Here is a 123,278-nt window from a genome sequence, read left to right as displayed (position 1 = left end):
TTACGATTGGAGGTAATCTATTCTTTACATAAGCTAACCTGCTACACCTAACTGAACCATATCTTCATAGCGACTTCCAAAAGTAGATCTTTTGAGAGAAATAAGTGAGTCCTGTAGCTAATCAAACATTACTTCCGCAAACTTACAGTAACAGTCACCGCAGCCTTCCCTGTCGGTGCGCGCCCCTGCTGAGCCCTGCTGTGAGCTGACACAGCACTGCGCATACCCACCCTGGCATTCATCTCACCTCCTTGCAATTACTTAACAGTCTAACCTCCCTGCTAGACTCTAAGCTCTTGAGGGTGGAGTGAGCATAGTGATCGCACGGTTTACCTACTACAGCCCCTGGTACATATCAGACCCCCCAATAAATATTTGCTAACTAAATAAAAAGGTTTATTGACCATATAGCACATACATTTCACATGCATGCAAATGCATCCCTATAAACCAGAGCTGCAAAGCTTTACTTGGTTCTCTCCTTTACCTGACCTACAGCATTAAACTGCCCCTAAGACTTAGGATTCACCTCTGTGTTCTAGGTTTCATAACCAGCAAGGAACTTAAAGCTTGTGTAAGGCGGTATCCACATCACATACATCTGTCTCCCTATTACTCAAGTGATTCCCAGCCGAAAGTGTAACTAAATGTAGACCTTAAGGCCTAGGACAAGGAACAGGCATATGCTGATCGTCATGATACAGCCAGAGCTGCACCTTCGAGATTTTTGTGCTCTGACTGGGCAGCCTCATACCACCTTCCCATGTAACCCTTTCTACACAGGCAGACAAACGTCGTCAGGGCCTGGGCCAGGCGGGTGCCCTCATCTCTGCATTTCCAGGCTTCACAGAAGAAGGCACAGCCCTCCTGGCTGTCTGGTGGTCTGTCACCTCCATTCTGTCAGCCAAGCATCTGGAGACAGGAAGTCACGGGAACTTTCATTTTAGTCTTTTACTTCCAAGTTCTAAACTTCTACATTAAAGGCTTTAAAATATAAAAATCCCTCTGCATACAGACAGGACAAGAATTCAAGCTGTGCTTTCAGAGTTGGCCCCCAGAACTTTACTGGCATTCTTGGTAGCTAGAAACATTTTGTCACATTAACATATCAGCTCTTAGTAAGAACTCGACTTCATGCAGTCCCATGGCGTAAGATGAGTTCCCTAAGTGTTATCCAGACAAGCTCAGAAACAGGACGGATGAGGAGGTGGTAGCAAGCAATGTGACCGCTTCAGACAACCTGCTTTCAGATCACACATACACAAAATCAGAGAACAAAGACATTTGAAGTGTAGTCCACAGGCTGGTGTCAGCCCGCAAACTGCTTGTTGCTGGTCTGTGTTGCACTGAGCCCTGGGATTGGTAGTCTGAGTTTAGAAATGTTCACAGCAAGTGGACACTGTCCTGACTTGTGAGTGGGTGATCAGTGGCCCCGTCTAGCCAAGCACATTCAGCAGAGTTTGGCGACTGGGGACCCTGTGTGGTCGCTTAACATGCAGCATGAACTGGGAACAAGTCCCAAACAGGAGGACCACACATCAGTCTGTAATGGATTGAAATGAAAATGCAGAACAAAACTGGTTCTTTCACTACAGGTGGTTGGAGAAATGCTTTCCTGAAACTTGTATGAAAGGCATTTTCAGCCACATTTCACAAGACTGAAGTCCACTGTACCCAATAATCAGCAAAACACACGACCTCTATGAAAGGAAAGTAATTGTTTGTCATTTCAGCTAAACCAGAACTGATCCAGTTCCTTCATGTGCTTCTCTGGGAGCCACATCACCTTGGTCTGGAGGCAAGGCAGAGAAAAAGGATGCTCTGCACCCTGCAAGTCCACGCAGTGAAAAGGACCAGCAGGGCTTGGTGTGCTGCTGAGCAGCAGCAGCACCTGCTGTGATGCGCGGTCTGCCCATGGCCACAGCAGGCTCCGCGTTCTTACTGTCCAGAGGCCAAGGTCTTCCATTCAGCTGCGCACCACGTATGCAACCTCTATTGAGAGAGAAGGACATGGGACTTGGAGAGCTGCAAGTTGCTGCCAGCAACTAGGAACCTAGATGCTGACTCTGACCCGGCAGCACTGTCACCGAGAGCCACATTCCTTTTGCAAACGTGTAGGGAACCCAGCTCTTGGCTCTAACTAGGTGCAAAGTTCTTGCTCTTCTGGTGGGTGACTTCATCTGTGCTGATACTAGAAGCAGGTGGTTTCTGAGACCCTGCTACAGTGACAGCTATACTGTCAGCTGACAGCTCAGGTGTTGCTGCCTTCCACGAAAGCCAGGGACAGTCACTTACCCAAAGGCAGGCAGCCTACTGGCTGGTCAGCAGTCTGTGACTTCTGCCACATGCCTTCAACGGATGAACTAAGGGGCCCAAGGACTAATGCTGGCATGTGGCAGGCCCTGGACTGGCAGATCATGAGGACTAGGGGCTGGAAGCAGTCATTTGTAAGCAGAGGAACCAGATCCACAGAGAGGAGAGAGTGGAGCAGACATGCAAACAGACAGAAGCAGAAATACGAAACCAGGTTTAGCTCCAATGAGAAAGAGAGTAGCGAAATGCCTGAAGATTTTTTTAGTGTCCATTTCAGTTCTATTGCTGCAGACAGAACTAGAGAAACTTTAAACAGTGTTGTACCTTCCCTGAGTTTCCTGTCCTTGGATTCCTCGAGACTGGTTTCTTTCATGCCTCTTTGCGTGCCCATGACAGTGTCTGTTCTTTGTAATCCCTAAAACCTCAGTATACATCATTGTTGCCAGTTCCCAGGGTGGGACACTGCAGCACGTGAATGCTTTGTCCCTGTAAAATCTCAGTGGTCCATTTCCATGAGGCACGCATTGTACAGCGCTGCGCTTCACAGTGCAACCCTGGACAAGGTGTCTCAACCAACAGAAGGGCACTGCCTCTAAGGACTGTGAGACGTTCCTTGCTGTTCAGAGTTTGCTCTCTTGCTGAAAGTAAGATTCTTTTTATGACCACAACATGATTTTAGCTTCCAAATGCTGATGTAATGAACTCAACTGAATGGTGTTAACATTCCAACAATGAAATTCCCCTTGAACTATCCTAGAACAACATGCTTAACTTTGGACCAAGGAGAGTTCACAGTAGAATTCGCTATTGTACCATAGAAAGAGAAAGATGTCTTTCCTTGCTGGTCAGCGAGGGTATCCATGGCTGAGGAGGATTTGTCTCTCATAATGTGTCTCTCAAAATGTTAGGGGATTTTCAACAGTGTTCCTAGGGTGTGGAGTACCATCCAGCAGGATTGTCCGGGGGGTGCTTGAGTCTCACCAACATACCAGTGGCCATCACCTTCTCCCCCAGATCAACAAAGTGGAAAAGGCTCTCTAGACCACGTGTTCTCTAAGGGGGTGATATCAGATCCAAAGAGGAGAAAGCTGGTCCTTGGAAGACTGCAAAATTTCCTTTTTATGTATAAAGCACAATATACATTTAGGTACATAAACAGATATACAGTATATCTGTGGTATTAAATTTTCATGGGGGAAGTCATTGCAAAAAGAATGTCTGAAAAGTCTCCTTAGAGGGCCATAAGAACAAAGGAGACATTGAGAAACATTTGTCTAGGCTCAAGCTAAATCCTGACTTTCCCACATGGAATGGCACAGAGGAGAAAACATTAAACAGACAGAAGCCAGATATTCAATTCTGGATTCAGTTCTGGCAGAGCAGTGGGAACTTGGGCAAATTTATCCCTCCAACCCTCTGCTTTGGAACTTCTAAAATGAAGATAACAATGAATTTTATAGCATTGTCATTAGGCTCAAATAAAATGATGGATATGACTGTGTTCTGCCCTCATTTTTTTTTTTTTTTTTACTTACAGTCAATTTACAATGTTGTGTTAACTTCTGGTATACAGTATAGTGATTCATTTATACATATATATATAGATTCCTTTTTATATTCTTTTTCATTATAGGCCATTACAAGATATAAAATATAGTTTCCTGTGCTATCCAGTAGGACTTGTTGTTTATCCATTTTATATACAGTAGTTAGTATCTACAAATCCCCAACTCCCAGCTTATCCCTCCCCACTCCCTTCCCCCCGGTAACCATAAGTTTGTTTTCTATGTCTGTGAGTCTGTCTCTGTTTTTAAGTAAGTTCATCTGTGTCCCCCATTTTTTTTAGATTCCACATATAATGATATTATATGGTATTTTCTTTCTCTTTCAGGCTTATATCACTTAGTATGGTGATCTCCAGGTACATCCATATTGCTGCAAATGGCATTTTATTCTTTTTTGTGGCTGACTAATATTCCATGATGCATCCAACTTTTAAAGATATTAAATTATGGAACAATGTGTGTTTTAGAACCATTGAATTATGATGTTTGTAGCAACTTGATTTGTAATTGCCAAAACTTCGAAGCAATCAAACTGTCCTTCAGTAAGTGGTGGATAAATAAACTACAGTGCATCCACATGATGGAATATTATTCAGTGTTATAAAGAAATGAGTTGTCAGAGGGGAGGGGATAGCTCAGTGGGAGAGCACATGCTTAGCATGCATGAGGTCCTGGGTTCAATCCCCAGTACCTCCATTAAAGAAATAAATAAACCTAATTATCTCCCCCAAAATAAAAAAAAAAGTGAAATTAAAAAAAATGAAATAAGCCGTGAAAAGACATGGAGGAAACTTAAATGCATATTACTAAGTGCAAGAAGCCGATGTGAAAAGGCTACAGACTGTATGATTCCAACTATATGACATCCTGAAAAAAGGCAAAGCTATGGAGACAGTAAAAAGACCAATGGTTGCCAGGAGTTGAGGGGAAGAAGAAAGGGCAGAGCACAGAGGACTTTTAGGGCAGTGAAACTGCTCTGTATGACACTATAATGATGGCTATTTGTCATTTACACTTGCCCAAACCCACAGGATGTTGGTTTCTTCTCCAAAATCCTCAACCCAATTAAATTTTTGCACTTTTTTCTTCATGAGTTTCTCTATTTTTCTGATTAAAAAAATTTTTTTTTGTTGTTTTCTTTTGGTAGGGCAGGGTAATTAGGGCTACTTATTTATTTATTAGTTTTTTAAAAATGGATTTATCTAATTACAGAGACAACTAGCAGACAGAGGCAGCTCCACCATTAGATGGTGTAGGCAATCATCCAGGGCCTTCAAAGGCCAAGGTGTTGCTAAGCCAGAGATTTCAATCTTCAACCAGGGCATTCTAGCCTAACAAGAGAATGTGAAATAATCAACTTGCTCTTGCTTCTCATCAACATTTGCCTGCTTCTCCCATAACGTGAACCTTGTGTAAAGCATACAATATAAAAGCTGCCCAATTTTCAACTATTTAGGAAGGGGAGACATAGCATCTTGGTGCATTTCATTGGCAGAATTTGTTGAACTGCACACTGTCAAGTATTCACTAGAACAAATAAAACTATCAAATGCATAAAAGATAAAGGATTACATTAGACTTCATTGCAAATGCAGTTATTCCAACCGTATTCTCAGTGACCTGGGTTAGGACTGAGAGAATGTCAGTGAATTCAACCCATCAGAACTCACCAGTGACCATCAGGAGCTGGTCAGAGAATTATTTACATCAGCTGTCAGAGCTCTCCTGGCAACACATGGCAGAAGTTGACTGGCACTTCATTGGCAGCAAAAAGAATAATTGAAAAAGAAAATCACCAGTGCTCAATGACTACAGAATATTAAATATTAGATAATAGAATCATACACAATGCAAACATATCTGAAAATGGGAGACAGAACATGACAAGGGCAGAACTTTTGAATTAGGTTGTAGTAAAAAGACTGAAATGGGGCCCCACAGATAAACACAACTTGCTTCTTGCTGACTCTGCCCAGCCCCTGAGTGGCTCCAGATGCACCTGTGCTCACAGGAATACCCTCTTCCCCATCACCACCACCACCACCACCACCACCACCATGACACCTCCTAGAGGACCCCTTGTATTCAAGGACCTCGCACTGGCAGCCAGAGTCTGACAGATAATCAACAATATTGAGTCCCTCACTGGCATTTCCCAGGCCAGTATCTCTCTGCTAAGTGGTGCTCTCAATTTCACTGACCCCTCATAGGAATTGAATGGATTTTCTCAGGCAAGCAAGCAGGTTGCAGAGCAACAGCACACTCATGAACTCACACTGCCTGAGAAAACGTGGCATTTCTCACCCACGCTGGCCACGCAGCACAGGATGGAGGCGGGCCATTCTGTGCAGATGCCCCTGGTCCAGGGCTAAGAAAACAAACTAAGTGCTTTGACTTCCTGTTGGATTCAGCCAGCGGGAGGCACTGGCCAGGAGGAGAGACAGCAAGGGGACAGAGGCTGAGTATGCACTGCTCGGCCCACCCTCACTGCACTCCTTGCTAAGGTGCCTACTTCGGGCAGTGGCTCCTGTCTGGTGACCCCTCTTCAAGGTGACAGTTCTCCCCCAATTTCAATAACACTCCTGCCCGCTTTGTCTCTTCAGCGCTAACAGTGGCACTGAAGTACATGTCCATCCTTCGTGGGCCCCTTATGACCGCCCACACCTCTCTTCAATTAACTGCCCCTGCTGCTCGTCTGTTTCCTGGGATCTTGACCGCTACACTTAACTGCTCCTTGGCTGGTGTGCTTTCTGGAACAGAACTAAGGTGAATCACATTCATAAACTGGGGTCAGGGGGTGGGGGGCCCTGGAAACCACCAAGATGGAAACCGATGCAATCAGGCCTGGGCTGCCATGCTTTTCAGTGGCCTGGACACCAACCACACGCTCCAGCTTCCAGGAAAGCAGCAGCCAGCCAGTGGTGACTGTGGCACTGGAGGAGCCATTCACTTAATTTTTTTTAATTTTTATTTTTTAATTGAAGTATAATTGGTTTACAATGTTGTGTTAATTTCTGGTGTACAGCATAGCGATTCAATTATATAATAATATAATTATATAATATATAATAATATATATATACTCATTTTCACAGTCTTTGAGCCATTCACTTTAACTCATCCTTTGCCCCCTCCAGAGGAAGTCAGACCCTGGAATTAACCATCTCCACAGACTTAAGCCATGGTTGGGCCAAGTCCTTCAAGATGGCAGGACTCATACCATTTCATGGCACTTGTCCTCTGGAAGAGTTTTTTTTATTTATTATTTTATTTTATTTTTATTTTCTAGTTTATTTATTTTTTAAAATCTTTTTTTTAAAATTAACCATTAGCTTTTTTTTTCTTTTTTCTTTCTTTATTGGGGGGGAGGTGATTAGGTTTATTTATTTATTTTTAATGGAGGTACTAGGGACTGAACCCAGGACCTTGTGCATGCTAAGCACACGCTCTACCACTGAGCTATGCCCTCCCCACCGGAAGAGTTTAAATATGTACACAAATCCCAGCCCCACCCCACAAGTGCCTCAAATGCAGCCAGTAACCATGGCCCTGCAGGCACCCCCATGCTGCCCACCAGCCCACTGTTGGCTACTCCAGTGAACGCACGAATGATAAGAAAGCCTTACTGCTATGGAGAAAGTTTGGGTGGTTTGGATAGAAGATGAAACCAGTCACAAAATTCCCTTAAGCCTAAACCTAACCCAGAGCAAGGCCTTAACTCTCTTCAATCCTGTGAAGGCTGAAGGAGGTGAGGAAGCTGCAGAAGAAAAGGTTGAAGCTGGCGGAGGTTGGTTCATGAGGATTAAGGAAAGAAGTCATCTCCAAAATATAAAAGTGCAGGGTGAAGCAGCAAGCGCTGATGGAGAAGCTGCAGCAAGTTATCAAGAAGATCTGGCTCAGGTCATTCATGAAGGTGGCTGCGCTAAACAACAGATTTTCAATGCAGATGAAACACCCTTTTCTTGGAAGAAGATACCGTCTACGGCTCCTGTAGCCAGACAACGGAAGTCAGTGTCTGCCTTCAAAGCTACAAAGGGCAGGCTGACTCTCTCGCAAGGGGCTAATGCAGCTGGTGACGTTAGCCAACACTCATTTACCATCTGAAAAGCCTCGAATCCTGAAGAATTAAGCCAAACCTACTCTGATTGTGCTCTATAAATGGAACAGCAAAGCCTGAGCTTTATTAAGTCTGTGCATGTTAACGTTGTTATCACTGCAGATGGGACTCACCGCTGGGGAGAGCAACTGGACAGTCAACACCCAGCATGACTTTTCTTTCACTGTAAATGCACACAGTATTGGAAGCAGCCTGCCCATTTCTGCAAATTTTTAAAAGAGCCCTTTGAGGTTTCTAAAGGAACACCCAAACCCACAATCTGACCCCAAAGGCCAGAGCACGTAATTTGATATTCTTCCTTCAACCCAGTGAACAATCCAAGTTTGTGACCTCAAATTCAGAGGCTGACGATATGGGAGGCTAAGCTTCCCAAACCATGAAACCATTTCTTCTGGCCACAGTCCATGTGCAGAGAGGCAAGTCTGTGCATTAAGGTTACCCGTGCAGCTATATATCTCATGAATACTTAGCATTTAGAACATAAAAATCTGAAAAAACAAACAATGAAAGTCAGATTAGCATGGCCCTTCTCCAGAAAGAATCACCCCCCCAACCCCACCCTGAGCCTTCCCCAAATGGGCAACTGAGAAAGTAAGTATTTTGGGGGGGGGCATTAATACATTTTATTCTGTCTTCTTCCTAATCGTGTGACTCCCCCCAAATGTGTTGAATTGTATCCCCTCCCCACCTCCTTGTCTTAATAGCAGGAAGAAAGACCTGATGTGTAAGAGTTGAAATTAAGCTTTTTAAAGAACCAAACGATCAAGAAAGTTATACTTGAAAACTGACACTGGGCTCACGGTATCACTCTGGGCCACAACAGCTTTGCAGTCCAGCCAAAATAATAGCCTTAGGGCTCAGTGTTATTCTTATAACATCAGGCAAGTTTAGGATGTTTAAAATGACAGTTGAGATAGTCAGCAAGCACTATACAAACCGGTACAACTGCCTCAATTAAACGTGACTTGCTACACATTTTGGTTCACACCAACTGACAGCTTACTAATTGTGTGCCTGGGGAATAAAGTCAACAGCTTCAGGCACCATTCTCTTCACACACTGGGACTGGGACCAGGGGCTCCTCTTGAATAATGGTCTCAAATCCAAAGGGCATTAGTCAATGGGCACCATATTGTCAGTTCCCAAAAGAGTTCATGGAAAAACAGAAGCCAAGGAAACAGAAGGTGGCGGGGTGGGCAGTAAGAGCAGAGGGGAAGGGAAAGAGGAGTTCTGGAATAAAACAAGCATCTTTAAGTGGCATATATGATAAATGAACATCGCATATTATGCTTAAGCTAATTGTACCAACAAGCAGAGCTTTAGGCAAGTTAAATTATATTTTTCCCCCCAAGGTAGTCATGTTTATTGAAGTACTTATAAATTTTGCAACCACTTAACATATGTAAAGCTCTTTCTTTAAAAAAATGTCATTGATGAAGTTTTTGAGGATTGTGTCCCAATCCTACTTAATTCATTTTGTAAGCCCTACAGTTTTTTTTTTAAATAAAACTTTTTATGTTGAAATAACAATAGACTCACAGGAGGCTGCAAAAACACAAAGATTTCCACAGTATCCTTCACCAAGCTTCTCTCAATGGTGACATCTCATAGCTATAATACAATGTCAATCAAAACAGGAAATGGACATTAATACCTTACTGTTAACTATAGACTTTCTTACATTTTCAGCATTAAAAAAACTGCATTTATTCCTGTGTGTGTTAAATGACCCCTTTTCGTGTCATACACACTTTCTCACCTCTCCTCACTTCTCCCTTTTCCACTCTATGAGCCAAACCACTTATATAACCAACTCACCATATACTCTCATTTCCCTATTCTGACCTCCTCTCTCACTTATTTTAAATTTGTTTACCTTGTGCTATTATACTTATGTAAACTATTTGAAAACATTTTAGAATAGAAAGGGAAATACATATTTTGTATAATACACATATATATTTTAAGGTCCTTTATCTGGTTTATGCCTCACCATCTTTCCAAAGGCTTCTTGAGAGCTTCCAGGTTGGTGACCACGTGGACAGTTGTGAGCTCAGGGAGAGCATGGAAGCTCCACACTGCTTCCTTGCCCTTTGCCTCTCTTCCATCTGGCTGTTCCTCAGTTACAGTCTTTCATAATCAACCGATCATGTGAAGGAAGTACTGGTGCTCAGGGCAGGCTGCCCCAAATATGCCAAAGTGGCATATTAATCATTTTGATTTAAAGTTACTTAAGAAACACCTGATGCAAGAGGGACACTGACCCACCTCTCTGTCCCCCTGAGGGCAGGAAATAAGTCTCCCATGTGGAAGGTGCCCTCCCTGCTCCTGGAGGTAGGTCACCCTCATCACCAGGGACAGGGGATTCAGGGGCCAAGAAGCCTGTCTAAACAAACCCTGTTACTTCCTTACTCATTTACTACCCCAAGTTCAAACTGTTTAGATTCCTCACTAATCAAGTGCCCAAAGCCTGAGTTTCTTTGTCGTGTCAATTTCTACAAATTTATTGTTTCTTTGTCTAAAAGATATAAAAACTGCCTGCTTTGGCCACTTCGCAGGTCACATTTCTATGAGGCCACTGTGCTCATGAACTTATTTATCCCGTTTAAAACAAAACAAGAACAAAGATCCCTTCTTGGAAAAAAAAAAAAAAAGTGGGGGGGGCGGGGAGAGATTAGAAAAAAAGAAACCATTGCCTCTGCTTAAAATCCGTCCCTTCCATCACATTCCTGTTCATCCTCTGCTCCGGGTACGCTCCTCGCTCTCCGGAAATGTGTTAATGTTCGCCTTGGCAGGTTCCTGGCATATACCTGGCACTCTATAAACATTTACTGATTGAATGAAACGCAGGCCAACTCCTCAACCTCCCACCCCCAAAGCAAGCCTGTGAGTATGACATGATACTCATTAGTACGTCTGCACACTGCAGCTCCCAAGCCGAATATCTTGGGCACCTTTAAATATCGAGCAAGTAGAATCGCTGAGCTGGCTCGGTTTCTGTTAGCCTGAATTCGTGGGGAAGGCAGCATTTACCTCCTGGTGTCCGGAAAGGAAAGAAGTGCATACTGCACCGCGGACTCTCCAGAACAGAGAAACTTCAGGCCTCATAAAGCGTGACCCCCGGATCTGGCCCCAGCGGCGAGGGAGTGGCCCGGGCAGAAGCGCCCTCCATCTGGACTCGACCGCTGCACTTTGCTTCTACCGGGTTTGCCCCTTCCTCCCATCAGGGTGCCTTGAACTCTTCGCCAGGTCGTTCCTGGCTTCCAGGTAGGCGCCAAATCTTTCCGACGACCACTCTTAGACAACCTCAAGAACGCTAATTTAAGGGAGACAAGGCCTCATCTCCCCTCCTCCCTCGTCTGCTGTTCTAAGTAGCTACGGTGGAGTTCATCTCAGAGAAGACCAGCTCTACCAGGGGCATCCGGTAGAGGACAGCGATAAACGAGCGCACCCAAGAGCGAGAGTCCTCCACCGCTCCGGCGGGGGTGACACAGCGGCGCTTCACTCCATTTGTATTTGTAGCTGTGCCCCAACTTCTGGCAACCTGCGTCCACCCCATAAAATTAGAAACAACGCGTGCGAACCTTAGTGCCTCTGGAAGGACCCAAATAAAGTGTGCGAGCATCACCCACAGGACTCCAGGAGCCTCTGGCTGCCGACCCGCGGCGGACCCCGCCGACCGTGGCTCTCCCTCTCGGCCTCCCCCGTGCCCCGAGGACACGCTGCAGCCGGCCACCTCCACTCTCCGGGCGGCGGCGGTGCAGGCGCCGCCTGGGGAATGGATTAGGGGGGCCGCGGAGCTGGGACCGCGCGGCCGCCCGGCGCCCCCAGTGCCCAGGCAGGGAGGGGTGCGCCCGCTGCTCCGCCCGCCCGCGGGGTTACCGTGACCGCGAGGCGGCTGCACCTGGACGCGCACCTGGGCGAGCCCCTGCAGAGCCCCAGCGCGAGTTAACACCCGGTCAGCCGCTGTGCTGCCTCCGAGCGGTTCAAAACGGCCGCAGTGGCCGGCAGCCGGGAAGCCGGATCTCCCAGGTACTAGGGGATGACTCCGCCCCCGACACTCAGCAGCCAATCCGCTCCCCTCGATGGCGTTGGCCCCGCCCCTCCCATTCTCTGCCTGGGCAGTGGACCGCCCAGCCTCCGAAGATGTTTGCTGGGGACGGGCGCGGGTTTCCCTTCACTTTGTCAACTCGGTTTCCATTAACTAGTGCCACGCAGTATTCTCTAAATACTCGTCGGGGTCAGTATGCCTCCCAGCGTAAGCCGAATCCAGAGACGTGGTCTCAACGCAGGCCACCCACCCAGGGCTGCTTCCCAGGGTGCCGGTCCTCCCTGCAGCCTAGATTCCGGGCAGAGTGCCCTGTGTGCACTGTGCAGCTGCACTCAGACAGCTCTAAAACTGATGCACTGAACCCTCATGTTAGCCTCCATTGCCGGGTCTCTTGGCTTCTGTTTCCTTGAACAAAGCTTACGCACCTGAGAATGATCTGGAACCTCTTTGGCCGAGGTTGCTGCTCCATCTCCCAGATCTATTTCCATAAATCTGGGGTAAATGACAGCACGAGGACAAATATAGTTTTAAATCCCAGTTACAACATTTACTTACTGTATGACCATTATCTGTAAAATGGGTATAATAATAATTTTTCTATAGAGTTGTTGAAAAGTCACGTGAAGGAATTATGTCAGAGCATGTAGCATAGCATAGTACAAAGCAAATGCTCAGTGTTTATTGTTACTGGATACCACCAATGGCCTGGTCCAAAAACTCAGGCTGGGCCAGATTCCCTCTCTTAGAAATCTGAAATAAGTAAAAATAGATCAAGGCAATTAATAAATAGGAGTTGAGGCTGAAAAAATGACATGACCCAGATTTAGGAATGGGCCAAGCCAAAGTAATAAATAAGCCGGAAATGAGGAAGCAGAGGTAACTAATTATTAAGAGAACATAGGAGATGCAGTGAGATGCAGACATCCTGGGAGGGACCATGCAGCAAATGAGAGACATTGGTTACTTAATAGGTCTTGGCTCCTAGTATTTTTTTCTTACAATGAAACTCCTCTCTCCTTAACTTTTATTAAAGTAAGTTAACACCTGCTCTTTGCAAGGGGAAGAGCTTAACATGAGGATTCCCCAGTTGTGGTTGGAACAAACTGACATGACATCACTTTGTTTCTCTGCTTTCATCCGGATTAAGTTAGCAGCTGTAAAATAGGAGTTTCCAGTTGGTTCTCTGCTCCAGGAAAGTAGGTAGTGATTGGAAGAGACCAGACCCTAACTCTGGTCATATATATATCTTTCATGTGACTAAAGCAGAATTAATTTCAGAGCTGGTCTTATAAATAAAGTATGATCATGAAAATTTTTTGCATTTCACCACTAGAGATGACTCAAAATTCAAACCCAATCATAAAAGGTAATAAAATGAGATTTATTCATATTAATGCTCATTGAGTAGGGAGTAAGAAAGGATCTCAAATTTTTAAAAAATTATATGTAGATCTCATTTTTTTTTTTTGCTTGTAAGAATTATAAGTCCTCAGAATCATGTTAATGTATATTGCTAGCTATTGGTCCAATATATTTACATTTTACTTAATAAGCTAATCCTTAGGGCTAACTCTTGCAGAATTAATATCTAATGCAATAGTTAATGATTTTTGAAACACAATATTGTCCAGGAGCTGTGAAACTGCTTACATTGCTATGTATTAAGAACTTGTCAAAAACTTAATGTTGAGATAATAATAGCTTATGTTTACAAAGCACTAGCTATGTGGCATGAACTTAAAATGCTGCTTTACTTAAAATCTAATTTTTATTTCTCACCAATTACTCTATGGGGTAAACATTATCCTCATTTCATTGTACTTTGTCACTGTGGTTATGAAATCCACTAAATAGTATCATAACTGAATATCGCAGCAATTACTTGAGCCTATTTTTTCACTTCTATAGGACACTTAGTTTATCAGACTGACAGACAACATTCCCTCATTCAATAGCTTTAGCCACAAGTTTTCAGGTAAGCAGTAACTATTAATTCTATTTCTTTACCAATGATACTACCAAGAGAGAAAGCTAACTTGTAACTACAGTAAATGATCTGCTAAATTTTTTCCCATTCATGACCTTACAGTTCACATATACACTCCCACAGCCGAATAGCAGTGAGAGGAGCCCCCATGAAACAGCCTAACTGGTGACGATTCTTTCTTTTTTTTTTTTTTTTAATCACTTAAAATCTCTGGAAATTGACCTAAGAGCATACAGCAAATGAAGAACTATTCCAAAAAAAATCTAAAACTCCATAAGAACAGCCAGAGACTGTAGCATTTGAACATCCCCCCCTTCCCTCCAGCTCAGCATGGTGGAAACTCCACTCCAGGTGTGTACAGCCCCTCAGTACCCAGCCAAGGGCTACAGTATCTTCCTGCGAAGAGCAGGCCACCAGAATTTCTCAACTCCCTTGTTGCAACCACATATTGCAAGGGCTAACCTCCGAGCAAGTGAAGCCAAGAAGTGAGAGGCTACCTTCCTTCGCCTAGCCCCTGCTTTTAGAATAGAGGCTCTCCCTCAGGCAAGGCACGCTGAGAATAGCAGATCCCTGATCGCCCTCACCCCAGCTAATCTGTAAGACAAAGTTTCCATTGGGAGAGGCTCTCATCCCCACCCAGAAACTGCTTATAAAGTAGGAGCACCCCTCGGAGAGACACCGACCTGTGTCTGCTCCCAGCTTCAGTGATTTTTGCCTAGGGTGTAAAACAGAGAGCTCTGAAGCTATCTCCAGAGGAATTGACTTTATCTGAAACATACTAGGAAAGTTCAAGTCCAAGGGTACTCAAAACAACAAGAGATTTTGATGGAAAGCAATTAAGAGGAAGCTAGTAACTTTGTAAGAGATACAAGCTAAACCATAGGCCACCTAGAGAGAGAACCAGGGGAAAAGCCAGCTAAGAAGAGCCCTCCTAGCTTTAGAACAAACGACAAACATTGACCCCCTAGAACTACTCTTCAAATGAGCCAGGGTTTAATTAGATCAGGTTGTGAAGCAATGTATGCCCCAGGGGATTGTTGAAAACTAAATAGAGCAATCAGCTGATGGCTAGTGAGCCTAACAGCTGGATAGGGTCAAGAAAGGTGGTAGTAAGGAGCCCTGGTAAAATCACTGTCATACCAGGTTGTCCGTGTAATGCTCAAGACAGTGACAGCTGAGGACCAATAACAGAGGCTCCACAATGTGGAGTATTCTAGACATCACCAAAACAGTCCAGGCAATACTAAGAAAATAAAAGCCACCTGTAATCAGCTCCAGGAAACACAGGGATGTCAATATCCAGAGTTGCTATAAATAGAAAATATCAAAGAGAGAGAAATTATTTTCAAAAAGAACCAAATGGAAATTCTGAAGTTGAAAGTACAATAATTGAAATGAAAAATATACCAGAGGGGCTCAACAGTAGATTTGAACTGACAGAAGAATTAGCAAACTTGATAGATTATGCAATCCAAAGAACAAAGAGAAAAATGATTGAAGAAAATTGAACACAGCCTTAGAGAAATGTAATCACCATTAAGTACACCAACAGATGCATAAAGGGAATATAAGAAATTCCAACTATTATTTTTTTTTAAATCCTTAATGTATATTATATAACCAGGAAGCTCAACAAACTCCAAGTAGGATACATGCAAGATCTACTTCAAACACATCATAGTAAAAATGCTGTATCAGTAACATCAAATGTGAATACCAACGCAATCAAAATGAAAAGCATTTGTACTTCAAAGGACACTATCAAGGAACCGAACCCACTAACTAGAAGGAAATACAGCCGGCCCTTCATATCCACAGGTTCCTCATCCTTGGATTCAACCAACCCATGATTAGATTATGATTGGCTGAATCTGTGGATGCCCAACCCACAGTTACAGAAGGCTGACTGCATTATGCCATTTTATACAAGGGACTTGAGCATCTGTGGGTTTGGGTATCTGCAGAGTTCCTGGAACCAATTCCCCTGCAGATACCAAGGGACAACTGTACGGCTGACCCTTGAACAACATGGGTTTGAACTGTGCTGTTTTACCTATATACAGATTTTTTTCAATATAGTACTATGTTTATGATCTGCATTTGGTTGAATCCACTGACGCAGAATCTGAGGATAAGGAGAGCCCACCATAGGCTTTGAGTATTCATGGATTTTGGTATACATGTGGCACAGCAGGGGGCTCCTGGCACCAACCTCCCACAGATAACAAGGGATGACTTAATTTCCAAATTATCTATCTGATAAGGGATTTATACTCTAGAATTATAAAGACCTTTCCAATTCAATAGTAAAATGACAACTCAATTTAGAAATGGGCAAATAAATGCGAATGAACATAAAGAGTTACTCCAGAAAAGATATACAAATGGCAGTCAACACAAGAAAAGATGTTTAAAGTCATTAGCCATGATGGAAATGCAGATTAAAACTACATTGATATATCACTTCACACCCACTAGAATAGCTATAATCAAGAAGAAAGATAAAAACAAGAATGTAGAGAATTTGCAAACTTCCTACATTGTTTCAAGGACTATAAAATGATACAGCCATTTTGAAAGTCAATCTGGCAGTTCCTCAGTTACTGCAGTCATCATATGACCCAGGAATTCTACTCCTAGACATATACCCAAGAAAAATGAAAAGATGGGTCCACTCCAAAACTTGTACATGAATATTCATAGCAGCATTATTCAAAATAGCCAAAAAGTAGAAACAACCCAAATGTCCAACAACTGATGAATGGATAAACAAAATGTGGTATAGCCATACAATGAAGTATTATTTGGCAATAAAAAAGGATACACGCAACAGCATGAATGAACTTTAAAAACATTATGCTAAATGAAAGAAGCCAGCCACAAAAGACCACATATTATATGATTTCATTTATGTGAAATGTCCAGAATAGAACTTTCTGTCCAGAGACAGAAAGCATATTTGTAGAAGTTGCCTGAAGATGGAGTGGTTGAGGGTGACAGCCAAAACACACGGGGTTTCTTTTTGGGGTGATGAAAATATTCTAAAATTGATTGTGATAATAATTGCACAATTCTGTGAATATACTAAAAATTGTTAAATGATACACCTTAAATGAGTGAATTGTAGGATATATAAATTACATCTCAATAAACCTGTAACCAAAACAGGTTCATATATAAATAAAAGACAACTTAAAATTCTAAAAAAAGTTTTTATTATAGAAACAAAACAAGGAGTGTAACTAAGCATGAAATAAATAATTTCATTCTTGATAAAAGTACATTTAATGTTACAAAATATGAAGTAAACTAGTTGATAACCCAACTCTTTAAAGGATTTGTTTATTGAAATTAACTTTTATTCTTTTGCAAAGATGTAGCCTTAGTTACAGGAAGAGCACATTTAATCTAAATATACATTGTTGTAGATATGATTCAGAAGTCAACATACATAAAAGTGGTTGTATTCATCTTCGTTAAATAGCTGTACAAAGCTATTAATTTAAAATATGAAAGGGTTGCTTATGTGATATCTCACACTGTAAGTATGGAATGCATTTTTTTCTGATACTATTATATCAATAAATACAGTGGTCAGATGTTCTCTTACAAAAAAATGCACATAAGATTATACATGCCAAGGTTACAATGTTGTAAGTTCTAAGAGACTTCTAAACAGAAATGATTCAGAGATGCCTTTATGCTAAATTTAGCAAACTGGGTTCTAAAATGCCCTTTTTTAAAATTAAGGCAATCAAGTATAATGTTTAGAAACCTTAATGGATGGAAAATAGTTGAATCAAATATATTTCTTTGCAATTTTCACATCTAATTTTATTTAAAGTATTAACATTACACATTCAAAAACTTAATAATAAGCTACTATTTCAAAAGAAATTATTCAATTTTACTTGCAACTTTAATACATATTGGAATCTAAATCTATTAGCAAATAGCAACAATAGAGAGTGTGTATTTTAAAAACTGGACAAATGAGAGAATATATTGAGATGTAAATCAGGAAGCAGTCACTTGTGTTACAAAGGGTTCTCAAATGCACAGAGCAGTTCATAATACAGGCCCTTAAATATTCATGCACTTTAAATACATTTACTCAAAAACTGATTTACATACACAACTTTCAGAAACTCCACCGATTTTATAGAGAGACACTACTTTTACCCACAAAAGGCATCAAAATGTTTTAACAGTTCAAAAATAGAAAGGGCCAAAAAACAACTGATTTCTCAAAAACAACAAAGTTTAATAAGATGGCTATTCACTGCTCCTTCAAGAAATTAATCACTTATTTTTTAAAGTGTATTTTTCAACCCCAACTTACAACACACTTCGACCTCCATTTCTACTTTTCCTTAACTCAATCTCAGTTGTCTGGGAGAGTGTCACAACATCGAGGCTATGAACAATTTGGGTTAATGTCCTGAAAAAACATGCTGTTTATACATACAGAAAAGTAATGAAGAAAAAGTTAGCTTTGAAGTACAATGCATACTCCCTAGGTTGTAAAACCCTACCAGTCTAACAAAAAGCACCGAGACACAATGTCAAAGTCAGAGAAAATATAAACCAGCACAGAGTCAGTATCAGAGACCTTACCAAGTAAGTTTTATTTGTTGGATTGCTTGGCATCTGGGGGCTAAATGAATTAATTAACCAGGTTAGAAATCCCATCACTACCCTTAGTAAAGATTTGCTTAATCATGACTTAAAGTTAATAGTGAAAACAGCATAGTGAGGATTCTTTCTCTGTGCTTACTGATGAGGAAAAAGTTACCAAAATTTTCTTATGAGAAAGAAAGAAATGGATGTTTTTTGAAAATAAAAATAAACTTTGAAATAAGGAGGTTAAGGCACTTATTTCAATGGTTTTGCAACATCAAGGCCTAAGTACATTTTATATTTCTTTGAGAAAATCCTTCTGCCCAAAACCCAAAAACTTTGCTCCTTTCACAGTAGATCCTTACTGTCAAATCTAACAACTGTAAGTTACCTAAATGGAATTACTTGCAGAATTTCTTAATCATTTGTTATTCTACAAAGTGAGGAAATTAATTAAATGCTCCTCAAAGTTTTCTAATTACAATTATTTTAACTACAGCTAAATAGAAGCAAATAAACTTATCTCTCATACCCAGTATTATTATTTCTATAATAAAGCTCACATTTTTCTTTTCACCTAATGCTCAGTGAAAAATTCATTATTTAAAAAATTCAATTAAAAGCTGCTCCAAATCTGTTTTATTTAAGAAGGTGACAGAAGCAAAAGCAGCTTACTAACATGTCAAAAACAAAATCAATAAACACACAACAGTCAGAACTAATTCAGCATATTTGATCATAAAATAAATCAATAAAAATTCAATTAAATATTTCATGCTACATAGAATAGAAAGTAGGCTGTTCTATCTCCCTTTCAAAATATGCAAGCCGGTTTTTAAATTACACTATTTTGTATGCTCTCTCTAATCGTAAGTACTACCATGTGACTATTCACTGTACACTTAGGTAACTATGGTAATATTTTCATAAGGCTTGAAGCTAAATACTAGTCACTCACTATTAAGATGTAAAAAGAACCTGAAATAGCCTGCCTGTAGCTGTCTTGATATAAGTGTTCAACGTTACATAAAAGTATGAAATGACAACCAACAGAACTAATATACCAGACACAGGACATTGCTATCAAACAATTATTAAGCTCCAAAAGAGCAAAACATCTTAGAGCTAGCCTAAGAACACATGTGCTTTTTCTTCTTTTAAAATATACATATTCCAGAAAATAAAGATAATGGAAAGATGCTCCTTTCTAACATAGTAATTTAGGGTAGTGAAACTGCAATTTTTATAGTACTCTAACAAGTGAAAAATTTGCAAATCTGTTCACTTAGATGTATAAGGTAAAAACATGCATTCCATCTTACTAAAATGATACATCTACCCTGAATCTCTTTATAAAGTCAAATTAATCATTTTAGAATTTAATTAATAATTAAAAATACGAAAACATTTAACTTAAAGGAACATAACATTAGATTGTGAACCTGTGCTGTGAATTTTATTACAGTTGCCATTTAGTTCTCAATGTTGAAGACTACGTCGCAGTTTCTTAAATAGCGGCGCTCATGCTCTATCACAAATACATCCCCTTGCAGAGCTATGCGTGACAGCGTCTGCACGTGTCTCTAGAAACTGCTGCTCATTTTAGTGTACATTTTCTCATTCTGAAAAAGATTTAATTTTTTACTTACTAATTCAGTAGAAAACATGTGAGTACATTATATACTCCATATCCGTATTTTTAAAAAACTTGAATAACATTCTTTTAAATGTCTGTTTTAAAAAATATATAGGTAACAAGAGTTACTGTTTTATCATGATTAAACTGGTATCAAATTTATGGGCATAAGTAAAAAAAGCTAACCACTTAATAGTCATAAAGTAATAAAATGCAATATCATGCAATATATACTACTAAGAAAGTGCTTACTTATATAAGCAGCAAATGATGAGAGCAGTATCATGGAAAATCTGGATATATCTTTATGTATATCCTCAAAAATCACTTTCTTTGTATAATTTTCATTTTAATTTAAATGCCACAAATTCTCAGCGAACCTTTAGTTTTTTTTGTAATATTTCAGTTCTATTATATACCATGAAATACCTTCAGAAACTGCCTTGAGGGTAAGAATAATTCTTCCCATCTATAATTACATCACATTAAATATTTATTAAATGTTACATTTGAGAGATACACTCTGATCTTGAACATACTCAAATTCAAGACCAATGCCATGATGGAATGAAGATTTATGAGGAAAATTTTACAATAGTTCAGAAGGTAAAATCTTTAAAGATCATACAACAAGAAGGAAAACACCTGGCTGGAATACTGCGGAGTGGGAGGTCTGACATTTTACCAAGGACAGTAACGTTTGATCTTTTCCCCACAGAACGCTAGACCCAGGAAACGGCAGGAGGGGAAAACAGCAGCAGCAACGTCTCAAATGTCCACACTCTGGTTTCCAAAAGATACCACGTAGGTAGAAGAAAATCACATTTTACTTCAGGTGGTGTTAAGGGAAATGAAGGCCTTACTATTTTTCAAGACTGAAAGGATATCACAGTGTTGATTTTATATACAAAGTAGGATCTGTTCCAGTATACTCTAGTGAAGTAATTCACATACGGAGAATAGTTAATTTTGACCTCATGACAAAATCGCCCATGTTTTGAGTAGGTTAACTTGTCACCTTCTTCACAAACCACCTATCAAACAATATGAAACATAGTATTAAAAAGCTCATTAAGCTCACAGGAGAAATGCAATTAATGTACAATTGACTATATTTATATGAAAAAATATATTATTGCTAAACATCACTCTCTCACATTGGTTAGCAACCACCTCACATTGTTTAGCAAATGAAAGCCTCTTCACAAGTCACCATGTCCATTAAATTCATGAGCTCCCCAGTGAGACCGAAAAACCAGTATAAAATGTTTTCCCATTTTTAAAAGAGTTAGTCCTAAAATTTAGAAGGCGATGTCTCCATAGTCTATTACCATCCCTCTGAAGAACATCACATGGAGCCTGCGAAGGCTGAGGACTGCACATGTGCTCTTATCCTCAAACTCTTCTGCTTGTGTAGAACTGACTCGTAACAGTAAGCAAGTTCCCGTGACTTACCCAGCACAATCCTTTACATTCTCACCTTACTGGTGCTCACTAAGATAGCTTAGCAAGCTTGAAGGGTTTTCAGGAATAAAATACTATTATTCTAAGGCCGAGGAAAGATGTCAGAGAGTCAAATTTAAGAATAAAAGGATGGATTAGCTTTAAGTCCGTGCCTGGCATTACATGAAAGGAATAGTAACTTTGTGTTCAAAATGGAGCCAAAGGGTGGCCAAGAGCAGAAAAAGGCTCCAGTAGGCAGCAATACAGCAGTAACCACTGATACCTGATGTTTAGTAAAACTCCATCTTGTCACCAATTAAGCCAAAGCTCATAGACATTAAATACCAACAAAGAAAATTCAAAATACATACAGCAGAAAACAGAGTAAGTTTATATTACAAGTTAAGGGGTTATGAAGACAGGGAAAGAGAGAAATCATAAAAATGAATTTCACACCTACAAACTGGCCTGGGATGATTAAGACAAAGAGCTAATCATTTAGGAGGGTACAGAATAAATCTTGGCTGCAACCTGAAGAGACTAGGCCCTCTAACCAAGAATGACCTCCCAAACTTTTCCTAAGTTCCCTCACCCCGAACTTTCCCAGGAATAAAGGCATCCTTCCCAGATGACACTAATTCTCAGATACCCAAGCTCCCCTGTCAGTCTTCTTAGTTGCCAGGTATACAGTATATACACTGCAGGCTGAGAAGTAAGAAGTTTGGTAAAATAGCTGAAATCAGTGACAACTTAAGATACAGCTAAACACTAACAACTAAAGTGGCTCTGAATACACTAATTTTTGTGGATAATAGGGACTCAGCGTACAGGATCATGTTAATTTAATTAGCATTTTTTCTAGGTATGTATCAAATTATAAGAAATTTCTCAACATAAGAATATAACAATACAAATAGCTGCTCTTTATATTATTATACTCTGTAACACTAATATAATATGTTAAAATCATCCTTGAAACCAAATTATGCCATGTTTTGTTTATAAATGTTGAACATGCACAAATACAGACAACATATATGGAATCAGGTATTGGTAAGATTTTTTTTTTTCAGAATTGCAAAATTTTCCTTTTGTACATTTAAAAAATACCTCAAACTACTTTAAAGAAGCTCCCGCCACTATTATATAACTTTAAATTACATTCTTAGTTAAGTTCCAAAAATAAAGGCTGAAGATAAGATTACAAGTTTAAATAAAATCATTTTCCTCAAAAAAAATTTAATTTTCCAAATGGTTACTCACGTGGCCATTTGCAATGTCTAATAAATCTTTAACCCTGCAGCCTCTCATGGTTCCCACCTCATTGCAGATAGCATCTTCTACAATTAGGTAATTAGCCTTGTAGGATGTCAGTATTTTATAAATATCCTCAGCAGATCGCTTTGAATAGATTTGATAGATCTGAAAGAATATAATTAAAACAATGATTTTTAAAGACATTTAAAACTTACGTTAATTAAAATTATACACTGAGCATCTTCTATGTAAGAGCACTATCTATGGAAAATGAAGATATTCACTAAGACTTGACTCCTGCCCTCAGGAAGCTTATATGCATCTGGCTATTGGCCACATACATTTATCTTCTTTGGAGAAATGTCCATGCAAGTCCTTTGCCCATTTTTCCCCCAGTTTTATTGAGACATAATTGACATACAACACCGTGTAAGTTTAAGGTGTACAGCATGTTTATTTGATACTCTTATGTTGCAAAATGATTACCACCATAGCTTTAGCTAACACCTGCACCATGTCACACAATCCCCACTTCTTTTTTGTGGTGGGAACCCCTAAGATCTACTCTCTAAGCAATTCTCAAATGATTAATACAGATTATGAACCATGATCACTGCTGTACATTAGATCCCTAGAGTTTATTCATCTTGTAACTGGAAGTTTGTACTCGCTGACCAGCGTCTCCTCATCTCTCCAACCCTCCCAGCCTCTGGTAACCGCAACTCTTCTCTCTGCTTCTGTGAGTTTGGCTTTTTAAGATTCCACATGTAAGTGATATCATATAGTATTTATCTTTCTCTGTCTGACTTCTTTCACTTAGCATAATGTCCTCAAGGTTCATCCAAAGATTTGGGGGGAAAAAAGGTTCCTAGTCTCATAGCCAAGTCACATAAAACTGAAAACTCTAAAATATTTAAACTTAATTACAACCTAATTAGAACTCTGATCTAATTATAAGTGATTCTGAAATTCTGCTTTAGAAAACAGACCAATTAAAAGAAAACAACGAAAAAAAAGCCATGTCAGAGTTGGCTGGTTTAAATTAACAAAAAATAAAGTTCATGAATATGCTGTAATATATCATCTAAGCAAGCAACACTACCTTTTCAAGTGCAGCAAATACTTACTTCTTTTTTTAATATTTTTTATTTTGGGGGGGAGGTAATTAGGTTTACTTATTTATTTTTAGAAGAGGTACTGGGGATTGAACCCAGGACCTTGTGTATGCTAAGCATGTGCTCTACCACTGAGCTATAACCTCCCCTAGCAAATACTAATCAGAGGCAGCGGTTGTCTCTCAAGTAAATCACTCCCAGGCACAGCTCCCCATCTCCAACCTCTCCCCGCTTCAATCTGTTCCATGACCATAATTAACTCTAAAACAGATCTAAGCTTTCTACTCCTAGGCTCACGGAAAAGTCTTTGATGACTCCCAAATGCCTCAAGGGGAAGTTTAAATTCGTAAGTATGATATTCCAGGTCCTTCAGAATTTGGCCTCATTTTTATTTTCTAGTTTCATGCCAAATTTCATGGCTCATGTGACCTTTTCAACCTGAAATCATATGTATTCTTTTTTCAAACAAGTTTCTAGCCCAGATCAAGGGAATGTTCTTTATGAAGGCCTGGATTTTGAACTCCTCTCTGTGCTTCGTGTGTGTGTGTGTTTCAGGCAGAGTGCATTATCTTATTTAATTCTCACAATGAGGAGGTGAAAACTATTACTGTTTCCAGATTCAGAAACTTTCTCAAGGTCAAAGAGTTAGAATGTGGCAGAGGTACCACTTGAGTCCAGATCCTCTACTTCCAGAATCTAGATTTGGAGAGTCTAACCTTTGTATTAGAGTCTAACTTATTTATTGCTGTATTTTCTCCTTAGCTTAGAATATATTTAAAAACTGTATGAAACTCTCTCTAACTGAAAAACAGGATATTTAGAACTCGGGTTCAGTTGCCCATTACCATCAGATATGAAGTTACCATTTAAATCCATACCTAACATTCAAAGTAATATATTCTCTGAACAAGAATTAGATACCACACTAATGTTATACTAAGTTGAAAATAAATCAGTGTTTTATAAGCAACAGCAGAATTTTGGCTTGGAAATAAAAAGTGTATAAAGACATTCACTAAAAGACTTCTTTCAGTAATTTGAGAAGTTTCAAAAGAAAGTTTCGCTTTGTAAAATATTAAAAATCAGTCCCTTGAAACCTTGTGGAAAATTAAATGTTTCTCCTAGAAACATATCAGTACTATTCATAAAACAAAGAACTTCATATTTTAATTTTGGCCCCTCTTGATTAAATGTATTATACAGCTTTTTGAAAACCAAAGCTAATTAACTCTTCTAAAATTGTCTGGATTTTCCTAGCTAGCCAAGAACATATACACCATTACAGAACTATACTAAAATAAAGGTCATATAAAAAAAGACCCAAACGTAGACTCTAAAATGCCTTACATTTTCATTTCTCTTGAGGAGATCATCGTCATTGTAAAGAGGCAAGCTTGTCACCATCCATCCAGTGCATAATTTAATCGTACCCATTAACTGTGGACTTCCTGCAAACACAGCTGCAACTGGAGCTTGCCTTCTGCAAAGAACCAGAAAGAATCACATACTGAAAAGGTAAGGATATGATTTAGATCACTGATTTATGTCAGTTCTGAAATACCAACCAACTTAAAATGTATTGTACATTAAAGTTTCATTTCATTTCATTTTTGGATTCATGCAAAAAACTGAGCACCTAGTATGTACCAGAAACTGTTTAGAGTGCTAAAAATACAGAAATATTTCAGAGAGATGGGAGGACAAGGTCCCTGCTTTCAAAAGGAAGCAGGGGGACAGTATAAACATACAGGTCAGGTGGTAATAATGCTATTAAAAAGTAATGCAGAGTAATGGGACAGTGACAGCAATATACTATTTTAGATAGTGTGGTCAGTTCAGTGGTGATACTGCAAATTCTCAAATTCATCTTTGGCAAATATTAACCACCATAACCCAACTCCTTCCAGATCTGTCTATCCTCCTGCTCTTTTAAAAAAAAATTTTTTTGGGGGGGGGTGAAGGTAATTAGGTTTATTTATTTATACTTTTTGGGGGAGGTATTGGGGATTGAACCCAGGACCTCATGCATGTGAGGCACATGCTCTCCCACTGAGCTATACCCTCCCCCTCTTCTGCTCTTTCTTGATCTTAACATATCTGTCTCCAGAAAACACATGAAGGACTTCTCTACTCTAAATCATAACGCAAAGTCCCAGATATATGTCACTCATAAGACAGGTCCCAATGGGCTGCTCTAATGTCCTCACTTACTTATTCACTCCCTGTATTTAACATTCAGCATCTGCCTACAATGTACTAGGGATATTGTCAAGCTCTGAAAATAAAAAGATGGCAAACAGCCATTGTCCCCAGGGAGCACCCAATATGGGGAAACAAAAATGAAACAGAAAAATTACACCACAACAAAATGTAACAAAAATGTCCAATCATCTGATGTACAACATCCAGTGTTTCAGCCTTTGCTGTTTTTGAAAATATTGTGAAATCACACACATAGATGTGACTTTCTTTTCTGTTAACGAGAACACAAGGCTATACAGTCAGCCTTCCACAAAGATAAATACAACTCACAAAAAAGTATTAATGGCCAGTAATTAAGGATTACCTAAAAAATAATTTTTATATGTACGAGAAGTACCATTATAATGAGATCTTATAATAACGCCTATTTTCATTTCCATATACCTTTTCTATAAACCTACTCCTCATTTCTAGAAACATTTTTTGTTTTTTGTTTTCTTCTATTATCCTGGCCTTTCTGATAGTATTTCATTCCTTTCTCAAGTTCTAGTTTCTTCTCCTATGTCTTTAAAATTTTTCATATTATTTCACAGTCTCTTGCCATGGGGTAGACTGGGTTGGAAAATGGTTGCAATGATACTTTTCCTTAGAGTTAAGCTCTTGGAGAAAACTCTGATCTTTGTCACATGACTTGATTTAGCCAACAGAACAAGAGCAAACAATGTGAGGAGAGACTTAAGACATGCTTGACACAGACCTGTCCTCTCCTGCTGCTCCTGGGAACTCTACAGCCACCAGCTTGTGAATGAGCCCAGGCTCACCTGGGCTGGATGATGAGAAGCACGTGGCCAAGTCAACTTCACGGCCTCAGCTGACACACACCCAAGCCTTCGACATGTGAGAGAGGCGGTGCCAGGACACCTGGTCCCAGCTGAGCCAGCCCAGACCAGGAGAATCCTCCCCACTGCCTCCACTCAGCTGATCACCAAAACAGTGCAAAAGCACACGTTTACTGTTTGTAAGCCACTAAGTTTTGTGGCAGTCCGCTGTGCAGTAAAAACTGATACAAAGCGTTTTATTCTCATAAATGGCTAGAGGGCTAAGTCTGTTGTCTCACAGACTACAGCTGGTTCTTGATCTGTTGGACGCTTCTTCCTGTGTTTTGTAAATTTAGAGCTTATCTTCACATAGCTTTATTTGTGAAATCCTCTGTAGCGCAGGCTGAGGATTACATCAGGCACTCCAGACCATCCCAGGATCACTTTTTATGCTAAATTCTTGATTTAAGGTTTCCTGGGTTAGACAAGTATAATTTCAAACTACAAACATGTGAATTCAAATGCATCACTAAAAATTCAGATGAGAGACTTTATTTTTGACCAAGAGCTGAGGCCAAGGAAGATGTGCTTTTTTGTCATCCTTCTCTACCACTTGGTGGATATTTCGCTAGTCCACCCTTTCACTGATAGAGTAGCCCTCTGAGGGTCCTTAGGTTATATATGTGTGTTGGGGGAGGGGAAAAGGTGTTTCAAATACAATTCCCGGCTTCCATAGGTCCAAGGGCACATCTCCTGTCACATTAAAATCTGCAGGAGCATTACAATTAAAATTAAAAATCTTGTTAACCTTAGTTATCAAGACTAAAATTCCACCACTCATCCACCTCCAACCCAGAGTATGAGGAACATATGTTGACTATATAAATAAAAGGACATTGGTTTCTTTTTAGTCTATATTTCTAGGTGTTTAATGGCTAGAGTCTCAATTCTCAAACTTATCAATACTTTATTTTCAATGGAAATAAGTTCAATTAGAAAATTAGAATTAAAAGTCCAATCAAAAACTAAATATCCCAAAAAACATGGAGTAAAATTCCTGAGTTTTATGAGAACTAGGAAAAGCATTGATGTATTATTTCCCCTGAATCCATTAAATAGTGTTATGATTAATTAATAACTTAACAATTGTCTTCGGCAGTTTAATTCTTACTTTATCCAGGTCATAAGCTCCACCGTATCTGGGTCATAAAATTCTTGTAGTTCCATTAATTCTGTCATTAATCTTGGAAAAAACTAAAATGCAAAACAAAATCCCCAAAGACTGTGTGTAAGTACTTAGAAAGTTTAAAATTGTTTCAGAGTACTTCCAAAGACTAAGAGGCTAACTTAAAGCAAATAATATTACAATACCGTTTTCACGGAAAAAATGGCATGGATTGCTTTACTTTCTTTCAGTTTCCTGCTCATTCTTCTCAGTCGAAACAATCTATTTTATGGTTAATCTACTGCCTACACTCAATACATAATTTTAGCATTACCAAAAATTAATGATCAGTTGTATCTTTCATGCACACGTGCACACACACTGAATAAATAAGTAAACAAATACATTTCAGGTCAAGTCAAATAATTCACAGATTTACTGGCAATTAGTTTCATATTACATTATGACAAGCCAAAGAATTTACATTACTTTATAAATATTTAAACTTTAGAGCTGCCAAAATACTTCTTACTATTTACTAATTTACCAATAAATACTATTTGTTCAGCCATTTCCTTTGCCAATTATAAATTGAATTAATAACAGTATTGAACTACAGAAAATTGCATCAGATGGCATTCTAAAAATGTTTTGGCTCTTCCATCATGTTCCTATTGGTAAAAAGTTAAGTATTATTAAGTATATCACACTTTATTTTGTTACAACAGTACCTCAATATAAGTATCCTACCCACATACATAAATTCATCACTATCTTGTACATAAAGTATATTTTAATATTACGAAAAATCTAATTTTCTTACCTCTTTCCATAAGCTGAGACCTATTATAGTAGGCACAGCCATGCTCAGAACAAGAGCCTAAAATATTAAAGTAAAAAGGGTTATGGATAAATGTTTTTCAGAATTCCTTTAGACGTACTAGACACTGACTCTATGACCAACCACAGATTCTTACAGTTATAATAGTTTCAATCAGAGGAATTGGAGTCAGCACAGAACCTAGTTCAGAGTGAGGTGGGTAAAGACTAATGAATTTAAGAGCTGGAGGCAAAGTAAGACACATATATTTACTATATAAATTTAAGGCAGAACATAAAAAGGGTAATGCTCGTAGCAATATTTCAAATGGCAAATCAACATTTGACAATTTTTCCAGGAATTTAACTTAGGAAGAGCTTACAAAAAACACTGAACTGCTGTGTAAACACCTAACAACAACAAGAACAACAAGACAATGAGTTAACGTAGGAAAAGGAGCGAATATATATCCATATGTCACTGTGCTAAAACACGAATGTATACATTCCTCCAGAAAACCACCAGGAAAACACAACAGGACTATTGTTAAAGATAATCATTTATCATCTTCCTGCCAAAGCCTGTTCTTATTCCTATTGTCCCATGTCTGCTGGTGACCCCATGACCCACAGTCACACAAACCAGAAACCTAGGAAAAATCTGTGACTTCTCCCTCCTCCTTATTCTCCTATACTTAATCACGCACCAAATCTTAACGATTCTTCTCTTCTATTATTTTCACTTCAGTATAGTACAGTATTGATAAAATGGGCCTTGAGGTTAGAAAAGCTTGGGTGTGAATCATGATTTTTATCCTTATAAGGCTGTGATCTTGGGTAAGTTACTTAACCAGTTTAAGCCATAGTTTCTTTGTCTATAAAATACAGATAATATAGCTTAACAGGGTCTTTGTAAGCACTGAATAGCATGTGAAATGCTTCAAAAGGTACCTGACACATAGTGAGCTCTCAGAAACACTGCAGCTTTTATAGCTTCCATCCGCCATGGCCTGCGTCTGGGCAGCAGCCTCCATCCTGGTTTGAGTCTCTCACCCGTAAGCCCACCCCTCACAGAACGGTAAAGGTGAGCTGGGAGAAGATGTTAAGTCTGACTCTCTCACGCGCCTGCATAAACATCTCACGTCTTCCTACTGCCTATCGGATACGACCAGGAGGCACAGCGAACGCTCAAAGGCCTCGGTGACTTACCATCCTTGACTTCTCCGGTCTCATTTCTTCACCACCCCTACTTAACATTTTATGTGCCAACAAAACTACGTATACCATGCTTCTCTTCCTCTGTTTTTACTCCCTTTGAATACATCATGCTCTTTGTCTAGCTACGTTTATTCCTTCTACCATGAATACCCTTTCTTTCCCCCCTTATTTGACTAATAACTCATCTTTCAAACCTCAGATTTGAAGTCTTCTTTGAATCCCTAAAAAAAACTGAAGTAAGCAGCCCTTCTCTGTTCCAATAGCACCCTATCAACACTTCTTACTATCTGTTTTTATGACCAGGAGACTGTAATCTACTTGATGAAATTAACCATGTTTCATTTATCTTTTTATTCCAAGCACATTGCACACAGCAGGCACAGTGTAAATGCTCCATTTATGCTGAAAATATACCATAGTTCTAAATCAAACCAACAAAAATGTTATCAAAATTAATTTCTGATAGCATCTCACATTATTCACTTATATTTTTACCTTCTATTTTTTAAGTTGTCTGAGTGGAAATGCACTATTTTTATAATCAGAAATTATTTTTAAAAAATTTTCCCATAGGATCTCTTTCTCTCTTCTGCTCCATCTATAAATCATAATGTGATTTAGCCATGCTATTTTAATTGTATTCAGTGTGGTTTCCATTCACATAATTGGAAGAGACACAAGTACTTAACACATAATAACAAGGACTTACCAACAATACTGGGTGTACAGTTCGTAATCGAAGCCACTTGAAAAGTGTCATCCAAAGTTCAGGAGAACATACACCAAACGCTGCTAACATGCATACATAAGGAGTCCAGAGGTATTTTAAGCTGGAAAAGACAAAAGGAGTCATATGTGAAATAGCCCTTGAACATCATTATCTGATTTTTTTTTTCAGAGTTCTTTCCTAATAGTCATGAAAATACCATAATGTTGAGGGAGAATGAAAAACTTAGCCTCTAATTTTCAGCAACATTCACTTCTTAAATAATCAAGAAACATGTGGTTACTAAAATGAGGATGAAATAAGACATTAATGTAGATGAGGTGCAGTAAAATTGTACTCAGGAGAGAATATACACTTCTTCAGAAGGCAATTTGGCAGAAGTTAAAAAATTTTTAAATCCTCCAAGACAATCCCATTTCTAGCAATCCAGCCTACAGATACATTAGCATAAGTGCATGAAGATATACATGCAGGGGTTTTAACTGCAGCATTTGTTTTAATCACAAAAAAATAGAAACCTAATTGTCCTTCAATAGGTATTGATTAAATAAATTCTTATGAAAAACAAAAAAGCAAAACCCTTTTGTTCTGTTTACTTACCTAGAATAGGAACTCTCTGAAAAGAAAGACTAGATTTCATACCTAATCCCCACCACCTACCTGGTGGAGTCTGGCACCTCCTAGGTCACCCTGCATGTAATCTGCATGAACAGGCCTAGTGAGTAGATTACAGAATTAAGGACCAATGACAGAATAATGCAGATTACATGTTCAAAAAAAGGATCCTGAACTTAAAATGGCAGGCCAACAATGAAGAATGGTGGGAATAGCAAAAAGTTCTTTTTCAGAGAGAAATAAAACTGAAAGTAAAGGGGAAAAAAGGTTAGCCATGCCCTAAAATTCTACTGAGACAGGAGGGAAGGGAGCAGGGCCTAACCACGAAAGGAACTGAATACAGCAATTGAAGATTCGATTCCCAGTAGACCTTGAGGCCCAAAATGGTCGGAGATTTGACTTCAGTAGACCCTGAGCTTCGTTATACACTCATGGTAATACATTAGCATGGTAAATGACATGCCCACAGGCACCAATAGAGTTCCAAAACTGACCACATAAGGTCAAAAAGTGGGTCGTGGCCCGGTTCCTGGGAATCCCAGCCCCTTCCCCAAAAAGTTGGATTAATCCTCCCACTTGTTAGCATATGAAGTTACCGAGCTCATAAAAACAAACAGCTCCACATCCCCACAGTCTCTCTCTCCCGCCTTTGGCGATGGCCTGCGCTCTGTCTATGGAGCCTGCGTCTCTCTGAATAAATCACTTTTACTCAACTGTGGCTTGCTCTTGAATTCTTTCCTGCACTAGACAAGAACCTATACTCTGGCAACACTACTACAAGGCAACAAGATAGAATTAAAACATCAGTCACTTAAAATAGTCATGAATGAATAATTTCTTCATCCTACTTAGGCATTATGGATTGCTAACTATTGAGTGAACCCAATTCTCACTTCATGTTTCCGTAAAGAGATTCCCACTAGCCATAGATTTGGCAGGCTGATAAAATCTATGGACCCCTTGTAAGAAAACATCTTTAAATGCATAAAGTAAAATAATTGAGCTTACAAAGAAAACCAACTATACTGAAGTATTTATATCAAAGAATAAAATTTGTATTTGTAATACAGTAATACTTGTACTGTTTATTAATACATCAAATGCAGGGCTAATAATGACTATAATTTTTGAAGTAGTGATGTATATAAATAATACTTCAAGGTACCTGTAAAAATTAATATGAGAAAGTAGCTATGCTTTCTGCTGGGAAAAGCACCATTAGTACTGCTAAAATGACTGTAATTCAGTATCTATATTCATAATTAAAGGAAACTTGAAGCTTCTACTAGATCAACATTCTTCACCTCTCCCTACTCCTTCTGCCATCCCTATAATTCAGAGTCTTAACTGCTCCTCCTTATGGCAGTGCTTTATCTGATTTGTGAGTGTGAGGTGAGACAAATAACAGCATACTCAGCTCAAACGCTTCTCGGCTTCTATATTTTGGACCCTCCTTTTGCATCATGGGTGTACAGAGGTGCAGTGGGCTCACCAAGGCCCTGCCCATTCGAGAGCGAAGGCCTGAAATTTGAGAACCCAAACTCAGTTTGGGATGGAAAACATTAGAAGCCCTTTCGGTCACACATGAAAAAGTGTTCTCTAACACAACTTTTATCAGAACCAGAATCACTCAGATGATCAAAATATATTTCTCTTATATATTTGGTCTTTGACCAAAGTTCCTGGTTCACAGCTCCCAAACCCTTTGTAATTTCCTTAGTGCTGAGAGCTTAAAGGCATCTTTTATTATGTTAATGAGGTGACTTTTGGAAAACAGCTAAAAAGGGATGGTTGCCAGTGGAGTCTGCCACGCGATTACAGGGTTGAAACTTCCAGTCCTACCTGAAGAGGGTCTGGAGTGGGAGTTCAATCACCAATGGCCAATGATTTAATTAACTGTGCCTATTTAATGAAGCCTCCATAGAAACCCAAAGGGTCAGGGTTCAGAGAGCTTCCAGGTTGAACAGGTGGAGATCTGGGAAGGGTGACACCTGGGGAGACCATGGATGCTCAGAGCTCTTTCCCCACACCTTGCCCTCTGTACCTCTTCCAGCTGGCTGTTCCTAAATTACATTCTTTTATAATAAACTAGTAATCTAGTAAGTAAAATATTTCTGAGTTCTGCAAACCACTCAAGCAAATTAATCAAACCTGAAGAGGGGGTCTTGGGAGCCTCTGATGTACAGTCAGTTGATCAGAAATGCAGGTGACAACCTGGACCTACAACTGGTGTCGGAAGAAGTAGAGGGCAGTCTTGTAGGACTGAACCCTCAATCTGTGGATTCTGAGGCTATCTCCAGGTAGATAGTGTCACACCTGAGTTGAATTGCAGGATACCCAGATGGTGTCCAGAGAATTGTTTGTTGATGTGGGGAAACCCCCTCCCCACATTGAAACTGGGTGTTCAGAACCATTTTATAGCCCTGTGCCTTACTTCTCATCTGAGTCAAACTTCAAAAAAAGGGGTATCATTTACTGAAACTTCGCCCTCATAATACTATTTACCTCTCCTTCACTTACCAAAGTTGTAACTTTATTTCTGTGTGGTTAACATCTGTGACCTTCATTAGGCCACAGTCACATAAAGCTAGAGGCTGTCACCTACTTTTGCTCAACACTGTACCCCCAGCACCTAGCACAATGCCTTGGCCCTTGGAAGATATTCAGTAGTTTTTGAACAAATAAATGAATAAATAAGTATCAGTTCACTATACAATAAACACCTCTGTAAGCTCCAGTTATACTACGGTTCTTTTGAGTTTTTATACTGTTTTATAAATGTATTCTTGAAAGTATCCACTTACTACCATTAGAAAGGACAATTCTTTGTAAAAACAAATTAGATCAAATAAAGTACACTTACCCTTCTATAACCATTGCAAGAGAGCCCAATAAAATAGTGTGAATCACATGATAAATTATCTCTGGCCTTTCTCCAATTCGTCCATCTTCAAGTGTAACAGTTTCTTTCAGGGACTTACCACTACAGAAAGAAATGTGGTTTTTCACTACTTTGAAAATACTTATTTGAAAAATCAAGAGTTCTTTAATATCTTCATAAAAAGAAATATAGGTAGTTCTTAAAATTTGAAAGTATATTCTCGGGGGGAGGTATAGCTCAAGTGGTAGAGCACATGCTTAGCAGGTACAAGGTCCTGGGTTCAATCCCCAGTACTTCCTCTAAAAATAAACAAACGAAAAAACAAACAAACCTAAATTACCTCCCCTCCAAAAAAAAAAAAAAAAAAAAAAACTAATAAAAAATTTTAATAAATTAAAAAAAAAAAAGAAAAAGAAAGTATATTTCCTAGTCAAATATCTCCAAGTCTTTGAAAATGACTTTCTGAACTTGAAGACAACCGACTCTGTAACGACTAAATACGAAAGTTCAGGAAATGTAATAAAAAAGACATTTAGGTTCCTTTTCTAAGATCAATTATCACTGAACTAGTGATTGCTAAATCAATATAATTAAAGCATAATTTGAATAATTAAGGTTTCAAAATTAAGATACGGTATACAATCTCCTTTCAAATGTGATAAAAATATTTTTAAATAGTCAAACTTTATAATTTAAAATCACTTAAACTACTAGCTTTATTTAAGTAGAAATATTTTTACAGTAAGTAAAAATCTGAGTAAATTAGTGAATAAGTCTGTAAAAGTTTAACTTATTTAAATATTATTCTTGCACCAAAAATGGACATTATTTAGATGTATAAGCTTAAATTTGAATTTTACCTGGCTAACTTATAAATGATATTTTACATACTGACAGAGAATTAGAAGCTCTAAAGGAAGGATATTAAAATAAGTTTTATATATTTCCATAATTTATTAGTTAATACTGTGATTGGTTCTCCTAGGTACTTACTTAATTCTCCTAAAAATTACTTGAATCATAGAAAGAAAACAAATAATTAACACTAAAATATAGAAAGGTAATAAAGAAGACTGTGTCAATCGCAAAAAAAAATCTTGAGATGGTGCCTGAAGGGATTCTTGACATAGGAGCCAATTCATTGTAAAATTCCTACAGAAAACAAAAAAAAAGCATGATATTAAAATCACAGGTGTTTTAAAGTACTGAACATAAAAACATTGCTTTTTTAATCTCAGTAAAAACTAAGACAAAACAAAACATATTTCCAAAATCCGTTCACTTATAACAGCAAGGTCATACCCTTTATAAATGAAAACAGCAGCATTAGTAACCCTCCTCAACAAACTGCCCTGATAAATGTAAAACTACTTTTTATGATGCAGCAATGTGACCATCTCTAGAGTCCAATACAGTTTTAAGGGAGTTTTACTTTCTATTTTTATTTGGAAGACAACAAGAAATTCAGCCATCTAACCTCTATATTTGCAATATGGTCTGCATATTTGTCCAATATGGTAGCCACTAGCTACATGTAACTGCTACAACATGAAATATAGCCAATGCAAACAGATACACACCGTAAGCACAAAACACACTCTGGACTTCAAGGATAAAAAAGAATGAAAAAAGGAATTTTAAAAATACAGCTAAATATGATCAACAAGACTCCCAGTTTCCCAGTTATACGTGGTTTTATCTGCATTCTCACTCTCAGTCCATCTTTAACCTCCATTTTATCCTCAGATTCCTAGCCCTAGGGAAGGAGGTCAGAGATGCAGTGATGTTCAGGAGTGCTCACGGATGGACTGAGAATGTTTCACAAATCACTGGGTTTAGAATAAAAGGTTAAAGTTTCACAATGTGTCAAAGAGTAATACAACTACCGAAGAGGCTGCCATCAGAATACTTTGTACCTAAAATGACTGCACTGATTTTTTTAAAATCTGCCAATTAAAGTTACTAATTCTGTAAGGTCCAATTCAAATCCCAATTTAATGAATACTTTTCCATAACCCTTGGTCTCAATCTTTCCCTCCCCATATTCCCATGGCACTTTACTTATCCCTCCATTACAGTGCTTAATACAACCTGCTATGTGTTAGACTCTAGTCATTTTGTATCCCCCAGCGAACCTGGTCCAATATCCTACACATTAAATATTTAATAACACTTCTTCAGTGGTTCTTAAAGTGTGTCTCAACAGAAATGTTTCCTGAAGTTCTGAGGAACTACAAAATCTGATATCCAAATGGCACATTTGAGCATAGAGCACTTACTATTTAAACTACCCATGCCATTAATTATATAAAAACTATCTAAAGAGCTATCAATATTCTTAAGGACAGGGACCAAGTCTTAATCTTAAAATACTTAGTGCATTACTTAGTGAAGCAAATCTAATTAATACCTGACATGCTGAACAAAGGAGCACCATATAATATCAACTAAAATACACCAGACAAAAGCAGCCTTTAATCCTAGGCTCATTCTAGAGTCTTCCTCCAAGGCCAAAGAGAGAGTCAGCGGAAAGGCCAATCAATTCTGGAGGTATACAACCAATTTTTACTAGTTGCCTGCTGAGTGTCAGGCCTGCGCACACGCACACGCATGCAAATGCACACGCACGCACACACACACACCAGAAAAAGACATGGTTTCTACAAAGCATGAGATCTTTTAAATGAACCTTTCATCTTAGTAGATAGCCACATATGATTTACACTTCAGAAGATTTCTCCAGTGTTCAAGCCATGTTAAACACATGGTTAACTGTGATACATCACAACGTGTAATTCCATGCACAGCATCTAAAATCTCACGTAATTAGTGCAAATAATTATAAGGTTCTAAGGCATATTATACGAACTAGAGAAATGTATAGGTAAATATATTTTTTCCATTATGCAAATGGACTCTATCAGTACATAAAATCATTTACTTTATTTTAGATTTTAAAAATACATTTAACCAACAAACAAAAAGTACAACACTATTCTTGAAATTTGAAGGTCAGCTTCTGGTCCAGTCCAGTATTATGACCACAAGTGAGATTCTCTGCTATGAAATAACTATCTTACTGCCCACCCCTTTTTGATGACCATACCCTTTTTAATGTAAGCATTTTGCTAACTAGTGGTTAAAATTTCCCTGGTTTTTTATTCACTTCAGATCGTTAATTTACTCTGCCCTTAGGCTGTACCATGGTTCCTCACCAAGGGAGAAAGTAGCCTCAACATACTGTGATGCTATTGAAGTTTATGTGCATCTATTTTTAAAAGATTTAAACGAGATTTGTTTTTTAATGAGAAAAATATTAATGTCATATTTCTTCGAGATATTATAATATCTCAAATTATTTTCTAAGTGGTATGTAACTAGGTGTGTACTACCTCCTTCAATTATTTTTGCTCTCTATCTTCTAAGTGGTCTAGAGTTAGGTAAACTTACACAATCTGAAACTTACTTAGTCATATTTAGTCCAAATTTTACTTCAAGGAATTTCAGCATGTGTCCATTTTCTTTGTGTGGGACAAACATCTAGAGGAGAAAAACACTAGTTACAGTAAAGAACTATCAGCCATGCTTTACAGCAATATGCTTTTGCCCAATACAAGAAACAGCAGCAAGACTACAAAACAAAAAGCATGAATTAAATAATACAAGGTGTAACTATGAAGCAAGGAGATTTACTGGCATAAGTCAATCACATTACCTTATAGTTAAGCATAAAACAATAATGTTTATAATTATTTTTATATTTATAAATAAATATAAAAAATATTTTTTGAAAAAGATTTCAACCTTATCCCACCTGGCATAAATAACTTACCCATCCTTCTGATCATCTTTTACTCATCTGAATTTATTCCATATATTATTTAATGTTAATGATGACATTTTAAATTAAACAGAAAATAAGTGTGACTTTTTTAAAGTATATCTAGAAAATAATCAGAATTCTATTTTCTCACCTAACATACTAGGTATGAGAATTGTTTAACTAAAAATTTCACTGTACAAACTCTATTACCTCATTATTCTCATTAAAATTTAGTCTAGTATATTTCATTGTTCAATTTGCTCTACTACATGAATCTCAAATACAGAGTTACTTACCTTCATTATAATATTCAATGTTACTGTCAGAGTGCACACCAAGTAAAAATTAATCACTTTCATTATTTTAGCTACAAAAGTTCCTTTCTTCACATTCAGCTATGCAGGTAGGGGGAAAAAATCATGAACAAAGAAGTGAGGTTTAAAAAAGTCAACAATTTAAAAATTTACACCAAGAATGATAAAAAAAGGCAATTCTAATTACCTGAAGGCACTTAGCAAGCATTAAGGCTACTACTAAACTTAATAAAGGAGACACCAATAAAGCTGAATTCTCAAACTGCAGTAAATATCCCAGAAACAGAGAAAATACATAGATTTTATAAACTTCATGAACCTGTTGAGACAAAAATAAAATGAATGAGAATAAAATGAATTTTACTGTACATCTTTTCATTAGTGTTGTTTAGAATAGGTTTGACTACAATTATAAAGTAAATGCTCTACTATAATTTTGGACAAATGTTCAACTTGTATTTTTAATGTTATGGTATATAACTTATCACTTTCTTCTTAGAAAGAACTCTCCACAAAGTAAAACCCTTTAAAACCATAGATGTCTAAATCAGACTGGAAGAACCTTCTTTAATTCCAGGCTTTGACAGTTTCACGTGGTTTGTCTTGTTATTAAAATCCATCTATGCAACACCAAACTGCTTAAAACAAAAATCACAATCTTTAGCAGCAGTTCCCAAAACCTACCCAATAAAAGCATACTGGCATGAAATGTAGCACCAGAGAGAAGTATTTCTGCACTTGACCCATTTAGCAGTGAGAATAAGAAAGTTAAATTCAATTTCCTAATAGAAGATCTCCCAGGAAAGTTTTATTACATGGAGAAAGTTTTCCAAAAAGAGAGGGCATACAGGATCATCCGGGTCTGGTAATATTCTATTTTTTCATTTTGGCTGTTGGTTCTCTTGGCTCCAAACCTATCCCTCTATCCCCTGCCTTGCAATACTGGGGATATTTGCCTCTGCAATCTACATTTCTACTTTTCCAGTTGGCTCCCTATTAAGCTCTGTCAATATGAAGTGCTGGGGAGAGACAACAAGGTTGGAGGAAAGAGCAGGGGCGTGTTCCTTCCAGCCGCTTGCAGCTCCTAACAGAGCAATTCCTTCCTGATAGAAAAACTGCAGCTGCATCCAGCTGCTCTAACACTTGCAGAACCAGCTTTATCATATTTTCTTACCCCAGAGATCCCAGGACCAGCCAGCCAGGCTCTTGTTCTCAGAAGTCTGGGTCCCATTTCCACAGGGCCCTTCTTCAAGCTCAGAGACACCAGCAAAGCTGAGCAGTGCTCCTCCTCAGAAGCCTGAGTTTTAGCACACACGATCCCTTCTCTAAGATTTAAGCTTCAATAATTTCAAATTCTTCCTTTAATCCCTTAGTTCTCGGGGTGATAGCTGCTTCTTGCAGTTACCTCTATAATACGTTCAGGTTCTTACTACCCTTTCAATGAACAAGTTAAGACTTTACACTTGGCTAATGATTCTTTATATTAAATTCTCTCTATTAAAGTAACCTGAATGTTTGGTACTCATCTGGATTCTGGACAACCTGAGTATAGCGGATAATAAAAAGGAACAGAGAAGCAAGAAGATTCCCAAATTTCTGGCTTGAACAACATAGTAAACACTTAATAAACATTTATAAATAAAGAAACGAAAGGTAAGAGAGGGTAAAAAAGATAAAGAAACAAAGGAACCCAATGTTGACGGGAATCTTTACTACTGCTGACAGTAGTATAAATTGATATAAACATTCTGGGGAAAAACCTGGTATCTAGTTAGACGGAGTATGCACATATCCTTTGACTTATAATTCCACTGTGAGGTTTATATTCTAGAAAAAAAATCGTGTATTTCTATGCCAGGTGGCATGTATAAGAATGTTCACAGCAGTACTGGACACAGCAGTCATATGACAATAAACTGGAAAAAATGAAATGCTCATCCACAGTAGAATGCATAAATAAACAAAAATGGATGAAACATAGCTCCGTCTATCATCATGGATGAATCTCACAAGCAAATCAGGCAAAAGTAAACAGTACATTATTTAATAGCACATGTTTAGGAATACACAGATAGGTGGTGAAAATCGTAAAGAAAAAGAAGGATCAACAAAATTGAGGACAGGCAGCCTCTGCTGGGAAGAGAGCAGGATGTGAGTAGGAAAGACAGAGGGGCTTCTGGGTGTTCAAATGTTCTATTTCTTGGTCTGCATGTTTAAATACTCATATTTTATTCTACACACTATATATACAGCATACATACACTCTTTTGTACATGTCCTATATTTCACTTTTTTTTTTTTTAAAAGAAGGGAAGAAGGAGGAGAAATGGCTAGGAACAGAGAGAAAGCACGGGGGTGACTTTGGTTCAGCAGACCACGTTTAAGGGAATTTCAAAGCGCCTCTAAAAGGACTAGGGGAGAATGAGTCCAGCACTCTTTTGAGCAGAGGTATGAATTACAGCCTATTAAAAACATTTCAAAATAAGCTTACAGGATAAATGGTTTTATACACTATAAAACATGTATTCTCTAGATTTAAAATTGTAATTTTGAAATGCCATAATACCTTGTCACTTTGCTCCAGCGAAAAACTATCTAACAAGAACAGGGATATTGCTTGAAGAAACAAGAGATAGTGGCTGTACTCCCACATCATCACAAACGTGTAGGTGGAAGCGCTCATCAGCAAGTAGCAAAACCTCTAGGGAGAACAGAAGGAAGAAACCACGTGTGAGCGGCGTGATTACTGTAAAAGTCTGCGCGGCTGTGAGCTCTGAGTCGCAGCTCTGCCACTGGCTCCACTGTAAGCTGTATGATTCTTGGAACTTTGTTTTTTAAGCACATAATTATCATTAAATCCTTACATAAATACTAAGATCTTCAGCACTCTAAAGAGAAATCAACCACTTGTTCTTCAATGCTCAGTATCATACTGAGAACTTTAGGAGGACAAAGGGGAAAAAAAAGAAAAAGAAAAAGAAAATTCAGTACAAATGTCCTTCATCCCAAAAGAGAGAAAGTAGTAAGTATTTTTAAATGGCGGCTTTGACCAGAGTTGAATGCTGGCTTTAGCCTTAGTGGAAATTAACTCCTCCCGCCCTCAGTGGCAGTATTTTCACTTCCACGATGCCCCGTTATTTTCTTTCTAACAGCTTCCCCTGATTGGTCTGTTTATGTCTCAGCAATTCCACAGCCCATGGAAAAAGGCCCAAGACTTTTTAAATTTCCTCTCAGCAAAGCATGGACTTACCTTTCCCAGAGGTTGGACTGTCAGCCATGTAAAACTCTCAGCTGTTTTCTTCCGCTAAAGTACTGAACACAATGCCTGAAGTACGCCTGGCTAATGTCAATTCTGCCTTCCAGCTGTCATCTCCCACGTGATCCCTCAGTGAGAGACCAAATCTGTGACAAATCCACTGTCCCTTAGCATATTCCTAACAACAGTCTCAACTTCCTCCAGGGACCTACCTTTATATTCCCAATTCCTCCATAAGCCACAGTGTCAAAGAGCTTTGTTCTAACACGAACAGTGAAAGAGAAGGACTAAGGGTCAACTCACGAAACCTAAGGTAAGAACTGTGTTCTCTAAAACTAAATCTTCCAGACTCAGCTGACCATACTCAATGATAAATTCCAAAGTGAGAAATACTTCAGGCCATCAGCAGATATAAAAAATTACCAGCATCCTGAATAAGATTAAGACCAGATAGACATTAAGAGGTGAAAAAATTCCACCAATTGATCAAATTCCAACTGCAAGGCCCAGAAGGGCACTGACAGAACACACCAGCTTCTGCTCTATCACAATTGCTGTAAGAGAAGGTGTTCTGGGGATATCATGTGGAACAACAGAGCTGTAATAACCAGGCCTAAAACCATCATCCTCAGAAAAACCTCCTGAAATCAATGAAGGGTCAGACCCAGATCCAGCCTAATTAACCTGCTGGCCATCTGGTGATGCTAGGGAAAAGCTATAATGAAACAAACTGCCAATTCCAAGGTTTATTCTCCAACTACTCTAAGAACATGCAGTGAAAATGTGACAGAATACACGTCTAACACAACCTGAATAATGACTTTTCTCTGGGTATTTTCAAAATTCTGTGCACTATTATCTACCCCTTACCTTTCTCACTTCACTTTCAACCATGCCTTTGTTGTCAGCTTTTTTACACGTATCACTTAAGTGACACATTAAATGGGTTTCATTAACCAACCACAGGTATCTCTGGATGGCTCAAGATAACTGCACAAAAGATCAGAGCTTGGATATCCAGATGTAACTGGGACCATAAGATCTAGCCGCAAGAGTGGGAAGCAAAGAACACAAGATGTGATGAAAACATACATGTTGCTGTAACACTGTCCAGTAACGAAAAGGAGCAAACTGCTGATCCACATAACAACTTGGGAGAGATGTCGAGGGCATCAGGCTGAACAAAAAAGGCCAATCTTGAAGGATAACGTACGATAGAATTCCATTTATATAACCTTTCAAAATGACAAAATTATAGTGATAGAGAACACATCAGTGGTTGCCAGATGTTAGAGTTGGGGAAAAGGTGTGACTATTAAGAAGTAAACAATATATATTCTCTTCATCACTTATGTTAAATATATATATATATATTTAACATAATATATATATAATAAAAATACATATATACACACACACATATATATATAAAATATGGTGATGACTACTCAAAATACACATGATAAAAATTCATACAACTATATACCCTTTCCCCAGAAAAGAAGTACATATAAAAAGGTATAATACATGTAAAAAAGTTGTAATAAAAATACATATATATTGAATTAGTTTAAGATTCACATGAAGTTGCAAAAAGAATATAAACAATTGCCATGTTACTCCCTCACCCACCTTCCCCTAAATTGAACCAGGAAACTGACACTGATACAATACTATTAATTCAGGTACAAACCTTCTTTAGATTTCAACACACATGCACACATGTGCGTGTGTAGGATGAGTTCAAGGGAAAGCAAACATAATTGAAGGACTGGGCAGTTTTGCTTTTTAAAAATGAGTTTTAAGCTGAAGGGTTAAGAATATACCGTAGTTAACTTGCTTTTTTTTCTGCCATGTTTTCACAGGATCCTTAATATTACTATCCCTTTAATATCTGCATACGGATATTTCACTCTTGTGTACTCTTGAGTATCAGATGAATGACTAGCTGTAAATAATCAAATTACTGATAAATATAATTTTTCCCCATTTACCTTAATATTGAGAGAAAAAAAGAGGGAAGGAGGGAGAATATGGAATATGGAATATTTTCCCCTATTTTGGAATATTTCTTCCAAAATAGGGGAAAATAATCGTGGTTAAACAAAAAAGGAGAAACAAAATGCAAAACTAAACTAAGAGTATAAGCCATTCTTGGATCCGTTCAAAAAGTACAGGGTCCTTGGTAAACAACAGAGAACTGAAGGGAAACACACTCCTGACTGTATATCCACTTGCACTGACTGTGTTTCTTTTACCACATGTGTAATGTAGATGTATTACCTTTTTAATTTAAAAAAGTTAGAATAAAACAATACTAGAAAGAATAAACATATAATATGGTAATAAAAGATACTCAGAAAAATATAAAATATGATATAGAAGGGGAAAATAAGTTTACACTTCACATCTTTCCAAAACTCCTTCTTTTAAAATAAATAAGAATAATGACCTTATTAAAAAGATAACTGAATAAATCTTTTTTTAGGCAATAAAACTTTTATTTTAATTCAAAATAATGGTAAATACAAAGAAGCTTAGGCAGTTCATTTTGCTATATTAAACTCTTTTATTCAAAATTTGAAGAACTACTCCTCCCTGGAGAAGGCTGCACAGGAAAGCACTCAAAGACTCCCTGACTATTACAAAAAATATTCTCTGTCAAAAAGCACTTTATTTAAGCCCAACAAGAGGCAAATTACACATTTAAAATGTGTTCATGTTATTTTAGATAAAAAAGGAAATACCAGAGTTATGAAAAATGAAATGAAAAGCTCACTACGTCATCAATGAAAAGAGGAGAGCACATTTTTCAGTGATTTCAAAAAGGAACAATAAGTGAAGCCTATTTCCTAGCCAACCAGGTCCCTATGGTTTCTTCTTCTAGCCAGGAATCCTTCCCCAAGACAGGCAGACTGTCAAAGGATTGCTATATTTCAGTCACTTTCATTGTAACTATCTTTTATAATCACATTTATTTTATTTTATGCATTTAAAAATCATTATTTTAAATATGTGTGTGTGTGTGTGTGTGTGTGTGTATACATATGTGTGTATGCATGACTGGAACACTATGCTGTACACCAGAAATTGACACACTGTAACTGACCACAATTTTTAAAAAATCATTATTCTGAGACAGAATCTGTAAGCTTTATTTGACTGCCTGCAGGGTTTATGGCAACAACAAAAGTAAGAATCTAAACTAACTGGCACTCTCCTGAAACTCACTAGCCTACATACACCTCAGTCGTAGAAAACATAAGGGTAAACAGGAAACACGCAATGCCACCACTGCTGTCACTTGCAGTCACTCTTTATATCTTCATTAATTTGATGATTAAAGGCCATCATTATTCCAGAAGTGACAGAAATGGTAAGATAATAATAGACAAATTAATTTTCAAAGTAAGATATTCTTCACATATTTGTCAAGTAACTGCACTAAAACAATATAACACCTTCTTTCTTCTAAAAATAATTTACTATCAATCAGATTACAGAACAGTTATAATGAGACTATCTATCTAAATGTATCCTTTGTTGTGTAGTAACAAGATTTCACTGAATATAACTTAACTTTTAAGATTAGCTTTGAAATTATGTACCACATTTGCAATACATCAGACTTAATTGTGACAAATATTTGTATCTTACCTCTCCGTAAGTATTTAAGTTGCTTTTTAAATAGCCTGTAAGTGCAGCAACTTGGCATGCAAAATATGGTAGTGCCCAGTTTTCTCTTAAAGGAATGGAGTATTCAATCCTTGTTGTATCTACCCTAAAATAAATCACAGATGAACAGCAAAATAGCAAGACATTATATTTGTGTAATATTGTACTTTTCAAGGCACTTTCACACACATATCATTGTCCTCCATATCCTGTAAGGAAGGCACAGACTGAGCCACCATTACCTACACAACATCTCTCTGGACAAATTAATAGTGTTTCACCCCCACCTCACCCCCCACCCAGGAAGACTTAGTGCTGCTGTGCAATGCCTGATGAAGAGATGGGCCTCTGTGCGTATTTGAAAAAGGCATCCCTGCTCTGGGCAGATACAGCTCATGCTACAACACACAACTTGTTGCAGGGTACACTGCAGTTCAGCCCCTCACGCTCCCCTCCCTTAATGAGATGGCTGCCCTTCTCTAGAGCACAATGTGCGCCACATAATTAGCAGGCTTGGCCGATCCAAAGATCATATACTAACCCTTATATAAAAGGAATATGAAACTCAGAGAGGTGATGACTTAATCAAATCACACAGATGGTAAAGGACACAATTAGGATTACAATGCATGTCTTCTGATATCTAATTTAATCCTCTTTTCAATCAGCAGGTAACCCAGAATTAACATCACAGTAGTCCTGTATGTGATGTTATCTAGAGAGCTTTGAAAATTCTCCAAATCGCAAATACAGAATGTCTTTGTAAGGCTCCTCCAAAGTCCCTCCTTAATCAGTTTTCATTGAGAGCCTGTGGTCCTCTATGCATATCCTCACTCCACAATGGTCTCCCTTCCCAGCAATAATTCAATCTGGATCTCGTACACTCAGTGGCTATTTCCCACACAAAAAACAAAGGTGCTATTGCTCAAAAAACTTCATGAAAATTGCTGCATAATTCTCCTAATGGAGACGGACATGCTTGCATGTAACTGAGTTCAGTCAAACTGTGGGACGTACAATAGGATACTACCCAGGATAAAAGGAATGAACTGCTGACAGACCCTTCATACGTGAATCCCAAAATAATTATGCTAAGTGAAAAGCAAACAAAAAACAAAAAAAGCATAAGCTGTATGACTCCATGTCAACATACACAACTGAAGTTTGAGAAACCCTGCCTTAGACTAGCTGTGTAAAACAATCTGGCATGTCAACGTGTAATGTGTGAACGCTGAAAAGCAGCTAAGCTGTATCAGTGTAACTTCTGCTGGCTACACGTTCCCTTGCACTGATGGATTACAATTTACCTGACCACTCCCTTATATTTAGAAATATTAACTTTCTAATTTTTCATATTATTACAAATATCACTATATTAGTAAGTTTAAGCAGTGAACTCTTTCCTTCTTTTTTGGATTACTTCCTTGGAATAAAATAAAATTCCTGGGAAAAACTACCATCTAAAAGTGAAAGACCTCACACTTCCACAAGCATCCTGAGTACACCAATATCATTATCACAGAACCAGCATCACGTGCTATTTTCTGTTAATGCTGGGACACGCGCACTCCCTGCATCCTACCTTTTTATTAATTACCACTGTACACAGTTACCCTTTCTTGGCCAAAGATTAAATTTAATACAGACTTCTAAATCAGATATATTTTGTTTTTCAAATACAAAGATGTTTGTACTGAAAGTGATACCCAGGTATGTATTTATAGATGAGATCAGTGGGGACCCAGGAATAATTTCTATATTGTTTATATGTGAAGACTGGAGTCAGGTTAGACCATTTTGGTGATAAGTCTGTTCAAAGGGAGTCATTTGCCTCTGATTTTTCCCCCCACTACTGTCTGCACAGTGCTGTTTCCTGAAATTTCTTTGAATTTTCTAGTATGCCTACATCCTAGTTTGAACAAACAGGAGCTATTTTATAATCCTACTTTGCCCTTCTGATATTGAGGAATAGGTAACACAAAATGTCATTAAGAACACAACTAATAATCACAATATAATGACCAATATCTTTTTATACTTTTCTATCATATATAAACTAAAGCTGATGAATAAAAAAGAGCATACTCTTTCATGGCATTAAAATATATTTTGCAGTAAAAGAAATATACCAATAAAAATAAACAATGAAAAAGAAACACATAAAAACTACTTAAGAATGTTTCAATTACAAAAGACACATTTTAACAGAATATATCAGGGGGTATATAGCTGAGTGGTAGGGTGCGGTGCCTAGCATGCACAAGGTCCTGGGTTCAATCCCCAGTACCTCCATCAAAATAAATAAATAAACCTAGTTACCTCTCCTAAAACAAAAAACAACAAAACAGAATATATCACATTACTTTTTCCACCTAACTCCTGCTCCAGCTACCCAGGATATACTGTGTCATTAAATAAGGCAGATTAATAGAACAACTGGACTGTCATTAAATAAGGCAACTGCCTTCAAGTCTCACTTAGATGTCTAAAATATTCTACTTGACAGGGAGTCTTGTTATTCTTTAATACCATTATTTTTAAATGGAAAAGCTGCCTGGGCTTTCTCTTTGAACTTCTGATGAAGAAAGGTCCAGGGATTAAATGAAATGAGTATTAAAGTTCACTGTAGGTGGTAGCCAGCCTCCCAGATGGTTCACAATGGTCCCTGCCTCCGGGTAGTGCGCCCTGTGCAGCCACTTCCCGCGCTGCACCAGAGTTAGCCTGCAGCACCAACAGAGTAGGGCAGAGTGATGTTCTGTCATTTCCAAGCTTAGGTTATAGAAGATATCTGGCTTCCACTGTGACTCACTCCACTCTCTCTAGGCTCATTCACTCTAGAGGAGGCCAGCAGCCCAGCTGTGAGCAGCCCTCTGCAGAGTCCATGTGATGAGAAACTAAGGCCTTCCAGGCCAACAGCCCGCAAGGAACCGAGGCTTCCTGCAAAAGCCACACAAGGGAGCTGAGGAAATGGTCCAGGCCAGTGATGCCTTCAGATGACAGTAGCCCCAACCAACTCCTGACTGCAACCTCACAAGAAAGCCTGAGCCAGAACCACCCAGTTAAGTCACTCTGGATTCTTGACCCTCCGAAACTGTGAAATAATGTTTGTTTTTACAAGCTGTTAAGTTTTGGGTTGACCTGTTATGCAGTAATAACTAGTGCATTACATAATCAAGAAAGCAATCCTTTTAGAAGGTTTTTATTTTAAATGTTTCTATTTTAAATAATGCTTGTTGGTATGAAATACTCTTCCACTCTAAAAAGCAAGACATGTCTAGACCTAGTCTATGAGTACCAAAATAACTTTGTGAGTGTGCTGTTAAGATTTCTAACAATGAATCCTAATTGAATTTTAGAAAAGCACATGGCAATTTAAAATATTCTCTAACAGGCACTTTCTGACTTAACAAGAAGTCATCTTATACCCCTAGCGCCCACACCAGATTCTCCAGCACTACTCTACGCTAAAAGGAGCCAAAGCTCCATAGAATAGAGGCTAATTCCAAATCTTTCACAGGAATGTACAAGGTGAGCCTGCTCTTCCTGTTGAGCCAGAAAGCAAAAAAGCTTTCAGAGATTAATAAGATGTGTCAAAAGAACTCAGAAGCCAGCCTGAAAGGACTCTTATCTACCAAAGTCGTAACAATTACAGCAACAAAAAAAGCAATGATGGTAATGTATTTTAGCCCTATTGAATCAATGCAAATCCCCATGTATGGAAAGATGCTTAAAAAAGAGAACATCAGAAAAAGTTTTTGTCACTATGTGAGACAGCTATTAAAAACAATCTCATACATAGCAACTGGTAACTAAAATGAGGTTAAGCATTTGTCTACTTTCTAACAGTAACTGAATTTAAAGGTAACCAAAGAACCTGGTTAATAAAGAAAAACTCTACTTCTGAAGAGTGAATAAAGCTACTGAAAATAGAAAAATATAATTTTATAAGCCCTTGTGAAATTACTGATTTCAGCAAAGATTGTCAACTGCAGTTATAACCCTTAGGTAAGTGGTTAATGGTGAAAAGGACATTCATCTGGTGCCCCAGAACACCACATAGATTGCTTTAGAGTCATAAGGGGAAAACATAATTATTCAGTGGAGAGATCAGACTGTCATCCCTCAAACCAGCAGTCAAGTTCAGCTTCACCAGGGTTAGACCAACTAAATACGATGTAACTTGTAAAGTCACAGAACATGAAAAACACATCATCTACAATATATGCTAATGAGAATTGTTTATCTTGAATCCATCAAGCCTTTAGATGTAACTTCCAGCTTACAGAAACACAGGTGACAGAGGAGTTAAACGACGCCACAAGGAAGCAACAGGAGAAATCCACAAGGTGGTATACTCTGTAGGACAACTGATTGGTCCCTTCAAAAAGCCAACCGTCATTAAAAAAAACGGACTATGTTAGATTTAAAAGGAATTAAGGTATGTAAGAACCAGATGTAATACGTAGTCCTGGATTAAATACTGGTTTGGATAAACCAGCTACAGACCATACTTTGGGGTCAACCCAGGAAACTCTAACATGGACTGGGTATTAGAAAAGATAAAAAGTTATTGAAATAGAAAGGTAGAGGCTTCTGAATAAAGAAAGCAGCATATAAAACAGTATGTGTAATACATCTCATCTTGGTTAAAAATATATATATACACACAAAGATATACACACACAGAAAAAAGTCCAAAAGAATATGCACAAAGAGTATGGCTGAAACATGCTGTACATCAGAAACTGACACAACATTGTACACTGACTATACTTCAATTAAAAATAATAACAATTGGGGGAGGCGGATAGAGCTCAGTGATAGAGCACATGCTTAGCATGCACAAGGTCCTGGGTTCAATCCCCCGTACCTCCATTAAAAAAATTAGTAAATAAATAAACCTAATTACTTCCCCCTTCAAAAAATAAATAAATTAAATAAAAATAATAATAATTTTAAAAAAGAATATGCACAAAGATATAAACAATGCTGAGTGGTCTCTAGGTGGTGAGAATGTGAAATTATTATTTTATTTTTGCTGGTCTCAATTTTCCACAATGTACATACAGTTTTTGTAGTAATAAAGTATCGTTCATCCCTATACTTTTAAGAAGAAATATACTTAACTATAAAGGTGGACAGCTATACTTAAAAACTTTTTTCTTTTGTTTTTTTTGCAGGGGCAGGTAATCAGGTTTGTTTATTCATTTTAAATGGAGGTAGAGGGGATTGACCCCAGGACCTCATGCATGCTAAGCATGTGCTCTACCACTGATCTATACTCTCCCCCGCCATGTACTTAAAAACTTCTAAGGAAGGTTTTGAAAATCCCTTACATCAAATTGCTGCCAGCACGTGACTAAACAAATCCTAGTAAGAGATACAGCCCTTAACTTGAATCTCAGTAACCTGAAAATATCACATTTTTCATCTGGCAGCTGCCAGAAGAAAATGTGTAACAGAAGAAATGTCTCATTTTTTTTCAAATTTAATCATGTTAAGCGTTATCGGGGGAAAGTGCTGTGAGAAGGAGGCACTTTCAAAAGCAAAAAAAGCATCATTCAAAAAATAAATGTTTGACACTGACCAATGCCAGGAAAACTTTTATGACGTGTCTCAAACCAGTCCTCCATTTCAAAGAAGCTCCAACCCCCACTCTCTTTGTACTCACTGTTAAAGAACTGAGGCCCCTTTGATCGCCAAAAGGAATAGATTTATTAATTCAACGGACACTGTAATAGACTAATATAGTAGTTAACTTAATAGTGACACATCTGGTACCTCTTCCTTCTTTTCCTGAAGCTACGTCATCAATTTTAAAGAAACGAGGGAAGAGGAGGTATGTCCACGTACACTAACGCTGCTGTGTCTGAAAAAAGAGTGATAGAGGTGGGTGGATTATTTTTAAACCGTTGCATGATAAATGACCACAAACGTAGCGGCTTAAAATAATACAAATTAGCTCACAAACCCAGCACAGTCTGGCTGGACTCTCTGTTCAGGGTCTCCTTAAGCTAAAATCCCAGCATCAACTGAGGCTGTCATTCTCATCCGGGGCTTGTAGTCCCTTTACAAGCTCACTGATTGTTGGCAGAGCTCATTTCATCCTCACTTCAGTCCAGCAACAAGGCTTCCCATGCTTCAAGTAAATCTGACTTCCCTTCTATACCAGCTACAGAAAGCTGCCCACTTTCAAGGGCTCATACGACAAGATCAGGCTCACCAGGTAACCTTCCTACCTTAAGGTCAACTATGCTGTACAGCATAGAGTAACCACAGGAATGATGTCCCATCATACATCACAGGCAGGAATCAGAGCACAGAAGGTTTTGGGGGAAGGAGGCATTTTTAGAACTCTGACTACCACAGCCACAAAACTGTAAGACTTATTTAAAAACACCTTTCTTACCTGTTAATTATGAACCATGCAACAGTTAGCATTCCAGCTAGCCAAGTTCCGCTCATAAGCCAACTTGTAACAAATAGAGCAGTAACATATACTCCTTGCAATCCAAAAACAATGCCAATATAGAAATACACTGGTTCAATAATCTCCTAATTGAGAAAGAAAATAAAGAGAGTGAAGGAGATAACAGAATGACAGCGTATAATTTTCAGGATCTGTAAATATGTGAGAAAATAAATATTAAAGTCCTAAGAAACACATACATTGCTACCAGTTGCTTGATATAAAACGCTGGCAATAAGTTCTGGATACAGAGACATCTGCTGCACGGCATTTATAGTCTTCAGAGATACAGTTCTGTTATTGTGTGTCAGTTCATAAACACCTGAAGTGAGAAAAATTGTCCTCCACATCATTCATTCTGCTGTTATAAGAATTAAACATGTTATTCAGAGGTCATCAAATATTTTAAGCTATTATCAAGAAAGATCTCAAAATATAATACTCTGTGCGTCATTTTTCCAATTTTTTAAATTACCTACAAAAAAGAGCAATACCTATATTCTGAGACAAATCTCCACATTCAAGGGCTCCCACATAGAAGAACAATGTTTTATTTTAGAAAAATATTGTTATTGAACATACAAATGTGGTTACCATACCTCTTTCAAAGGAAGGTGCCTTTAACATATCTTTATAATAAGAGTAATAAATGGCACTATCGCCCTGAAATGTGACTTCTCGCTCAAGCTCCTAAAAAAAAGTAAAATGATTATTTAAATACCAGTGTCTTAAATTTCAGCTGCAACCTTCTTTTTCTCTTCTCATATTCCAAACTAATGCCATTTTTTATGCTTTTATGCAAAGACATATTTGAATTTTACTTTAATCACCAGTGGCCATATTAATAAGGTTAAACTTTTCAACAATCTGGCAATCATTTTAATGAAACACCTCAGGTTGAAAATGTATTATAATGCATAGGTTACTTACCTATTATATATAAGAAAAATCTAGAAGGAAAACCCAAAGAAGTGCCATATGGATCACAAGAATAGTATGGCAGGTAATAAAAGATGATGATTGAGGTGTTAGAAGTCCATAAAAATTATAAGTTTAAGAAGAAAGTTCTATATTCTACTGCTATTCTGCTTCCCTATGTATTCACAACAGCAAGCCCTTAATTAGCAGTTTTCAAGAGCAGAAGATAACTAATCATTGCTTTTCAAATAAACTTCTAGAAATGTAAGTAAATCCTAAAATTCCTAAAATTAGGCTACATAGAACCAAGAATATAGATGGTCAAAAACACTGAAACCTTGTGCTTTTGATGCTGAATCAAGCTTTCATAAATCTATAAAATCTTTTAAAATGAAACCTATTTTCATGCACAATATCTATCAATTAATACAAAAGATATGAGAAATGTTTCCCTGAAGTTTGATCAACAGAACTTCCTAAGGCATAAATGGGCGTCTCCTATGAGTTCTGCAGTTACATAAGCTGTGTGAAATGCTAGATTAAACAGGTAAATGGGTTTCTTTATTGCAAGACTTCTCAGAGTTTCAGTATACATTATGCATTGTGAATCTCTACAAAGTCTTTCCTAGATCTATTTGATCAGGAAATCTTTTTTTTTTCCTCATTTAGAGTTTATTAATCTAAATAAATTTCCTTAAAATGATTTGTTATAAATGGATACAGATTTGTTTCTTTCTAAAATTTCAAAGATGTAAAACTCCTGAGTGCTTCTCAACTTTAATGTACATATAAAACTCCTAGAGATATTATTAAAACACAGATTCTGACTCTAAAGTGTGGCTGAGAATCTGCAAGCCTGAAAAAGCTCCCAGATGATGCCAATGCCTCTGGCTCATCACAATGGTCTGAAAAACAAGGTTCTTTTTTTTTTTTTTGATTTATAATCATTTTACAATGTTGTGCCAAATTTGAAAACAAGGTTCTTGATGAATGCCTTCTATACTTTCAAACCTTTGGTTGTTCTCAATTCTGCCTACACAAGGGAATCATGTGGAAAGACTGTATGTAATACTGATCCTAGACAATCCCCTCACCCCTCCCTAAGAATCCATGAGGGAGGTTATTTTTATAAAGCTCCCAAACGATTTTATTGTACATCCAGCGTTGAGAACTACTAACAGTTAATCTTCATAACATTTTCAAGGAAACAAGATATGCTAAAATAACAGCTTTGGTCAAATCAATATGGCTCAGTAATTATTCAGTTAAATGTTTCGGTGGTGTTAGGTAAATCAAAGGTTTAAAAACATTTAGTCAGCTTGACTACTTGCTCAAAAAATAAGAACAACAACAAAAGGGTTTGGGCTGAAAACAAAAACAAAAAAAATTTAGAGTCAATGGATAATACTGTGAACTTTGCCAACACATATTACAAATACATTTGATTGTGAATGTAAGTCTAAAAACGAACTTATTCAAAGGTCAAATGAATTAAGAATATAACTACTGAGTAAAGAGTCTGTGGATTACACACAATTTAAAGCTAAACATTAAACATACTAATATGAGGCGACATTTTAATAATGTTATGCCTGTTAATCATTTTCAGCCCCTCAAAACAGTCAAATCATGCAATCCAAAAATTAAAATATTTTGAGGCTGAAACTTCTTAAATGTAAACTACTAAAACTCCTAAAAAGCTGACTAGACTCCATAACATTTCACTGTTATCAAAAGTCCCTCATACATCAATTGCATGAAGGAAAGCACCCTCATAGTTTCTATTCTATGACCTTAAAACATGTTCTACTAAATTTTTCAAGACTGATATTGTGACTCAAAACAGTTTCTGTACCATTTGGTTTCTAATGGCTCACAGCCATAACATAAGAAAGCACCTGTCATACTTATCATACATATAGTCTGGCTCCCTGGAAAACCCAACATTTAATATTAAATATCAACACAGATTTTCACATGCTCAAAATTCTTTCTTCTTACCTGCCTGTTGGAAAACCAGAATTTCCGTTCATGGTATGCTGATAAATAGAGAGCATAAATCATACCACTGGTAACTGCTGCGAGACAGCCAATGAAAATCTTTGCAAAGCGCTGAAGTAATATATCTGAAAAAGCACATTAAAAGTAATCAGATGTGGTTGATATTTATAATTACGCACTTATAAAAAAAAGTGAAAAAAAAAATAAAGAAAGAAAAGAAAAAGAAGGTAGTATGTACCCTTGATATGATGTGACAAAAATGGCATTCTAACTCTGTGGTCTTCCTCCCCAAAATCCATCATCCCAGTCTAATTATTAGAAAAACAAGAGACAAATTCCAGTAGAGGGGCTTTCTAAAATACACCCGACCAGTGCTCCTCAAAACGGTCAAGGTCATTAAAAATAAAGCAAGCCTAAGAAACTGTCACAGCCAAGAGGAGTCTAAGGGGACATGATAACTACACACAATGTGGTATCCTGGATGGGATCTTGGAACAGAAAAAAGACATTAGATAAACACTGAGGAAATCTGAATAATGTATGGACTTCAGTTAAAAATAATGTATCAATATCAATTCATTAAATGTAAAACATGTACCATACAATATAAAATGTTAATAGGGAGAATTCTGCATGTGGGGGTATGTAAAATGGGAACTCTGTACTATACTATCTGCTCAATTCTACTACAAATTGAAAATGGCTCTTAAAATTAAAGTCTATTAATTTTAAAAGGAATAAAAGGACTGTACTACCAAATATCTAAAGAAAAAAGCACAGGTTCATTTGGAATTACTACTGTTATTTTTTCCTTATCAAGCAATTTTTTTATTGAGAAAAAGTTTACATACAATAAGTTACAGCTGTTTATAAAGTACACAATTCAATGACTTTTGATGATTATGTATTTAAAACATCATATACAACTATTATATACATGTAAATATTTCTTGATGAAAACATAAAGCACATTTAGATTTTCTACACACAGGATGACTTATTCCTGCTATAACTATTCAGATTCAATATGAGAATAACAGATACTGTATGAGTTCACTTATATGTGGAATCTAAAAAACAAAATAAATGAACATAACAGAACAGAAACAGAGTCACAGATACAGAGAACAAACAGGTGGTTGCCAGAGAACAGAGGAGTGAGGGGAGGAGAGAAATAGGTAAGGAAGATTAAGAGGTACAAAATTCCAGGCACAAAATAAATGAATCACAGGTATGAAATGTACAGTATGGGGAATATAGTCAATAATTATGTGTCATCTTTGTATGGTGACAGATGGCAACCAGACTTATGGTGGTGATCATTTTGAAGTCTACAGAAATAATTAAATCACTATGTTGTATCACAGGAACTAACATAGAGTTGGAGGTCAATTATACTTCAAAAACAAACAAACGCATAGAGAAAACGACCAGATTTGTGGTTACCAGATGCAAGAGGTGGGGGTAGGGGAGCTGGATGAAGGCAGTCAAAAGGTACAAACTTCCAGTTATAAATAAGTACTAAGAATGTAAGTAAGCATGATAAATATAATTAATAGTGCTATACGTTATACATGAAAGTTGTTAAGAAAGTAAATCTTAAGAGTTCTTAACACAAGAAAAAAAATTTTTTTCTATTTCTTAAATTTTGTATCTATATGAGATATCTACTAAACTTTCGTGATAATCATTTCATGATGTATGTAAGTCAAATCATTATGCTGTGTACCATAAACTTATACAGTGCTCTATGTCAACTGTATCTCAATAAAACTGTAAGAAAAAAAGAAAAAGATTCAGTACAATAAGCCCAGGCCTAAGGGCCCAAAGCCTAGTATTGTTACTGAATGACAAGTTTATCTTTATAATGTTATTAATTTAGCTAAACTAAAATCTTAGCTATTTTCAAAACATTATTTAATAAATATTTGTTTGCATAGCATACTAGAGACATTAAATTGAATAACTAGCCACATATCATTAAATTAATAAGAACTATATTCAAAGACACTACCTGATAAATCAAATATTAGACTCAGCATTACACAATTGTTTTAAAATTAGTTTCCAATAGCATAGGGAAAGCATTTAGCCTGAAACATAGAAAGAGATCAGTAAATAGTAGCTACTAGTATTAGCCTACAGAAGCATACTTGCAAAAATATACAAGGTAGTTAATTAAAGCAATGTTGACACAATGTCAACTACAAAGAAACTAATAAGAAAACTTATCTACCATGGCAACATGGCAAAGTTTCTAAACATGTATCTTTTCCTGTTTTGTTTTAATCAAGTCTTAGGCAAGGGCAAATTAATCCGAATTGTCAAGGACTATTATAAAAAAAAATTCAACCAAATCCTATGTATAAATGCCTTACCTTAGTATTATTTTGCTTTTGAAAGATACTATAATCAAAGCTGGAATCAAGCTATCAGTGTTTGGTAGAAGTGTAAATATTTTAGAGAAAATAAAGAACTCTGGGTCCTGTAAATTATTTCTTAAAAATTATCACTTTAATTGGAAAACTGAAAAGTAAAGGACTGACTTCCAAATAAGTTATATTGGGGAGGATGGTACAGCTCAGCATGCACAGGGTCCTAGGTTCAATCCCCAGTACCTCTGTGTTTAAACAAACAAACAAAGAAAACAAACAAACAAACAAACCTCCCCTCCTCAAAAAAAAGTTAAAAACAATTTTAAAGTTATGAGTCACAAACAAGCCTAATTAGATAACTTCTATATGCTCCAGTCTCTTCATTTGTAAAATGCTGATCATGCACAAAAAAAGAAAAAAAGAACATTACATAAATGTCAATATCATAATATAGGATATAGTCAAGTAATATTTCAAGTACGGAAAAAAGCTAATGACATTTTAAAAAAAAGAAAATAAATGTAGGACTCAATTTCACAAAAAGTAAAAAGAAAAGTATAAGCACTTTGAAAAAAATATAAGCAATAATTGCTGAAATTTTAAAAACAGTTATTACTTACAGGAATTATGCATTTTTTTTATATACTTTTCTCTAATTTTCATGTTTTCTACCCTAAAAATATATGTTTGTAGTTGGGGAAAATACTATTTTATAATAGTTATCTCTGGATTGTTAATTATCTTTCTTATACTGTATTTTCCAAAATGTTTTAAATGACCACTCTATTAGTCAGCTTTGCTGTAACAGAAAAGCAACCCCACACTGTCAGTGGCTTACAGAACAAATGTTTACTTCTCACTCATGTGCTATGGATTTTGGGCCAGCAGGGCCTCTCCACTCAATTCCAGACTTCAGATTAGCTGTGGCTCTTCTCGTATCTTCAGAGTTCCAGGAAGGGTTCAGTCCCTATTTGGGACATGGTGATCTCGTAATAGGAAAAGAGCAGGAGAATGGGCAAAAAAAATACAGCGCCTCTTGCGACTTCTGGTTAGAACCAGCACACTGCTACCTCCACTCACACTCCATTGGCCCAGGCGAGTCACGCTGATAAACTGAACAGTGGGGTAGGGAAGAATACTTGGCGTCAGAGAGGCACTCCAAGCCACGTGGTAAGGGACGGAATGTACAATCCACTTTCAGGAGTAACAGCAAACATTTGGGAAAAATGGAAGGGTCTTCCAGGGTTTGCCCCATTAGTCACAAATACCAACTTCTCTCCCAAAGGCAAAGAAAGATACGGTAAGAGCAGCTACTCAGCCTGTTTCCAGCATGTAGAAAGCTTGGGACTCATTCATCATTTTAAGACATGAATAGTTGTATCCTTTACAATCTAGGTTGGCAGTTCTTGTGACAGTACATCTCTCCCTAAGCTTAGCCAGCAACTCTCCTAGGTATTCACCTAAGAGAAATAAAAACAGATGTCCACAAAAAGATTTGTACAAGTATGTTCACAGAAGCCTTATTCATAATAGCTAAATACTGGAAATTACTCAAACGTCCGGCACGAAAAAGGGACAAACACAGCAAGATGAATGAATCTCAAAATGATTATACTTTTAAAGAATAACACAGTGAGCTAAGTGAAAGAATCCAGACACAAAGGCATGAATGTTGTATGATTCCATTTACGCAAAATTCTAGAACATGCAAAGTTAATCAATATTGAAAAATATCAGAAGAGTGGTTATCTTGGGGGTACAGGGGAAATATAACAGAAATGGATACAAAAGAACTTACTGTGACACAGAAATGTTCTACAGCTTAAGTTGTATTCAAGTAACAAAACTCATTTAAACACCTATGATTCTATGCATTTTATTGTACATTAATTATACTTTAATTTTTAGAAATCAAATCACTCATTTTGCAAAGAAAAGAACAATTTTGTTGGCTCTTTACCTAGATTCCAGCCAGCGCCATACTCCAGTAACTTCATAGACAAGAATACAAATGTCACAATTTGATGCTGAAGGAATGATACACTCCTGGGTGACTCCATCAGGAGAGTAACACTAGAAGCATCTGCCAAGTTTCTTATAGACTTCAGCCCAAAGACCTTTTCCTTTTCCTGATTTTGTCCTGTATTGTTCACTGTAATAATCATAGCTGTGAAGATGGCTGTATTCTGAGACTTGTGACTCATTCTAGCTAATCTCTGATCATGGGGGTGGTCTTGGGGGCCCCTGACAGAGCAGATAACTTGTCTTTTTAGTTCACGGGTCTCTGGATCAGAATGAGTTATAGCTGACCCTGATGGAGATAAGACCTTGAGCTTCAGGAGTGATGCCTTGATTGGAAAAGACTGAGTGTCTTCCTTGGGGTGGGGGAGGTACCAAGTGTATTTTGTCTGAGGGAGAAAAGAGAATAGTTATGGCCGAAAGTCCAGACTGCGGTAGACTGTTATTATTATTCTTGACTATTTTGTACTTTCCTATAAAAAGATTTTTCATCCCTGCCCATTACCATGTGACCTGCAATGCTTCCCTGTAGTTAGACTTCTCCATCTCACTGACCTGATTGTATCACGTGCTTGGGCCAACAGAATGTGAGTACAAGGGGCAGTTCAGCAGAAGCTTTAAGAGGCATGACTCTGCCTGCTCTCCTGCTCTTTTCCTCGGCCACAAGAAAACACGTCCCAAACAGGGAGTGTTCCTCCATGACATACGAAGCTACATCAGCCAACCTACAGCCACCACATGCACTGTTAATCAGAAATAAATGTTTGTTGTAAGCCAGGGAGACTTAGGAAGTATTCTGCAGCAAGACCTAATGAAAGGTGACTGCTATCACCACACGCTTATGACAAAATAAATGGATACACTTAGAATATTAATATAAAATATACTACCTCACGTAACTAATTTTGTAATAGCACAAAACCTCCCAATCTATCTAACTTACGTTTTGGAGTTCTTTCGGGAGTTGGAGTGTCAGTGATTTTCTCTTCTTTGGTAGATTCTTTATTTTCGGAAGACTTTGGCTTTTTTCTTTGGCGCAGTTCTATAGTTGGTCCTTAAAATATTTGAGAAGTTATTGCAATGTGTGTATCAAATTATTCTGTTTATATTACAGACTGATTTACTTTTATTATACTAAGGAAAAGGACCACGGAGATCTATTAGTGCCAAAGGTAACTTTTTTCATAATTATTTTAGTACTCCCCACAAAACTTTCCTTTCCTACAAACAAAAAGATACTACAAGTTCTGCCTCCAACTTGTGTTTTCAGAGTCCTATTGATAAACCAACAAGTTCTTCTCCTGACACGATTCAATTTTTAAAATATCCCAGAATAAGCAACCTCTTTCCTGGAATGATGGGAGAACAGTGTTATGTAACAAATTAGCTTATTATTCTAGTTACCTGAGAGTATAAATGCATCATTCATGAGTTAACCATTTTTAAAAAAATCAAAATATAATAAAATACATTCATTGTAAAACTATACTTCATTTTCTAAAATAATCCTGAACATTCTGCAGAATTTCACACTGCTGTGGTATCATTATCATTCAACAGTTTTACAGATTTAGGTATTAGAAAATAGGCTAAACCTATAAAAATCCCTACATTTGGGAAACTCAGAAAATTTTCCCAGTATTAGACTATCTACTCTTCCTATATCTTTTTCTATTTAAAAAAATGTAATGCAGAAAGTACCTCCAAACCAGTAAATCCAAATTAAACAGGAATTTACTATATTCAACTTAACTACTTTTCCTCCCTCTAATTCTTATGAGGTGGACTATGAATGTCGTGTACATACAGGACACTATGATGGCCTTTCAAGGTTTAAGGTGGTGCAAGAATCTATCTCTTTATAGAAGCAGAGAAGAGTTTTTTCTTTTCTCTTAGTAATGACTTAAGGCTATGAAAAGAGTCTAAAAAGAGGAGGGAAAATATATTGTTTATTTAGTTAGATACTGTCTGACTAATTTTTAACCATTTCTATACTATCTATCATTTATTTTACAGTCATGTTAAGCAGTAAAGCCAGTAAGTACATTAGAAAATGACATTAGAAAAGCCATACCATGGATTTTGACCATTTCTGCATACAAATCTGAGACAACTAATAAATACTTATATATTCCTTCTTCATGATTCCCTTCTAATTTTCCCCTGCTACAGGTTAAACCAGAAGTTAGAAGCAGTCAACAAGAATGAAGATTTACGTAAAGCCAAATGAAGTTTTCAGATGCAAGTTATTGTTTTTAATTTTGTTCAAAACGAATGCAAGGAAAAAATATAACCACAGATGTTTACGTAGTAGTTACGCATGAATAAACACATTGATAGTATTGGATTTTTGAAAAAATTTAATTGGGTAATTTCAGAAATCAAGTTAATAAATCTGTTGAGGTAGGTAACAAATTACGTGACCAACAGGATAGGGCTTTCTTATTAGACAGAGTCTAAAAGCACATATTTAAGACACAGACAAATTGGGAAGGAAGGGGACATTCACATTAAAAAAGTGTTCTTTAGAAAAGTTATCACTTTCCTTTTTAAAAAATAAATTTCTCTTTGATTTATATAAAAAAAGTCCCTATAAAACGAATCACCGTACAGGGACTTTAATAGTGTTCTCTGTGCACATAAATGGATTTTATTTATAAAAGTACAATTTACACAAAAATTTTGCATAGAACCCCAAATAATTTATGAAGTATACATATCTTAATCTGTCATCTCTCAAGAATCTATGTTAGCAATGTTTATCATACAAATAAACAATCTATAAAAGATCTATACTATATTTTCTTGATTCTAAGATGCCATACATTTTAACTGATAGTATTTCAAGGGGGAAAAAACACTACCATCTTAAAGATATGTACTGATTTTAAGACATGCCAATCTCAGAGGCATTGAACTGTGGGAGCAAACAGTGGGAAATACAGTATTGTTTTTAACCAATATCGTCAACCTTGTCCCCAAAACTAATTTTTTGCCTGTCGCGATAAAACAAAACTGACTGGATGTAAATTTTACCTCATTTCCTCTATATTGATCTTATAACTTCATAACTGATAAACAACACCCAGAAAGGTAGATAAGCAACAAAGGCCAAAGCAAGACACAAACTAGATTATTAGTTCTGAAAACAAAGCTCTGGGATAGAGTTCAGGTTTCCTTTTCACTATCTTATACTTTTTGCATTGTAAAGAAAAAGTCAAACTAAATAAAAATGATAACATAGTCACCAAAATAACCTGCTATTTCAGTCTCTGGCCCAGTGCTCCTCACATGAGATAGCTAACAGGGCTACAAACAGGCTTGCAAATACACCTAGCAGTTTCCAAGTGCAGTGTTAATACTGCTTTCTACTCAAGGTTGTCACTTCTTTCTTTGTTTTAACATTTCTTCCAGGAAACACAAATATAAATACCATGACCCACTATAGCAACAAAAGAAGAGATTCCCAAAGAGTATTTATTTAGAGAAAACGCAGGACAATGAAGAGAATCCAAGTGAATGGGAAAAATAAGCAAAAAGCAATATAGAGAACATTTGGGTATAAGTAAAATAGACAATTTAGTTTAATTTTAATACAGTGAACAAAAAATAACGTATCTTGAAAAAAAGTAGAGTACCTAATAAATGGAAAGTACTTAGAATAATGACTAGCACACAGACGTGTTTGCTATAAGCATCATTATTAGATTATAAAAATGAGAATTTAATTACTCATTCAATGTTGACTATTATATCCCAGCACCTAACATAGCAGATAACCAAATATTTATGGCATTAAAAAAATTGTTGAATGAAACTATAATTTTACAAAACTGAAATCCATTCATTGTTCCATATAAGATGTATTTCATTGCTTTGGATTATCTGTAATTCTACAAAAATCATTTTTCATTTTATATCACAGAATGTAAATGGTCTTTTTAATCGGTCCCATATCACATCATTTAGTTAGGTATAACTTTAACCTCCTAAAACAACGTGTCCTTTGCATGATATATAATATTAAAGACTTTTAGTATTGCAGTATTAGTTTTTTCATGCTTTAACTTAAGCATGAAATTGCTCATGGAAACATACACTGGCTTATCAACCTACCCCTACGGATTTGTAATTAGTCAGAAAAGCTAAAAATATCAAAAAATGTATTACGTATACTGCAACCAAAGATAAAACCAAGGTGACAAATGGAATTACATACTTCCTTACCAATTACAAAGCGTTTTGGTTTTGAAGCTGTTTTTAGGTAGAGTGTCTTAAATTTAGATCAGGTTTAACACTGAAAATTCAAGGAAGAGAAGGCACATGTGAACAAGTGTAAGCACAGGGACAGAGCAGCAAGTCACAGTGCAGCAAACACTTCTTAAAATCAATTTTTTAAAACTTGCTTTCCACTGAATTCTTGGAACTTCCTCCTTGCACTCTTGTAAGTTCAGTAAGGCTTAAAACTAACTAGATCACATTCACAACCCCCCTCAGTAAGGTAAAAAGCCATGTTTTCTAAAAGAATGAAAAATCTTAACTACTCAGTCTACATAAATCTGTGCCTGACAACAGTATGGATATCATGAAGATATTATAATCAGTGTTTCCTAGAATATCTATCACTAGCTAAGTTCCTCACAACTCCCCATTTTTCTCTTATACCTATCAATTTCAATGAAGAAATCAATGTCTATGAATAAATACTCTAAGTGAATTAATTTTCTTGGCACTGGCCCTCTAGGGGCTTTGAAAAGCTTTCTCCAGGCCACCCACTTTCACCCTCGAGACACTTCTGGCTTCTTGATCCCCCGAAAACCACTTACATCCTTCCTCCTCCTGCCATCTCCCCCAAACCTGTAAGTGAACTTGACCGTCTTCAGTTTCTGCTTGTTCATCCCCTCCCAATTCACCTGACCATGTTTATCTCAAACTCTTGCCTCTTTTCGTCCCCTTGGCGTGTGGCTCCTCTCATCCGTGGTGACTCTGTATTCGTCAGAATCCACAGAGAGAACTCAGACTGATGGGCGTTTGGTCAAACAACTATCACTTTCGAATGTGCACTCAGTACCTACATTTACCTCTTCGAAACCAAATAAAGTCTCCCATCGCATCAATCATGTGCTCACACCCCTCCCTCTCAACCACTCCCACCTTGGCTTTTTCTCTTCCTACCCGATTCCCAACTTGAAGCTCTACCTTTGCTCCCTACTCGGGCCGACACAACTTCGGGCCATTTACTCCTCTCCTGAATTTCCCCGCACACCGCCCCGCGCCGCCCCGCTTTCCCGCCCGCCCGCCCGCCGCGGCTACCCGCCGCCCAGGCCTCAGGGCCCCTCCCGCCCCCTCCGTCTTCCCCGAGACCTCGGGCGACAATTGGTGCGCCGGACCCCGGGACGGTCACCTTCTTCCTCCGCCATCGTCTCCGCGGAGGCCGGGGCGCCCCTCCGGCTCCCGCGCGGCCCGGAGTCTCCAGCCCTCCGCGTCGCCGAAGCCCTCGGCCGCCCCAGGCCCGCTCCCGGCCGCCGCGCCCCCACTTCCTGACCCGCCCCCCTCCGGTGTCGCCGCCAACCGCGTCCCCCCGGGCGGCCGGGGAACCAGAGTGCCGGGAGCGGGGGGCGGCCGGAGCGTTTCGCCGGCGCGCCAGGGCCTGCGCGGGCAGGGAGGCGGTCCGACGCGGGTGGCTCCGCCCACGACTGGTGCTGGGAGCCCGCTCCCCCCGCCCAATACCCGCCCTCCACCCCCAGGAAGGGGAGCCCGGGGGTCCCGCTGCAGTAGTCTGTGCCCCCGCCCGTTCTCACCAAAAAGGTGGGAGCCCGAGCTTGCTTTCCGGGACTTCGATGATTCTACTCCGGGAGTCAGAGACTATCCAGATCCAGCCCCGCATCCCCGCCCCATTTTGCCGAGAGAAAACTGAGGTCCAGCGAGTGTGTTAAGTCACAAAGCTAGTCAGAGCCAGAACTGGAACCCACGGCTCCTGCATCCCCAGGGTGATTTCAGGGCGCGGCCGCTCTGGGTTTGCGCGTTGGTGTAGTAGGCCACTTGACCATTACAAGAAAGAAGCCTGTATTTTTAGTGTGTTTCACCACCCAAAGTGGTTAAACAGATGCATTTACATTTCATGATATTTCTTCAAAAACAGTAACACTAGGGTCAATGCGCGAGGACGAGGGTGCATTTAGATATTTCACAGCGATGGAACATAGTTTTAACTTGTTATACTGTTTGTCTTCACTTTTATTATATCCGGCATTAAACGTACCAGGGCCTCCCTCCTCCACTCCTGAACAGTACCAGGAAGTAAATTTAGGAACTGACAAAATGCCCATTTTAGAATGAGAGGGAAAAAAGAAAACAAGAATTTACTGAAGTCATGGGGTAATTATGGAAGTCCCATTCTTAGCAGGTAGCAAGACTCTCCTAATAGTATCTTTATCAAGTTAGGATATTTGAGGAGAAGCTATCAATTTTCAGTGCTGTGCAAAAACAGTTCCAGGAACTCTTCTTATGCCTTTGGTTGCCTGTGAATATATTTTGCCTGACAAACGACACTGGACGAGGAGTTAGAAACACGGTGGAATGTATCAGTTGCCCAGAAAAGACCTGGGTCAAGCTTTTTTGCACGGCAAAGGAAACCATAAGCAAAGCAAAATGACAACCTACAGAATGGGAGAAAATATTGGCAAATGATGCAACTGACAAAGACTTAATTTCCATAATATATAAACAGCTCATACAACTTAATAACAAAAAAAGCCCCAAACAACCCTATCCAAAAATGGGCAGAAGACCTAAATAAATAATTCGCCAATGAAGACATACAAATGGCCAATAGGCCCATGAAAAAATGCTCAAAAATCACTAATTATCAGAGAAATGCAAATGAAAACTATGAGGTATCACCTTATACCAGTCGGAATGGCCATTATCCAAAAGTCCATGAATGATAAATGCTGGAGAGGCTGTGGAGAAAAGGGAACCCTCCTGCACTGCTGGCGGGAATGTAGTTTGGTGCAGCCATTATGGAAAATGGTATGAAGATTCCTCAAAAAACTAAAAATAGATTTACCATATGATCCAGAAATCCCACTTTTGGGTATATATCTAGAGGGAACTCTAATTCAAAAAGACAGATGCACACCAATGTTTACAGCAGCACTATATACAATAGCCAAGACATGGAAACAACCTAAATGTCCATCGACAGATAACTGGATAAAGAAGTTGTGTTATATTTATACTATGGAATACTACTCAGCAATAAAAAAGAATAAAATAATGCCATTTGCAGCAACATGGATGGACCTAGAGATCATCATTCTAAGTGAAGTAAGCCAGAAAGAGAAAGAAATATACCATATGATATCACTCATATGTGGAATCTTAAAAAAAAAAAAGGAAAAAAAGGATACTACGAACTCATCTGCAAAACAGAAACAAACTTGCAGACATAGTAAAAATCTTATGGTTACCAGGAAAAGGGGGGTGGGAAGGGATAAATCTGGGAGTTTGAGATTTGCAAATGTTAGCTACTATATATAAAAGTAGATTTTTTAAAAATTTCTTCTGTATAACAATATCAATGTAGTAACCTTTCAACCTTGTATTGAACCTACAAGTTCAATATCTTGTAGTAACCTTTAACGAAAAAGAATATGAAAACAAATATATGTATGAATATGCATGACTGGGACATTGTGCTCTATACCAGAATTGATCCATTGTAACTGACTGTATTTCAATTAAAAAAAAAGAAAAGAAAGACCTGGGTCAAAGCAGACAGAGAATAGAACGTGTGGTCATTAAAAAACTACAGGAGCCCGTGGACATGGGCAGCAGATTTCAGTGTCCTACTTTTCAGATTGATAAGCGGGCAGAACTCCACCTCATGGGAGAATATCCTAAATACTTTAAATTTTCGGTCTTTTGTTTACACTCTACTCTCATAGAATGATACGATTTTCTGCCACCTCTAGAAGCTTGTTGACCCCTTTGGAAGGCAGTAGGTATTTTTAGGGATTGATGTGAAATACTCTTTGTTTTAAGAAGTTAAGTCTTTAAGAAAATGTAGATTAAGTGGCTATTGTAGTAAACTGGGTTAAGAAATAAAAGCTTGGAATAAGGCGGTGTAAATAAAGATGTTCAAAGAGAATGGACTCAAAAGATGCTGGGGGTAAAATCTACAGGGCCTAATGACAAATTAGATGTGATAAATGATGAGTTGAAAATGATTCCTGAGGTTTCTATTTTAAAATTAATCATGTGCTTTCCATGTGCCAAGTACAATTTGCTGCCAGGATATGAGAAGAATATAAAACAAAAGCCCCTGAAGACTTACCTACTTAAAACCAAAAAAATACAGGCAAAGCCTGTTTCAAAAACATTCTTCTGTCAAATGCTTCATCTTATAATTAGTAACAGAATACCTAGTGTGAAGTCTTTGCATTAGCTCAGCTTTTCTTTTATTTAAGTTACAGAATTCTGTTTCATCTCTATTATATAATAAAATCTTAATTATCTTAATTTTAATGATTAACATATTTAAATTATTCTCAGCACCATTTCCTTTGTGAAGTCTGAACCAAATATGATCAAGTTGTCTTTGAAAACACGTAATACCCTTACCGCCATTATATTCTGGCTTGTATATTGGTTGTGTTTTGTCCTATTCTTTCAATTCCTTGAAACATGTTGCAGACAAATATTTTGGGAACTGACTTAAGAGCTGTTGACAGTAAATAGTATTAGCCATAGGTGTGGCTTAGAAGACCAACATGATAAGTTATATATTTTGCACCATCCATGAGAACTATCCTTTGATTTGAAGCTCTTCTTGTCTGCATTTGTTTCTAGTTCTAATTCTGACTGTAGATGAAAATTTTTTTCCTATGCCTTTTCTGTAAAAAAGGGGACAAGGGACTGTGTTGTCAGTCTCTCCTACAGTTGTTTCTCAAGCAGGCCTCTCTTGTTCCTTGTTGTTTGAAGCTATGCCTCAGTGCCTTCTGAATACATTTGCTCCATTATCACTCATAAGGATCTGCTGTCTTTCTTCCCCACTGGCCACTGACTGGGAGAACTACAATCATACAAAGCAACAGAGTCAAACTGGGATCTATATAATCCTCCCCAGTGGGACATATTAAACAATGTGTCTTCTATTTAAATATTTTTGAATTGATCATATTAAGCATCTTAGGACATTTTCTAAAGTATGTTTTTTCCTACAGTTAAAAATCTTCCAGGAAGAGTTTTTTTTGGTTTTGATTTTTTTTTTTTTAACCAAATTAGTCATATGAAATAATGCTCATAAATAAAGCAAAGCATTATTGGTACTAAGCGGCCTGTGATCAAGATTTTCCCAGGCAAAGCTTCTACTTCAGTAGACAAAGGTTGCCGACTTTGGAACAAGATTCCTTCCTCTCTTCTTTCAGAAGCGTAGCTAGTGGACACAGGATGGACCAGGCATATCTAGACCTGTTGTGCTGAGGATTAATCACACTTCCAAATTATAGGTGTATTAAAACCAGAAGGATACAGTGATTGTGGGGGGATGAAAAATTTCCCACCAAAATTATGACATCACCATAACAATTTATGTGTAACAGGGTAATTGCCATGATATTTTTCTTTAAAAAAATATGGTTAAAAATAAAACCTGTTCATCAATTTTCACATAACTTAAATACAGATAAATTTTTAAAATCCTGTACCACTTTTGTTGAGAATAAGACCCTGAAAAGCCAGTAGTAATCTGAGTCCCGACATGGCAGAAGCTCCCAGAATCATATTTAGGTAAATTTCACACCGAACTCTCTCTTTGGATGTGTATTTCAATATAAAATTTGACTCTCAGAGTTTGTACTTCAATGTAAAAAGCAAACCATTAATAACTAGATGAATACTAACATTTAAGCATTTTAAAAAATAGTTCTAAAAAACCCCACAATTTTTGCTTTTGAGCAACATTTAAATTTATAAACATCCTTAAAAGAAAACTGTGTAGACTGCATTCGTTTTCATCTGCAGGAGTGAAGCTAAATTAGTTCATTCAACAAATATTTCTTATATGTATCCCAAGCAGTCCAGTCACTAAGGATACAGTGGGAAAGAAGGTACAGTTTACCTTGATGAAAGTTATGACATGGGGAGCTGACTACACGGAGATCTTACAGCATCTCGTGACTTGGGAAAGGCCTTCCTCAAAAGGAAGATTTCTTCTGCATAGTAGGTAATAAAGTGAGGAATAAAGAAAAAAAAATGTGTTTCAGGCAGAGGAAACAAAGACTAAAAGTGCATCACTCTTGCAGAGACCCGGAAGAAGTACAACAAAGTATAGGTGAGGGAAGAGCACTTTGGAAATGCTCGAGAGGTGGGCAGGAGTCAGCTCAAGCAATACCATGCAGTCGTCCAGGTGTGGGGTTTGCCCTCTAGCAAATAGAAACCTTTAATTAAAAGATTTTAAGAACGTGTGATCATTTTGTTGTGTTCTTATCACACACACACAAATAAAAGAGGGGGGGAGGAAATTTTTTGGAGGTGATGGATGTTTGTGGCATTGATTGTGGTGATGTTTTTGCTGGTGTATACTTATCTCCAAACTCACCAAGTTGTATACATTAAATAAGTCCAACTTTTTATATCTTAATAACAGCTTAATAAGTGTTTTTAAAAAAGGTAATCAGATCTCTGTTTTTTATTGAAGTATAGTTAGTTTACAATGTTGTGTCAAAGATCAGTGTTTTTAATTTAAAAGATTGTTCTTTTAAAAAAAGCCTTCTGGCAATAGAGGAAAGCAGAATTTGATGCAAGGAGTCCAATACTGAGGCAAAAACAAGCAAGAGATACTGGTGACCAGGATGGTGAGGAGAGGATGCTAAGAATTACTTTCTTAACTTTAACATCTGGTAGTGCTCGTTCTTTTTTGGGAGGGGAGGTGAAAGGTGATTCAGTTTGTTTGTTTGTTTGTTTGTTTCGATGGAGGTACCGGGGATTGAACCCAGGACCATACGCCTGCTAGGCTTGTGCTTTACCATTGAGCTATACCCCGCACCCCCGCATATGTTCTGTTTTAACATGTTGAATTTGAGATGCCTGGGGAGACATCCAAATGGAAATGTCCATTGCATTTTTGGGTACAGAAGTCTGTAACTCTGAGGAGAAGTGTGGAAGTAAACAAGTGAGTTTGCCCAGAGAATAGAGAAGGTGGCTGAGGAAAAAACCCTGAGGAACACCATCAGGTAAGGAAGGATGACTCACACAAAAAAAGGCTGAGAGCCCTTCCGAACAAGTTGAGAATTCTCATTGAGTTTTTTAAAAATATGTTTCTAGTGTTTAGCTCTACTATCATATAGGTTTCAGTTATAAAACACTGGCTTAAATTTAAGGGTGTAATCAGCAGCTTTGTTCCCCACTGATAAAAATTCACTTTTTTTTTTTCTTTTCCAGTGATTAATTTGACATGGCTTTCATTGGGAAAGCGGGGTGGGGGTGGGGGGGGCAGGAATGGTGACAAAAAGAAGACCAATAGACAAAAAAGGGTAAATTAAACATATAATGGTTTTCTTAAAGAAAGAGAAAGAGAGAATGTTATTTTCAACAAAAGGAAAAAAAGCATTGAAAGCCCCAGAATCAAGCCATAGCCAAAACCATATTCTAACTTAAGTAGGCTTTCTTTTTTTTCCTCTTTTTTCCTTTCTTCTTCTTTTTTTCCCTTCTTTTTTAAAAATAAAGTCTCTCCCCAAACCATTATCACTTCTAGTCCTCCCCAGACTGGGATCCATCTTCAGACCCTTCGTCCCCAGACGTCTTGCCCGTGTTCTCTCCTCTGGAGCGCTTTCTGGTTCCTCGTCTTCTTCTTTGGGAGGAGTCTTTTCCTTTGATGCCTTTGGAGCTGTGGGGTGACCCACCTTCCCTTTGCCTTTCACGGGACTTGGCATCACTGTGGCCTTTTGCCTGGGTTTGGGCATTTTCTTTTCTTTTCTCTTAGGTTTGGACTTCTTAACCATCTTTTTGTTTTTCTTTTTTGAACTGCCACAGTCACTGTCATCATCGTCTTCCATTGGGAAATCCTCAACACTGCCAGAACTCTCCTGGAATGGTGCCTCATCCTCGTCTCCTTGTTCTTCACTGCCCACATCTTTCATGAGCATCTCTCTGTTGAAAGGCTGCTTTACAGGCTGCCTGCTGTTGCTGGAGCACATTTTTATGATCTTTTTCATCTTCACTGTCCTTTTGTACCTTGGTGTGTTCCTCTTTGGGTTGATCCTGTAACCTTCACTTTTAGAACAGCAACAATATGTAGCTACTGAATAATTCAGCTGCTGAATGAATGGCATGCTGGCAACCAAGTCAACAGGCAGACCAAGGGAACACTGTGGGGCCCTGCTCTGTGACTGTAACAATGAACTACAGTTGTGCAATGCTACGAAGACAGCCAGAGCAGGTAAGTTGCATCTGAGATCGCCAATCACATCAGCCCGTCTCCAGATCTTACTTTAGCTTCTAGACCCTCTCCTTAACTTTCTGTGCAAGCATAATGGGTATTACTTAACCTTCACTTCAATTTCCTGGTCTCTAAAAATAATAATGATGGAACCTACCGTAACAGGTTGTTGTAAAGATTTATTTAACCAATGTATGCTTTTTATTGTTGAGTGTACATATTCTTGGTGGGATTTTTTTTGTTATTGCTGTTGTAGCTTATAGTACACTCATCCAAGGTAATGATTACCAGCTTGAGTTTGGACCCTAAATATCTCTCCACCTTCCACATAAAGGAATTGAGGGGAAGTACATTGAATATGGACATTTGCCCTTTACTTTAGTCTAAGCTAGGGGCAAGTCAAGTAGTTTGTTTCAGAACCTTTTATTCCTAGGCCCATATCGTGGGATCTTGGCCTTCAAGATCTCACGTAACACAAAAGGAGGCTGCAAAAATGTAGAAAAACAATTTTCTCCCCACAGCATCCGCTCAGTGCTCTCTTACTCCCACATTTCATCCTGGTGACCTTCCAGTCCTCAAAGATTACATCACCTCCTGTCTAGTCTGTGTCTCACATTAGCACATGGACTAGGGAATGGATTACCAAGCACAGCCCTAGAGATTCAACCTTGAACAGAAGACATCCAGAAACCAAATTATTTTTACCAGTGCAGTTCTATTGATCCTTCTCCTCTTCTCATTAAGAGCACTTCCTGCAGTGGTCCAGTTTTAAACTTGACGTATAGAATTTGCTTCAAAATAATACAACAGTTGGGAAAGTGGAAAGGAATATAATCCATAGGATTATATGTAATCCTATATATAATGTTATATAATTGATTATATAATCGATCTATAGGAAATGTTGGCCTTGAGTTCATAATTGTTGAAGCTGGATGGAGACACGGTGTCCATTATTCTATCTACTTTTGTGTATGTGAAAAATCCCCTCCCCCAAATTGCTGGGGGAAGCAGAGAGAAGAGAAATTGTGTAATTAAGTATAAACCTAAGAGATGGACCTTGAAGGACTTTTATATACTCAGGTCCTCTTTATTCTCCCTCTCTTCCCTCCCCATCTACCTTACTCCACCCTGTACCCTCCTGACTGCCTGTTTCCTTTCTGTCATGGAGAGCAGCTACAAGAGGTACTACTTCATGGAGGTAAATAGGAAAACCCCTTGGCCCAGGCAACCTGTTTTTCTTGAAGGCAAGCAGTAGCCTGGGCAACATGAAATGCCTGCCAAAGACATCAAAACCCAGAGGAACAAGGGGCAGAAGCTCAGCTTGCCTCCATCCTCACGGATGGCAGAGCGCCAATGCTGAAGCACAAAATTAAAAGCAATTGCATCATCTTTATAAATGACATTGGCAAAGGCTGGGACTGAAAAACTGTCCCAGGTGAACTAGACTTCATTTGGTGAACAGAGGCATTTATGTAGAAGTGCACTTGACATTGAGGGAAATACAGGTTTACCTCCTGCCTTTGGTGGAAGTCAGGCAAGACTTAACCTGGGTTCTAAAGAATGGATAGAATTTGGATTAGAGGAAATAATGAAGAACTCAGTATTAGCAAAGAGAGTAATTGGAAGAAGTGTGTGGAATTCAGAGACACTAAAGTTCTAGCTCGTATTATGTGACTTTTAAAAAATGTTTTATGTGGCTTGAATAGGTTTTCAACTTGTCAAGCAAATAGAGCCCTTGTCATAAGATGCAAGGACCAAATATTAATACCTCTCTATGACCACCATAACGGTTAATTTCAAAACCAAAGTCTCAATGATTTATGCTCTAGGGGTGGTTGTTTGGGCTGTCACTGGAGTATATTAATCATTGATAGCTTTTACAAACACTTCTGGTAACCTAGGAAAAGACCTTACACCTCAGGGAAAGCTGGCTTGCCCACCATCCCCTCCACCATGACACCATTACCACTCCTTTAATAACAAAACAGAATGCAAACATTGAGATTAAACAGGTAAGTTTTATTATCAAATGTAACAATTCTACAAAAACTCAGTAGTACTGTAGTAAGTATTACCGCCTATCTGAAAGTCTCTCAGAACTTCGGGCAGACAGCATCTTAAGGCAGCAAGTATAAAGAACTATTTTTCTGATCTTAAGTGCCAGTTATCACCAATTTTCACACAAAATGGTTTGTTTCTTTTTCTTTCTTTCTTTTTTTCTTTCTTACTGCAGTGAAAGGGCCATTGCTGGTCAGTGAAGAGGGAATGTTTGGCTCTCCATTCAAGGTGTTGATCAAAGTAATGCAAAGTAAATAAAAATAGCAGCCACATAAATCGGCATGGCGTCGCATCCAAGCTAAGGACAATGTGAGTAACTTAAACATGTGAGCTCAGTTAATCAAATCCTGTCTTCCTCTCTGGAGTTACACGAGGCAGCAGTACTATCTAGCTAGTGTCTAATATTGCACTTTTGTAGCATAAACACAGCTAAACACATAGTGCTAAACACTGACAGCGTCCATACCTGCTCTAACCACATCAGTGTTTACCTCTCAGTCTAGCATGCTGACTATAATCCTATGCTTTTAAAAGTCTTAATTATTTGACAGTTAAGGCATTAGAGAAAAAGGTTTAAGGCTATCTTAATATATACAAGCATTCACTTCAGTTAGTATATTGCTTTCTAGAATATACTGTTCAAATATTCTCACTTTTGCAGTATTAAAAACTATAGAGTTTCTCATTAAAGTCCAAACCATCAATAATGGGAAAAAGTACAGTATAAAATAATACATATGAAGCCACAATATTCAGTTACAATTCAAACTAGAAATTACTAACTACATGTAGCTGCTTTATTTTTGGTTTCGCATTTTGGCCCCTCGTTCATTCTTATTTACAACTGGTACCTGCTGAGAAAAAAGTCCTACTTTTGAACCATGTATGTTTTGTGGTGGGTGTTCCATTTCTCCTCATTTATTCCCAGGTGTTTGAAAAATAGTTTTCGTTGGTTTAATTGTAAGATATCATGATGGCCAAGAGACTGGGAAAATATTGGTTTTATTTCTTTTTGTTAAGCTTGTGGTTTAAGTATTTCGACCTTATTCTTGAGTTACTTAGGAAGAGGGCGTGGCTGTGCAGAAGACAGGGAGATGGAGAGAAAGGAGTGGGAACCCACCACATGAAGATTCCATAACAGAGTTCTTGATGGAGCTGATTGACACTAGTGGAGTTATTTTTTCCCCCAAGACTTAAAATTTTAGGACACACCTATGATGCCACATTAGCTGGAAGTAATGGAGACATCTGATTTCAAATTCACATTTTAAATGCTGACTCGCAATCAGACGGGAGCCAGGCATGCTGCTTGCTCTAAGGATTTGGCTTCACTGGCTCAAATTTTTCACTCCACCAAAAGATAGGGTGCAGGTCCAATGTCCAATCATGTTTGCTGAAAATACTGCAGCCTGAGTGTAGACAAACTTCCCCTGAAGTTGCTAGAAGTTGTCTTATGTCTGATGGTTTCAGGATCACCATGCATCTTTCAAACACTGAAAAAAAAATGAACAAAAGGAAATATTACAATCTCTAAATGTTACAATTCTTAGTAGCTATAGAAAAAGAGATTCTGAATTCCAAACGGTCTTTAAAAAAACCTTAAGGTAGTCCAAATTTTTATTTTACAGACATAATCGGCATTTGCACAGCAAATCCTCAGGGAGTAGAGTGCTGGCAAGTGAAATGTATGTGATACTGGCATTTCCACAACACCCTGCCCTTTATGCTATCATGCATGGGGTAACGTTTTCACCTCCCCATTTGACCCAATATATTTGTGAAGAGATTATTTCATTCATTCCTTATTCTGGGTCCCCAAGTTACCACAGCATTTTACTGATAACTAGAGGTTCCATACCACTCTAAAAATAAACCATTAAGGCAAATTTTTAAAATTAAATTCTAGTATAAGAAATTGCAAAAAAAATTTTGTATCAATGAAAAGCACTGAGGAATGACCCTGTAGCAAAATGAGCTCTACACGTCAGTGACTAGCTGATAAAAGCAATCTTTATGTGGACTATTTCATTCTCACAACCACCTTATTAGATGACCATGATATTCCCATTTTACAATGGGGAAACTGAGGCACAGAGCAATCAAGCCAATAATTGGCAGATCCAGAATTTGAGTGCAAATTGGTTCCACTGTAGTACTTCACTTACACACCACACGAAGTCTTTAGAATGAAAATGAACTTGGCATGTGCCTACTCCCACATGTAAATGAGAAACAGAAATGAAGGTAGAAATAGAAATAGCTCTTCAGGGTCCAGTCCTGTTCATATGGCCCATTTGTAATTGTGGTCAAGATTAGATTTACTTTTAAAAGCAGATTCTAAAATTTGTACAGTTTTAGAATCAGGTACTTAAAAACAAACAAACAAAACCCCCCCAAAATACCCCAGAAATGTTTATTTATTAGAATTCATTTTTAAAATAGTTTACAAAGTGACCATAATTTAGCACTTAGCTTAAAACGCTATGAAAGCTTTTCCTTGGATACCAAGTACAGACAAGAAAATCTCTATCAATGAGCCAACAACACTATTGCCCGATGTCTATTTTGTTCTTTTGGCAACAGCACCGGAATTTTCCTTAAATAACTGCCCCTCACCCAATCTCAAGGTCGTAAAGACGCCAACTTCACCACTGAGCCCAACAAGCAACCCAGATAGAGCCAGCTAGAGCCTCACATGGCTTGGCCACAGTGGTTTCAGAGATGGACTTAAAGTGAGGCCAGTGAAAGTGAATTCCTGCTTGCTTCTGGACTTGCAATGGAAACGTGGTAAAAGCTGGAGTTGCTGGGGGTACCTCATGGAGACAGCTGGGCCCAGAGTGAGCTTTTGGATCCAGGCAAGTCAGTCACCCTGTATGTTATCAGTTCTGCTGAATTCCGCCTTCCTCATACCCAGCCCATATTGTTAGTATTCCAGTAGGAAACCATTGTAGATGCTGAAAATTATACCCTCACATTTTGCGAAAATGTGGAAAAGTCCAGAAGAAATTAAGTTTAACCTTTTCAGAGCTGCCTTTTAATGCCAGTGGTATCCAATGGAACTTTAGTGTTAAGCAGTGAAACTGCAGCCTCCCAGCTGCCAGCAAAAAAAGAAAATCGCACAGAGATAAGGAGAAAACATTTCTGATTCCCGTTTAGCTGGAAAAAAACAAAGACTGTTATGCAAAGACAGAATTGAAGGTACAACTGCAAAAGTCCATCAGTCTGTCTTTCCTTTCTAGTAAGACCTGTGTTAAAACTTACAATGTTGTATTTTGCATTAAACTGTCACTAAAAGCACTACATATAAAGAAGACTTTAAAGATACCTGGATTTCCGCTACTGGTGTTGTATCCTGTGGAAGGAAACTAAACCCTTTAAAAGAGCCTGCAGTTCTGATGAGTTGTAATATTTTATTTGCTCATAGTAATTCTGACATCTCTTTTCTGAAAAGTATAAGTCATATGTGAGATTTCTTTGTTAGGATTAAATATATTAACGATAAAATAAAACCCTTAAGTCAGATTCTTTCATCAAAGAAAGTTTGTTTGGTAGCCTGTTTGTCATTTAATTCATGTATTATCATTTATTTCATTGTTCTTGCCATTATAATGCTAGTGGGAAGAGGAAGAGAGGGAAGTCTTGTCTAATTTTGAAAGCTTTTTTTTTTTTTAAATTCAAAAGATACCTTGAATTGTTTTGGCCAGAAACTAAAATATTAGTCACAATATTGATCCAAAAAAGGAAATTATTTTTCAATACACAAAGTAATCCAAACTATACGTGTAAGAGGCCAAGTATAAAACATACTCTTCAAATGAGAGCTACATGGAGGATTTTTTTGGTTTGTTTTCACACATAAAACTTAACTGTTGTGACAAGGCCAGGCTTGATACATTACAAGAGCCTCCTAAAATACCTAGTATACAGGCAAGAGTTTTCACAAAAAAAGCAAAGGAAACTATAAATCCTTCATCTTGGGCTTCCCAGCTTCCAGAACTGTGAGAAAGTAATGTTTGTTGTTTATAAGCTCCCCAAGTCTGGAATTTTGTTACGGCAGCCTGAATGGACTAAGCCATTACCAAGTGATCAAAATTGCTATCCCCAGCAATGCCATGTGAGGCTAACGCCCTGGGGAGCACGTGTCATGAGAGCTCATGAAAACGGCACTTCACCTCTACTGTACACTTCCCTAATACTCATTACTGCAGGCTAATCACAAGAAAAACATCAAACAAATCCAAACTGAAGGACAGCCCACAAGAACAGTACACCTCAGAACCGTCAGGGTCAGGAAACAAGTGAAGAGTGCGAAACTGACACAGACCAGAGGACACTAAGGAGACAGGCCAACCACATGTGAAATCCCAGACCGGATCCCGGGATAGAAAAAGGACATTAACAGAAATACTGTGGAAATCTGATATTATCGGAATAAGAAAATGCAAACGTCTGGACTTTAAACAAAGCAGCTGATTTGTTATCCTATCATGATCCCAAATATATGAACGTAAGATAGAATTAGAAGTTTTGAGTAACGGTCATAATCAATTTAGGACATTTCTAATGTGATATCAAAAGTTTCCACTACTAGTCATTCTTATTCAATGTACTCATTTCGCCATATAGACAGTATGCTTGTCAAATTCATAGACAGCATTAAGGGGTTGAATAAAGAACATTTAGAAAGACAAAGTATGGACCAAAGAGAATACCAACTGGATAGAATAACATGCTCTCATCACTGTGACCCAGACTAGAAACATCCCCCGACACTGCCTCGCCTGGGCATGACGCTCTGATAGCATCAAGACATCCTGAGATCTCGCCAAAAATGGCAGAGAATCATCACTTCCAACCTAGAAATGGGGTTTCTACAACTTCAGAATGAGAGGCTAAGACTCCATCATTTCTCAAAGACAACTGTATCGGCAACCTCTTTTCCAATTTAGAATCCATATGGTTGAGACCACATGGTCCTCGGTCATGAAAATGGTTACAAAATTTGAAAATGACATGCCAGCAAACTGATTTCATCAAACTCAATAATAAACAATGAAGAAGTAAGCCACACCAATTCCTGACCTTTCTAACTTTCTAACTCCTTCTCTTGAGTGACTCACACAGAATGCCAGTGTCCTTTAAGGAAAGGTTCTCGATTAATGGTGGGGGCGGGGGGAGTTGGCAATTTTCAAAAACCATTAGGATCCTGTTCCTCTAGATTTAGTTTTAGAAGAGGAGAAAGACAAAATAAAAAATTTTTAAAAAGCAGAAAACACAAAACAAAAAACAACCAACCAATCAAACAAAAAGAAGAGGAGAAAGACAGGCAACAAAACCTCATAGTCATTTTGGAAAGAAGCATATTTTTAAAAGTATACCCAGATAAACCTTAAAAACATTATGCTAAGTGAAATAAGCCAGTCATGAAAGGACAAATATTGTGTTATTCCATTTATGAGGCACCCAGAAGAGTCAAATGCATAGAAACAGAGAAGAGAATAATGGTTGCAGGAGGCCGGGGGAAGAGGGAAATGGGGACTGTGTGATGTGTACAGAGTTTCAGTTTGAGAACATGAGAAAACTCTGGAGTTAAATGGCAGTGGAGGTCGCATAACACTGTGGATGTACTTAATGCTACCGAACTGTACATTTAAAAGTGATTCAAATGGTATTATGTATATTTTTAATCACAATTTTAAAAAAAAAAAAGAAACTAGGGAAAAAAAGTGTAACCCACTCAATAGAATTATCATATGACTCAGTGATTCTCCTCCTAAATATATACCCAAAAGAATAAAAAATACTCAAATATTTGCACATCATTGTTCATATCAGCACATTTACAATACCTAGAAGGTGGAAATAGCCCACACGCCCATCAACAGATAAATGAAAAAAACCAAAGTATGGAATAGCTGTACAATGAAGTATTATTCAGTCAGAAAGAGGAATGACCTTCTGATACAAGCTACAACATGGATGAGCCTCAAAAATGTGTGAAATGAAGCAGATTTGGTGGCTGGTTCTACGGGCAGGGAAATCGGGAGCGACTGCCTAACAGGTATGGGTTTTCCTTTGGAGTGATAAAGATGTTTTGGAACTAGATGGAGATGGTGACTGCACAATACTGCGAATACACTAAATATCATTTAATTGTTTAATGCTTTAAAATGATTAATTTTATGTTGTGCGATTTTTAAAATCTCAATTAAAAAGAAAGAAGAAAAAAAGAAAGGCATACCCAACCTGTATTCCACGTGATATTGTAACTAAATTTCCAAATGGAAGAGTTTTCCCTTATCCCCAAATAGCATGCCACTGTTATCCATAAATGCTGCTCAGATACTGTCTACTTAGATGACAGCCTAATTCCAGTCTCCATTCCTTCACATAAAGGGATGAGGGCAGCTCTCTCCTGACTTCTAAAAAACACGGTGAGATTCTTGACCTCTATTTGTTTGGCCCTTTGTAATTTAACTTTCACACCACAGAGCCTTACCTTCTTTTCTGAGGATGGTCTAACTGCTGGGGCCCTTAAATACAAACCCATTCTTTGGATAGAGTCCTGGCCTGGTCATTTGTGTGAACAAGTCCATCCTCGGTTGCATACTAAAATGCAAGTTAAAACAAACAGGATCAAAAGATGGACAAACTGTCACTACAGATGGTTAGTATTTCAACTGAATACATCTACCAATGGAATTATAGAGCATTTAGACTGGAGGAAACAAATTAGCACTGATACAAGCCATATATGTAACTGCTAATCCCAAGTCACCAGTTCTTAGTTAACCTGTCTGTATATCATAAAAACCCCTTCTAGGAGGGAAGTTAGATTATACACGTGGGTAGAAGAACATCGTACCACAACTCCATCAAACGCTTCAGATCTTGCTAACTGCTGTTTCCAGGACATCACAGGGGTGACTGGGTATCAAATATTTGAGCACCAACTATTTTCAAGGTACTGTGCAGTAAACCCAGTATCTCCAAACAACTGTGAGCTTTAAATAGTGTTAGATGTATTTGTATTATCAACTGAATTCTCTCAGTAGCGCAGCAAGTGCAAAGCAGCGAGAGGCTCAAAGAGATAATGATTAAAGTCAGTCCTTTGAGAAAAAACAAAAACTAGCACTGCTGAGAATGCAAAGCCTTTGACAGTAAAGGTTAATGCAAAGAGCAAATGAAAACGAAAAAGGAATTGTATAAGGATACCTGAGAGTCCATTGCAGAGTAACAGGCCTGTCAACTAAAATACACAGATTTATTTTCATGACCAGAATGACAGCCTCATCACTAAAGTTTTTTAATAGTAGTTTTCCTTCATAAACTCAATCCTCATTCTATTAATCTCATTTATCAAAATGGGCCTAACTTAGGGGCTTTTACTTTATAAGAATGTGGATTTGAGAGCAGAACCTGTGTCCTGCATTTTTCTTTAGCATCAGAATTCTTCCCTTTTTGTAAATCCATGCCTTTTCCAGCTTTAGAGCCTCCACAACTCCAAATGAAGTACGGAAAAATTAAGTTGGAGTAGTTTTATGGAAGGAATTTTGCTGAGGATAAGGGAAACATACATTCAAAAATTGTATTTAAAAATAATATATTTATAAAGAACGACATAGGCCACTGTTACACTTATATATATGTGTGTGTGTGCGTGTATATGTTAAAAGACAGAATCAGAAACCATTAAGAGATTTCATTCCCTCAGCCAGTTATTACCAAGGATTTGCTTATTACACAAGCAAATTATACAATTATGTAAAACGAATCATAAATAACCAGAAATCAAATAAGAGCCTCCCGTTAAATCAGCAACAGCAATAAATACACCACAGGTAAAGACAGACACAGATTATGCTTAAGAGAACAGTTTTTTTTAAAGTCGTCCACTGATTTTTGTCTTGTGACAAAGCCATATCTAAAAAGAATCCAGAATCTCATAGCTAGTGGCTATTATGAAAATAACTGAGAACAGGCAAAATAAATAAGAAGGCAAGGAATCTTAAAGATGGCAGAAAATAATAGCTTTTAGGCAAAAGTGATATGAAATTAGGTTAGATACAAAAGATTTTGAATGCATGCACTGTAATTACTTCAAAGCTGAAGGAAGAATAATCTGATATACTGAATTAGGTAACTGCAGTTCCTATGTAACCCGAACTCATTGATCCAACTCATAAATTTCAAGCACTTGAGAAATGAAGGCCAATGCCTTGAGATGAAATAATTTTGCACAATCATCGCACAGTCTGGTATAATCTTCACACAATTAGAAGATTATACCAGATCTGCTCCAACCTTAAAAGATTCCCTAGAGGTGACTAGAAGATAAAACAACTTGAATCTGTTTATCTCAATTTTGAAGCATGTCAATCTTTTAGCCATAAAACTAGAAATACCCCCAAATGCCAGCCGTGGTACTCTTCAAAATAAGAGCACCTGTGTTTACTCTCATAACCAATTTTGTGTACGACCACTTAATTCTACTCAGTGTGAATGGAATAAAAGTGAATTAATCAAGACAAAAAAGCAATTAATTCAAACGACACTAAAACCTGAAACTTTGCTTGTACTTTCTAAAACTGGAAAACCATGGGGGAAATACAAAACTCAAATGCATTCTCCATGAGATTCAGCAAATTTCTCAATAGTCTTCAGTAAAAAAAGTCTCTACTCTTTTTATAATCTAGTGAATCAGATGTGAAGTCTGGAAAGTAACTTTTTTACCCCTGCAAGGGTTTCCAACAGACAGCATAATTGTTTAGGGAAGAAGCAAAGTATCTACTGATCTCTGAGAAATATCTTCTGGAACGAATGTGCTAAGCTAGGGAGTAACAAAAGATAACTTTTGTCCACTGTCATTCAGTTTTTCACTATGAGACCTTTTTTTTGACATTTTTGTCAAAAATAACCTTTGTATGTTAAAAGCCCATTGTGGTAACTTGGTAGGATTTGGGGCATCTCCACTGACATCATTTTAGCTGAGCTCCACAATCCTTCATGACTCATGGCTAAGAAGCTTGTAAACCTGTTCTAATAGTGAAACAGCACCTGCAGGCACAGCCCTTAGAGTGCTGTGCTGTAAATGCTCAAGGGCTCTTTTAGGATTTGATGATTATCCCCCTTCCCCCTCAGTGCTTCTCAACTCTAATGACTCAAGCAAAGCTCAGCTCCAAGAGGAAGGACTTTTTTTTGTTACTAGTGCAATAAAAAGGCTGCAAGGTACTGATTTTTAGATGTTGTTAGGAAAGGAGTTTGGGTTCTAGGCAATTACGCGATTTGAGGAAGGAAAGGTATCTGCTCAGGTGAGTTGTCAATCAGATTTTGCTCGCTGTTGAAGGGCTTTCGCCAAGAAACAGCTCATTCTTTAGCTGAGTCAAAAAGCAACTGAGGGACACAGGCAGTGACAGAGAAACTGACAAGGGTAAATATCAGTTTCATGAGAACTGACTGACAGCAGATCATAAAAGACTCATTCAATATCCTACAGCTCATTTTAATGAATTAACCGTCTAAAGATTCACTGAGTCTCCCTTGTTTTCTCCAGATTTGGCAGAGGCACCTTTGATTACTTTTTAAATACCCAAACTCCATGTTTAAGTACTTTTTCTGTTAGTCAAGAACTTGAGGAGAATTCCTTCTTAGCCAATCCTATTCTAGAAGGAAAGACCCAGATACTGTGTGCTCAGAGATCTTTCCCAAAGCAGCCTAATTAAAAAAGGGAAAAAACAAAAAACAAACAAAAAAACCCCAACAGATTATGTTGAAGTAATTATAATGGTATAGAAAAGCCCTAATCCTGCTGCAGGGTTGAGTTTGAAGTCAGCACTCACATGACTAGTCATTCTGACTTTGACTCTGGTTCCCCATAAGCAAATCTGTTAGCACTTGTACATACACGAGCCTCAGAGAATTTGCTTCTTTCCTGGCTGCAATCTTTGGCAAGTCAACTTGAGTGATAAGGGCACTGAGTACTTTTCTTCTTCAAGGTACTGACCTGGTAACCTTGGAAGAAGTTAAGAATTTCCTTAACTCCAGTATTGTAGGCCAGGCCCTGCATTCTGACCACCGTGCCAGGCTGTGGAGGGACACCGCTAAGATTAGCAGCTGTAGGGAAGTAGCCAAGACTATTGGGCGAACCTGGGGGGCTAAAGGGAGAGAAAGCACAGTGAACCAAGAGAAACAGACATTGTCTAAAATTTACTCTAAAAACATTAGCTACTTAAGGAAACACTTTCTCAAGGTGACCTTCCTTAGAATTCTTAGAGTTCTCTCTCCCAAGACAGGTAAGCACACCATAGCTATTCTGACCCACATTTCCACAAAAGCCACAAGTTGAAGGGTTAATGCAGAGAGAGTGCAGGGCTCCCCCAAAGGTCCAGTTCTGTCTGAGGTTCTTAGAGGGAGAGGAAGGAGAGAGGGAAGCCGTTCCAGTTGCTCAACCGCAAAGCACCACTGCCAAAGCCCAGCTCATTGATGATTAACTGGCTAGTTATTGGGAATGCTAAGGCATGAAGAGGCATGAACACAAAGGAAGAATAGAAACCATAGCCACAGAGACCAAACAGCACACAAAATGATTGCTCCAAAGAATAGGCTGTTCCGCCCCTATATGCAAGCAAATGTACAACAAAATAAGTAAATACAGCACAATGAGACAGCAAAGTATTATAGCACCCATGAGGTATTTCTTCCAACCAGACTGGAAAAAAGTGTGTGTTGATAGGGGGTTGGTAAACTGGAAAGGATGCATGACAAATTAAACCAATCACCATTAACGTGAGGGGTAATTGATGCATGGGTCCTTGTGGTGTACCTGCAGCAATTACCTCCAAGGAACACAAGTCACATGAATATCTAGTAATTCTTTAGGTGGTAACTCACATGATAACTGTATTATGACATCAGTTTCACTGTGCCCCTTTCCTAGTCTGTTCCCCACCACCATTAGTTGCTAGACACCATAATTAAAAATATATACGTATAGAGAGATTTTTTAAGAAGTCCTTAGCTTAAAGAGTAATAAAAAAAACCATAGCTTTAGATTCTTAACCCTTATAAATCATTCTAAGTAGGTAATTATCCCATTTCAAAGACAAATGCACATAATGGAAGGAACTAAAAACCTCTGATTATCTACCATACATAATCCTAACTGATGGCTTAGCAGAAACGATACCACGTGATACAGCCAGTTCCAGCCTCTTTTTTTCTTTTCTTTTTTTTGGTGGGAGGCAGGTAATTAGGTTTTTTTGATTTTTAGAGGAGGGACTGGGGATTGAACCCAGGACCTCATGCATGCTAAGCATGCGCTGTACCCCTTGAGCTATACCCTCCCCTCCCCAGCCTCCTTTTATTATTAGCACGGTAACCTGGAGAAAGTCACTTAATTTCTCTGATCTCCAATTTCATCATTTGCTAAATGGGGATGTTAACGCTTCCGAGTTTCACAGAATTGTTCTTCAGCTTCAATATTTAACAGATCAAATTACTCCATAAACTGTCAAATGAGTGATTTGTTGTCCTATTATTGTTCTCACTCTTGCTGTTTCCATAACCATCCCTTTGTTCACCATTTTTAAAATGTTGGAGCCTGAAAATATTACTTGATCTCAAGCTGCCCATAACTTGTTAAGTCTCTAAAACAGTGATTCTCAGCTTGTCTGCATGTAAGAGTCACTTGGAGAGATTTTCACAACCCTCTCCAAGGGGAGTCTGTTTAGAGACTTACAGTCAATAGATGTGCAGCTGTGAGAGCAAAGACAGTGGGGATGCTGAACTTCAGACCTGGGCAGGACTTGAGTCATCATTCAGCCACACACCCTCATTTTTACAGAGGTGGAAAAGGAAACAAAGAGTTAAATAACTTTCCCAAAGGTCACACAATCCGTTCGCTCTTCACAAAACCAGAAGAACTACCACCCAGATTCCTCAACTTCTAGTTCAGTGCTTCCTCCCCTATGCAAGCACCGTTCCATTCACTCAAAGACTGTATGTGCTCACGTCAAATGCCTGACAGGTGCGAACCCTAATACTCAAAGACCATCGAGACCTCCGTGCCTTTTGCTGGGTTGCTCAGACTTTCCATACTGGGTATAAAAGTCAGATCACTTCCACAATATACAGCTCACTTCCATGACTCTGACCTGGCATATTCTAATCCTTTGGCTAAAGATTGCTTATAAATTAAATCAGGTGTGTAGTACCTTCAAAACACAACCAAGATAAAAGTTATCCAACTAGAAATTTAAGGTTGTAAATGACAATCATGTTCAACGTCTGTAAAGTAGCACCTAATCCAGTGAAGCCTAAACACAACCTGGAGCCACATCCCTATTTTTCGCATGACCCGAGGTACACACGACATATTAAGGAAAAGTAAATCATCTGTGCATCTATCTGACAGGGCATGAGAATAAGAATTTTCTCTCAATCTAAATTCCAAGGTCTTTCAGATTACTGAAATAAGAATCAGCAAAAATAAGCAATTTATGGAATAAAAATGACAGTATACAGGTAAGATGAACTTATATGTAGAAAATCAAATAGAGTTTACTGAAATACTAGAATTAATAAACCAGTTCAGTTAGATGACAAGATACAGGATCAATGTACAAAATAAATCAAATGCACTTCTATACTCTACAATAAATAATCCAAAAATGAAATTAGGAAAGCAATTCCAACCACAATAGCAACAGTAAGAGTAAAATGTTGGGGAAAAAATTTTGCCAAAGGAAGAACAAGTCTTGTACACTGAAAACTACAAAACATTGTTGAAAAATAAAAGATTATCTAAGTAAGTGGAAAGACAGCCCATGTTCACAAACAGAAGACTTAATACTGTTAAAATGGCAACACTCTAAGTTGTAGATTCGATCCAACAGCTATCAAATTCCAACCAGCATTTTTTTGCAGAAATCAACAACACTGAACCTAAAACATATATGCAAAAGGACCCAAAACAGCCAAACTTTCTTGAAAAAGAAAGAACAAAGTAGGAGACCTTAAAATTGCATAAGTTCAAAACTGACTACAAAACTGCAGTAATCAAGATGCTGTGGTGTTCCAGAAGGGTGGGCACTGATCAACGGAATGGAATTGAGAGGCCAGAAATAAACATTTATCATCAACTAATTTTTGACAAGGGTTCCAAGGCCATTTGATGAAGAAAGAACAGTCTTTTCAATAAACAGCACTAAAACAATGGAATATCCCTGTGCAAAAGGATGAATTTAGACTTCTGTCTAACCCTAAATAAAAAACTAGCTCAAATTGGATAACATACCTAAATCCAAGAGGTAACACCGCAAAACTCTTACAAGAAATGTGTAGTAATACACTTTCATGACCTTGGATTATACATGACAACAAGTCTAAGTGAGAAAAGAAAAGATGAGGTGGGCTACATCAGAAAGTAAAACCTTTTTTGTGCTCTGAAAGAAGCCATCAAGAAAGTGAAAAGACAACCCACAGGCTGGGAGAATACATTTATAAATCATACAAGATCTCCTACCTAGAATGTATAAAGAAATTTTACAACTAAAAAAACAGTAAGAAAAATAACCCAATGAAAAAAATGTGCAAAGGATTTGAATAAACACTTCTCCAAAGCAAATATACGAATGGCTAATAAGCACATATAAAGTTGCTCAAAATCAATAGCCATTAAGGAAATGCAAACCAAAACTATAATGAGAGAGCAAATCCACACCTATGAAAATAGTTTAAAAGAGCTGAATAGGGTGTAAAGAAATTGGAACACTAAAACATTGCCTGCGGGAATGTGAAGCGGTAAAGCCCCTTGGGAATACTGTTCGGCTGTTTCTGAAAAGCTGAACACAAAGTTACCATATGACCCAACAGTTCCGCTCCTAGGTACATACCTAACCAAAGAAACTTGAAAATCTAGGTCCACACAAAAGCTTGAATGGAGATGTGCACCAGTAGCATTATCAATAGTCAAAAAGTATAAACTGATGATAAACTAAATGTGGTACATTCCTTCCATGAAATATTGTTTAGCCATAAAAAGAATGTAGTAGTGATCTGTACTACAACATGAATGAAACTTATGAACCTGCCAAACAGAAGCCAGTGACAGAGACCATGTATAGTATGATTACATTTATATGAAATATCCGAACAAGCAAATCCATGGCAACAAAATAGACTGGTAGTTGTTTACGGGTGGGGAAGGAGACAGTGAAGGGGACAGAAAGGAAGTCGGTGGAGTTTTGACTAATGGGCACCATGTTTTTTTGGGGGGCAATGGGTTATTTTAAAATTAGATTATTATCTAAAAATTAGCTTACAAAAGTGTTCAAAATGAGCAGCACAACTCTGTAAATACACTCAAGTCACTGAATAGTATACTTAAAAATGAGTTAATTTTATGGTATGTAAATTATCTTAAGAAAGCTGTTTTAAAAAACTGAAAAAAATCACACTATTAACTTTTTATTAACTAATTCAATTCAGTTACATACAATTTACAATGTTTGAGATATTTAATGCTTTTCATGGAAAATAAATTACTCAGTTACCAGAAAATCTTAGCTGTTTTCAAATCCCAAGTAGTTTAAGGAATGGTAGGGAGCGCTATGTGTCACAGGACAAAGGAAACAATTTTAGTCATAGGATAAAGGAAACAATTTTAATTGTAAGAATAGCTCCATATTTGGAAAGTGACTGGAGAAACACTTTTTTAATCCTAGCAAGTGAAATGGGTGGAGTCAGTTTGCATGTATGAAATTTTTCAACTTTCATTTTCATCTGAAATGAACAATCACAAGGTTAACTTTTCAGCATTCTTTTTGAGTTAACTGTTGCAGCAGATGGACTGATCACTACACCTGGGTCCTCAGTTTCTGCTAGCTCTTCTTAAAGGCTGCACAAGCCTCTCCAAGCATGGGCATCTACCTCTTGGAGAAGTTTTAAGTAACAAACAAATGTAAAAATCTTCTAAGAATCTGTTTCGTCAAAATAGCAAATATATGTACTGCCAAAATACTTACTAAATTAAATTTACTCCAATTATGTCAAAGATTGCAAAAAAATATATATTCCCCTACTAGTTATCATAATATGTTCCAAATACATAGCAGTTACAGACTACTTATTCAAAACAAGAATTGCTCCACCAAGCTTCATTTTAAATTTGAAAACTGAATCCTAAACCAGAAGTTATTTTAAAGGCAACGTTTTGCTTGGTTTAAAGTACAAAAGGTTAAAAATTGATCCTCTTACATACTTAGAAAAAAATGACACTTTAAAAAGTAACACTTTAAAATGAGCTATCAAGCCACAAAAGGCATGGAAGAAACTTAAAAGACATATTATTAAATGAAAGAAGCCAGTCTGAAAAGGTTACAAACTGTATGATTCCAACCAAATGACATTCTGGAAAAGGCACAGCTACAGAAACAATAAAAAGATCGTGGTTTCCAGGGGTTTGGGGAGAGGGAGGGAGGGAGGAATGAACAGATGGAGCACAAGGGATTTTTAGGGCAGTGAAATTATTCTGTGTGATACTATAGTGGCTAAATGTCATTATGCATTTGTCAAAACCCATAGAATGTACAACATCAAAAGTAAACCCTAATGTGAACTATGGACTTTGGTTGATAAAACGTGCCCATGTTGGTTCATCGATTGTACCAAATGTGCCACACTGATGAGGGATGTTGAGGGTAGGGCAGTATATATGTGTGGGTGGGGAGGGCTGTGTGCAAACTCTGTATTTTCTGCTCAATTCTGCTGTGAACCTGAAATTGCTCTAAAAGAATAAAGTCTATTATAAATAAATAAATAGTAATGTTTTGATGAAAAATCTAAAAGTAGCAAAACACACTGATCCATAGACATTCCTGCTCCCTGGCAAAGCAATAGAAGAAAATTATGAGAGAGCACATTCACAGAAGTTATTATTTTGGAAGCTATTTTGAGGTTTCTGTTATTTAAATGCACTTTTGTCTTATTTTTGAACAGGAACAGAGCACAGCAGCGGGAGGTACAAGTAGAGCAGGCAGTAGGACTCCATCACACCCTTTTGCCCACAAACCAGAACCTCCTTCTAGGGAAATAACACCATTCTGTCTTTGTGGTTACTATAGTTTTATTCCACACTTAAATGGAAAATGTTTGCTAATAAAGCCATTTTGTCTTTAGTTAAAAAAACAAAAGGCAGCCTAAAAGACCACATAACATATGGCGATTGGCACATGGGTTTTTAATTCTTTGCTTCAACTGACGTCATTAATGCTTAAGAATAAGGTGCTTAAGCAAAAGTTACAGTGGGCACATGAATAGCAACAGGTGAAAGAAATGATCTCTAGGTTTTTGTGCTTTAAAATGTCCTGGAGGTAGGGGTGTAGCAGGGGAAACGGTGGAGATGGATCAAACAAGACTGGCAAAATGTTGATATTGTTGAAATTGGGTCGCAGACATTCTCTTAAATTATGCTTATTTGAGAATTTCTGTAATATCAATTTCTTTAAAGTTATGTTTGAAAATAGCATATACAGTACCATCCCCACTCTATAAGAAAATCCCTAGGGGAAAAAACTTATACATTGAAATCAATCAAGTGTTTTGAGTAATTAAAATATTTTTACTTGAGGTTCACTGCACTGATAATTTTCTACAATGTTAAAAGAACTTAAAGCATACTTTTATTTTAATTTCCTGAACTACTCATTATATGAACAAGGTCTTTAGCAAATGACTATTTCTTCCATGAAACTACGCTGAATTCTCAGCGACTGACAGTAGAGAGTGAATTCCCTCTCACAGTTTTTGCTCACATCATTTAGCAATGTCATTCAAACTGAAAAGAGTTGTTCCTACAACAAAAATTATCTGGTGCTCCCCTGTTATCACATCGCCTGACTGCATTACTATCGCATTGCTACAATATTGTAGTATCATTTCATTGCATGCTGAATTCCAGTTTGCAATTTTGGCACTAAATATTTCAGTAGTAAAAAAACATTTTTTTTTTAACCTAGAGTCCTTATTTTTTCTTGGGCCTATCAGAAAGCTTTCAAGAAGTAAATTAGAAAGTAAACTGGTTGCCAAATGTTACTATTGGAAGAAACTAGGTGAAGCGTATATGGGAACTCTGTACTGTTTGTTATAACTGCCTGTGACCCTAAACTTTTCTAAATTAAAAAAAAATAGAAAGAAAGAAACTGGAACAAGAAAGTCAAGTTCAAAATAGGAAATGCAGGCTTGGTATTGTTTTGGTTAAAGTGCAGAGAATTTCACAAAAGAATACAAAAACATTACATTACACAACAAACCAAGCACTGCAAAATGCCTCAACATTACTAAACAGACCTGTTCAATGCTTGGATAGAAAGAGGCTGATTTTACAAGATATGGTTATCCCAAGAAAGAAAAGGCTTTCCCCACACCCATAAACTTTTCTCATGGGCATGCAAATAAAGCCTCACTTGTTAAAAATGTCAGACATCCCTTGCTCTCTCTTTTGGTTCAAGGTGATAAGTTATCATTTATAATGTCCGACAAAAGGTGAGGTGGTGGATATATACGAGACATTTATGTTAATCCACCTTTCCTTAAATTACATGACATTTAGTTGAAGACACAGCATGTTTCTCACTTGTGCTACAGCTTTGATGAAAAAGAGAATATTCTTTTCTATGAAAAATGAGAGGTCAGAACAAAAGGTAGGACTTTATGTAACGGGAGAGAAAAAGTGACAGAACAGAGTTCTGAGTGATAAGCAGAGTGGGCGTGAACAGACAGCCCCTTCTAATTCTTTGGTAACCTAGGCTAAGCTCTGGGATACTGGGTAACTGAAACTTTCTTCCCAGGAAGGAAAGAAAGGGGGAAAAAAGTTCATAAGCAGAAAATAGATTTAATATCTTGTTTTAGCCTAAAGTATGCTATTTCACAGTTTCCTCTGTGTCAGAGAATAGGCCAAAATACAGTTGAACATTTACATAACAGTTCTTCAAATGCCTTACAGTCATGTGAGTGTTTGTGTTATGCCAAAACTGCAAAATATTTTATGGTTTTTGGAATTTGCTTTTGAAACGATTCCAGATTTTAAGTACAACTAACAACACATCGCCATGTTTGAGCACCGTGTTTGGGTAAGTAATTTCAGTCAGGAAAAACGCAAAATAACGAAATGTACTAGGAGTTACTTGGGAATGTTAATTTAAATAGAACACACATGACCTTTGATTTAAAAATTTCACTTCTGTGAAACAGAAATAGAAGAGTTTAAAGATCAATATGAACTTTGACAGAGAAAACATTAGAAGTCAAAAAAATAAAGGACTGTTACATTGTGATATATTTTCACTCTTGGGGTATCATGTGGAAGTTTCAACAGTGAGGTAAGTATACAAATATTCCTTAGAGAAGAAGTCAGTGACATACTGGTAAGTTTAAAAAAAAAAAAAGAGCAAGTGGGCAGTACAGTAGTTTGCCACATTTATAAACATACACATGTCTATGTTACCAAATAGCTGTAGACTTGGAGCTATATAAAAATGGCAGTCTACTTTTACTCATACTTCTATACTCTTAGACTTAATAACGAGGACATTGAGGACATCACAAACTTTAAAACTAATAGTAGAAAAAAATTAACATATAACCCAAGCCCCAAATTACAGGAAATATTAAGCCATAAATGTCAGTTCCTTCTGCCTTTGGGGCTTCAATTCAAGACTCAATTTCATATCTCACCATGATGGGAAACTGTCTTTAAGAGATTCCTTCTTTTAACAGGGTCCGGATAGCAAGTCAGTGGTGGACCTGGATACTCTGCAAATGTCTTATAGGCACAAGAAACCGCACCAGGCATCTGTGGCACAATGCATTCCACTCCTGACATTCTGGTGCGTAAGAAAGGAGGACAAAGATCTTTCTTATAACCAGTGCTCACTACCAGCAAGTGATTGTCACAAGGTCCAGAGAAGATGACAGACTGGGATTGGGCTGGGTGCCTGACACAGTACTCAACTGTGAATAATTACTTATGCTTTTGAGCCTTTTCAAACCTTCAAAAGCTGGCCAGCTGATGATTATCATGGCTTCCTCCCTATTCGTCTTCCCCAATAGAATAAAGATTATTTTTAATAGCATTAATGAATGTTTTTAAAACTCCTAAAAGAATGATCAAATATAATTAATAATGGCTACAAGCTTTGCTGCTACCAAGATTCCAAAGTTCTTGCTCCCTGTTGGAAAACTATAGAGGGAGAGGGAATAAAAACACAATAGCAACTGTAGGGGTCAGATAGGTTAGTTCCAGGCCACTTCCAGTTCACTTATCAAAAACCTCACTTCCTCACTTGCATATTGGTGGGTGTACTCAAAACATTTAAATAGCTTGAGAAGAAACAAACAAGGCTTGGTATAATTTTGAAATTTTTTTAGCAATATTGCTTGTGCCAAAGTTAAATTTTATTTTTAATAAAACGAAGTTGTTACTGGCTAAACAAAGATCTTTTTAAAACAATTTTTTGAAAAGAATATTGAGAATGAGAGGTCATTATATACCCAAGTTGGAGTCACAAGCAATCAGACTTCGGAGGAATGCCAAAAACTGGGCCAATCCCATCATTCTATAAGAGCCAGAAACGTTAAGTAAATTGCCCCACGTAGAAGAGATGAGACTAAAGCTCAGCTCTCCCCACTTCCAGACGGACAAATCTCTTTCCATTATACCCTGCTGTCTCCAAGAAATTGAGCACAACTAAAAAGAATCAGATTTAAAATATATTGATTCTAAGAAAGTACTGAATAATCTCACTCTAGACTTGTTAGTAAAGATTTAGCGGGGACAAACTACAAGTCCTATAAAACTTAAAACAATTTTAACTTACTGGAGGTCGACATGAATTCATGCTACTTAGAAACATAATTGTTCTCATTATGAATTTTCCTATTCTGTAATTCATTCACATGACTTTACCACCCTATTACAATGACTCCACACTAATGGCCCTAAAATAGGAGAAAGGAAAAAGGAAAGTTGTATACATAGGTAACCTAAAAGATTATGCTGTCAATATACAGTTAAAAAAAACCACACATTTTGGTTTGTTTTGAAACAACCTTCTTGGTCAGAGATATGACCAGAAGCTGTTGCCTGCCATGCTAACCTTCAGTGGGGCAGACAATATTCTTTTGTGAACTCGGGCACTGGCTATCAAAGGAGTGCTTTGTTTCTGCCCTTCCTGTCCACTTCCATCAGAGCTTTACCTGGGATAATAGGCTGTGTAGTTCATGAAGAGCTGAGTGCCCGCTGGGTAGTATGCCGTGGAGGGCTGCAGCGCTCGTGGGTTCAAGAGCACGGAGGGCTGGTAGATGGCAGCTTCAGTAGGAATGACTGCTGCAGGGGCTGGAAATGTGTAGGAGGGAGGAGACAGGCCTAAATAAGCAAAGAGAGAGACTTTGAGATATACTGTTAATAGTTAACACATGCTCTAGCACTAAAGCCATAAGTGAGGTCACTGTTCCATACACACCAGGTTTTTATACCGACCCAAAAAAGCAGCTTCCTTTTGATTATAAAGATAACGCACTAGAAGCAATCTTAGATCTCACACTCTTATCATTCTTAGTCTGAAATTTGGAAAAACCAGAATCAAGTGGACTTTCAAGTCTTCTCAACCATTTCATGACATACGAATTTTTTCCCCCCATTCCTGAGTATCCACAAACTAACCCTTTGAGGAAAGAAACTTGGGGCTGACATTTGGTATAACCTCAAACTAAAGGCTGGGTTTTTCCCCCCCGCCTCGAGAGCTATGCTGCTATTCCATCTTGTTATCTATTCTATAGTACAACACAACATGAAGACAGTTATGATAAAACCCTGTTCACCAGTACCAAACGTACACCAAAGCATAGACTGTACTGGAGTAAACAAAGTAGATCAACTCTGTGTTATTTACACCCAAAGGCAACCCAGAAGATAAGCTTTGAAGCTAATCTACATCTTTAGATCAGTATTAAAACAAAAAAACCCCAAAAAACAACCTGGGAAATAACCCTGAAGAAATATCTGTGCAAGCCTTCCTGAGAGTCAGCTGGTGAAAAGCTGACTCAGATTAAATGGAAAACAGAAAGGATTAAATTCCTTTGTCTTCTGGTTATGCAGCATCTTCGAGGCCCAGTAACTTACTTAAGTCAGACCAGTTTTTGGTCACTAGCTTTAACTTATGGGATGAACATGACTCCCTAGGCCGGCTTCATCCAGAAGAGTTAACTGGAAGGTCGCCTGAATCTGGGGTCCCTGATCCCTGACTTAAGTTTTCAGACCTAGAACCACCTAATATATTTTGCAAACAGCTGAGGCCCAAGGGATAACTTTTTACATGAAAATCCCTATTGTCTTTTGCTCTTCTTATGAGTTTCCATATGTCTATGGAGGTGAGTAAGAGACTCAGCTGAAGATGGGCCCATAAGCCAGAGACCAACATACTGCTCTCATGGTCAACTTCTGGGTGCCTCCTTCATACCCACCATAAACTGTGCTGCATGCTAAATACTTAATGTAGTAATTTTAAAATTGTGATCCCTGGCCTTAAAGAGTCCACAAATAGGGCAAACAGGACAAACTGAGACACCTAAGTCATAATTAGGCTATCAGACAAAAAAAAAAGAAAAAAAGAAAAGAAAAAAGAAAAAGTCCAGTAGAACAAGCATAATAACATGCATAAATTGGAATTCTGATTTTTTTAAGCATAAACTCTTCCACTAAAATGACTAATGGTCAAATTTTTAAAATTTTAGAAAGTATTAAAAGCTATGGAAATGGGGGGGAGTGTATAGCTCAGTGGTAGAGCTCCTGCTTAGCATGCGCGAGGTCCTGGGTTCAATTCCCAGTACCTCCTTTAAAAAAAAAAAAGACATGGAAATACATTTGTATGCCCAAAAAATGCATTTAAAAATTAAGTTATTTTACAGCTTATGAGGGGGAAAAGGGAAGAAATGAAAGTCTTATAAAGAAAGTGTCTAAAGACCACTTTTCCACCAAAAAGAGAAAAGAAAAAGAATTTGGGTTGTACATCACAGGAAAAGAATCTGGGTTGTACATGACGGAGAAATTCCCTTATCTCACAATGCTTGACAGATTATCACGAAAGGGAATAGTAAAAGTTACTGATATTATCAGTAATTTATGGATAGGAAACATACAAACGGCTAAGATTACCTCAAGATATCCACTTAAACCCAATCATACATTTTTAAAACTTGAAACTCATTAGTGATCAACTATTAGATATTCAGCAACAGCAAGCAGCAGATAAACATTAGCATTTAGAAATTCCAAAGGGGGAAAAAAAAAGATTTAAGTCCCAGTAAATGTCCTACAAAGAATACTTTATCAAAAAGGTTTTGGTATAGATCCCTCTTACTAGAAAGTGATGTCTTAACACTCCCCCATTTGATTGGAATCAAGCACATAATCCAGTGTACATTCTCAGTTATCTTTAGACTGTATTCCAAATGCTACATTCTTTAAACATATCCAACATGCTTCCGAATTAGGTATGTCTTACTTAAACTGAAAACTTTGTCCAAAAATTCAACTTTTAACATCAGATCCCCAGAAGTTCCTTAGTCACGAACCAGAACTTGGTCTCCAGACTAAAGTCTTGTTCCTCTCAAACAAGATTCCAGATGGCTTGCACCCCGGTGCCAATGAGCAAGAGCATGGCTTGATATTAAGCACTGATCCTGTGATCCAATGGAAACTTTGGCTAATTTACGCATTTATATTTCTTTACTAACTTGCTCATTCCAGATATCCTGGAGAGCAAGAGAGATGCTCTGCAGGTTATCCTTTCCAAAAAATATCGAGTGCTCAAAAAATTAAAAATGTAAAAAGGGCATCAAATCACCCTTCTTTAAAAAAACAAAAAAAGCTTAATGTGTTACACACACAAAAGAAGAAAACATCTGGCCATACTTATTTTCTCTTTAAATGCGTATTCAAATAGCTACATAGCCAGGTTGCCTCCCAGAGTCAGTGCTTATCTTGAGCACACTAAGCCTCAGAAATCAAGTGCTTATCACTGGAAAAGCAAGAATATAATTTGAAAGGCGGTATTCGTAGCATCTCTAATTATGGGTGTCCACAACCAAGGTCTTAAATGATTACCAGATACTACCGATTTCAGATGGGAAAGCCTTGTATAACCACCTCACCTGCCTCAGAAAGAACCAGGGGCACAGAAAGTTATGAAAGCAGCTCAAGCACCTACCAGCATATAGCGTAGAATAGCGCCAAGACCCAAGAAAAACTTACATGGTAACTTACATGGCGGTGGGGATAAGCCATTTCGATTTAAAGTGCCCCCCATTAACACAAAGTTCATCTCCTCAGCTGAACACTGAAAGACTTCAACATATCTGTCCTTCATGGTTTTTTTATGACACTTCTGTGCAGCCATAAACGCTCTGTCCGCAGACTTCATCTGGATAAAGGCATCTCCTGATGGGCGGCCCTGAGCGTGTGGGGGAAGAATAAAAACAAAAGGAGACTGTCTCCTTCAACAAGGAAATGGTTGCTTACAAAACATGCAAAAGTGAGTGACAATCACCCATAGTAAGACAGTTTAGCCACAAAATCTGGGTGAGTGTGATCTACTGAAACCTAACTTGCATTTCATCACCTAATCAACAAAATCGCCCACAAAACCTGGAAGAAGTGGTTTTGAGAGCTCATAGCTGAAAATGATCCTTTTTTGGTTTCTATCAATTAATACTAGATTTGTGGGCTTTTGAAAGGGTCTCCTTGTGACTGTGGTTTCAAAGTACAGGACTGGATACTGGGTTTTTCCTTTCTAAAAAATCCAATTAAATCTACTCAGTTGAGAAAAGCTAGTAACAGAAGCCATATTAGAGCTTTATGTACGTAGAGCTCCTACGTGAAACTGAACAAGCCAGTGTTCTCTTTCAGCTCTCAATTCTGTCTCTCACTGACCTGCAAGTTCTCTTTCCCATCTCCCTGAAGCCTCGTTTGGGACATGGCTTGGGGATGAGGAAGGAGAATGGGAATTGGGGGTCGCAAAGAACAGTGACGACTGCAGCATGGGCACTGGGAGCCCTTCCCGCGCCTCTTCCCTGGCATCTCCGCCGTTTAAACCTTGGTGTTTAAGGAGATTTCCTCTGTTACTAATAGCTTGCTAAAAATCCTATTTAAAAGGAAGCTGGTAAATTTCTGTTCCACAGAACCAGAACGCCTTAGTTTTTATTTAGCAGAGACATTTCATGGGAGAGAAAAGACAACCAGCTTATAGGACTCCTTTCTTATTTTATGCATTTCTTTAAAGTCTCTAAGGGACTATTTAGTACAAATTATTACCATGCAAGTTACCATAAGAGTTACCATACCAGGGAAATTAGGGACACCAGGGAAACCCATTCCAAGATGGAAAACTAACATCTTCGAGGCAGCTAAAAGCTTGTCCATCATCAAAGCATTTCTTCCAAGTGCAATCACAGGAGGTCACCAGGGTCAATGAGAGGCAAATCTGTCTACTGCTGTTAATCAAAGAGTAATAGTAGCCCCCGGGTTATTAGAAATGGTGACTCAGAGAGAAACCAAACAATTCCCTGGTGATGCTAAATTGTGGGGAATTTTATTCAAAAGGACTCCCACTGGTGAAGCATGCCAAGAGGATTCCTAGTCAGATAAAAAGTTGTATAGCTTAATATTGATGTAAGAGTTAGAATGAGCATGTGCTGGTGTAGAAAACCAAGCAAGGGCTCAGGACTTTCTCCAGTTCCTTGTACCCAGTGGCATACACTTTCCAGTGAGACAGGATTTCAGTTATGAATGTGACTAAATCCTCACATGAGAAGAGAAAGTGGGAAACTAGCAGTTTAGAAAAAATATCTCCAATACAAACCTATATTCAACCAATGATGCACAGAAAACACCTTGCTTTTAAAAATTAATAACTTTGCTTTTAATAAAGAATTCCTATTTTAACTGGAATTATGTGGTTTATGGGTTTTTAGAATTCCGTCTTGCTTAGATAGCACAAAGCCCTGACGAACTGCCCAGCAACTAATATAGTTAATTTTATTTAACGAGAAATCAAGAGACAAAAAGCCAGGAGCTACTTTTATTATGCTTAGACTATATACCTGCATACTGTAAGAATCTGATTAGATTTTGATAAAGGATTCTCAACAATTAATTCATTAATACATTTGAGTGTCTATTATAATCACAGTGTTCTAGGTGGTGGAGATACAAGTCCTTTCTTTTTGAATTTGCACTGTATTGAACGCAACTTGATGTCTAACATATGTGTGAAATGAAACAAGCCATTTCCAAAAAATCTGGATACAAAATATACGGGAAGATAGACATGCTCATTGGTTTATGCATCATCTATGGCTGCTTTCACACTACGACAACAGAGTGGCAGAGTTCAGTAGTTTCAACAGTAAAACATTGTATTAGACTGATGTATGTCTCCTACCTGATGCTCTGATGCTGTTGATAATTTGATGGACACTTGTGATGATGGAATCAGAGCTGAATTTGAATTACCACAACAATGATAGCATTCTTTCTGAAGTTCACCTTAAAGACCTCTCACATTTATAGTTAAATCTTTCCTTCAAGACTTACTGATGATCTGTTACTCTTTTCTTGGAAAAATGCCTTTGATAATAAGAATAAACCAATTTTCCAGTAAGTGACTTTCTTACCTGGTGATTCAGTACCATGTGGACTCCGTGAGTTCGAATATCTGTGGAAAATTCCCCAAGAAAGTCCAGGATGTCCTCAATTGTGGCCGCGTAGGGAAGACCTCGAAGGCGTACACAGTCTCTAATGTTTGTAGGGGGCACAAATTGCTGAGGTAGTACTGGAATAATGGGAGGGGTTGGAAGTGGAATGAGAGGGGCCGAGGAGAATCGGTTCAGCACCTGTACTCAAAGCAAAACAGAGGGGAGTCAGAGCCTTGCTACTCCAAGGCTAACTGCAGACCAGCACTGGCTTCCCTGGGGAACTGTTAGAAGTGCACAATCTCAGCTCTGCCCCAACCTAGTAAATACGAGTTTGCATTTTAACAAGATCCCCGGGTGATCCACAAGCTTACTGAAGTTTGAGAAGCACTCATGGAGGAAGTCATTCATGCTTTATAGCTGGGAAAGCACGATGCTTCTGTCAAATGCATGCTGAGGTGTACACCACACATGACACAACGCGCTTAGATTAAGGATGCATCCACCTGGACAGATGTGTCACCATCTGCCTTGAGGCAACTACGCTTAAAGTCTGTTGCTTTTGGGGAGGGGATGCTCAAGTGGTAGAGTGCATGCTTGGCCTGCCCGAGGCCCTGGGTTCAATCCCCAGTGCCTCCTCTAAAACTGGATTAATAAATAAACCTAATTACCTACCCCCTCAACAAAAAATAGCATAAAATGACATATTAAAATTAAAAAAAAAGTCTGTTGCTTTTATAAGAATCAGGACATATTGTTAAGTGTGGGTTTATACAGCAGCCTATTAGATTTCATTTCACTAGGTACAGTGTTCTTCTTAATACTGTCTTCATAGTCTACCTCCAAACCCAAGAAGGATAAAGAAAATCACCCAGTAAAGGAATCACAGGTCAAACAGTGACTCTGGATTATATTAAAATATAATGTCACATTTATAATAATGTATAAAGCAGAAGACAGAATGGTTGGAAAATATAAACCTGAAAAATCATTTTGTGACAATGAAAATAATTACCTAGTTTCCAGGTGAATTTGAGACAGTAACAAGACAGAGGGTCCTGACTATCTTTTAAATTCATGAAATTCAGCTATCTTGAGAATGGATGAGAGGTCAGGTATATTTTGGAGAAAGAACTGTTCTCAGGCAAAACTTCCAAAGTTCTTGTCTATTTTTGTCTTACGTTAGAATGTGTTTACTAGCTGATAACACTAGGAGGTCCCTGTGTCATGAGGCATCCCCAGGTTTTCTGAACTCTTTATAATTGCAGCCTTTTATCATCCCATAACCTGAAAATACAAAGCAATCAATGAACTCCCCCCAAATTACCCTAATTTCCTCACTCAAACCCTGTCCAGTTGCTATCTGAATAAGAAGTGACAACAATCAAAGAATAAACACAACACAGCCAAAGAAATTTCATGACAAAAGGAAAGCAAGACTTTTAAAAATATATACCAGCAATCCAGACACAGCACAAACATTTGGGGAAGAACAAGAATAGAAAATAAATGTGGTTATAAACAAACTCAGGGCAAGAAGTGGTCTGGCATGTACAGTGCCTGCCAAACAGGAGGTGAGAAAGTTATTGACTGAAATGATCAGTAATGAAAAGAAGACAGTGCAGAGTCTACGGCTACTTCAACACTTAGCAAATAAATCATTAGGGACAGGAGGCTGGAGAGGGAGCTCAACCACACTCAGAACCATCTTATGTTAGAGTCACACGGAAACACCCGAAGCAATTAGCCTACGGTAGCCGGGGCCCTGGCGTAGTCCACCTAAGCTATGATTTCTGTCAAACTATTCTTCCAAGTAAAAATCTAAAATTAAAATTCTACTAATTTGGGAAGAATGTATGGAATGTTTGAAGACTCAAACATGCGCAGCATATTTCAGAAATTCAGAATTTATGATACTCATTTTCAACAAGGTACAGAGTTGTTTAAACTGTAAGTGTGCTCGTAGCTTGGAGTCAAGAACACTAGTACGACAGACCACGGAACTTGGCATTTCACCCACGCTCATTCTAGGTGTAAAAATCAATTTGACCCCCAGCAGGTGAACGGCTCTATTTAACTCGGGGGAATTATTTTCAATTGTAACGCACAATGGGCTTTGCAGAGGCTAGCCTGACAAAACCATTTTACAAACTCACAGAAATAATAGTCAGTGTCCGAACTGCTTGCAGAGAAGACCAAAGTAATCATTAAAATGACTATGTTCTACTGTGGGAGCCAACTAGGATAAGTTGAAGAGCCATGGGAAGCAGTCTGCATGGTCTCAGTTGCAAAGGAAATACGAACTGACCCTTGAAGAGAAATGTTCAGATGGCAAATCAAGAGGAGGAGCCAAAAGGCTTGAGACCCTACAGATGGTTTTCTGCCTGGATCTCAGTGAGCTTTCAGGAACTGACTGCCCCATTTGCGCCTCAAAAACAACGCTCAATTCTGAAATGTAGTAACAGGACAAAAGGGCACTTTGCACTGTCCCCAACAGGATGGAACTGATCAAGCCTTTTGGGAAATAAATTTGGCAACACATTAAAACCTTAGAAGTGCTCACCTTATGTTCAGTTCTAAAGAAATTGATCAGAAATTGAGTTCTATGAGCATGTTTACCAGAAACTTCTTATGATAGAAAAAAACCCCACCCCAACTCAAATATACCATAGAATTTGTAAATAAATGATATATCTCTGTGAGACATAGTATTAACTTAGAGATCAAAATTTTCAGACATGAGTAAACTTTTGAAACAGCATACAAAAGCATACGTATAGCAATATTTCAGTTATATTAAAACATGGTATTTTTTTCTGTGTGTATTCAGGACAATAGTGGCCGTCATTTGGTTACAGAATAAGATTTCTTTTCATGCACATACTTTCTGTAATTTCCAAGTTTTCTTTTAAAACAATGAATAATACAGGATTGTTTTCAGAAATAAAGAACAGAAATGAAGCAAAACCACCAATATGCTCTTAAAAACCAACCTGCTGGACTTCAGCTGCTGTGCTCCTGAAGAGTTCAATGTATCTTTTACCCAACAAGTCCTTGTGCTTCCTCAGTGCGTTCTGTGCGTACTCCTCACAAGCAAAGAGGACAAAAGCGTCCCCTGTTGGCCTACCATCTGGGTAGGTAACAAAGAGGATGCCTTCCTTCCCCCCAGTAATGGGGCAATGCTGTCCGAAGAAGGCTACCACCTCGTCAGCTGTGGCTGTGAATGGGAGCCCCCGCATGCGGACAATGACTTGGTTTTCCTTGGAGAGAAATTGGGCTACCTCATTCGATGTACCTGGGGAAGACAAATATCGGGAAGTATGGGGAGAAATGGTTAAGTCATCAACTTCACCAAATTTAAAATGGTAAAATTCTTGGCAATGTCTTGAATTCATAATTAAGACCCATACTCCCAAGTGAATTCATAATAACATCCCAGGAATCACAATTCTCCTCCCACATATTTCAAACTTCCGCCCTACTATTTTCATAAAACATCTCTTTAATTTAGGAAAGTAGCTTGACAGTAAAATCATGGGCCAACCACCATATTTTTCTCATGGAGAGGCAACTAGTCATCATGGTGGTTAAGAGCCCAGGTCTTGGAGCTAGAATGTCTGGATCTAGTTGTTGCTTTGCCATTTACTAAGATGTAATCTCAGTCAAGTTTAATTTCTGTGTCTCAGTTTCCTCATCTGTAAAATGGGAGTGAAATTACCTACCTCATAAATTATGAGAGTAAATCATTACATATAAAGCACTTCAGTGATTTTCATTATTTTCCCAATAACTTTTTATTAAGAAAGCTTCAAACATACTCAAGTAGAGAGAATGGTATAAAGGAATATACTTGGCTTCTAGTTTCAACATTTATCAACACTCTGCCTAACACATAAAGCATTTTGTATAGTGCTGCATGCAGAAGATACTCAAACATACACCATTCGAGTTCATACACTAGTAATATTTTCCCTAAGAGCAAATTCTTATCACGCTACCCACATACCACGCAGTCCCCAGCATTGATGTGAACACCAGTTAACTCTGTCATCTGCAATGTATGATGGAATTACCATGGAGCCTCAGGACCATAGCAAATATACTTTATCCCCAAACAATGTCAAACATTGCTTTGGGAACTTTGGAAACACTACTCAACTTGAAGCTCTGAATTTGGAAGCCTTATTTTGAGAAATAAATGCAAGAAATATACTAGTAAACTGTATAAACAGGATGCTGTTACTACTGGCCTTACAGTTGCAAAGATTTTTAACAGGGTTATATAGTGAAGGGATATAAATGTTCTCTGTATTTAAGTGAAAGCCACCCTTGTATATTTTGGCAATAGGTGTCAAAAGCCCCTAAAAGGCCACCCACATCCTTTGATTTAGCTGTCCTACTTTTAGAGATTTAGCCTAATGAGATACAAAAATATTTACTGCAACAAAGAGTGAAGAGCTGGAAATAAGCTCTAAATGCCCAATGGGATTGTTTGAAAAAAGATTACAGTACATATAACACTGTATAAGCAATTAACATTGAATTGTAATAACCTTTAATGAAAAAACTATGAAAATGAATATATGTATATATATGCATGACTGGGATATTATGCTATATACCAGAAATTGACACATTGTAATTGACTATACTTCAATTAAAAAAAAAAAAGCATTATGAACAAGCAAAAAAACCCAAATATTTAAAATTTTTTAGAAAACTGAGTAGCATCTGAAGATATTCATAATATACTAAAAGGACAAAGAAAATTAAAGCAGTATGAACTGAGCAATAGAAATTTACAGTTACAGGTACAGAAAAAAGTCTAAGGAACAAACCATAATTAACATTTTTTAATGCATCTGTTATTTTTAGGTTTTAAAGTTATGAATCACTCAAGAATTAAAGACTATCTGTTCCCACTTCTTTCTTTTTACTGCAAACACTACATATACACAATATTACTACAAACACTACATATCCACAATATTACTACAAACACTACATATCCTAAAATAGTAGAACCAGAAAGCTGCCATGTTCCTGGCCACTGAAGAGTTAAGGAAGTGAAGAGAAAAATTAGAAGCAGACATGTAACAATTTCAGGTATTCTGATATGGCTGTTTGAAGGTAGTTTTCTATTTAATTTCTTTCAAGAACTCTTTCCCTTTGTACACAACATTATATGACCTTTTGACCTTTGTATAATACTATTTTTAATGACTATTTAACCACAGTTGGTTGACTCAAGCCCAAGGGCGAGCATTATACTGATACTATTGGACATGTCTTACCTCCACTTAAAAAAAGTCAATTCCTATGTTTCGTTGGGAAATAAAAACTATTCATGACCCTATTTATCTACCCCTGGTATACAATGAAAATTTTCGATTCTTATTATAGCCACTTTATTTGAAAGGCACTCACCACCAGCAATTTTCAGAAAATCTTCACCTGTTGCTTTGTAAACCTAAAAAAAAGAAAGGGAAGTGAAATGCAGTTTCTGAGCCTCCTGACGTTAACACTCACACAAGGTGCCCGGAGTCTCAGGCTGTGAAGACACACCTCAATGTACCGGGTCCCCATGTGATGCTTGTGCCTCTGCAGCGCCAGGTCTCTGTGCTCCTCACTCACAAACCTGACCAGAGCTTCTCCGTTCCTTCGACCTTGGGCATTCAGACAAAGTGCTGCACCGCCCCTTTTAAAATAACAGAACAGAAGGCAGTAGGGAAAAAAATAAAAATACAGTGAGGAGAAAATGACAGAAAAACCTAGTATCCCTTTGGGATTGTTAAGTGAAATACAGACTAAGGAAAACCAACTTGGCAATATTGAGTCCTTTGAAGAATCTTGCAATATCTTGATCCGAAGACTGCCATGGTAAGCCTCGTGCCCTGACCACCGTGTTGTCATCAATAAGTTCCATCTTGCTGCTGTGGACCAAGCGGAACTTCAGATTGCACGATTAACACCAGGCAGTCTGACCTGTGATCCCTGAAGACAACTTCACTATGTGCACAAGAGGGGTTCTTTATTTGGAGTTCAGACAGACTCGTGATACAGCCTGACTTACTCCATAACCTCAAAAATTATTTGGACACAGTTCAAAGTATCCTTAGGTGGTTTCTATAGAAAGACCTCTGCCCCTGCAGGTGCAGCATAGCTGGGTGACCCAGAAAACCACCTATCAACTGGGTTGCTGCTTGCTTGCCGCAAATTGAGAAGAACCCAGGATCCATTCATAGGAAGTGAAGTTCTCCCAATACCCTGATGGCCTGTGACTTCACAGAGCCAAAAAGGACAGGTTTAAATTCATTCCCTGATCTGGCCAGTACACCACTGGGGTTTAAATCCAGTCTAACAGCAAAACTTAAGATCCACATAAAGCTGGTAATTAACCCACATCAGTAATGTGTGTATGTGGTCAGAAGTTTGCCATTAAATATCACCCATATCAAATGGGGAGCCATCACAGAGAGTGTTTATGGAAATGCTTGGGAGTTTCCACCCCTTAATGAGTCATTTGTAAATCACCTATTCTATATTTTGACACCTTTTGATGTTCTATTCTCCCATATTTTTATTTTCAATACTCCTAAGACATTTTCCTAATGAGTCACTTTCTCCACATCTAAATAGGACGCAGCGTCTCTCTTATGAGCAAAGATGTCAGAAGTTTCTGTTCACTTCAGGCACCAAGCAAACTCACACAGTTCACTGCAGTGGTTTACAAACGTAAACAGGTCTCCCTGTGATTACGATCAGAGATACCACCATCTCATGCTTCCCCAGTCATTTCCTTTGCTTTCAAGTACTGAGCTGATAATACTTAAAATTATCTCAGTAAAAATCTTGTGAACTCTTTTAAAGCCTATGATTTTTCCTCTGGAAGTTTTCCAGTGAGGATGGACAGGTCAGAGAGGCTAAAATCAGAACCACAGACACAAACACATGCTGTATCTAAGGTCACAAGTGACTAAGGACACAAATATTTCATTGAATGTTATTCCCAACATCTAAGCTTACTTTAAAGTACAAACTTCTTTGATAAATGACCTAGTATTAAAAAACGAATAGCCAACAGGCTTGGTAAAGTTGCTAAAATATAAGGGGGAGTTAAAAAAACACAATATGAATATAAACACATCAATAAAGGCTCAACAGAATAGTGCTCAAGTACTTACCAAGTGCCACTTTCAAATTTGTAATTTACTCTCTCTGGATCGGAAAACCTGTGATCTAAAATGAGAATATACAAGTCACCTTTTTAGCTATGAGGGAGACAAAGCAGTGGGAGGAAATCAGAAGTACAGGTGGGGGAACATGGGCAGGATCAGATTCTAGGTTCCACGTTGCTGGAATGCTAATACTTACTATAAGGGTCTGAAATCATTGCTAAAATTATATTGCCCATATCTTCAACTTGAGAGGCTCCATACCGGGAGGCTGAACCATTCTTCTCAAAATTTAAATCTGCGAGATTAAGTTAAGGAAACATTTTGGGGAGGTAAAACAAAGTTACTTCTAACCCAAAATTAAATTCTCCCAGAGCCAAGAAGCCAAGTAAAATGCATCTGATTGACAATTCTTTGAAATCTCAGAATAGCTGCTTGCCATCAAGTCTGGATTTCAGCCATGCTTCCTGAAGTCTCCAACTGCCCACTTGGGTTAATATGGCCAAAACAGTCCTGTCTTGAGGAGTAATAACATGAATTGAGTGGTAGCAAATGCATGAATAATGAGTGCTTTAATTTCAAACCATGAAGTGCACAACAAAGTTAACAGGACCCTTAATCCTACCTTTACAGCACACACAAGGCAATGGACATGATGACTTCAAGATTTAGCCTCCTAGGAGATTTTTGGAGCCCCATAACAGTGCCATCCTGGATGGCAGCAAATGCTTGTCCTTTGAGAGTAAACCTATAGAAACAGTTCAAGCACTCAGAGCCAGCACTGGCCTGTGTGGCTTTTGGTTAACTGAGCACAGCGTTTGGTAAGCCAGGAAACACGGCTTCTAAGAAACGCATGGCTTAAGGTGGGTTTGAAGGTGCAACAAGATGAGATTTCCATCAAGTTTTGCTAATTTACACTCTAAAATAAGCATGTATCTTTGTCAAAATAGTTACCTCAGGAAGCTAATGGTCACTGATATATTTAATTTCTTTATTTCTAAGTTTCAGTGCTATAGTCACTTTGTGTTACGTATAAATTCGCATACACTTTGTAATGTAGTACAATGCATGTAACAATACTATGGGACTATCTTTTCTTGAGTTTTAAATGAAAACAGCCATCTGGTTGGTGGTTATTAAGACGTTTGCCATATTTTATAAAAAATGTTTCTGGCTGGTACTTTGTAATAAGGGTAAAAAATGAAGACAGATATTAAGAAAAAGTTGGTAGGTACTATATTTACTGCACATAAAGGGGGTACAATGTAAAAACAACTCAGATCTCTCTCCCACTAAAAGTCAGTCAATCTTCTGAAGAATTATTCCTTTTGACTCTCCATTCAAAATCCCTTTCCATTTCATCCCCTCAGCTTCTTTCCTTCCTCCAGTAAAGAGACATGGCATTGCTTTCCCACTGTGCTAGGAAAATTCATTTTCGTGTTGTCTCTCAACCAGCTACATCGCTGCAGTTAAATACACTACTTGCAGAAAGGCAGCCATACGTTCCCTTGGAAAATTACTTAACCCCACTAAGCTTCAGCTTCTCTGCAAAGCTGAAGCTGCAATAATCACTACCTCCCTGGGCTTTTGTGAAGATTCAATGAGATAAAACAAGCCCAGGGCACAAAGCAGGCATTTGCTAAGTACCATTCCCCCCTGTCTTCCTAGAACTCTCAGGTGACCAACTTTCATGACCCATGATAATCACACTTTAAAAGCATCACACTTAAGACTAAACAAATCTGAACTCACCAGATGCCGATTTATGTACTCATAGGATAATCATCAGGCTAAAACGGTGGATAATTTCTGCACTCCCCCTGCAGTCCTGCCCTTTAGATCAATCCAGTGATGAAATAAACATGCTGCCCACTGAGGGATTAGAAAGTCAGTCCCAGGAGATGTTCAAGCAACAGAGCAATGACCACCGACTGGGATCATTAAAATGATTATCCTTGGAAGGCTGTGCTGTGAAGTATCTACTAATTCAGTGGCATTTTCAAAGGACATGATGACAGGACAGAAAAACTACAACCAAAGAATGAAGATGCTTTTGGGACACAACTGCCCTAAGTTTTCTGGGGACACGTGGGGACTTTAAGGATCCTTATAGAACTGAGAAAGTTGAGCTGTGACTGGCCATAGTTTATCAGGTAAACTTTGCCACCAAACAATCGTCTGGAACCCTACAATTCTAATTAACACTTTCAGTCTTGTAAGGGCCTACAGTGAAACAAAGAGAAAAGTATCCAAGAAATAGAGAAGAGGCCAGTGCCATCGTATACAAGTCAATGTCTCTCAACTCTGGCATCAGTGGTATGTAAGGCATAACTCTTTGTTGGGAAGGGGGGAGGGTCCCTGTGTACTATAGGATTTTTAGTAGCATGCTAACCTCTACCTACCCCCAGTTATTAACAATTAAAACTATCTGACATGGCCAATGTCCCCAGGTGGGCAAAACCCATGCCAGCTTGCAAACCACAGGTATAAGCTAGCAGCTCCCAAAAGCTGCAGCTTAACCCCTTACTATCCATTGATCCTTCAGAGAAAATTTCTACTGGTAGGAGACCATTTACTGGACAGAAATTTTGAAAGAATTTGACCAAGGAAACACTGTGTAAGGACCAACCTGATGCTGTGTCAAAACCCATCAGCAGAGACACGCACGCCCTGCACCTTAAGGAACATGCAAGAAAACTCAGGAGTCAACCCTTGATCCTCTGCGTGTTTTTGTGCAGCCCAGAGCAAATTATGGATTTTACATTTTTAAAGGATTGTAAAGAAAGAATATGAGCAGAGACTGTACGTGGCCTGCAATAAAGCCTAAAATATTGACTACCTAGCCCTTTACTGAAAAACTTTGCTGACTTCTGATCTAGAGACATGAAAACTGCCAAAACCGGAACGCCACAGGAATGTTTGCCACATCGTAACTTTCCATCCCCAAACAGAATCTTGGGGGGAAATGAAACTTTGGAGGAACTGAAGTAGGAAAGTACGTTCCATTCAAACCAGTTTTTTCTCTTCGATCAGTGACAACTAGGGTTATCTTTCTAATCCCTTAACCAAATTGGACCACAGGTAACTCCCGCTCAGCGCCGAATCCTTTCCTAACCGCTCTTAAATCACAACCGTCAATTTAAGAGTTGTTTAGAGACTATCTCGAAAATAGTACTCTCTTCAACTGTAGTGCGCATTTCTTGAGCACAGGGCCACCTTCCTCTGATCTCTTTCTGTCTACCAGAGCAACTATCACTTCTAAGAATCTACTGACATAAATGGCCTTTATGACACATCATTTGTGCCAAACACTGTTTATTTCCTCCTATTTTTGCAATAGCCCTGCTGGGTATATAACAATAAAACAAACAGATGAAGAAACTAGGATTTCGAGAAGTTCCGTAGCTCACCCAGTTCCCCAAGCTGGGAGGTAATGAAGCTGGAATTACCAAACAGCTCTGATTTGACTACGTGTATGTAACTGCTTGCACAGAGATAAGAAGGTTTGCTTAATTTGTTTTGTTTTGAGCAATACTTTGTGAGAAGCTTTCCGAATGTAAATATAAAAGCAGAGGGAAAGAGATGGATCAAAAGTAACAACATAATGTAGCCTGTCTGTGCAGAATAAATAGATTTGGAGCTAAAAAATTAAGTTTACTGAATTCTCCTTTTGAATTAAGAATATGTTCTAGACATTTGGCTAACTTGGTTCCACATAACACGTCCCAGCATGTTTCCCTTTAAGTCGTCACACACCAGGAAGACCAGCTGCTCTAAGCTCCTAGCAGCTTTTAAAAGTCACCCAACCTCCTGCCGGCCTGAACCACCCACCCACAGTCTTTGGAAGATTCATTCAACTCTCAATTCTTACCGGAATGTCCCATGAACAACAAATACAGGGGAATAAGAAACAAGTTTTAGTACTAATTCTTTCCCCTACCAATTTATGATTCTATACTGAATGACCTGCTGCACGTCTGATCTTGAGGGAAGGAAAGATGCGTCTGGGCCTCCTGATTTATGGCTGCAGCTTGTCATGCAACTTAGTCATTCTGCCCTCTAGGCAGCCACGACAGTACCGACAGGCTTAGCCGGCTTTACACGTGAGAAACGCCAGGCGGGGAAGAGCCAGACACACACACTGGGAACAAAACGCGCATTTCAGGCCGCGACTGAGCAGAGGGCTGCATTTATACAGAGCTTGGAGAAGTCCTGAGAGCTCCCCTGTATTTGACCAGGAGGAATGTTTAGTGCCACTTTCTGTGAAACACGGTTCAGGATTTAACCCATGCGTCTATCATTCCGAAGGTGGAATTCAGAGAGAAATTTCATCCAGCCTGTCAATATTAACTCATTCCACTAGAAAGAAGTTATCCTTTCCGACTTCCTGAAAACCAGCACATTTGGTTTCAGGACCCTCAACTTTCGCTTGTAAACAACATCTTTTCAAAACTAAGTTTTTAGTTTCTATCTCAGAGAAGTACAAATATAAAATAAATACATTGTGAAGCAAGTACAGTTTTAAACTATGTTATAATTTCATCCCAATTCAAAATTCCAACTCAAAGCCATTTTTCATTGCCATAGACCATCCCCAGAAAAGTTTGTTTCTTCCCCTCCTGCTGTTTACTCTTTCTTAAAATATAACACAATCTTTTATTTACAGTGTACAATAACTGCCAATATTGCCAGATGTATTTCAATAAAATTCCTGTGCTAATGAACAAAGGAACAGCAAACAAAGTATGGCAAGAGAAAAGCTGAAATTGTGCTCCAACTAAGAACTGAACTTCCTACAATTATGTGAAGGAAAGATGGGAAAGAAGTGTTAAACTGCCCTTATATGAGTTGCATAATTCAAAAGAATTGGTTCTGTAAGTAATCTGCTGTATTTTAAAGTGAGCTTTGAAAGAAAACAAATCAAGAATGCTCCTTATAGGGATTTAACTAGGAGCCAAGGCAACAAGGACTTTTTTATACCAGTAATAAATGCTGGGGGAAGAATCTAAAACCATGGTTTTAACTCTACTCCTCAGAAGCTTAATCTTTCCAAGAGGGGAAAAAAAACCAAGATCCTTCCAGACAAATCTCACTTCAGGAGATATTCCAACAAAGCACAAAACCAACAAGTCAATCATACCTTCGAAGAAATAAGATAGAAGTAGGGGTTAATGCAATAAGAGAGCTGAAAATTTCTACTTCAGAAAAAAAAATTATAAATAAATTAGGACAAGGAGATAAAAAGGGGTTAAAAAAAATTAGGAAAAGGAGACCACATGATGTCTTCCAAAGCATTCTAAAACAAACAAAAAACTATCTTGGAATTCTCAAACTCACATTTTAAAAGTAAATTATTTTATAGTCAAAATAAACCACACAAAGTTAACCTAGCAACTCTGAGTGCTGGCCAAGAATATACAGTATTTCTAGTCACTTAACTTATTACAGACCACAAGCCAGAGGACTCGCCGATCTGGCTCATCTCATGCTGATGCGATGCCAAAGGCAATTCCTTCCCCCGTTCAGCCAACAAGGGCAACTACTAAACCTAGCTTAGCTGTACACTTGGTGATATTTCAAATCCCTTTCAGATGCAGAAGGGCACCGAAGGGGATTCAGCATCTGCTGCCACTTTTTAAGAAGAGCAATGAAGGTTTGTGCAATGGCAAAGGCCCAGCTCAACTGATCATAACCAGTAAGCACGTAAGTGCAGAACGAACCACACACACACACACACACACACACACACACACACACACACAATTTCACAAATGGAGAAGCTAAATTAACCCTGTAGTTTACCTGTACTAACATGTAGCTCATGTTTTAAAAGGTCTATCACCCAGTCTCAAGCAAGGTTAGAAAAAAAAATTAGGTGTAAAATAGTTTAAATCAATAAGGAAGTCTTCATGGATAAAGTTTTAGCATATGTGGGGCTGAAGTGAGCACTTTATTGATAAAGTTTTAAATCAATAAGGAAGCCCTTTTGAAAAGTCCTTGGCAGCTGTCTTTCTTCTTCCGAGTCACCTAACAACCTGGTGAGTTTCGAGGAACCAGTCAGCACCAGAGAGCGGGAAGCAGGGCAGACATTGGCTAAGTGGCTGCATATCTTATTCTTCCTTACAGCAGTTCCCATTTTAATACGGGAAAACTGAAGCTGAGAGGTGCAATAAATTCACCTCCAATAAATCTGACTCCAGAACTGGTGTTCTTAACCACTCTGCTAGCAAGGCTATCATCTTCATCTTTAATACATGAGGAAAACAGGCCATGTCACTGTGTTAGTATCACGCCCACACAAACACATTATCTTTTATCCCCACCAAGATATGGCGAAACACACAGAGACAGTGACACACACACACACCCCTGTAACCCTTGGGTGGGCAGACAACGGTGGCTGTGTTTGTTGTTGCTGCTGTTGTTTTTTAACCCTGATGATGGAAAGTTGCTCTAGTGAACGGCACTTACTAATAACGTCACACAGCACGTGCCCTACAACTGGATCGAAATTTTACAAAATTAATTTCCCTTTCCTCCTGAATGCCTTAGTCTTAGAAAACAGGATATAATATTATAAGGGAGATAATCTATTTAAGTGGCCAACTCCCCCTCAAATGATCTTTATAAATTCTAGATTATTATCCTGCAGTTAACAAACAGGGCGTTTGCAATCAGACTGGTTCAAATGCTGACACATCTAACTAAGACAACAACCTCTAAGCCTCAATTTCCCCAGTTATAAAAAGGGGGCAATGGGTGGGGGTGGGATAAATTAGGAGTTTGGGATTAGCAGATAACACACTACTAAGTATAAAACAGATGAACAAGGTCCTACTGCATAGCACAGGGAACTATATTCAATATATTGTAATAAAGTATAGCAGAAAAGATTATGAATAATATATAATTGAATCACTTTGCTGTACACCATGAACTAACACAACATTGTAAGTCAACTATACTTCAATAAAAATAAAATAAATAAAATAAAAAGCGGGGCAATACCTCCTCCAGGGGGCTCTCGGGAGGCTATTGATGGGATATACAGTAAGCTTTCAACTGATAGCTTTCTTCTTTCACCTGCTCTCCATACAAGGCCATATTTTTATTAAAAACACAATGGTAGAGATCTAGATTAAGGAGAATAAATTAGCTCATGAATAACAAAGCTAACAAAAATAGGTCAAGAAACCAGGAGGAAGTAATTCCATCCAACATGGGGGTGGGGAGTGGAAATAGGGCTGTTCTTTAAAAAACAAAACAAACAAAAAAAACCCCACAAAACCAGATAAGTCATTATACAAAGTCCCATAATCAAAATATCTTTTCAGCAGTAGACAACTAGTTTTAATTTCCCCAAGGGATCTATGATAAATTTCTTCCTTTAAAAAAAAAAATGGGCCCCAATCCCTATCCTCACACCTTTACCACCTCACCTGATACGTAAAAAGCTTACAAAATGCCACCTGCTGTTCTCTCCAGGTAGGTCTGCATAACTCAAAAAGCAGGTAACAAGACTGCAGCTGGAATAACTCAGAGGCCCAACACTAACACCAGAAGTGGTTTTAGAACCAACACTATGACAAAAGAGGAAAATCAGTGCTAAAATAAGAACCAAGGCTGCATTCAAGAAATTCGTAAACCTTTTCTTTTATCAAAGTGGTCATACTGTTTCATTTATATAGCACCTGACGGTATACAAAACTTTCATTTGGGAGTACCTGAGATAAAAGTGAGGCTTGGAGAAGGCAAGTAACTTTCCCAGGGAAGCAAAGCTGCAAATTCTGTTACGTGTTCCTTTCCAAGGGTTGGCAAGAACCTCCCTCCCTCCCCTGCTGGTTTACCTGGTGGAACAGGTAATCCCTCAGGAGCAAATGACTCTCTGTCTACTTGGCAAAACCATCAAGACTGTGTAATAAGCATCTTTTGGTTTCCAAATCCAGTGCCACTTCCATATTAGAAAGGAAAATGTTTAGTGATCTGAAATAATAGAACAACTCTTCAGTTCAGACACTGTAGAAATCCTCTGCATAGTTAAATTTGGTATGATCACCTTTGACCTGAGGAAGTAGATCGGTGGTCTAATCAGGGAAGTAATGATTCCTCTGAAGAGGAGTCATAAAATAATCACAGCAGCAATGTAAAACAAAACCACAGAGAGGAAAGCTTGATAACATTTCTTTATCTGTTGAATGGGAAAAAAAATCTACAAATAAAATGTTAATAAAAACATTTCAGATTAAAATCCACTTTTTGATTTGCAATAAAACCTAAGACTCTAACAATGTAAGCCCAAAGAAACTAGGCTAAAATGAATCCATTTTTAAATAAATAAATATAAAATCCCCTAGTTTTTCAATGAATGCATTACTCAATGGCCATGAGATCCTAGTCAGATTTCAAGTGTGAGGTGCCTGAAATGGAGCCCAACTTAATTTTATTCACAATTCTTCTGTTCATTGTAGTCAATCAAATATTTTCATTTTCATCTCCATGGTCCTTAAAAAAGAACCACCTCTAAAGAGTTACAGAGCTAGGAAGAAAAGGAATGACAGACAAAATAATCAACATAGCATCTTACCTATTCACCTAAAGATCAGATAATGCAAAAAATATAAAGTATATAGTACTTTAAAAAATACTGTATACTTTAAAAAGCACTATATACTGTGTGTAGATAATACAACATGGAACAAGTACAAAGCCCAGGTTACCATATTGAAAATGCTAATAACCCCAAATCTTAAATATGTGAAGCTCTAAAAAAGAAATCGAGAGAAAAACAAACAAACAAAAACAACAACAACAACAACAAAAAAAACACGATGAACTTTTAACAAGTTTTCTTTGAACTGTCACCACACTGAGAAAACTAAAATACCTAAATCTAAGAACCTCGACTATAGCTACGGAAATTTTTACTAATATCTGACCTATAATTTCTAGGGAAAGATTTCCTTTGCTAAAATAGGAAACTGAGTAGCCAGAGATAAATAATTCTTAATATACTGCCTTTCCTACTCAACTTGTCTTTTTCTAAATAAAGATAACTTCATAGTCTTTCCCTCCACTATCCACTAATACTCTGCTAGAATTTTTACTTCTCCACTTTGTAGCAGTGCATTAAATGGTTTAGCATTTGCTATGGACTGAATTCTGTCCCTCCCCAAAATTCATGTGTTGAAGCCCTAAACCCTGATGTGACTACATCTGGAGACAGAGCATTTATGTAGGAGGCAAGTAAAGTTAAATGAAGTCATAAGGAAGGGGCCCTTACCTGTTGGCCTTATAAAGAGAGGAAAGGAAAGCTCTCTCTCCCACCAGTCCTGGCCACAGCACCACCCACCCCTTTGTGAGACACAGGGAGGAGGCAGCTGTCCTAGCCCAGGAAGAGCCTTCACTGGAAGTTAACCATGTTGGCACCCTGATCTTGACTTCCCACACTCCAGAACCATGAGAAAATAAATTTCTGTTGCATATAAGCCACCCAGTCTATGGTATTTATTATAGAAGCCGGAGCTACCTAATACATCATTCAAACCAACAAAACACATAGCAAGAATTCTTCCGCTATCCCAAAATTCCAATGAAATTCTTAAAAGAATTCCCTCAAATGAGCTTATTGTACCTTTCTCCCAGCACTGCTGGGGGATAAACTAGTAACTAACCAGTAGCTAAATCAGCTAAACCAAAATTCTAGCTCCCTATTTCTAGGAAGAAGGCCAACAAATGCATTTGACTTGCTTACAAACAGTTAGGAGAAATATCCAAACAATCTTTTTCATCAAGAAATTTTGAAATAAAAATCAGATTTAGCTCCTGAAAAACAACGAGAACATTTAAGAATAAACATCTATAACCCACAAGTTCCCGAAAATAACTTGGATCCGACTTCATGATGATTCTTACAGTGGCTCTGGGTGAGTCACCCAGTGCTTCCATTACTCAGTGTTACATCTCGTATGTTAGCATGTGACCACTTATTAGTTAGCACTTTAAAGACTTAGTGGAGGAAAGATGATGGGTCATCGTGACAACAAGATTTCTGATTATAAAATTTACTTTTACAGTATATAATGCATCAGATATACTATCTTGGCAAGGAAAGAATTTGGGGTAAAATCTCAACCTCATTTTGTCATCTCAAAAGATATAATGACCATGATTCACATGTATTTGACAAACCCAGAAGTTAAAAGGGGTACCAAGAACAGCTATTTGTAAAGAATATGCACCCACTAGTTTAAAAAATTCTCACCCATTCAGAGGAAGGCCAAATAAACCCTAAAACCAAGATAATCAAGAATAAGTGAACTTTGGACGACAAAGAAAATGGTTTTCACATTTATCATTTACCATCCACTGAAAAAACAGAACAAAGAAAACCAAACCACTCCCATAATCTGAAGTTGAATTATATTTTAGGTGTGTTCAACTCACAAAAATCCATGTCTATTTCCATCTAACTAAATCACTATTCAAATTCAGTAAATTATAACTACTCTGAAAGATGTCTATAATTGTACTATTAGTTTTTCCTAGCACAGTAGACAAACTTCAGACAAGCCAAATTTCATGCACTATCAAAGTTAAAAAGGTTTTAAAGTGTCTTGAATTGCCTTTTTTTTTCCTGGAGCTGTCTTTTCAAATGATTCTTGAGTCATCACTTAAAGGATACACTCTGTCATTGCTGCAACATCCAGTTTGTCAATATCAGGTGAACCAGGGCAACACTTCTTGAATTCTTTCCGAAGATCAAAAAAGGAATAGAAGCATTCAGGCAATAATACATTCTGAGGAAGGACAAGGTAAACACTGTTAAGTAGACGAATTTAGTTCAATGCTTCCCTAATGATTAGGAACCTACAAATTGAATACAAGTATAATTTACAATCAAAAAAAATTTTTAATTGAGTGTTAGAGTGTCTTCCTGTTACAGTATTACATCCTGCACAAAAGTCTCATGGAAAAAACTCATCTTTTTGTAAGGCAGTGGATAATACGTTTGTGCTCCATTATGTATTCCATTCAAAACAGTTCTGAAGCTATAATACATTTGGGCTGTTTTATTTTATATTTTGTTTGATAGAACTATGTTCTTCATCTGGCCATAATCATTTTAGACCTTCTGTATTTTCAGGCAGCAATATTAGCCCTTTCAGTTCTCGTACAGATATGTACATTTACAATGTACACCTAGACACAGGATTCTATGTCTTTATCAAAATTTAGTTTTCTACTAAAACATAGAAGTTTAAAATCCTGGGTTCTGATAATGCATATTCTGTGGACTAAAATCAGATAAATATAGTAAATTCCTGATTACCTGAAAAGGATTATTTTTGTGACAAATAGAGTCCCACATTAGTTTTCCTGACCATTATTATTCTGGCTGTACCTAAGAACTCAAATTAGACTTAAAATATGTCACAAATCTCAATGGCAAAGGAGAAGTGGTTACCTGCTGTTCTGAGTTACTAGCACCACTCTTGTGATTAAATAAAGCTCAATTCTCTGAATGAATATTATACTATTATTTCATTTTTTTCTTAAAAGATATCCTCATTGAATAACTTTGAAAGATTATTTTTTTAAAAAAACTCTTAATTTAGATTTTTCATAAAATTTCAAAATAGTTTGTGTGTTTACTTACTGGGAAATTGTATCTTATAAAATCAAGGAAATAAAAACTTTTTAATGTTTGTGACCCACAATAATCATGCAATAATGTCTCTTTCTATCCAAATTTCCCTTATTGGATTCAATTAGATGTGACCTGCCTCTCCTATATTTGAAATGCGATCACTGCATCATGGTGACATTTTTCAAAAGTTATCAAAAGAATTGTGAATCTTCAAGATTACCTACAAAAGTGCTTAATTAAAAGCTATTTATTATGACAGCAACTCAAATGTCCAACATAAAAGATTGGTTTAAATAGGTATATCCATTAAAAATACTGAATATTTTATTTACTGCTTACAAAAGATGTTGATGTTGTATCAAATTATAAAGTAGGTTAAAATGTCTGTGTAGTATAAATGCTCCTTGTAAAAACAAGACTTCTCTACAAAAATAAAAAAAAATACATTCAAATATGTTCATATTCAAGAAAAACACTTCTAATGTTTTCTGACAGGTAGGATTATTTAATGTTTTACCAATTACTTATTTTTCATTAATGAGTAGAATTACTTTCATTATGATACTAAATTAATTTAGTTTTCTTTATTAAAATCCTAACAGAAGTTAGGAAAAGTTTCAATTTTTCTCTAGAAGTTTTCCAACAGCCAAAGCAGTGGATCTAAAATAACAAAAACAGTTGTTTTCCTCCAGCCCAATAGGGAAGGATTCAGTTTTACCTCGTATGTAACAGTTTTTTCCCCCTCAAATTCAAATCTATTTCTGGACCAAGGGTATAACAAATGGTCTGGCATTTAATTAACAAAAAATACTTCCCTCTTCTAATCAAATAATTACTAAGGTTGCTACAAAATGGATTTTTTTTAATCCTCAAGATATAGAAAGTTGAATTTCTCCTTTAAACTTTTAAAATTGTCATTATACACTTAATTCATTTCTTCCCTTTTTCGTACTGGAGTAAAAAGAAAGAAAATCTGCACGGACTACCCACTCAGTTGTGACATCAATTGCCAGTCTAACCCTTTCATTGGAAGACTTACCTCATGCAGTTTTTAAAAAAAATTTTACTCCCATCTTTTCAAGTTCAGTATCTGCCTACTACAATTAGAAGTTACAGCTCTAACTAATTAGGTTGATAAGATCAACTACATTAACAATGATTGGGTACACTGGGTCTGCTCACCCTTTTTTCACAGCCCCTCAGTATTCCTCCCAGTTAGAGAAATCACACATCTACAGTAAGATTGTGTTTTTCTCGTTTCATACTCTCTTCCATATCAAAAAAATAAGCAAGGGTAAAAGATGGGGCTGACCCTATTGTTCAGATACAAAATTCAATCAGTTTCGAACATTTACTTTAGATCAAACAAAGCACAGTCTCCTGTAAATTAACACTTCACTAGTTACATGGTTAGCCTTAGAGTACAGAACTTAATGAAATTATTAGAAATACAATGAAAAAGGTTTAATTGGATTTCTCTTAGCTCCTTCCTTTCTATGATAAGGCATTTTCCACACAGATAGCAATATTACAATATATTAAAATACAGTTCTCTCCTACCAAAAACTCAGCTAATGTGCTTTGGAAAAAAGAGACTGTCAATCATCTCCAAAACTGGACAACAACAAAAGGAAACTTTCATTAAGTCACTAAAGGGTAGCTATAAAATTACTATAATCTTAAATTTTGCCATGGAAGTGTGAATTTTTTACTGTGGCAAAATAGACATAACACAGTATTTACCATTTAAAAAAATTTTAAGCATATAGTTCAGTGGCATTAAGTACATTACATCGTTGGGCAAACATCACCACCCTTCCTTCGTCATCTTCTCAAACTGACATTCTGTACCCATGAAATACTAACTCCGCATATGCATATTTTTAAAATAGAGAAACTTGGATAAACCATTTTTAAGCCTCAGTCACCCCGAAGGTCCCATGGTTTTTTTGACAAGCCGGAACGCTTACCTTCTTGGAAGCCTCGGGGTGCAGGATTTGCCGGACATGAAGCTGCCCATCAGTACACAGACAGAAGGAGGTTCCTACCCCAATATTCAGTTCATTGCTCACTGACTGGTTAAACTAAAAAGAACAAAACATATCCAGGGATGCGACTGATGCAGAATTTACAGACTCTGAAAAGTGGCCCCACTTGGGTATTACCTGCGAAAAACATGCTATTTGCCATGAAGAAGACCGGTGCTAGGGGCAACATTTGAAATACTTCGTTCAAACTGTCTAGCTTCCTTTAGATAGGGAAGCTTTCCAATCAATCCTCAGTTTACACACAAGAGAACTTAGTAAATGCATTCTTCCTCCCGTCCCCCTCCCCTTCTATTTTTGTGATAAATCTACTCAAGACTTTTTAAGTCAGAGGTCTCATTTCATCAGCAAGTTGCCGTCTGATTACATCATTCCCTGGTGTTACTTTTTTTATATTAGGATGCTCTAGATTTAAGAAAGATGCCAGTTTCTGATAAACAATTGTGGGTAATGGGTACAGATCTCTGGAAAATCTGTTATCACGTTTCTTGTAACACACCTCTGAAATAATAACTTTCCCCTATAATTCGCAACTCATGTGCTAGGGCAGGGGCTGAGAGCGCGCCAGACACTCACCTGTGCACAGGTGTTTAGCGCCCCTCCTTAGCCGCTATCCAGTACCCGTCAGCACTCCGGCGCTGCCGGTTTTTAGGTCACCTCAATCCCAATATGGGGATTCCACTACTTTCACGTTGACCCAAAGACCATCCCTACATGTTCGGGCCGACAAACCCTCCCGGCGCTAAGACCAAGGCCACTAAAGAAGTAAACGGAACCGGAACCGAGCTTCGGGGAGTTCAGGAGCCTGAAATCAAAGCAGGCAGCTTCACCTTCAGGTTCCCACCCAGCTGGGGCCGCCTCTAGCGCGCCGCGCGGGGCCCGCCGGCTGGTCTACACCACAGCGCCCCCTGCCCCCGGGCTGCGCCGCAGACACAAACCCAGGCCGATGGCAGGCGCGTCCGGGGTCTGGGCCCGGGGATGGGGGCGCTGGGATCCCAACTCGCTCATCATTCGATTGGTAAAGGCCGGCTGATTCTCTGGCCCCAGGAATGACTCAGGAAGCAACTAGAAACCTAGCGAAATTTTGGCCCATGACCCTGGGGGGTGGGAGGCGAAAAGGAGCAGAGACCTCCTCGCAAAAGGTCCACGAGGGGCTCCGAGGCGGAGGCTCGCCACCCCGCCCTAGGGACACGCACCGGCCGCCCGGCGAGGGCGTGGGACCTGGTGGAGCTGGGCAGGCTTAGAGGGACGCCTGGGCGGCCAGGATAGGGGTGGGCAGCGCGGCCCAAGGCTGTCACCTGTCGGAGGGCTTGGTCCAGCTGCGGCGCAGAGGACAGGCTTTCGGCGTCGATCTTAGTTTCTTCCTTACAGTCCTCCGTCAGCTCCAACTGATCCGGTCTAACTAGTACTTCGTGCAACTGTCCCACCTCCGGGGGAAAAAAGCAGGAGTTAGTTTCCCCTTCCTCAATTTGGGACGCTCTATCTTCACTCTCCTCCCTCGCTCCCCTGCTGGGGCGGCCCTACTGCCCGACAGATCTGGCCTCAAAATCAAAGCTCACTTGTCGCCAGCGGCTCCTGTGGCCGAGAGGTCGGAGCGGCCCTGCCCCCAGCCCCACCCCCACCCGGATCAGGTCCGAAAGACCCTGGAAGTGGGCACTTGGGCCCCCAGGGATCCCACCCCGCCTCCGCGGGGCGTCCCCCGACGGGTAGAGAACCTGGCTCGGCGGCGCTCGGCCTCCAACCTGGGCCAGATTTTGGAGGACTGAAACGGTTCCAAGGCGGCTGGGCAAGAAGTTTGGTTTTATTCTGGATCCTCTAGGCCCCGGGTCCAGCCTCACAAGCGGGCAAACAAAAGCATTTGTTTATCGACTCCCCAAACTTCTACAAGTTCCTTGCCGCACTCCTATCATTCGGACAGAAACGTGGAGAAATACCTTCTTGTTGGCCAGATCCACGACTTTCCATAACAGCAGGATCAGCTCCTTCTCATCAGAGCCCAGCTTGGCCCCAGTGGCCCCAGCAGTGATTCCAAAAAGCACCACCAAGTAATCCGGAGACGCCGTCATGACGATAGGTGGGGAGGGGGAGAAGGGGGGTCGGGAGGTGGTAAGGTGGGGTGGAAGTGAGAACGAGAAAACCTGTGCTAAAACACTCTTCTAAGAGAAAAAGAAAGAGCACCCACCCCCCCTCCTCGCCGCCGCCGGTGCAAAAGGCGGTAACCAACCACCCAAGCCCACACCTGGCCCGTGCTCCACACCCTGGGCAGGAAGGGGGGTGGGAAGGAGGGAGAAGGAGGCCTGCCCTTTTTGTATTCAATTGCCCGTGCGTCTATGCAAAAAGCCAGGAGCAGGGCTGCACCCCCGGGAGGCGCGCGCAATGGCTGAAAGCTTTTCTGTTTTGGGATGTGGCTCTACCTGCCCGCCCCTTCCCCCTCCCCCACGTGGTGCAGGTAAGAGACACCTGGCGGCGCCGGCCCATTGGCTCCTTCAAACCACGACGTGGCAGCGGTGGGGGAGGAGGCCGCTCGGGGAAACGGGAGGAGGGGGCGGGAGACAATGGCTGGATGATTGGAGAGGAGAGGGCGAGAAGGGAGGAGGGGGAGACTCGAGGGGCGGGGAAGAGGCGGTTGCCACCCAGAGGGTAGCCGAGGCCAGACGGGAAAGGGTGAGGGGTAAAGGGCACGGAGGGGCAGGTCACCCCTTTGGAAGAGGCCGAGAGGTGTGGGGGGGACTTGGAGAAATGCCGGCTGCCTACGAACGAAGC

The 123,278-nt window shown here is 38.2% G+C and overlaps 2 protein-coding genes, 1 non-coding gene and 1 pseudogene across 10 annotated transcripts; all 4 read right to left on the bottom strand.

Moving 5' to 3' along the window:
* Positions 1 to 17,225: 17,225 nt before the first annotated feature.
* DPY19L4 (dpy-19 like 4) lies at positions 17,226 to 64,966 on the bottom strand. 3 transcript variants are annotated; one of them, XM_074353126.1, is made up of 20 exons: positions 64,804 to 64,821; positions 60,343 to 60,453; positions 59,341 to 59,788; positions 55,006 to 55,130; positions 52,686 to 52,776; positions 52,287 to 52,408; positions 52,027 to 52,172; positions 45,600 to 45,723; positions 41,253 to 41,387; positions 38,874 to 39,005; positions 38,669 to 38,767; positions 38,016 to 38,089; positions 35,543 to 35,701; positions 34,532 to 34,651; positions 31,036 to 31,156; positions 29,113 to 29,169; positions 28,296 to 28,378; positions 25,452 to 25,584; positions 22,996 to 23,154; positions 17,226 to 21,323 (listed from the first exon to the last, which is right to left on the bottom strand). In XM_074353126.1, the coding sequence occupies exons 3-20, from the start codon at positions 59,582 to 59,584 to the stop codon at positions 21,159 to 21,161; spliced, it is 2,289 nt and encodes a 762-aa protein (XP_074209227.1). In that variant the 5' UTR covers positions 59,585 to 59,788; positions 60,343 to 60,453; positions 64,804 to 64,821; the 3' UTR covers positions 17,226 to 21,158. The 3 variants fall into 3 exon arrangements, with proteins under 3 accessions (XP_074209227.1, XP_074209228.1, XP_074209229.1); XM_074353127.1 differs by lacking the exon at positions 59,341 to 59,788 and having other exon boundaries at positions 64,804 to 64,966; XM_074353128.1 differs by lacking the exon at positions 41,253 to 41,387 and having other exon boundaries at positions 64,804 to 64,822.
* On the bottom strand, positions 26,097 to 26,169 carry TRNAV-CAC (transfer RNA valine (anticodon CAC)). The gene has a single exon. It is a non-coding gene; the product is annotated as a tRNA-Val (tRNA).
* Positions 64,967 to 71,153: 6,187 nt separating the features above from the next.
* On the bottom strand, positions 71,154 to 73,629 carry LOC105079630 (nuclear ubiquitous casein and cyclin-dependent kinase substrate 1 pseudogene; annotated as a pseudogene).
* A 213-nt stretch (positions 73,630 to 73,842) lies between these two features.
* ESRP1 (epithelial splicing regulatory protein 1) lies at positions 73,843 to 122,821 on the bottom strand. 6 transcript variants are annotated; one of them, XM_074353250.1, is made up of 16 exons: positions 122,450 to 122,813; positions 121,814 to 121,942; positions 120,441 to 120,554; positions 117,505 to 117,619; positions 107,023 to 107,121; positions 106,833 to 106,887; positions 105,471 to 105,581; positions 105,214 to 105,346; positions 105,076 to 105,118; positions 102,642 to 102,943; positions 99,631 to 99,849; positions 97,223 to 97,409; positions 94,156 to 94,324; positions 83,906 to 84,056; positions 80,402 to 80,511; positions 73,843 to 75,395 (listed from the first exon to the last, which is right to left on the bottom strand). In XM_074353250.1, exons 1-15 carry the CDS (start codon positions 122,579 to 122,581, stop codon positions 80,437 to 80,439), a joined length of 2,034 nt encoding a protein of 677 aa, XP_074209351.1. In that variant the 5' UTR covers positions 122,582 to 122,813; the 3' UTR covers positions 73,843 to 75,395; positions 80,402 to 80,436. The 6 variants fall into 6 exon arrangements, with proteins under 6 accessions (XP_074209351.1, XP_074209350.1, XP_074209354.1 ...); XM_074353249.1 differs by having other exon boundaries at positions 97,211 to 97,409; positions 122,450 to 122,810; XM_074353253.1 differs by lacking the exon at positions 83,906 to 84,056 and having other exon boundaries at positions 97,211 to 97,409; positions 122,450 to 122,821.
* Positions 122,822 to 123,278: the final 457 nt, after the last annotated feature.

The sequence above is a fragment of the Camelus bactrianus genome, chromosome 25, assembly GCF_048773025.1.
Source record: "Camelus bactrianus isolate YW-2024 breed Bactrian camel chromosome 25, ASM4877302v1, whole genome shotgun sequence".
Classification (NCBI taxonomy): Eukaryota; Metazoa; Chordata; class Mammalia; order Artiodactyla; family Camelidae; genus Camelus; species Camelus bactrianus.
The sequence above is the reverse complement of the archived record's forward strand: the minus strand, read 5'-3'. Positions and strand labels throughout refer to the sequence as shown.

Coding starts and splice junctions, on each gene's coding strand:
- DPY19L4 (XM_074353126.1), bottom strand. CDS start 59,584: ATGAGTCACAAGTCTCAGAATACAGCCATCTTCACAGCTATGATTATT. Junction 39,006..41,252: donor CGCTGGAGCAAAGTGACAAG/GTATTATGGCAT, acceptor TTGTCTCAACAG/GTTCATGAAGTTTATAAAAT. Junction 38,768..38,873: donor TGCTTGCTAAGTGCCTTCAG/GTAATTAGAATT, acceptor CTACCTGCATAG/CTGAATGTGAAGAAAGGAAC.
- ESRP1 (XM_074353249.1), bottom strand. CDS start 122,581: ATGACGGCGTCTCCGGATTACTTGGTGGTGCTTTTTGGAATCACTGCT. Junction 106,888..107,022: donor AATGATTTCAGACCCTTATA/GTAAGTATTAGC, acceptor TTCTCATTTTAG/ATCACAGGTTTTCCGATCCA. Junction 84,057..94,155: donor TACACAGCCTATTATCCCAG/GTAAAGCTCTGA, acceptor CTCTCCCTTTAG/CCCCCCAGGTTCGCCCAATA.